Source organism: Loxodonta africana, chromosome 7 (genome assembly GCF_030014295.1).
Source record: "Loxodonta africana isolate mLoxAfr1 chromosome 7, mLoxAfr1.hap2, whole genome shotgun sequence".
NCBI classification, from domain to species: Eukaryota; Metazoa; Chordata; class Mammalia; order Proboscidea; family Elephantidae; genus Loxodonta; species Loxodonta africana.
Genome location: NC_087348.1, coordinates 65545694 through 65688280, shown reverse-complemented (window position 1 = coordinate 65688280; position 142587 = coordinate 65545694). Strand labels below are relative to the sequence as shown.

General features: G+C 48.9%; 2 protein-coding genes across 2 annotated transcripts in view; one reads left to right on the top strand and one right to left on the bottom strand.

The window, feature by feature from the left end:
• The window catches only part of USH1C (USH1 protein network component harmonin), a 47148-nt gene extending 424 nt beyond the window's left edge, over nt 1-46724 (bottom strand). The window contains 19 exon segments of the mRNA XM_023550811.2: nt 2154-2213; nt 3542-3648; nt 5487-5586; nt 5894-5947; nt 6508-6549; nt 30850-30923; nt 34603-34727; nt 35224-35289; nt 36591-36733; nt 36995-37051; nt 37199-37258; nt 38223-38307; nt 39720-39814; nt 40150-40207; nt 40418-40442; nt 40569-40677; nt 44256-44394; nt 44521-44664; nt 46663-46724. Of these exon segments, the coding sequence (XP_023406579.1) occupies nt 2154-2213; nt 3542-3648; nt 5487-5586; nt 5894-5947; nt 6508-6549; nt 30850-30923; nt 34603-34727; nt 35224-35289; nt 36591-36733; nt 36995-37051; nt 37199-37258; nt 38223-38307; nt 39720-39814; nt 40150-40207; nt 40418-40442; nt 40569-40677; nt 44256-44394; nt 44521-44664; nt 46663-46673 (1554 nt within the window). The 5' untranslated portion in view covers nt 46674-46724.
• A 13650-nt stretch (nt 46725-60374) lies between these two features.
• OTOG (otogelin) lies at nt 60375-141886 on the top strand. The gene is made up of 56 exons (XM_064289450.1): nt 60375-60486; nt 60913-60973; nt 61123-61183; nt 64949-65024; nt 66052-66144; nt 66325-66479; nt 67778-67896; nt 69416-69621; nt 71035-71165; nt 71422-71528; nt 71916-72025; nt 72370-72498; nt 73318-73426; nt 73706-73752; nt 74247-74392; nt 76965-77097; nt 77939-78116; nt 79807-79931; nt 80993-81205; nt 82959-83151; nt 86519-86593; nt 86852-86895; nt 88374-88527; nt 91862-91969; nt 94969-95107; nt 97001-97135; nt 97409-97555; nt 97845-97964; nt 99763-99879; nt 100314-100470; nt 103312-103338; nt 105878-106045; nt 111102-111380; nt 112720-112837; nt 113857-113936; nt 114439-116204; nt 116626-116794; nt 117029-117174; nt 117773-117862; nt 119911-120094; nt 123034-123254; nt 123788-123926; nt 127928-128122; nt 128335-128547; nt 129128-129232; nt 129438-129545; nt 130005-130106; nt 133436-133534; nt 134698-134738; nt 136102-136177; nt 136276-136454; nt 137243-137347; nt 137579-137698; nt 138891-138936; nt 141490-141569; nt 141686-141886. Exons 1-56 carry the CDS (start codon nt 60375-60377, stop codon nt 141884-141886), a joined length of 8757 nt encoding a protein of 2918 aa, XP_064145520.1.
• The last annotated feature ends 701 nt before the right edge of the window (nt 141887-142587 follow it).

Genomic DNA, 142587 nt, shown 5'->3' with positions numbered 1-142587 from the left:
AGAAGAGCTGCGATCCCTCGCAAAGAACAGATGACAAGTGACAGAAAACATTGGGCCGATTAGGCTATCCCAGAAGCCACAGCATAAAAGGCCAACTGTCTTGGGGGCATGTTTTGGGAAACTTATAGCAGAAAAGTACAGGCTAGGGTGTGCCAGCGGGGCACTTCAGGCCACACCAAACACTGGTTTCACAGCCACCTGCCAGCTCTGTCCTTGGGCACAGCCTGGTCACAGGTGGGAAACATCCTATAGCTAGGCTCCATGTTGTGTCCCACAGATAGAGCCTGCACCCGAGAGAGTGAGAGGGACAAAGGACAGTTTGGTCTGAGTATGGCTCAGGCCACAATAGGTCACAACAGGACATGAGCAACGCCAACCCACCAAACCTGGTTCTTTGGACCAGCCTTAAAATGCTCTGAGTTGCCCATCTGGGTGCTGCGTAGGACCCGTGGCAGGTCCCAGGGACCGTGGAGAGGCAGGACTCCCGAGTCCCAGGTAGGTGTTACAGACAGGGCTCTGCTGCCCTGAGCGGCAGGACCTCTGAGTCCCACGGATTTCAAGTGTGGCCAACGGCAGGCCCCAGGCAGCATTTCAGGGATGGCACCTCACACATCCCTCCAGGTGCCAGTCCAAAGAACCTGCCAACAGGATCAGCAGCCAATGGCCGCTGCACGCAGCATGAACAGATGGGGCCCTACACCTTGTCTGCCTATTTACCGTGGGGACTGCTGGGCCCTAGCTGCAGGAGGAGCCTGTGTCTGTGTATGGGAGCATGGTCTACAAGGAGCTTTTGGACCAACTGGGGGCTGTTGGCTGCAGAGGAGGCAAAAGAAGAGCTACATACACAGAGCAGAGCAAGAAACAAAACAGGGTTTGGCTATTCCCGGGCAGGGCTCCGCCGGACCTCTCCCTTCACTTGGCTGCTGCCTGAGGTCCTGCACAGGCCCTGGGTTTCAGAATTAGGAGTTGAATGGGCTTTGTTTCTTCAAAACAGGCAGGGAACTCAGCCTCTGCCTCGTAGTGGAAACAAGCAGGTACAGGCAGCAGAGGTCTGACAAGTGTGGGCGGGCGTGGGGGGAGGTGATGCAATGAGGTAAGGATGGAGGTGAGACACCAAGAGACAGAAAGAGAGAAATGGATGCAGAATGGCAAACACAGAGAAACGGGGACTCAGAGCCAGGGAAAGAGAGAAACAGGAATGAAGAAAAAGACAGGGCTTTGAACCAGGTTCAACTCCTGCTGAGGATTCGCAGTTCTAACAAGTTCCCAGGTGTTGCTAATGCTGCTAGTAGAGCAGTGGGTCTCAAAATTTATTATACATAAGAATTACCCGGGGATTTTGTTAAAATGCAGATTTCGATTCAGTGTATCTGGGTTAGAAATACAAATTCTCGGCAGGGGCTCAAATGGAAAAGAACCCATTCTGAAAACCTGGAAAAAGGGTAAGAGAGAAGGGAGAGAGGGATAAAGGGAAAAAGAGAGAGAGAGGAGAGAGAGATTGACAGGAAGGAAGGAGGGCGAAAGGAGAAGGACAGAGATTGAGAGAGAGACAAAGAAAAGGAAGAAAAGGAAGAGGAGGGAAAGAGAGAATATGAGAGAGACCCACACAGATACAGTGAGAGAATGAAACAGATACAGAAAGAGACAAACACATAATGAATACAGAGAAAGAGACTGGGCCAAAGCTCTCTGGAGATCTCATGGGAAGGGACCAAAAGCCTGCAGTCCTGGCCACCTAGAAATGCCGCATGAGAGAATGCAGTTAAGCATCAGGAAGACCTTACAGAGAGGGAAGGATGGACACAGAAATCTTTAAACTATCTGATGGTGTAATGGAAAAAGTTCTGAGTCACCAATCAGAAATCCTGAGTCTCCGTCCCAGCTTCCTTTACTTGGTCTGAGACCTTGAGCTTCTCTGGGGCCCAGTTTCCCATAGGTAAAGAAGAATTTAGACAAGATGGCCCTGGAGACAGTGCTGACAATGCTTGAGGAGTATGACTTAGTTCTAGGATTTCTCTAGGCCAGGGGCTCTCTAGGAGCTACTACTACTAGAAACGGTGTGCTTGGGGTGAAAGTGGGGGTGGGCTAGGAGAAGGAGGCCAAGATTCTGGAGGAGGAGGAAAGGAGGCAGTGGGCTAGGTGCCAGCACACACTTACAGCTCATCGTCATACTCCTTGGGAGGACAGACGGCAATCACAAGGTCAATCCAGTCCTGTAGGGAGAAGCAGTGTGACTCTGGAGACACACTCAGGGTGAGATGGCATGTCTGCCCCTGCCACTCTATTCCCATTCCTGGACACCATGGCCCAGGGGCAGCCGGTTGGAGCCTTCTTCCCATGGGGGCCAAGTGGGGGTTAGGGGTCCTCCTTTTGGGGATGGGCCCTATGGTCTGGGAAAGCTTCCAGTCTCTAAGGCTACAGAACCAGAGAGGCCAGGGTCTCAGGACCCTCAAAGTTCCCAAATGGTGATCTGTGAACCAGGGCCAAGTGGCAATCTTGGAATCATTTGGGGAATTTTTTTTTAAACTGTAGACTCATGGACTTGGCCATTGGAAGTCTGAGGCGGGTCCTGGGAAACATATTTTTAACAAAATCACTACTTAATTCTAATGCACAGCCAATTGGGGAACTTCTGGCCCAGTTTTCCAACCCTAACATTTGAATTCCCTCAATGGCATCACTGCCATCCTTGGCTTGTCCATCATTGTCCATCCTTGGCTTGCATGCATCCAATGAAAATAATCTGAACCATCACTAGGCCCCTCTGCCATGTGATAGCTCCTAATACTAGGCTATAAAATCTCTCCCCAGGACCACTCTCCATCCGTTCCAGCTCTGCCCTCAAGAATCACAGAGAATACTTCTCTACCCTCTACCCTAATGCAGCCCTTCAGATAATCAAAGACAGTCATCATGTTACCCGTGAGTCTTCTCTTCTCCATATCCCTTCATGGGGGTCCCAGTCCCATCCGATCAGCTTCCTCGGCACTGAACTTAATACCTCAGGCTCGGCTGCCTGCATACAGTTGTACAGGGTTGTGCATTGCACAAGGTGTGGGGGAACCCTTCATGCTGTACTCTGTAGGAGGGCACCCTCGGACTGTGCAGTGCACAGCCTGGAAGGCCTCATGTGGTGGCCCTGACCCATTTGGATGTCTGATGAGTATGGAGAAGACTACCAGCCCTTCCTTCATCCTGGGCCCTCTACTTCTGTTAATGCTTTCTAGTAGCCCCAAGCACTCTGTTGATTCCTGTTTGGTGTGCAGTTAGAGAAGACCTTAAAGTCTTTTTCTCGAGTGGGATGCCATACCTGGTCTTCTGGAGTCTGTGCAACTGGCTTTTTGAACCCAGGGTCAAGAATTGACACTTATTTTTTGGAATCCCATTTCATCAGATTTATACCATTGGCTGGATAGGGTATGTCGGTGTCACTCAAAGGTTGCCTGGACCCCGTATACTGCCCTGGAATGGGGCACCCTGCAGAGTCCAGGGTTTGAGGTAGGCAGGCAAGCAAGAGAGGGAAGCAGAGGGCCATTCTTACTCCCTGACTCCAGGCCTTCTGCAGGGCAGCCTCAGCCTCAGCCAGGGTATAGTCAGTCACAATCTTGCCATTGATTGCCATGATCTCGTCCCCTTTCACAATGCCACCTGCCAAAAGAGATGAGGCTGATTAGCTGATCTGGCTGTATGTGGCATGTGCCAGGCCCAGGGCTTGGCGGGGGGCCACTGTGGGGCTGCAGAAGAGGCCTGAGCCTTGGGCTCTGAAAGCTCACATGGGGTCAGAAAACAGGAGGCGATGCAACCCACCAGGTAACACGAGGGCATTTTCCCCCACCCACCCACCCACCCACACTCTCACCCTGGCTCAGTAGACTCGGGACACTGGTGATGAGGTACTACCACAACAGCTCTTGAATGGGCCTCTGTTATTGGCTCTGGCCAAAGCCAAAAGGAGACAGTCCTGCATTTCCAGTGAGGTTATCAGAAACATTAGTTCTGCAAACAGACCCTCTCCATGTGCGGGCCAGATGGTTCTACTTCAGGCCCCTCAGCATGCCAAGCTCTTTTCCTGCCTCCGAGCCTTCATATGCTGTTCCATCTGGAACACTCTCCCCTCTTTCTTCTCTTCTTTTAGGTCTCAGATGAAATGTCTCCTCCTCAGAGGACCCTCTCTGATTCCCAGCTCCATCTAAAGCAGATTTTTCCTATTACTCTCTTGCAGCATCTTGGTCTTTCTCTGCATAGCATTTTTCACAATTTGTAATCATATATCTGTTTACTTGTTTACTGAGGGGCTCTCCCACCAGACTGTAAGGTCTATGAGGGCAGGGACTATCTTTTGGGCTCACCACTATATCCCTAGCACTTAAGATAATGCCTAGCACGAAATAGGAACTCCAAAGATATTTGTTGAAGAAATGAATGATGTTAAAAGTATCCTTAGATAAGATGTCCTGTGGTTTAATAAATTTGTGAAACGCTGAGTTAAAAGCTAAACAGAGTTAGTCACTGCAGGACTTGTCAGAGCCTTTAATATGTTAGTATGTATCATGGCTCTCCAAGAAGTGGATAAATTGTGCATGGCTTCACACACTTCTTTGACTTCAGAACCCTTTTCTGAAGACTTTCTTCCAGTTCCAGTGTCCACAAAACACACTCTGGGTGATACTGAAATAGGTCAATCAAAAGCTTTGTGGGCCTGGGCATGAAGGCCCACAAGGATTGCGGTGTGTGTTAGTGAAGATGGCAGCTGTGGTGGCTTAAAACACATGTGCTCTTGGGGAAACTTGTACCAGCTACTTGCATGTCCAAAGTAGTGAGGGACTAAACTATGGACGGCAGCTTTCTCTGGACAATGGGACTGCGGATAGGTAGCTGGTGACTGTCACTTGTCCATTTTATACAAATCCATATTGTTTGAATTTATTAAAGAGTATATGTTATGTTTTTCATTTATTTAAAAAATAAAGCATTAAAAAAAAATTGAAGGGTATAAATTCAAAGCAGTCATTTAACTTTGGGGGGAGGGTGGAGAATGTAACCAGAGGGTACTTTGACTGTATTTGTGATGTTTTATATCATAAGCTGGGTGATGGAGACATAGGTGTTTGTTATATTATTTTCAATATGTTTTCCTATGCCTGAAATAATTAAAAATTTAAACAATGTGGAGTTGGGTTGCACCCTGTGAAGCAAAGATGGGCAGGGATGCCTCTGGAAAGGCAAAGTCTTGTCAGTATCTGGCAATCTGGAGCCCTTGGAAGGCAAGGTGATATCTGATTTGTCTGTGTCCCCACAAGTCCTGGCATCATGGTCTGCCCTCAGATAACACACAGGACAAGATAGATGGGTGGATGGACCCAGGTGGGAGGGTGTTCTTGAGCAATCATCCAGCCCACTCCAATAAGTAGCTGTTTACTCTCCTGGAGGGCTCTGAATAACCACCACATCATATCCAAACCAGAGCATGGCTGGTCCCCACTCACCATGCCGCTCAGCAGCTCCCCCCTCGTAAACAGCTGAGACAACCACCTTCCCAATAGGGGAGTCCACACCGCCTTCCAGGGCCAGGTCTAAGGATCCCTCCTGGTGAGAGGAAAACAGGCTTTGGGGTGCCAAGCAGACAACAGCCCGTGGACAACTGAGCACCAAGGAGCTTCTTAACAGGGCCACAGAGAGGGCAGGGGAAGCATGGGACCAACAGCAGTGCCATCAGGGAGGAAGTGGGACATGTATGCCAAGCAGGACCTAGGCGTGTGGTCCCACCAGAGGAGGGGGCATCCCACAGGGAGAAGGGAGAAAGGTGGGGGTTTGAAGGGTCATCTTGAGAGTAGGAAAGTAGGGAACCAAAGGGGAAGGGGAAGGGAGCAGAGGAGAATGGGACCTGTCCAACCTTCTTAATGCGCAGGAGCCGGACATCTTTCCCTATGATCTGCTCTGGGGTGAACTAGAAAGAAAAACACAATGGAGGAGATTTGAGTCTGCCTGAAAATGGGGGTGGCGGAAGGATGGAAGTGCAAGCCAGGCACCTGGGAGACATTGGGCCCCACAGAACACATGGGCCAGGGGCAGCTTTGCCAACTCTGTCCCATTGGTCTTCAACTGGGGGAGACACAGGCCCCATGGGGGACACATGGACACACACATAGATATGGCCACACAAAGCCCAAATCCCCACTTTACTAGCTGTGTGATCTTGAGCAAACAAATTAACCTCTCTGCACTTTGGTGTCATCATCTGTGAAATGGGGATGGTAGCTTCCTCATGGGATTATTGTGAGGACTGGGTGAGATTATGCCTTATAAACACACAGCACAGTAAGTGTAAGCCACATACACACACACAGACACACACACACATTTCAAAGGAGCAGTTTGGGGCATCCCTGGGGCTCCTCATTCCCCCCCCATCCCTGGGACTCCTGGGGCCCAGAACAGGCCACCACCTGACACACTCTGCCCAACAGGCCTGGGATAAACCCCCTTGGGGAGGAAGTTAACTCTTACCATTGAGTAGGGGTCAAAGCCTTCCTCATATTTCCGGAACTCCTGGAAGCAAAGGGTGGGCTTTAGGATCTCAGAAGAGAGGCCCTTGAAGATTACGGCAGGAAACAGGCTCAGGGAAGAGGAGGAAGATTGTGAATGGGTCAGAATCCAAAGGTCAGAGGTAGGGGAGAGGCCAGGGGAGGGCCAGGCATGGCCTAGTTGGGGGATTCAGGGAGGAGCTGGCAGCCCCAAAAGCCAGAGCACCCCTGCCAGTGAGAAGCAGGAAGCTACAGGGAAGCATTTGAAGCAGGGCTTTGAACCTGTTCTTCCTGGTTCAATTATGGCTGAGGAAACAAAACTGGAACAGACCCAAATTTTTAACCATATTTTAACCACAACCAGGAAGGGAAAATTACAGGTCATAGCCCAGCTAGAAACTGTATCTCCCTCTTAGAAAACAAGGGCAGCATACATGTTGCATAGCAACCAAATCTCTTGCCCGTTGAATTTTGCACAGAGTGAGAAACAGTGGTGCCCCGCTCAAAGATGGCAGCAGACTGCACTGCTTTGCATGTGTGTCACTCTCCTCAGTCCTGGCAATAATCCGATCTCAAGCATCAGGCTCTTGAAAGGGCTCACTACACCTCTTCTGAGTCTCCCATTCCAGGGCTTTGACCTGTAATTTTTCCCATTATGGTTATTGTTCTGGATCACTCAAATTTTAATAATTCAGGTCTGTCCCAATTTTGTCTCATCAGCCATGGATGAACCAGTTCGAAGCCCTGGTTTGAAGGCCCTGGGCCTGGGTCCTGCACTGTTCCAGCAAGCTGGTATCTCTGGCTGCCATGGGGACCCTCTGACTGTATAGTTGGTCTGGGCAGGCAGTGCCTGCCTTGCTGAAAGCCTCATCTCCCCACAACTCCCCTAAGTTCTCTTAGGCCCTACCTCATTTCTTCCAATGGCCCAAGTGAGGTCAGTGCCAGGCCCTGGCGGGTGAAGCCCAATTCTTCACACCTTTCTCTGACCCCTGACATAGGGACTTAAAAATCATATTGGTACTTGGCCAGAAGTAGTGAGGTTAAAGCAGAGTCCAGGGGCTAGAGTTCATTTTTATATAAAAGTTTGTTAAAAGGTTATAGTTAATGCCAGAATCCACTTTGTGTCAGTGTTTGTTAAAATGTATAGCTGATCATTATGAAAATTTCCAGGAAGAAAGGAGAGTACAAGTTGAAACTCATCGTTCCATTGTTTCCTCTACCTAGGAGAAGAATGTTCCATGAAGGGTACTTTATCTTAACCAACAAAAAAGCTGTGCTACAGGGAAGTTATGCTCTTACAAAGGAGTGTACTGCAATTTCCTTGTGACTGACCTGAGAACACTTTGCCAGTCACTAACCCAAGAACAAATGTTGCTGTGCCATTCCCGAGGAAACCTCCCCATAGTAACTAAATGGTATGTGGCCAACAAAGACTCTTTAAGCCAATTATGTATTCTCATATGTTATGTTTCCTCCCTTGGACAATGATGTATTGATGAATAACCAATCAGAATTTTTTTTTCACTTCACTTCCTCCTGTAACAGTATATTAAAGACCCCCTGACTGTGATTTAGTAGATTCTGCTAGTCTCTTGTGCCCAGTGCACCTGGCAGGTCCCTCATTGAAATGACTGTCTTTGTCTTGGCTTAATAAAAATCTCTTTTGATTAAATTTGAGTCTGGAGTCTTTTTCCCCTACAATATATTTTGGTGGCAGCAGTGGGATCCAAAGCTATCTTTCTTTGTTGGGACCCTTGCAGGGCTGAGGACCAGGGCAGGCACCACTGAGAGGGCCTTTTGTGCCCTACCATTTCCATGGACTCCAGGGACCCCACGGAAGTAAGCACTCTTGGATTTGAACCCTGAAATTTACAGCACAGTCCTCTGGGATTTTTTATTAAGCCTTTTGTTTCATTTTTCTTTTTGGAATCTCTTGGACATCTTGGTAAGTGTTTACTTTCTGTGTTGTTTAAATCTGAGCATTTCAGTGAGTTCAGATGTAAATATATTTTCCAAGAGTATTTTTTGTAGTTTCGGAAAAGCTGAAAGTAATTCTCTGTATAGGTGGTTTGTCTTTTAAGATTGCTCAAAGGTGAAACTTGAACGCCATCTAGTGATGTGTGGTTGTACCTGCAGATTTTTGAATTCTGAGTTGTATGTGCTGAAGCTCTGGTAAAATAGGAGAATGCTGCTTATGGGCTGCATTAAAATGGTATGCACTTGCCAGAGATAGAGTTTCAGACCAGTGGCCAGTCTGGGAAAATTTTGAGCTCAGTAAAAATTAACTTTCTGTATAGTAGATTGGTTTTCAGGTGCCTAGTAAAAATTTTCTCTGCTTCTTTGCCAGACATTTTCTCTCTCTCTCTCTCTCTACTTGTCTCTACTTTAAACTAAAAACACTCTTAATTCTGAACTTTCAGCCTTAATTAAAAAAAGCATCAGCTTGACTGAAAAATCACCCCTGCTCTAAGACTAATAGCTCATGAACTAGCCCAAACCATAGGAACTAAAAAGACAAATAAATTAATGACTTTGAAACCACAGTAACTACAAACCCAGCCAAGCAAGAAATTACACACTGGCTGGAAAGATGCCCAGGCTAGTCTTGCTTTAGAACAAGATGGCTGAAGAAATACTTTTAAAAGCCCAGAAAAAGGGAAGAGACACATGCTTATGGAGCCAGGAGAAGCAAAAGCTTACATAGAAACCAACCAAAATCAAACTGGTTGCTGTTAAGTCAATTCTGACTCATAGTGACCCTAAAGGACAGAGTAGAACTGCCACATAGGGCTTCCAAGGAGCAGCTGGTGGATTCCAACTGTCAACCTTTTGGTTAGCAGCTGTAGCTTGCTGTAGCTCTTAACTACTGCACCAACACCAGGTTAAAATAATCCCAAAAAGTCTTAAAATCTTGTGAGTGGTCATTTAAGATACTCCACTGGTCCCATCCTGTCTGGAGCAAGGGAAAATGAAGAAAACCAAAGACACAACGGAAAGGTTAGTCCCAAGGACTAATGGACCACAACTACCACAGTCTCCATCAGACTGAGTCCAGCACAACTAGATGGTGCCTGGCTACCACCACTGACTGCTCTGACGGGGATCCAAATAGAGGGTCCTGGACAGTGCTGGAGAAAAGTATAAAATAAAATTCTAACTCACAAAAAAAGACCAGAGCTACTGGTCTGACAGAGACTGGAAAAACCCCAAGAGTATGTCTCCTGGATACCCTTTTAACTCAGTATTGAGGTCAATTCTGAGGTTCACCCTTTAGACAAAGATTAGACAGGCCCATAAAACAAACAATAATACACATAGCTCAACCATATATATGAAACTAAATGGGCACACCAGCCCAGGGGCAAGGACGAGAAGGCATGAGGGGATAGGAAAGCTGGACAAATGGAAATGGGGAACCCAAGGTCAAGAAGGGGAGGGTGTTGACACATCACGGGGTTGACAACCAATGTCACAAAACAACATGTGTATTGTTTAATGAGAAACTAATTTGCTCTGTAAACCTTCATGTAAAGCACAATAAAAGAAAGATAAAACTTTAATAAATAAATAAAATAAAATAATCCCCAAAAGGATTTATCCTCAGAGCCAGGCACAACAGGTATACATTTACTAAATTGTCAGTTATTTACTGAAAAATTTATAAAAATGTAACAATTTCCTACTTCAATATAATATTAAAACAAACAAACAAACAAAAAACAAACCTGTTGCCATAGACTCGATTCCAACTCACAGTGAGTCAGAATAGGACAGAGTAGAACTGCCCTATTGAGTTTCCAGGGAGTGTCTGGTGGATTTGAACTGCTGATCCTTTTAGCAGTTGTAGCACTTAACCACGATGCCACCAGGGTTTCCTCAATATAGTACTGGAAACCCTGGTGGCGTCGTGGTTAAGTGCTACAGCTGCTAACCAAAGGGTCAGCAGTTCAAATCCGCTTTAGACTGTTTAAATAACCCTTAAATCAACAGTAAGCTAAGCTCCTTTTAGACACCATCCCTAAAGTTTTTTCAAGAAAAATTAATTGGGCAAAAGTTCAAAATTACAAACAAAAGGAAAAAAAGAAACTGTTTACATTTACCCTTGCATTCATTTAGGAAGAAATAAAATAATTCTCTCATTAGAAAAATACTGGTAAAGAAAATTTTTTTTAAAGCTACCAACTATGGAATTTCTCATTGTTCTAACTGCCAAGAAAAAAAAAAAAAAAAGGAAAGCAGAAATAATTGTTACCAAATTAAGAAACTGTTTAATTTACATTTACCCTTGCATTAAAAAAAAAAAAATTAGGAAGAGATAAATGATTCCCTTATTTGAAAAATACTGATAAAGAGTTTTTTAAAGCTACCATCTATAGAATTTCTCATTGTTCTAACTGCCAAGAAAAAAAGCAAGTAAAGCAAAAAAAACTGTTACCAAATTAATAAAAAAGACAATAAAACTGCCCCAAAATTAATTGTTACTCTTATAAAAGACTATAATAGAGACTATCCTAATTTATTTGTGAGCAATTATAACCTTACTGGAATAACTCCAAATAGCCTTAAGAAACATCAGCAAATGGCTCAATAAGTAAAAAAAAGACTAGGAAAAGGAGAGCTGTTATCAAAGCCCTGATACAAATTATGAACAGAGCCAAATAGCAAATTAGTTTTCCCCAAACATTAGTATGTTCCCATGATTCGATCTCTATATGAGGGCTCTCATTAAAGAAAGATAATATAAGTGAAGGCACTTTTGGTTCCTCAATGTCCTATGTGTTTTCGATTTAATTCAGATACACCTTTAAAAGCACTACGAAGAGGTAACAATTTGTAGATTTTCCCATTATGTTAAAGCTTTCCCTGCCACAATACTACTGATATTTTTATAGCCAAGAAAGTCTTTACAATAAAGCTTAATTCATTTTCTATTTTGCAGTGTAGCAAATGTTTTTCTGTCTGCTCTCTTACAGACATTCTTGGTCCAGGACACCAGCTTTAAAATTTCTGTTAACCTAGGTTTTGTGCACATTGGCAAGACTTGCTGCAAGGAATCTCAGGGTCTTTTAACTGAGACCCTAAGAAACCAAATGCAACACTTCACTGTTGCAGTCTAAATTTTTATGTGCATGGTTAGGTAAAATCACCAAATCTTGAAAAAAATAAGTAATGCCAATAGCAACTCTTAACCAATTTTATGCAAAATATACTTAAAGTAATTTAAAATCTCAGACATCACTTTACAAAACAAACTCCCATCTACTATAGATTGCTTATTTTTAATTAGTATAAAATATATATATATATTTTATAACAAAGCCTTAAAGACACAAATTACAATAAAATTGCTTTCTCTGAAGAACCTATGAAACATTAAAAAAAAAAAAGAATTATAAAAATATAATAATTTTCTACCTCTGGACAGTATTATAAAATTAGATTATAATGTTTCCTCAAATAACTTGCTCTAATTTGTTTAATAGTAAATATGTTTATACAAGTTTAATACTCTAAATAGTTCCAAGAATTAATAAAGATAAATTTGTTCTAATAAAAATTTTTATATTTTGTAATATATATCAATCTTGGAAACCCTGGTGGCGTAGTGGCTAAGTGCTACGGCTGCTAACCAAAGGGTCGGCAGTTCGAATCTGCCAGGCGCTCCTTGGAAACTCTATGGGGCAGTTCTACTCCGTCCTGTAGGGTCGCTATGAGTCGGAATCGACTCGAGGGCACTGGGTCTGGTATATCAATCTTAAAAGCAAAACCTTTCTAAGTAATTTAAGTTAAATATTATATAAAATGTCTTATTTAAGGAAAAGAGATAATTTTATTAATTCCAGAATAAGAAAAAGAAAGTTAAACTGCTTACATTAATTATATCTTGTAACATGTATAAACTTAAATTACTAGATAACTTACTAATATTAGACTAATAGTTAATAGGCTCTTACTTGTATGCCACAGAAGAATATATATATAATCTAATAATAAATATGTTCATTTTATGCCACTTAAAAAGTTATACTATAAGAAATATATGACAAAATAAGAAATTTTAAAATTTATTAAAAGAAATTTGTTTAATATAGTCAAAGTTTTTAATTGCTATAATTAATAGGTTAACTTATATGAATTTTAAGAACTTTTAATATCAAATAACACAAAGCAAAAAAATTAGAGTTTTCACTGTTAACAGTTTAATTACTAGGTTAAAGAGTTAATTTTATTTTTTACACATTCTGCTTCAAAAACAAAAAGGTTCAACAAAATTAATTCTTGAATCAAAAATGAAGCCACAAAGTTTTTTTTTTGAAATTAAGGTTTTTACCTTTAAAAATCTGTGCTTTAAATAAATGAAGTATTGTTTCTCAGTAATCTGTAATAAATTCCTGACAAACTTGAAAGTAAAAAGCCATAAAAGATTTGTTTTTGTTTTATAAACAAGCACATATTATATCATGATTTTATTATTTCAGTTACTATTTTAGTCATAACTTTGTTTCCCTTAAATCTAGCATTATCAAAGCCAATGATTTCAATAAAGAATTCACACCATTTTCCACAGAACTTTTATTACCATTCAAATGTTTAGCTTAATATATTCTTAATATATCCTAACTATACAGTACTGTACCTTAAAATTCTAAAGCTCCTTAAAAATAAGAATAATAATTATATTTAAGGATATTTTTGTCTAAGGTTTTTATTTAACTGTATTTAGCTTTACATTACTTTTGTAATTAATGCCCACCAAGTCTTTTCACTTTTAAGAATTATTCTTATAAATTAGCCATAGCCATTTTTAGGTTTATCATTCACAGATAAATTTTACCTTGCTAATTCACTAAAAATGCACAAAATAGATTGTATCAGACTCATAGAGAGAGCCATAATATTTTAAACATAAATGCCATAAGACTAAATCAAGATTTTAAAACTCTTATGTAAAAACTAACAGTTTTTCAAGTTGCTGCTAATACAAAATAACATGGAACCAAAATTGGCTACATGGAACTGAATAAAATTTGAAAATTACTATAAAATTTATATAAAAAATAAAAACATTGTTAATGGTTTTTTCTAGATTAAAAAAACTTTAAAATTTTTTCTTTCCCTTGTTAGCCCAGATCTGTATTTCAACAGTGTAATCATTTAACTTCTATTTTTTTATACCACCAATAAAATTAGAAAATGTCATACATGTCAAAATTCTAACTAAATATATTCGGAGTGTTTTAAATGATTCTGCCCTTGGACTTCAAAAAATAAATGCTAAAATAACTATAATGAAAAAGTAATTCTTCAAAAGCAAATAACCCTCCCCTGTGTAACTTTTACCAACTCTAATACTGTTAAATATTATCAATTTTTTAATTCAATGCTCCAAAGGATGTTTTCACTGTTTAAAGGGGCTTTGAACAACCAAAACCCCAAATCCCCAAATCTGCCTAATATTGTTCCTAGAGACTATATATATATATAAAAGAGAGTTTAAAAATTCCCTAGAGCCTCATTAAAAAGAACCATATGTAGTTCTGCTTGATAATCTTTATGCTGCTAAATTACAGAAAATACAACCGTAGGTACATCTTTTCCAACTGAAGAAAACTTCCACCTCCGTTTGGACGGCAGAATTTAATGGAGAATTAAAATTAAAACTTAAAAATGCTCCAGAGATGAAACCAGCATCCAAACACAGATTCCTGAGGAATCCAGATCATTAGATCAGGCCTGTGCAGATGCTCCGTGCTGATATAGCTGAACTGTGTATTGCTATACTATTTCCTGATGTTGTTCCATATCTGTTTTAGGCTTTAGAAATTGTTCTTCTATAAATCAATTAATGAATCCTTTATAAATGTTTAAGTTTAGTAATAGTGGTGTACTCATTCTAACAGAATATATTTTATATTACACTTATTTTGTGTAAAGTCTTTTTTCTACTGTTCTAACTGTTGCCTACATTTTCCCCCTCCTACACTAGTATAATACCATTGAAGGGAAAATGCCTTTATAAAACTAGCCCAATTGGTCGCCTGTGCAACAAAATATAACAAATTTCTAAATTTGTCATCAGAGCCCTCAACCAATACAGGAAAATTATGACCCACTGGCATCTCCTATATTAAACTATTATGTTATCCTCCTGCCAGCTATTAACTCTAGTTCAGTACTTAAAGGAGCCATTAAAGTTAAACTTTAGCATTCTCCCTAAATTATCTACATATCCTCAAATACCATGCTTTAATCTAACTGAACCTAAAACTATATCACATAATTGTAAGGGAGCAAAAAAAAAAAAAGAGAAAAAAATCAATCCAGAAGTTTTTTAGGACAATATATGAAAACTCCCCCAAATTACTTTTCATGGTGTAAAGCACATTTAATAAAATTAGAAACTGTTTACCCTAAATATGATAATCTCAGTTATCCCATGTATAACAATCCCTGTTTATAAAATTACGCTGTTAAAGTTAAATTTTCGGAGATTATCTATTTGCAACAATAATATTATCAAGATCTGGCTAATGCATGTAAACTTCTTCATTGCTAAACAGCAAACCAAAATGGTAATCTATGCACCCTACAGGTATGCATTTCTCTGTGGAAACTCAAACTTCAGTCATCTTTTCAACCCATCCCTGCATAATAATCCTTATACTTGAGCTATTCCCTGGAAATACAGAACAAGGGGGTAGCATACTCTAGGATCTTTGGAAGTTCCACTTAATATTTATACTCATAACAGCAAGCATTGAATAAGTAATATTAAAATATTAACTATGTCAAAACGAGATGCATGCATAAAAGATAATCCTATTGCTAAACATCCAAAAAAAAAATTGTGGGGATAATCCTTTTTAAGGGCTCTTATTCCAATCTTTAGTATAATAGAACTATAAAAGTCTCTTAAAAATTTATCTGCCACTATGGCACAGATTGCTAATAATATTAATAACAAAATAATAGCCCAACAAAAGTCTCTAGCCAAAATAGTTTTAAGTAACAGAATAGCCCTAAATTTCTTGATAGCTCAACGAGGAGGCATACATGTACTGTAACAAACCCCTCCTGTTGCTCTTAGATTAACACCACTGGAGAGGTAGAAGAAAGCATCTGTAAAATACATCAAGAGGTTTGGCTTTACTCTATTACCCTGGTGGTAATGCCTGCCATCCCTTTCCAACCTTTTTAGTTGGCTACCCCAAAGTATTAAATCATGGTTATAAAATGTGTTACAAATAAAAATAATACTCTTTAATATTAATTGTAATAGTCATTGAAATTGCAAAATGTGCTACAAAAATGCATTTCTAACCTAGGTAGTTGCTCTAAGCCACCTGAAAAAAAAATCATGTACATAAATTCAGCTTATTTCTGTAATAACATAAATGGCTCCTGCACCCTTAATTACCCTCACAAAATGGTCAAGTTATTCCTAAAATTTAACTACTTAGAACACAGCATAGTAAAGAACCCCAAAGCATAATGCAGAAAGCCAGACCTTCCTAGCAACTAAAGTACCAGTAGTGGAATAGCTACCTAGGAGCAACATGTCATAAAAAAGTCTAGCCTGTGCAGAAGAAAACATTCAGGTACAACACACAGTTCATGCAGAAGAAAGTACGCCTGCAAGTGTGATCAAAACTTTCCATGTTCCCTGGAAATCTTTAATCAAAAGGAGGGAATAACATACGGGGCCTTAAAAATCATACATGTGCTTGGCCAGAAGTACTGAGGCTGAAGCAGAGTCCAGGGGCTAGAATCCATTTGTATATAAAAGTTTGTTAAAAGGTTGTAGTTAATGCTAGCATCCATTTTGTGCGAGCATTTGTTAAAAGTTATAATCACTATAAAAATTTCCAGGGAGAAAGGAGAATAAAAACTGAAACTCATTGTTTTATTGCTTCCCCTACCTAGAGGAGGAATGTTCCATAAAGAATACTTTATCTTAACCAACAAAAAACTATGCTAAAAAGAAGTTATGCTCTCACAAAGGAGCAAAGCCAAAAACAAATGTTACCAGGTCATTCCCAAGGAAACCTTCTCATAGTAACTAAATAATAGCTAGCAAACAAAACTTTTTAAACAAATCACGTATTCCCATGTTATGTTTCTCACTTTTAAAAATAATATATTAACAAATAACCAATTAAAAACATTTTAATTTCACTTCCTTCTATAACAATATGTTAAAAACTTCCTAATTTTAATTCAATAGATTCTGATAGTCTTTTGTGCCCAGTGCACACTGGCCAATCCCTCACTTTTAACTTAATAAAAATCTCTTTTAATTGAATTTAAATCTAGAGTCTTTTCCCTTCAACACTTTCAAAGAAGGAACCAACACTGCACAAGAGGCTGGTCACCCTGGGGAAACCCACCACAAGATGACTGGGGGAGGCCAGGGGATTCAGGCACCAAGAGGGAGGTGGGAGGCAGGGGTGTCTGTGCTTGCCTGGTGTCTGGAACTGTTCTTAATGAACGCTTATCTAGAAGGTAAGAGCCCTCTCCAGGTTCTGGGGAGCCCAGGTTGGCCCTTTAGCCAAGGAAGAAGAGGTAAGGACACACAGCTCAGAGGACCTGGCTTGATGGGAGATTGCTGTGGGAACAATATTCCCGAGATTTAGGAATAAGAGTGAGAAGGGAGTAGAGTCAGAACACACCGTCCCTCCCCGGGAGTCACATACAATGGAGGCAGTGGAGACCACAAGCCAGAGGGGCTGGGAATTCTAAGCCTGAGGGCGACAGGGCCTCTACTAGTCTCCACGGGAAGGTGGAGTAGAGGAGAGGCCCATGGCAGGTACCCCCACAGGCCTTGCTGGGCCCAGTGGAACTACCCTCAGTACACAAACTTCCCTGGGCCACAGCAAGCATGGGTACAGTGTCTCCTGGGGCCTGTGGTCAGCATAATGGGGGGACTATAGTCCCCTCTATGCCCGGAATGCAGCAATCAAGCCCTGGGCACAAAATGTGAGTCCAATATCAGCAGATGGATCTTTGGGCAACCCCATGCCATCCTTCCTCACTGGCCTCCATTCCAGGCTCAACCCCAAAGAGGTCTTGAGCCTGGCTCAGGTCTGAGGCCACATTCAGGTGGGTCTGTGGGTGTCCAGGCAACAGGCAGAGGAGGGGAGGAAGAAAATCCAGGGTGCGGGGAGTCACTAGGCAGAATCTGGGTCAATGCTCTTTCACTCAGAGAGCCCTGCCTGCCCCTGGCTGTTTCTTTGAAAAATTAGGCACTGGGTCTGCCTGTCGGAGCTCTCTCTCCCTTCCCCTAAGAATGTGCTCTCAGGGATAGGCCAGATGACAGGTACTTGGCTCTTGGTGTGAATTTAGGTCTCATTCACTTTTTTTTTTTTCCACTGTAAGTCATTAGATCTCATTCTTTCATAAGCTATTATAGTTGGTTGGCCCTTAAAGATGGAGTCCAATCCCTCATTCATTCAACAGATAGAGAAAGAGGCCCTGGGAGGTCATGTTCATGCCCAAGATCTCTCAGTCAGTGGACCTTGGAGCAAGGGTTTGACTTCCAGCCTAGGGCTTTGGACTCCTCATCATTCTGCCTGTCTCCCTTTGAGGCTGATTTGTGCACTAAACAGCCAGGTCTTAAAAAGCCTACTCATAATGGTGGTGCACTGAGAGGCAGGGTGTCCTAATATTTAAGGACACAGACTACAGAGCCTGACCTCCTGGATTCAAACCCAGGATCTCACACTAGCTATGCCATCATGGGCAAGTTCCCCAACCTCTCTACTTCAGTTTCTCATCTATAAAATGAGGATGATATTAACACTTACTTCCTAGGGTTGTTGTAAAGATTAATTGAGTAAACACATAAAGTCTTTAGAAAGTGTGCTTGGCACATCACAGCTTCTAAGTGTTAAGCTGTACCCTGTCACTCCCCAGGCCTGCGCTGAGAGCAACCCCTTTTGCAGACACCCCCTGTGATTCACTGTACAGGTGACACCTCTCATTTTGCTCCCTGCCTGTGGTCAAATCAGCCTGAGGTCTGCAGGTGGGTATCAGGGAGGAGGCTGGAGAAAGCAAGGGCTGCCTGCTTGGGACATCTTTCTTCCTCTGGCTTAGGGTCTCTTCCACTGGTTGTAAAATGGTAGATGGCTCTCTAGCATAAACCCCGGGAGTAGGGGCGGGGGGGGGCGGGGAAGAATCAGTGTCTGCCAGCCTGTCTGATACTGGAGACGAGCAAGGGTTTCGACACACCCATCCACAGAGCGCCCTGGAAGAATGGGGCACCTGGACCACCACTTTCTCTTTAACACTTGTTTGGTATCAGGTGCGTTTTGGTGAAGCTGTGATTTGCCTTGAACAGACAAGACAGGGGAGGGTGCACAGAGACCCCTCAGGCAGCCCCTTCCTAGGGCTTAGGCAAGGCCCCATCTCGGTCTCTTTGCCCCTCTGAGGGATCCCTCCGCCCTGCTCCTCTTTGAACAAACATTAATGAGCCGCCAGGGATCCGACTGCTTTATCAGCCTGGTCAGGGGATCTAATAAGCCTAGGGGCCTCTGCCTGCTATGAGACCCTGCCTAACCCCTGCCCTCCAGCAATGGGGAAAGCAGTTCTGGTCTGAGGCTCCCGGCAGAGGGCTTTCTGGGCCACCTCGGAATGAGCACTCCCTGGGTAGAAGTCAGCCACAGCCGGGAGGAACTGGGCCGGGAGGACCCCCTCGCCGCCCCCCGCCCCACGACGGGTATCATTTTACTTGTCTGAAAGCTGTCTGATAAACCACCATCCTCTTCAACATTTCCTGTGGCTGCCAGAAAAAAAAAAAAAAAAAAAGAATTGTACACTGGACATTACCAATCGGCCTCGTCTGCCCTCTGGTGCCCGACCCTGGGCCTGCCAGCCTGGCGCTGCCCTGCCCATCTCCCTCCCCAAGCAGACACAGCCTGATGAACGTTAGGGGTCCGCTGTGCCGCTCTGGGTGTAGCAGCTTCCCACTTCTACTCAGACACCACCCTTGTCATTAGCCAGAGAACATAACGCGGAGGCATCAGCAAATTGTCATAGGAGCATGAACTTTACTCTTTGGGGAGCTGACAGTACAGTAAATCTCAAAATAAATATCTGAGCTGTCCTGCCCTGACATTTGGATAGGGTTTCCTTGAAAAGGGGATAAAAATTCTGGCAGGGCTCTCTTCCCATTGAGGGTGGGAGGCCAGTAAGCCACGGGGCAGCCCCAGGAAAGGGACACATAAGTCTCAGCTGTAGGTTACTGGGGGCGGGCGGACCTTCCCCACTTCCCCAAGCCCACACCTCAGACTCCCAGCCCTTGCCAGGAGGTGAGAAGAGAAACAGAGCAAGGGAGTGGACTTGCTGTGGACTGCCAAAAGAACAAACAAGTCTGTCTTAGAAGAAGTACAGCCGGAATGCTTGTAGAAGCGAGGGTGGTAAGACTTTTTCTCACATACTTTGAACATGTTATCAGGAGGACAGTCTCTGGAGAAGGACATCATGCCTGGTAGAGGGTCAGTGAAAAAGGGGAAGACCCTTAATGAGACGGACTGACACAGTGGCTGCAATAAGGGGCTCAAACACAGCAACAATTGTGGGGATGGTGCAGGACTGGGCAGTTTCATTCTGTTGTACACAAGGTGGCTATGAGTTGGAACCGACTCAAAGACACCTAACAACAACAACGTTATTATTAGGTGGACCTCCAGGCCATTTGGTCAAGTGGGGAATAGGAATTCCATTGGTCATTCTACTAATTCCATTCCATTTCACTTATACCCATATGGCCTCATCTTGGACAATGAGTACATTAGGAGATTCTGATCTCAGTTTATGTCCCACCTCTCTTTCCCTCCAGAGGCAGCTGTTGTCTGCTCCCCTGGAGATGCCCTGGAGGGAACCCTAGGGGCTTACCAGGACCTCGGATTTCACAGCTGGCCTGCAGATGAAGTTGGCTTCTTGGTGGACCATGACAGGTTTGGAGATGGTGGATACACCAGGGCCTCGTGGGGGCTGTGGACTTAGGCAAAATGTCTACAGGGGTTAGTTTAGGAGAGACCCATGTGAGGTCATGGTGGGGGTGGCCCAGGCCAGCCATGGCACTTTTATATACATGCAAATTCACACCCATGCACATGCTGAGTCAGCTGGTCCATTCTCCCCGCCAGTTCTGGGAGATGTGATCTTTGGCAAAGAGATAAGTCCATTGGCCATGGTATAGTATGAGGCCACAGAAACTACTGAGTATCTCTAAGAATCAGGGGTCTGGGCCATAGCCTGGCTGGGGGCATCAGCAGCCACTGTCACTCAGATGATACACTTGCAAGGTTCTCTCTCAGCAGCCATGGGTGCTATCCAGCCCTCCTCCTATGTTCTCTGACCATGGTTTCAGGTGTCAGACTGCAGCACCAAGCATCTTCTGTTCCTGGAAGGTGGGCTAATATCAAGACCAGTAGGAGCAGCACCCGAGGGAGGTGATGCAACACATCTGCTTTGTCTAACCACTTGATCATCTCCTTGCTGTTCTTGCCTTGCCATCTTTATGTTCCCTGTACCTGAAATGCCTTTCCTCTTTCCTTCATGTCTCACCTTCCCCAAGATTGAGCTCATAAGCCCTCTACCCTACAGAGGTGTCTTCAGCTTCTCATTAGAATGAATCCCTCCCACAGCCGATACCCATTTTATAGCTGAATCCTGCCAGCTCTGCTGCTCATCCTTCAGGTGGCAAAGTCACTGGACCCACAGGTATGCCAGTCTACTCTGTATCCTCGTCAGCACTGCTCCTCCCTCCACCTCACACAGAGAGGCACAAGGCAGGTACTCAATCAATGACTGCAGAGTTGAATTTGTCAAGGAAAAGCTGCTGCCCATCTTGGTGGGGGCCCATCATAGGGTGTGCCCCTTTGTACCAGGCTAACTCAGTCCCCTGAAAACTGGCTCCTGGCTGGGCTCTGGGGGAAGACATTCCTGGCACAGGTAGACTTGTCTCCATTGGAGCTTCAGGGCTCAGGGCCCCAGCAGAAGTCCAGAGGGAGTCTCTGAGAGTTGCCCTGATGGAAGCTCAGCCTTGCTGCCATCTGGCACTCTCTTCACTCACATATTCCTTCCCCCAAGGTCCCCTGAATGCTATGAGACATCTTATTCTCCTCCTCACACAGAAACGCCAATCCATGGAAGAAGGTTAATAAAAATCACTGGTCAGGTGCTACTGACCCTCCTCTCCCCAAAGGCCTTGCCTTCAGCTGCTATGAGCTGCTTTAGCTCTGATGGGAACCTGGTCCCATGGCTATAGCAACAGAGGAATTTTTTTCCCCTCCTTGAGATCAAAGTTCCAAGTCTTCCTTGGGGATTGCCTCTTCCAAAAATAGTCATTGGATTAAGAACAATTAATAAGAAATATGTCTTTTTGAGAAAGATCATGACTGCCCAGCTTCCTGATGTCCAAGAAAAACATCTCTAGTCTTTTAATAGTAAATTTGGAGATTTCTTAGAACTCTCTTATCCTAATCTTTTCTGTAGCTGGAGGTTTTGGCCAGAAATTGCTGGGTATTACACTTCAAGCCAGTGTAGCTGGCTGATGCCATAGAAAATGATACTGTAATGACTGTAGTGTCCTAGTACTGAATTTGACAGTATTATTACTTCATTTACAAGCCTAATGTCTTTTCCCTGTGTTTTTTTTTTTTTTTCCTTTTCCTGTTAAACAAAGGAGTCATATCCCATATTCAGAGCTTTCTGGGCTAATATCAGGAACGGACTTTCATGTGACAAAGAGTTCTGACTATTCATTAACATAGCCTTGCCAGTATTATATTGAAAGTTACCAGCTCATACTAGCCAAGGGGAGCAAAGAGAGAGCAATGAACATTGAATGAATATATTGTTACTCATCCCAAGGATCACACATCAGCAATTTACCATACGATATAGTACTTCAAAATCAGCAGAAACCATACACATGCAAGATGTCTACAACATGCAGGTGAGGGGACTCATCCCTAGACAATGGGGTGGGGTCATGTTTCCTCCTATCTCCATGCACAGAGCAGTGAAGAACATGGGAAACAGCAGCCCTCCCCATTCTTCCTGTTTCCAAGCAGAGCATGCTCAACAGGGGTAGTTAGTACCTTTGGATTGGGTGGGAAGCTCCGTTCAGGGACAGGGGAGTTGGTGAGCTTCCCACTGTGGTTCTTTGCCTCCCAGTCCTCCACAGGATTGCTTATGTCCCCAGCACGGAAGGGGTGGTTGCCCAGTGCCTCCTCCAGTGCCGAGGGCAGCAGGCGGGTAGGAGTGAGGTCTTGGGTGGGAATGGATGGTGGGGGAGGGATAGGAATGGGAGGTGGAGTGCGTTGCACCCAGGGTGAAGATGAGGCACTCACACGGCCAGATGCAGGAAGTAGAGGGGGTGCAGGGACCTTGGAGGGTGGGTTGGAGGGTGGAGGAAGGGGCATCACAGGTAAGGCAGAGGGAGTCTTGGGGGGGTAGTAAAACATATCCAAAGGGATGTCATCCAGGTCAGTGGTGTGGAGGTGCAGCCCACCTGCAAAGCGTCTCAGAGGTGGGACCAATGGAGACACAGAAGGCGGGGGAGGTGGAGGCCCTGTGGTCATCTGGGGGTGTGCATAAGGAAGTTCTGTAATCGTCCATGCTAAATAGCCCTCTACTTCACATCAGTTTTATGCTCGGGCCTGGGTTTCCCTTGCTGCTGGAGACCGCCACCCTCAAACCAGACGATGAGGGTGTCACTTCTCTGCCATTGAGAGCCCAGCTGAGCCCAGTCCCAAGTTATAGCATATGTGGGTAATTAGTAAGGTGATCATATAACTTATGGTCTAAACTGGTACACACTTGACGGTGAAAGGGATGCTCTTAAAAATTATGCTAAGACAAAGGCCTAACTGGGACCATCTCACATGAGCTGGAACTTATAGTCACTCTGGAGATAAGCCCAGAAATACATGTCTCCCTCCCTAAGAGAGGAGGGGGGAGTAGGCTGGCAGGGGTGGGCCCTGGAAGGTGGAATGGACACTGGGTGCAGCTGGAGAACCTTCCAGTGCCGTCTTGCTTCCCGCTGTCCCCAGGGCGGTCATTCTGGGGGCAGTATGAGGGTTATTGTGGAAAGAAGAGCTCTGTTACCTCTGGAATTTCATTATCAGCAGAGGAAATCTGCTCAAGGCGCGTCTGACAGAGCCTTTCCACCCAATACTGAATCTTTTCTGATTCCTCGAGGTCTTCCCGTTCTGTCTCAGAAACCTGGGACCCAGGACCGACGCAAAAGGAAGAGAACAAAGGATACACTTCAATCACACATGGGCAGCAATGGCACAGAAGCAGCTTCTCTTAAAAACACCAGGATACCAGTAGGTGTGTCAGGTCTCTAGAAAAAGACCTGGGCTTGTGCCATCTGACCACAGAGGAGGCAGGAACAAGGAGGTGGAGTGCTGGTGACAGGCTGACTGAATGGTACTTGTAGGCAAAATCAGAGAAGGGGCTCATGTATTGCATAGGATTAGTTGCCCAAGATCCCCATCAACACTGATTCTCCAAGAACGGTCCTTTTATAGGCTCCTAGCACATTCCAAGAGTTTAATGTCACTTTTTTTTTTTTTTCTGCTGCAGGCTACCTTGTCCTCAGAAGCACAAGCTCAATTTTATTTTTAATTTTGAAGCTAATTTGTCCTTAATGCCAGCCTTAATGCACTTCACATTTTCCAGGACTTCGCTGGCTGTGTAATCTAATCAGCTTGGCATTCTGATTCATGGAAACATTAAAGGGGAGCAGAAGCAATATCTCCAACAGCTAGGAAGTTAAGGTCACCAACTCACCCAGGAAATAGGAATTAGTCAATGTTGCAAGATTGCTTTTGACGTATCTTGGGTAGGGGCAGCCTTAGAAACATTCCTAGGTTGAAGAGTTCTAGCCTCAGGTACACCCTATATTGAGGGGAGCAGCCGCAGACCCATAGCCTGAGTGAGTATGGGTCTAATCTCAGACCACCACCTACACAAAAGGGTTAGCCTCAGACCCTCAGAGCCAAGCCAGGCTGGGGAGACCTGGCCTCGGACTCAAACTCTAGATAGGGGTCCAGACTGACTCAGACTTACAGACAGGAAGGTGGAAGGTTAACTTCAGACCTACAATGTAGGCAGAGGGGTTAGTCTCAGACCCATACCTGAGCAAGGAAGCTAGATTCAATGCTAAACATACACCCTAAGGAAGGGGCTAGTCTCAGATGATCCCAGGCAGGCAGGATGGTCTCATTTTCCAGACTGAGGCTGAGGGGGTAGGGGGAACAGGGCTCGCTCCAGCCTTTGACTCCATTTGGGGAAAACAACCGTAGCTGGTTCCCTGGGACCATGGAGGGGACTCCCAGACTGTGTCCCAGGGATGCTTGCCTGACCTAGGAGAAGGACACATACCTCTTGAGCCAGCCGATTGATCTTCAGCTGCTTTTCCTTTTCCAGCATTTCCTCTTTCTCCTTGTAAAGCTTTTGCTCAAACTCCAGTTCCTTCTTATTCTTTCTCAATTCCTGCATGCTGTCATACTTGGCTTTCTTCTTATCTTTTCCTTTCTGATCAGATGTGGCATTGTTTATATGACAAGCGTTACATGGTAGTGTTGACACTGGCACAGCACGGCAAATAGGGCATTCAGTCTTCAGAAAGCACCGAGCAACCAACCACTCCTCGGTAAGCCTCTCCCCCAGCTCTGCCCCATCCCACTGGGCATCCGACCTCAGGTGTAGGGCAGGCAGGCTGCTGCTGCCCATTGCAGATAGGAGACACAGTATCTTTGCCAGTCAGAAGAACTGGCTTACTAGTTCACAAACTAGCCGTGTGAACGTGGCTAAGTATCTTAACCTCTCTGGGCCTGATTCACCTCATCCCCAAAATGGGGAACATACCTCCCTCACAGACTTGCCATCCAGAGCAAATGAAATAACATATATGAAAGAGCTTTGTAAACTGCAAAGTGCTGTATAACATATGAGGCATTGTTATCCGTTTCCTAGTATCTGGGCACACGCATGCTCCATCATCTGGGGGGAAAGATGTCTAATGTTCAGACACCAGAGATGCATCCAGGGAGATTCCAGCTGATGTACAAGTAGAGCTGATAAACCTCCACTGCAGAGATCCTGTCCTGAACTAGAGGATGTGGGAGCCAGCCTCAAACCTGGGAGCCCAGAGCCAGGGACATTAAGATTTTGCCTCCAATGCTTAAGCTCCAGACCATTTCATCCTGGGGTGTCTAAACCTACCACTGCCTTTGAACTAGGCACCTGAATTGAGGATTAGCCAGAAACCACTGGACCAGGAGCTGGGCGGGGCAGGACAACAACCTAGCTGCTTCGCACAGGTTGTCAGAGGATTTTTACACAGGGGTTTGAGAGGACTTGAGGAGGGAGATAAAGGGCAAATAAAACTCCTTACACTTTGTGCTGAAATTGGATCCATAAAGCCTTATTTCCTGGCTGCTTCTTTCCCATGGAGCTGCAGGGAGGCCAGGGGGTGAGGAATGAAGAAAATGGAGATTTATAGACTGCCTATGTGCCAACAGATATACAGTGATTATCTCTTAAAACCAAAAAGAAATCAAACCCGTTGCCGTCGAATCTATTCCAATGCATAGTGACCCTATAGGACAGAGTAGAGCTGCCCATAGGGTTTCCAAGGAGCACCTGGTGGATTTGAACTACCAACATTTTGGTTAGCAGTCTTAGCTCTTAGCTCTTAACCACGTATTATTATCTCCAATATCTTGATGGGGAAGCTGAGGCTCAGAGAGGTGAAGTCACTTGCCTGATTAAAGATATCGAGTAAGTGGTGCCAGGCTTTAGACCTGAGTCTGCCAGGTCCTATACTTTTTCTACTGTGTACTAATGAGGTGGTGAGCTGGGCAGTGGGGAGGACCGTAGAAGTGGGTATCAGCCCCCGTCACAAACAACATGGAGGACAGCTAGCACTCGAGTGATGGGGCAGCAGAAAGAGGCAACACAAAAAATTTCTGAGTGAAGAAGGAAACCCACCTGGTCACTGAGTTCATCCCCATCCCCAACAAGCCTTCATGGGATGGCTCTCAGATGTCCTGAGCCACTTCGGCATCCAAGGTCAGAAATGAGACACTGAGTTTACCAGTGATGGACACACAATTTTCATCTATAGCTAAAGAGGCTTGAGAGGTCTTTATGGACCTCTGACTGACACGCCCTGCCTCCCCTCCTAAAGACAACCCTCACCTCAGTCCGTGCACAGGCAATGTCCACCTCAGAGACCCATTCCCCAGAGCAGTCTATGAACCACTTGAGAAAATGGCCCTCATTGCTTCAGAGTCCTGCCTGGTTCCTTGCCTACCCTGTTCACTTGACTCTTGGCTCAGTCAATAGATGAATACCTGCCATCACGTTTTAGGTTCAGACAGCGATTCCCCAAGAGGAGCCAGAAACATTCTGTCTACTGGCAGTTTGCTAGAATAAGGGCATGGCCCCCCACAGGGACCACCATGAGCAGAATGGCCATTCTGTCGGTTTAAAAAAACAGCAGTGCTGTAATTCTGGAGCCAGAGCTCCTGGGTAGGGCAGGCACATAGTACAGAGATTCTGGCTTATCCCCAGGGGAGTAGAATCTGCTTATAGATGCAGAAGGGCATGTTTCCTCAGAGCATTGTATGCTGATCTCATACTAGCCCTCCAATCAGGTTAGTTAGTTGTGTGTGAATCTGCCTCCCCCACCAGACTGTGGGCTCCTGTGTGATTTACTCAAGCCGTCTTGGTGAAAGGGTGTAGGAAGAACCATGATCCTTTAGGCTCTGGCGTAGACTTTGTGAGGCCATAGGCCTGTGGTTGAGCCCCAGATGGACTCACTGCCAGTGTAGGAATAGAAGACATTTCACATTTATCTTTTTCAAATAAGAGGGATTTTGTATATTGATGTTACTGGCCAGGGACGCCCACTTGTATTTCCTGCTGCTGGGAGGCAAAGCATTAGGTCTGCTCTATCTCACATGGCTCTAGAGAAAATGATGATGGATTTTCAGAGCCATATAAGGGACATAAGTCTGTCAGTTAAATTCATGGCAATTATTTCTTTTGGTCCAGGCTGAGTGGTGAGGCAGATGGGGTGGTTGTTCTCTTGCTTTTACCAAAAGTAATTTTTCTCTCTTTTGGAAATAAAAATGAAAAACAAAAATGCCAGCTGTTTCTGGAATGACTGAACTAATGAATAGGGGAAAGCCAGCCCTGTCTCTTCACCAATAATTTTCAAGCAACTTGGTTTCTAATGAGTTGGGGGTGGAGAGGAGACTCTAGTTCTTTTATATTTGCATAGTCATTAAAAAAAAAAAAATCAAACCCACTGCTGTTGAGTCGATTCCTACTCATAGCCACCTTATAGGACAGAATAGAACTGCCCCATAGGGTTTCCAAGGAGCTCCTGGTAGATTCGAACTGCTGACCTTCTGGTTAGCAGCCACAGCTCTTAACCACTATGCTACCAGGGTTTCCGTATAGTCATTAGTGCCTGGAAAAGCATTTGCCTATATCTCCTTTTAAAAAAAAATTCAGGTAAAATCCTATATGTGTGTGTTGTCCTCTAGTTAAATTCTAGTAGCGACAGTATATAAAGAAAAATTAAAAATATAACCCAGTGAGACATCCTAAGCCACATGATGTTGTTATTAGCTGCTGTTGAGTTGGCCCCCAACCAAGGGTGACCCCATGTCTGGACTATGGCCATGATTGGTTGCAGATCGGACTGTTGTGATTCATACGGTTTTCACTGGCTGATTTTCAGAAATAGACCACCAGGTCATTCTTCCTAGTCTTGTCTTAGTTTAGAAGCTCTGTTGAAACCTGTTCAGCATCATAGCAACACACAAGCCTCCACTGACAGACAGATGGTAGCTGTGCATGAGGTGCATCGGCTGAGAATGGAGCCCAGGCCCCCCGCAAGGAAGGGGATAATTTGACCAGGGAACCACCACTGCCCCCTCTAAGCCACTTAAACCCCAAAACCAAACCCATTGCTGTCGAGTCTATTCCGACTCATAGCGACCCTATAGGACAGAGTAGAGCTTCCCCATAGGGTTTCCAAGGAGTGGCTGGTGAATCCCATCTGCTGACCTTTTGGTTAGCAGCCATAGCTCTAAACCACTGTGCCGCCGGGGCACCTTAGTCAGGTTGTAAAATGCAAAGAACACTCTTAGGAAACCAAGTCCTTCCTGAGACAATGACAGTGTAGGAAGGAATCCTCTGAGGTTCCTTGTTCTAAGTTTATTCAGTGCCATACAAATTATGATCTGTGCTCCTAGCTAGGTAAAGACCTCTGTCAGGAATAACATTGCTGTCTATTATCTTATCAGTAATGTGTTGAAGGAAAGGGCTAGATTTTCCCAGCATATTAACTATTCCCATTTTACAGGCAGGAAGAAGTTACATATCATTGAGGTCACCCAGTTGTCAGTGCTCTGGTTTCTGGGGATGGACATCTTGCCAGAAGGAGCCAGTTAAGTGATGACACGAAATTAGCTCAGTCAGATTTATGCTGATGCCTGAATTCCAAATACTGAGGCATCTCAAATGTCTAATCCATAGATTAACCACAGTGTTTTCATAACCAAATGCCAAAGTGATTTAGAAAGACAAAAGGCAAGAGGGTTTTATGGGGCCTGGAGATACTGTGATAAAATTCTGAGAGAGAATGAAAGGCCCCAGAGACTGGAAAAATGCATCACACTGGGCACATGCAGAGATATTTCTAACACAGAGCTGCGATTGGTGTGGCTCTCTTTGTACCAACTCCAGGCAGCAATCTTTCGCCTCAGCAACAGTCTGTGTCTGGCGTAGTCTCCCTAATTTGCACTGTGTACAACCACCCCCTCCCCAACATTTCACTGTCTGGCCCCAGCCTTTGGACCTTGGCAGACCCAGGAACAGAGCTGAAGCTCCCTGCCATGCCCCTGCCCATCAGGCTGGTGCTGACACGCAGCAGTGCCTGGTGGTACCTGGGCAGGCCTCACCCCAAGCTGCTTCTGTCACAACACCCTGCCATTCTACGTCCACCTGAGGGAGAGGCGCAGATGGGGTTAGCCCTCCACGTGAACATGCTGGGTCACACTGTTGACAGGAAAAGTTGACAAGGAAAAAAAAAAAGTTTGGAAAAGGCCAAAAGCCACAGCAAACTCAGCAGCAAATCAGCACAGCACCCAGATCTGTCCTACCTTCCGGATGGTCGGGAATTTGCCATCGTAACGATAAAACCACCCAAAGGCTACAAGAACACAGAGAACAAAGTGATGAGACCTGGCTCAGCTCAGCCACAGCATCCATGAGCAGCAGCCAAGTGTCAGGTCCCCCAAGGAACGTGTGGCTTTGTGAGACAAAAAGGAGATCGAACAGCAAAACTGTACCCTCTGTCTGGCTCTCCACTTACCTGGCCTCACCTGGGTTGCAAAGCAGACCCAAGACCACCTGAGAAAGGCCCCAATTCCCAGGTCCTGGGCCACTCTCAACTGCTTCTGCCCAGGACACTGGCTTCAGAAGCCAGTGCCAGAAAATCAAAGAGAAAGCCCCTTGTGGAAGTGTTTTCAAATCACAGCCATAGTCTCCAAGCACAAAGCCCAACTGAAAGAGAACGAAGCCTCTCCTAGCCAATGTCTGGTCCTGCAGTCCAAGAAATGACTCGAAACAAAAGCGAGCCTAGGTCTCTGCCTAGAACTGCTGTCAAACAGAACAAAACTGTCTTGTCTCATAGTGCAGGGCAAGCCCTCCACTTTCAACATTGAAAGAGAAGGTAGGGGTCAGGGGCAGCCCTGGGAAGGACAGCTCAGGCAGGAGTGGGCAGGGGATCTGCTCCTCGAAAAGAGTATCTCCCTCCAGGCCAGACCACCAGGGTACAACCCCCTTTCTTCCCTCAGGCATGAGGGAGTAATACCTCAAACCTGAACATTCCGGGGGCCAGGGGTGATGGCTTAAAATAATCACCCACCCTTGACCAGCCTGAGCTAGGACAGGATTCTGAAGGCCCTCTACTGTGCAGGGCACTATTCCGTTAGTTGCTGGGGGCCTAGGGAGGCCTGCGGGGGGAGGCCAGAGCAGCAAAGGAGGGGTTTGGGCTTGGGCAGTATTTAAATAATTGAGCCAGTGGTTTAGTTGTACCCGTGTGCACCGGGTGATTTATCAGCCTGGCCATGAGTTCTGTGCCCAGCTGGGGCTCAAAGGAGCTTCTCAGACTCCAGTGGTCCCCATCACGTGATGGCCCACAGCTGGGCATCTGCATTGGTGTCAGGAGGAGGCAGGCAGGGGAAGCAGAGCAGCAAAGCTGGGGAGCGAAGCGGGGGCTGCAAACCTGCTCTCCCTGCTCCTCCGTGCCTCCATCCAGGTCATCTGCAGGCTTGAGCTCGGACTCCACTCCCTGATTATCTACCCAGGAAAAGAGGAGGGAAACTGGTGAACTGAGAGGGACTCGGGAGACTGAGAGGCCACAGGTGTTTCCCAGGAGCCTGGGACCTGTGGCCCAGGCTAGCTTTTGGTCAGCTTCCTCCAGGGAAGCTGTGATGTCAGTGGCAGGAACAGGGCTCAGGAACCCAGAGTGAAGGTTTTTTGTCCTGGGATGGTCCATGCAGTGCTTTGAATTTTGGCGGCCTCAGTTTATCTGTCAAATGGGCTAATAACAGCATGAGAACCATTTTCCAGGGCAGTGAGTTGAAAGCTGGGAAGTATGGTGCGGAGGGTGGGAATATCTGAGTATGCGACATAGGAAACCAAGGACTTGCAATGGGAGAACAGATCCTCCTGGCCTCTTCTTACCACCTTTGCCTTAGTGATCTAGGTCCCTGGGGGAACTGAGCTGTGTGGGCAGCAGATGAAGGCTGGGGATCCTGAGAAGGTGGGGAGATTCCAAAGGGGTAAATGGGGTACATATGGTTAGGAAGACATGAATTTTGACATAACATAGACTGAGTAGCAAACTATTCATTCTAGTGGCTTCTGATCTGGGCTCTGGGCTCTTTGGACCCTGGAGACAGTGTACAAGCCTGCTTGTGAGCTGTTTTTTAATATTCCAAAAACTTAGAAGAGCTTGTCCACTGACCTAGGAAAAGGCTGTATGTTAAGTTCCTTTGCTTTTGGCTCAAATTGTGTTTACTTAACACTGGAACACAGATGCCTTCTTGCTAACAAGAACTACTTAATAAATCAATAAGGAAACAAATGATTACTTAATGATTGCTTGGTAGGAAAAACCTCCCCATCATGGAGTCCATGGTGGGAAATGAGATAACTGATGAGGTCTAATGGGAAAAGGCCAGACATTTCTTGTTTAAACCTCTTCATTGCTCAAGGCCCCTTCTAGCTCTGGGATCCTTGTAAAGATTCCCCATACCTCCTGTTTTCTTAGCTAAAGAAAGGTGGCAGGTGTAGGGGGGAGCTTTGTGACAGGGTTTCCCAAGGCCTTAACAACTCTGCACCATGCTGGGGTTCCCGCTAGTTAGCCACAGGTAAGTGGGCAGAAGCAATGAGACCCCGGGGCAGGTGGAGAAAGCCTGACAGAAAGGCTCAGCGTCATTTTCCAGACAACAGATGCTTCACACTGTTTCCTGTTTGTTAGGAAATTCAGGGCCCATCTCTCACAGGCACAGAGATCTGAGTCAGGTATAGCGTGTTGGCTAACCAGGTCCCAGAGTTGATGTGTGGTGGAAGAGATGGGTCTGGCGAGGGCCTGGTCCTGGTGCCCAACACAGCCAAGGCCATTCCAGACTCTTGGGAATAGGAAGAGATGCAGAACAGAGCTGGGTCCAGGGCTTGCTGCATTCCTGACTTATCTCCAAATTAAAATTAAATTGTTGGTGCCTATGGAGATGGATAGCTCGGCAGCTGCCCCAGCTCAGGGCAGCCGACTCCAGTCATCAGTCCTGTGCTTTTCTGTGCTTTTTGGAGGGCTGCCTCAGAAAACATTTATCTTGAGCAAAGGAAAAAAGTCCTTGTGCCTTTTGTACAAAAAGCTTGATTTGGTTTAAAAACACTAAATGAATAGCTAGCTAGTGAAAGGGTTTTTATTTTCCATAGTTCCTGACAGGGTGTGTTTACTGAGGCCCATTTTTTAGGAAGGTACTAAATTGCCTAGGATTACTTTCATGAGAAGAAATTAAAATCGATTTCTTTCCTTCTGAAGCTCCTATTTCACTTGTGAGAGCAAATTAGCCGCCTCTCTAAAACACGGATTATTCATCCGGAATTTATCTCTGGCCACATCCTCAACTAATCCTGAATGTCACTGGGGAGGTGGATGAGAGCACGCTTTGTCCTTCCAAGAGGACCATGAGATGATGCTGTGCCCCACTGCCAAGAAGAAATGTGCTAGCAGCTGTCTACATTGCACCAGGGAGAGGTAAAACGGAACTATCCAGATGCCCTGCACCTCTTCCTTGTTCTAAATGACCTATGTTGGCAAACTGACTTACCTCTAGGGTTTGGGTTTCATGCAAAGTTGGTAATGGAGCTGTCCAGATCCCATCATAGGATCCCAAATGGCTACCACATAGCAGAGATGGGGACCTTTGGTTCTTGGGTCCAGATTCACCCCATAACTGGAGGTTCACAGGTCAGCTGAGCAAAATCAGCTGGAGGAGAGCATGTCTCATGTCAATTATAAATCAAAACATCTTTAAAGTGGGGTAAAGGCCCAACCGGAAGTTCATGGTACCCACACTGCCTTGTTCTTTGCTCTCACCACTAGACTACTGAAGAAGTACCAAGATTGAGATCCTGTTTTGCCCTGGTGGTGTGAGCAGCCCCTTGAAGAGGCATCCTGGAAACTGAAGTTGACAGCAGGTAGACAGGGGTCAGTTGGTGGTAGCCTGGGCTGAAACTGGAGGTGATGACACAGGACAAATGGAAAGAGGAGATGGTGAGGGCAAAGGGAGCTGAGGGCCCAAGAATAGTGCAGCCACTGGACTGTCATGGCTAGGAAGGCTCCTATAGTCCTCTCTCTGTCTCTATCCTTGGAGTGGCATGACAAAGGTCTGAATAGGCATCTAGGTGGTAGAGACACTTCATGTAAGCTTCTCCCACAGTCCCACAGTTGTCCATCGACCTTGGACCAACAGAGACCTTTCTAACATGAATCCTTTCCCATCTTTCTTGCTGCTGGCTTCACCCCAGCCCCAATTCAGAACAAAGCAGGAAGACTGTAATCCTGAAACCTAGTTCTACTTTTGCCACAACTCTCCATTCCCTTTATCTTCCTTTCCAATCTGAATACGTTTTATTTCCTTTTCTTATCTTATTGCATTTACTAGAACTTCCAGTATGATATTGAGTAGGAGGGATGAGAGGGGACATCCTTGTCTTGTTTCCAGTCTTGGGGGGAAAGCATCTAGTCTCTCACCATTAAGTATGATGTTTGCCGTAGGTTTTCTTTTTTTTTTTTTTAATAGATGTTCTTTATCAAGTTGAGGATGTTCCCTTCTATTCCTAGTTTGCTAAGAATTTTTATCATGAGTGGGTGTTGGACTTTGTCAAATGCTTTTTCTGCATCTATTGATATAGCCATACAATTTTTCCTCTTTAGACTGTTGATGTGATGGATTACATTAATTGATTTTCGAATGCTGAACCAGTCTTGCATACCTGGAAAAAATCCCACTTGGTCATGATGTCTAATTCTTTTTATACAGTGTTGGATTCAATTTGCTAATATTTTGTAGAGGATTTTTGTATCTATGCTCATGAGAGAAACTGACCTATAATTTTCCTTTTTAGTAACATCTTTGTCTTGTTTCCATTCCCTCTTCAGGAGCCAAGAGCACTGGGAGGGACTGCCTGCCTGAGACTGTGTTGTGGGGGAGAGACCGGCAGCCGGGGAGTGTGGAGCAGACCTCCAGGACAAGGAGGGCAGATGGATGGCCTCCTACCCCTGATGCCTGGGAAACAGGCCCTGACATATGGCTGTCCTCCATGAAAGAAATGCAGCCCAGAGAGCCATGAACTATCCACCTGGGAAGGTGACGGGGAGTGGAGGGAGACCAGCCTCTCTGTCAAGGCCTTGCCACGCCTCTTGAGGCCCCAGAAGAGCGCCCCACCCCCAGCACATGGTACATACACTTTGGCTTGTGAAGGGGTTTTGGGTGCATCTCGGCGGTGACGGTTTTGGGCAACAGGAGTTGTTCCTTTGAGCCCCAGTCTTCTTCCCACTGCTTCTTAAACTTCTCTTCATCCTCCACAATCCTGAAACGAGATTCTCTGCCTGTGACTAATGTCAGAACTTTCACAGATCCACATTCTGCCTACTGGGGAGCCTCAACACGCTTGGGGAGAGGCCTCATGGTTCTAGCTGCTGGGGATACAGCAGTGAATAAAACTAAGAGTCTGGAGCTTGTATATTAAACTGAGTGCAAACACCACCCTCGCAATTAAACAACACTAGGTTTTAGTTCAATGATCATGAAGATGGCACAGGACTGGGCAACATTTCACTCTGTTATACATAAAGTTGCCATAAGTTGGGGTCGATTCCACGGCAACTAACAACAACAGGTTCTTGTCACCCTAATCTGGTGGAATTTACTAGGATTATGAGATGGCTACAAATAAAGGCAGATACACCAGGGGACAAGAGGGCAGGGAAACTGGGCCTGGAGGTGGTCTCCAGCTGGACACATTCCTGTGAGCACATTCATGTCTACACACGTGTGTACACAAAATTGGAGCTGAGGGCACTTACTGTTCCATCTCCTTCCGGTATCTCTCATTTTCCTCTGCTGCCTTCTGGGCAATTTCCTTTTTCCTTCTGAAACAAAAATGCAGATTGGCATGTTTCAGTCTATGCAAGAAAATTTAACCCTTCCTTGTAGCTAATTCCTGATTTGAGAATAGTTTTAATATTTCTTCCAGGAATGCTTGGATCAGACTTGGATGCTGGGGAAGTTTTCCTATAAAGTCTGGACCCCGGGCACCTGTGTGGTTTCATCTGGCACTGCTGAGCAGAGTTTCTGTGCTGTAGGAACTGGAAGGCAGGTCCACATGTGGGTCATGCTCCACTCATCCCATCTCCAAATACTTACATAAAGTGACTGACAATAGTGGGGGTCCTCCCAGGGGAGGGACCCAGACCCAAGAACAAAGCAGGGGCTGCTAACCAAGGCCAGGCCTGTGGACAGTGATACCACAGGTGTTGTTTTGCAGGCAATTTTGTGATGGAGGAGATGGGAAGATTCTTTCCTTCTTCCTCCGAATACTTATTAAGCTCCTAGAATGTATCTTGATTTGGATTTTAACAGCAGTTTTGGAATTATAAACTGCTTGCCCCATTTATTCTCCCAGTCCATCTCTCAACAATTCTATGGGATGGGTCTTATCACTTTAGGCTGTTGGCCCTATGCAGAGTGCCAAGCTCTTTAGCCACACTTTTTGGGTGTGAATTCCAGCTCAGCCATGTGTGACTTCGTACTATTTGGCTTAACCTCTCTGAATCTTAGTCTTCTTATCTGCAAAATGGGGTTACTACCATCTACCTCCCAGGATTACTGTGGGAATTAAATTAAGTAACCCAAACAAGGCCCTAATCAAGGCCAGCCATGTGGTCAGTACTCAACACAATGTTAGCTACTGTTAGTAGAATCCTCATTTTTCTTATTCCCAGACTCCCTAAAAATAAAAACACCAGGTAGTGCAAATGCCTAATGCACACAGATGCCAATGGAAAGGTTGGAGGTTTGAGTACATGTAAAGGGACCTTGGAAGAAAGACCTGGTGATCTACTCCCAAAGAGTCAGCCATTGAAAACCCTATGCAGCACAGTTCTACTCTGACACACATGAGGTCACCATGAGTTGGAATCGACTCAACAGCAACTTTTGGTTTGATTTTTAAACCAGAGGCTCTTCTTGGCTGGGAGAGGAGGAGCCAGGTGGTCTGGAGGCAGGGGAATGGATATGCTGACCTGCCCCTGACCCCGTTTAGTTTCAGGACAGGCCTCAGTGGGAGGAAATGAAGCAGGTGCAGGATGCAGGAGGTAGGAAGCAGGGTGGGGCGGCAGCGTTGTGGTGGGCTGGGAGGGTGGGGAGCAGTGTCCTGGGCAGGTCCACTCACTGCCGCTCCATCTCCTGCTGCTCCTGGAGGATCTTGTTGGACTCCATCGCCAACTTCTTCTGCATCAGTAGCTCCTGCCGCTGCAGCTCGTGCTGCCGCACCTCTGCCAGCCGCTCCCTGTCAGTCATGAACAGCTCCCGGCCCTGGTAGGGAGAAAAAAGGCCCTTGGCTCAGCGCCCTGGGGAACCTGGGCTTCCACTGCCACTGCCTTGGGGCCATGACATGGCCTGTCTTTCAGCACCATGTACTCAGTGTCTGGCTCAACATCTTCTTTCTGTGTCAGCACTTCAGGGAAGGAGACCCCTCGGCTCTTCCCAGGAGTGTGTGGCAGAGACCTAGGTCTCAGGAGCTGGGGGCTGGAGGTCAGAGGTCATGTGATCCCTACCAGCTCATTCTGGACTTACAGCTCCAGCTACGATGGAGATGGTCAGGCTGCGGCTACTCTTCAGTACGTTCACGGCCTGTGGGAGCAGAAGTCAGTCAGCTGAGGCCTGAGAGGCCAGAACAGTCCAGGCAGAGGGCACAGAAGGTCTCAGACACCAGGGCAGTGCAGGGTGAGAAGTAGAGGGGGGAGATAAGGGTCAGGAAGGGAAGACTCCACATCTCACCTCCTTATGGTCCAGGTTGGAGAAGTCGATGCCATTGACTTCGACAATCTGGTCCCCTGTCTGGTGGGGAAACGGAGAAGGATCACCAGGTTTGCACTACCCATACACTCACTCAGCTGCAGGAAGGGCTCCCTCTGGGGGCCAGGGCTGTACGTTGGGCCTTCAAGTGGCTGCACCTCAACTCTTCCTGAACAGTGCAGTTGGAAAGCTCTGATGCGGCCCCAAACTCATCCTGTCATCCCTCAATCCCATACCTCTCTCATCAGCTGCTAATATTATACCATTAGAGGTTCATTTCTTCGGCTGAATTTGTAACATTTGCTTTAAAGATCAGTTTGTAGGCATAGAAACCTTTGGGCTTCTCATTTGGGGAGGCAGTGATGAGTAAAAATAATAGCTAAAATAGCTAACATTCACTGATTACTTACTATGTGCCAGACACAGTTCTAAGCACATGTACTAAATAATTTGATCCACACAACAACTGCAGAAGGAAGGAACTGTTATTCCCATTTTACAGGTGAGGACACCAAAGCACAGAGACATGAAGTAAGTTTCCCAGAGAAGAAGTTATGAGTTTTGGCTCTGGCATTAGACCATCTACGTTTGAATCCCAGCCCTACAGGTACCAAGTACATCATCTTGGAAAAATCACATCATCTCTCTGGGTCTGTTTCCTCATTTGTGAAATGAGGGTAATAATAGTAGCGTTTCTAATTCTCAGAGTTCACATAAAGTTAAAGGGCTTAGGACAATGTTGGTCTGAGTAAGCACTCACTGAGTGTCAACTCTGATTATCATTATTACTATAATGTAAGCTCAAGATCAAAGCTTCTCAGGGTTGGCAAAGGTGGTCATATGTCACCTCCTCTGTGAAGCCTTCCTTTGGGGGGAAGGGAGGAATCGTCAGCCAGGATTGCCGAGAGAGGGCTGTGGGGGAAGACATGGGCCTCCATCACCACGTGATCACAGTCGGACCCCCACTCTGCTGGGGCCCCAGTGGCAACAGCACAGGGTCACTCACCTCCAAACCGACCTCAGCAGACAGGGAGTCAGGCTTCACATGGCTAATGAAGATGCCGGGTTTCTGGACGGGGCCACTGGAAATGCTGAGGGAGAGATGGGAAATGTGGGTGAGGCTCTACCTCTTGCCTCTTATCCACTGCAGCACTTGCTCATTCTCCATCCATGTTCTATCCCTCTGCCTGGGCTTCAGAGGACCCACATGGTGTCCAGCGCTTCAGTCGCTCAGCGTACCGGCCGACCCCTGAGCTTAGTAACCAAGGCCCTGCAATGTCTACCTCTCCAGTCTCATCTCTACTGCTTCCCTGAGCAACAGCCACAGCAAACTACTTGTAATTCCCCCATCCAGCCTCTCACCTAGTATTCTGCATATGATGTTTCTTTGCTTTTTCTAGCAATTTCCTATTCATTCCTTAAGTCTCAAATGCTATCTCCTCTACAAGGCTTTCACCAAACCCTTTATTCCATTCTAAGACTAAGCTAGCTGCTTCCTTCTCAGTGCTCCTAAAACACCTACAGAAAGGATGGCACACATGCTACCATTCTCCTCTGCCTGATCTGTGACAGACATCACTAATCCATCACATATTCTCACTAAGCCAGCATACAGTCTTAGAATCCTTTTCAAAACAGTACCCCAGGCAGACACTACTAACTGTTTAGAGACGGCACAGGACCGGAAACCTATTTGCCATCCCTCACCCAGAATATAGCTTCATTACAGTCCCTGTCACCCTCTACTGTAAATATTAATGTGATTGTCTTCTTTATTGGGCTGTAATCTCTTAGAAAGAAGGAAATTTTTATACTTTATGCTTGGCACGAAGGTGTCCAATAAATATGAATAAATGGAAATTGTAAAAATATGTAACTTAAATAATAATAGTATTTATCACGTGCTTTTTTTTTTTTTTAGGCCTTAAGCTTGGTACATTGCTTTTGTCATCTCATTCCTTCTCACAACAACCCTGTGATATGGGTATCAGCATCCCTAATTTATAGAGGGAGAAACTGAGGCTTAGCATGGTAAATAACTAGTCCAAGGTTCTAGAGCTCTTAAGTGGCAGAGCAGGGCTGAAACTTAGATCATGGTGACTGTATCACTGGTAGGCTTAATAAGAACACTCTGTGGCCTGATGCCCGCTTGGGATTCCATAGCTGCCCCTTTGAGGAAACCTACAAAGTATTAAGTGACAAGGGAACTACAACAGAGATGACCATCTGAACATGCCTCTTGTACAATGACTCAAGGGCCCACCAAAGGGACATGGCCCTGCCCCTGTGCTTCAGTTTCCTCATCTTTAAAATAGGGTCTGTTAGAGTTGTCCTATTGGCCCTTACAGGGCTGCTGTGAAGCTCAGAGGGGGAAATGAGGCACTAAGATGTATCATCACCAGTGGGCAAGCATGTCTACAGAGGCAGCAATGAGAGGAGAGGCGTTAGGGTTCTCCTGTTGTCAATGGCCATGGGTAAGCCCCAGGGTGTGCTTGCTACCCACCTGCAGCCAAGGCCCCTGGAGCCCACCAGGCTGATGAAGACCTTCTTGTCCTTGTTTTCCCGACTCCCGGGGGAGCCTAGTGTCCCCCGCCCACCCTGGAGGAGGAATAGAAGCAGGGTTACTCAGTGTCCACATGCACACAAGTAGCCTCCTGGGCTTGAGAGGTTTTCAGGGCAAGCCCTTAGTGTAACCACATAGGCTTGATCGCTGCTCTGTCCTGGGGAGGGTGGTATGCACCAGCCAAGCCTGGCTGGCAGCCCAAAGTCCCACAGCACCATTCTGGGTATGGCTTTTGGCAATCAGCTTGGGGGGAGAAGAGCACTGTGAAGTCCCTGAGGCCACATCTCCAGAGCAAGCCCTTCCGGAATCTGCCGTTCCTCCTAGAAGACCACCCCACCCAGACCCCATCACAGATGGTCTGGGTCCTTACCCCAGATTCTGATACAAACTGATCCACATACTGCCATTTGAGGGCCTCGTCAGGAGAGCTGATGGGAGGCGAAATAGAAGGGGAGATGTTAGGGAGAGGTGTTTAAGGGACCAGACCCAAATCCAGACTGGCCACATCTGGGGCCCCGACCACCATTGGCCCAGCAGCAGTGCTGGCCTGGGGGTGGGGGGAATAGGTCCTCAGGGCTGACCTCAGGAAGCTGAGGTCATGGGGAAGAAGCCACCTGGAAGGGCTGGGTCTTGCTCACCTCTTCACTGGGATCAGGCCGATGTCTGTGGGAGAAAGGCACCGGAGTTAGGATGGTTTCTCTGTCCTCCCTTCCTCCCCAAGAGCTGGGCAACTCTGCTGCCCACACACCCCACTGCCACCTACCCCCACCCTCTGGCTTCCTCACTCACGTCTCACTTTGATGGACACAGTCTTCTTGGTGCGGATGAGGTTGATGACTTCCTCGTGGGTGCAGGAGGAGATGGAATAGCCATTGATCCGGACAATCTCGTCCCCTACCTTGGGCACAGACAGAGGGAACGACCTCCAGGTGTATCAGGTAGCTGGGCAGGCTCACTGCCAGATGCTCTGAATCCCTGATTTTATATTTGTTAGTTATGTAATCTTGGGCAAGTTTCTCGAACTTCTGAGTCTCAGTTTTCCTCATGTGTAAAATGGGGGAATAATGTGGTTGCTGTGAGAATTAAATGAGCTTGCGTATGTAAAGCCAGTGCCTGGCATACAGTAAGTGCTCAATAAATGGTTGCTTTTTTATTGTTACTGTTACTGTTAGTTGGGCCTGACCCTAAATACTCTGTTCAGATTCCTCTTCTCAGGTTTAGGTCAAGGCAGATTAGGAGAGATTGGGGCTCAGAGGTGTTCAGGGCTAGCCCTAGATACAGACCCATGGTGAGATCGCCCTCTGCTGGACACTGTCTCTCACTCCTCAAGCACCTTGGCCCTGGGGATTAATCCTTGTATGATAACAGCAGGGCTGGAAGGCCCCTCAGAGATCAGCTGAAATTGAGGCCTAGCAAGGTAATGTTTTGTCCAAGGTCACACAGCAAAACCTGGATGCCCGTCTCCAATCTGGGGTCAGTGCAGGTGATATGGGCCGACCCTTTGGACACTTGGTGGCAAGGTACATGCTGGGGATGCAGTTTGATTCTCCCTGGGGTCTGGGTGGGGCTTGGGTGGGCACACTGCCTCCAAAGGGTCCTCTAGCCAACGTCCACCCTCTCCAACACCCTTACATAGTCATCTTCTCATGACTGCCACCTTAGCCACTTCCTTCCTCTACCTGGACGCAGACCCCAATATTCTCAGGGACCAGACAGCAGATCAGACAGGGGTGGTAAGGGGCTCAGAAGGCATAACAAGAAAGGGTTCACTGAAGAATCCTCTAGTTTCTGGAACATCTAATGTGAGAACAGCAGGAGCACACTCTGGTCATCACTAGCTGCTCGCACCCACTTTTCACAACAATCGCAGGAACCTGAGTCCCTGCTAGTCAGATGAGGAAACTGAGGTGCACAGTGGGGAAGCAACTTGCTCAGGGTCACCCAGCTAATAAATAGTGTTGCTGGGATTTGAATTCAGGTCTCCCTGACTCTGAAGCACTGTCTCTCAGGTGTGTGGAAGCAGAACAGAAGGGCATGTAGCCAAGCCTGGCTGCAATTTCCTGCTTCCTGCCCTCTCTAGACCCTTGCCACCTGTCAGAGCCCTTGAGCCCCATAGGAAAGGCGGAGATTACTCTATCCATCTTATAGCTGGGACACCCAAGGCCCAGAGAATCATTCCCTAGTCCTAGACTACATACCAAGTTGTATAGCACAAGCTGCCCTGGGCAGGGCAGAGGGAGGAAGTTGAGACATCATGCAATTGAAAAGCATCTAAAACACTTCCAGCAGAGGGATGGAGTTCCAGGGCTTGGTCCTAGTAAAGGATCCAAGCCCCCCACCCAGGGCCTGTCCTCACAAGTCAAATCAGCACAAGGCCTTTAGCCCAGCCAGGCTTGTGTCTGAACCTGCCCCTCTTCTGCCTTCTAGAATCTTCTCACAGTTGCCTGCAGGCGTGACATCTCCCCAGAAACATGAACCCTAGGCAGGTCAATGGATACAGGCTTTTTTCTCCCCAGGTTCCTCTGAGTGAAGTTCCCCGTCTTGTTCCTAAAGGGAATTTACCCAGGGTCCCAGTCAGAATGATTCCCACACAGGCCCTGGCTCAGGGTACAGGATCTACTTTCCTCTCCCTCTGGCTGCCACATGGAGCCCTGCAAAAAAGCCCTTTGTGGAGGGGCCATGATGACATGATGATCTGAGGGACAGAGGCAGAAAGGAGAGATGAGCCCGTCAGCCTGTGAAAGAGTCGATAACTCATAAACCTGAGAAACAGTGAAACTCTTAAGTTTCAACAAAATGTCCTGACGCCTTCATCAGCAACACACTGCTGAGAAATTCTTGTCCTAGAATGAGAGCTCGCCCTGGAAAAAAGAGGCCTCAGCTGACGCCAAGAGAGGAGCTCATTATGCATTTTCTCTGGCTGCTTTTCTGGGCTGGAAAATGTGCCCCAGCGAAGGGAATAATGAAGGGGCTGAAATTTCAGACGCCACCGGTAAGCCGTGAGACAGGGATTTAGAACAAAGCCGTGTCTGTCAGCTCCCTGTTTCCACTCCCCACTCTGCGGTGTCTTACACATTAGCCTGCGAGCCTCCTGAAGCCCCCGGCTTGGCAGCCCTGATTGGGATGTTGATAACACACACTCTGGAAGCTAGGGAGGTGGTGAGAGGGCCTCCTTTATCTGGACATACAAAACATAGCTCTGGGCTCTGGCAGGAGTGAGGTCTGGGGGGCTGCCCACCTCTGCTCAGACACTGAGGTGTGAGGACCCCAAAAGTGCTGAAGACAGCCCTGGGCTTGGCAGTCAGAAGACTTGGGTTCAAATCCTGGCTCTGCCACTTTCACGCCGTGTGACGTTAGTCAAGTCTCTGAGCCTCTATTAACAACTCTATCAAATGAAGATGATACATTTCCTGTATATAGTGAGAACTGGCTGTGAGGATGTTACCTGGCACACTCAGGGTATTTATTAAATCCTATCTCTTTGTTTATTTAACAAACACACAGTACTCATGTGCCAGGCACTATTAAAAGCACTTTATATTATTAATGTATTTACTGCTTATAACAACCTGATGAGGTAGGTAGTATTATCATCATTCCTATTTTACAGATGCCACCACCTGTCTGTCAGTTTGTTGTACTCTGGTGGCTTGCGTGTTGCTGTGATGCTGGAACCTATGCCACTGGTATTTCAAATACCAGCAGGATCACTCATGGTGAACAGGTTTCAACAGAGCTTCCAGGCTCAGACAGACTAGGAAGACAAGCTTGGTGATCTGCCTCTGAAAATTAGCTAATGAAAACTTTATGGTTCGCAACAGAATACTGTCCAGTATAGTGTTGGAAGATGAGCCCCCTAGATTGGAAGGCACTACACAATGAGTGCAATGATATAGACTCAGACATGCCAGTGACTATGAAGATGGTGCAGGACCAGGCAAGATTTCGTTCTGTTGTACATAAGATCACCATGAGTCGGAGATGACGTGACAAAAACTAACAACAATTTTACAGATGAGGAAACTGAGGCACAGGGGCTAAGTAATTTCACCAGTCACACAGTGAATGAACAATGAAGCCAAGATGTAAACTGGAGCACTCCGGCTCCAGGGCTGTGCTCTGAAGCACTGCACTACACTGTCCTTTCCTTTTCCCTTCTGGTAAAGCCTTCTGCTGTCAGGACACAACTATGAACCAGCTCCAAGAAGTAGGGAGTGGGGTGAAGCGTGGCTGCAGCTGTAGGGGGAGGACATAACCAGGTTCCCAGCTTGATTCAAGACAACAGACAAGTGCCTGCAGCCAAATTTCTGAGGGTCTGTGCAAACCTGTCAGGATGTGCCAGTCTCTTTTCTCCCAATGGCTCAGAAAAGTTGGATGACCATGTGCTACATGGTCTGGCTGCCAAATTGGGAGGAGAGACAGGAAGCCTGAGGCCCTACCTTGGCCCTACCTCGGCCCCTGGGTCTGTTCCCTCACCTGGAGCCCGACGCTGTCTGCCTGACCACCTTTGATGAGGTGGGAGATGAAGAGACCACAGCCAAACTCGAGGCCACCACGCACGCTGAGGCCGAGGCCTTCGGGGTGCAGACGGTCCAGACGTACCTCCTTCAGCTTCCTGTCATGAAGAAAAGGGCGCTGATGGCCGAGCTTGGGCCTGACTGCCAGCCCTGCCCCATCCACTAGCCCCATCCCGGGTTGACCTCTCCCACTCCTGCCTCTAGCCCAACTGCCCCCTCCGCACCTGGAGCGCCGGGGTGTCAGCTGGTCATACTCCACCTGGTGCTTCAGCGGGATCAAGGGCCGGATGGCATCAAACAGTGGCAGGCGGCTGGGCTCATTAATGACCAGCTTCAAGTCTCCCACCAGCACAGCCACATCCATGGTCCTGTGGAGACATGAAGGATGCCTGGAGCCTCAATGACCCCTGGGAGCCACGGATTCCCAGAGGGAGCAGCCCTGGCCTGGGTTCCATCGACTGGGCCCAAGTCCAGGAATCCCTATTCATCCCTAGAGAAGAACTCTTCTGAAAAGGGGAACTCAGTCTGACTCAGCCCTTAACTCGGCCTGGTACTTGGATAGAGCTTTATTCTCCCATGTAAGTCTCATGAGGAAATGAAGGTAGGGATCTTTCCAGACAGGAAACTTCTGGCTGAGGTGTTGGTGATGCCTTTCACACCCTCATCTCCACTTCTGATGTCCTGCTAAGCTCTGTAAACTTCACCATCTCCTTTACTCTGTTCAGGCCCTCAGCCTCACAGGCCTGTACTTCTCTAGCTGCCTGCTGTCTTCATCACTGTCACCCAATCATGTCTACATGTAAGTCACTCCCCTTCTCAAAATTCTTCGATGGCTCCCTACTGCCCAGGGGACAAAGTCCATTCTCCTTGGCAGACTCAGGGCCCTGTCTCCAGATCTGCCTCCACGGACTTCTCCAGCCTTTGGTTATTTATGGTCTCTGTGTGCCCCCAAGTTCTATTCCCTGGAACACTCTCGGTCCCCAGTCACACCTTGTGCTTTCATGCCTCCACACCTTTGCTGTCGCTGATTGCTCATCCTGGATTGCCCTTCTCTGATATTTCCCCCTATCAAAATCCTTCTTATCAGGAATGAAGGAAAAAGCTACCGAGAATAAGGTAGGACTAGGGATGAGACCTTTCTTCCTAGTCTGTCCTAGTCTGGAAGCTCCACTGAAACCTGTCCACCATGGGTGACTGACCTTGTTGGTATCTGACATACCAGTGGCATAGCTTCCAACATCACAGTAACACTCAAGCTACCATGGCATGACAAACTGACAGCTCAGACTAAAACAGACTAGGAAAAAAGGCCTGGAGATTTATTTTGGAAATTAGCCAATGAAAACATTATGGCTCACAATAGAATATTATCCAATATAGTGCTGGAAGATAAGCCTCCTAGGTTGGAAGTCACTCAAAATACACAGTAGCCTCAAAAATGGACTCAAGCATACCAATAATTGTGAAGATGACGTAGGACTGGGCAATATTTTGTTCTGTTGTATATGGGGTCACCATGAGTTAGAGCTGACTCATCGACAACTAACAACAACAACGGGGCTGAAATAGCAGAGGAGACGGCAATAGGATCCAAAGTAGGAAATTATGTTGTACTTTTCATTAACTGACCTAGATTTTCTTGTTTGGGGTCAAGGGCTATTGCAGGGCTTAGTTTTTTTTTTTTTTTTTTTTAAACCCTTCTTATCCTTTAAAACCTAGCTCAAGCCTTTCTGGTCTTTTCCCCCACAGTTAGAAGTGAAATATTCTTTTTCACAACCCTATAGCTTGCTGTTTTTACCTCTATTTGTTTATTTCATTGTAAATTATATTAGAATTCTTTGTGTGGGGGGGTGGGGGGGGAGTGGGGTCTGTCTACTTCCCCCAGCAGGCCACAAGTTACTCAAGGAAAGAGACTGGATCTTACACATTTCTGGATCCTGCATCATGCCCAGCAAGTGGCAGGGGCTCCTAAATGTATGTTGAATGAATAAAAAACCAAGTGGGTAATGAAAGACATCTGACGCAGGTCTGGGACCAGTGGTATTTTTTGTTCTGTCTCAGCACTGAGCTTATTCGGCTGCGTGGCTGCCTCCACCATCAGACTGTGAGCCACCTGAGAGCAAGGACCAGTCTGTCTTGCTCCCAGTGTATCCGCAGTTGCTAGCACAGAGCCAAGCCCAAAGTATTTGCTTAAGTGAGTGAATGGCGTGTGTATTTGATTCCCCGGAGCATCGTGAACCTGCCTTCCTGAGATCCCCAAGATGGGAGGAGGAGGTCCTCCTGTCTCTCAGAACAACCTATCCCAGGGCTCCCTGGAGGCAGAGGTAGCCAGGGTGGTGCATGGGAGCCAAACCCAACACGCTTACTGGTGGTACATCCGCAGCACATCATAGAGATAGTCCTTCTCCGCGTCATTGTCAATCAGAAAATCCACCTGAAAAACCCAAGGGCAGAATTATAGCCCCAGGCCCAGCACCCCCCTAGCATACCCCAGGGAAAGGGAAACCATCCATGGGGACCCCCCTCAGTATCTCTTTGGGGTTGGGGATGTGAGGAAAGGGGGTAAGCCAGAGGCCAGGCTGCCTCTGGGACCTCAGAACATCAGACCTATGCAGACCACCCCAGAGTGGCCACAGAAGTACTTTTGCATATCCAGATGTGGCCAAGCTGAGCCTTGTCCCCTGGTGGGGTGACATGCATACACACACACACAGGGATACACGCACGTGCACACATGTGAACCCCCTGGTGACAGCAATGTGCCCCTATGGTAGTGCTGTCATTCCCCCCATGGTATGTCACCCCATGTCCAGAAGTGCCAATGCTAATGTCAGCTCCCCTGTCCGGAAGAAGCCCATCATCTTACCTGGTGGTGGCTGTACTGCTGGATAAATGCTTTCAGAAAAGATTTGGGCCACTCGCTCAGATAGCACATCCTACCCACCGGAAGCACCCACCACTGAGTTCTTCTGGGACCCCCAATGCCAGAGGGAACTCCACCCTGTCCCTTCCTGGGCTACGCTGTGTTGGCCTTGAGTTCTGTCCGCTGGTCAGTCTCCAGGCCACTCCTCCCCCTCCACAGGTCACTGAATGCTCCCTCCTCCCCTCAGGGGAGAATCAGGTTACATCATTTCAACTTTGCTGACGTCAATGGCTGGGACTCCAAGGTAGAGTTCAGGAGCTGTTTCATTAGCATCTCAATCCCAGGGGACTAAAAAAAAAGGTGAGCCAAAACCAAACAAACCCGTTGCCCTCGAGTTGATTCAGGCTCATAGCAACTCCAAAGAGTTTCCAAGGAGCGCCTGGTGGATTTGGACTGCCGACCTCTTGGTTAGCACTTAACCACTACGCCACCAGGGTTTCCCCGGGTAAGCCAGGAGCCCCAGATTATACTCTCTCGGACAGCTCAGTGTAAATTTTTACCCAGTGCACCCTTGGGCTCTCTCTTCAGAGTAACTGAGTAACAGGGCAAGGCGGAGGCAAGTCGTTTTTAAGTCCCTTCCCCAGCCTCTAGGCCCAACAGTTTGGTCCACGGCTCAATCACTCATAGCAAGAAGTTGACGCTGGAAGCTGGTTGATTCTCAGAGAAGGGTCAGAGCAGCCTTGCCTCTCTCTTGGGCATCTCAAGGATTCTGAAGGACAGGGGAGCAGTCTGTCTGCCTCAACAAAGTCCTTGGGAAATTCCAGCCCTTGGGATTTCTGGCCTCCACCTGGCAGTACCCCTCTTTGCTCTAAAATCAGGCCAAGTATTTCATTGAAGATGAGAACAATCTAAGTGACTTATCCTTTACTGGCTCATGGCTTAGACTTACGTCCACCTCATCTGCTCCAACAAGGGCATTTCTGCTTTCTTCTACCTCACTATCCCTCTCCTCTAGGCAAGGGGATCCCAGCCAGCTAGAAGATGGGAGAGGGGAGCATCTGCTGAGTGGGTGGTACTAAATCTTAGGGGTTGCCTGGGCTCTTGCACGTGCCACTTTAGTGGGCACCTCCAAGAGCCCATTTCTATGAGGAGCCAGCCTTGGACTCTCTCCGCCCACTCTGCCTAGGACTGCATGTGGGGGACTTCGCTGAGACAGGGCTGGGGTGCCCACATTTGGCTATAATGGAGTCTAAGCAGAGAAAAATTCTGAACTCCCTTGGGATCAGGAGGAAAAGATATCTTTAAAAAATATAAATTAGATCATGTCACTTGTTTGCTTAGTAGCCTTTAATTGCACTTAAAACAAAATCCAAATCCAAACTCCTTACCTTGACTTATCAAAGCCCAACCTCATCTCCTGCCACTTTTAAACTCTCTCCAGCCTCAGGGCTCGGTGCCAGTGTTCCCTCTGCCAGGATGGCTTTCCCACTTCGCTGCATGGCCAGCCCCCTTCCCAGGGAGGCCCTTCCCTATATAGAAGTGTCCACCCCCATCCCCTGGAGGGTTTTCATGTCCATTGTTACATCAAATCACAATTTGTAATTAAAAGCTTGCTTGTGTGCTGGTTTGTCCATCTTCTTCACCAGATAGACAACGCCACGAGGGGAAGGATGAGATCAGGTTGTTCTAAATCCCTGTTGTTGCTGTTGTTAGGGGCAGTCAGGTTGATAGCGACCCCATATGACAGAGCAGAACTGCCCCACAGGGTTTTCTTTCTTTTTTTAATTTTTATTGTGCTTTAAGTGAAAGTTTACAAACCAAGTCAGTCTCTCATATAAAAACTTATATATACCTTTCTATATACTCCTAGTTGCTCTCCCTCTAATGAAACAGCACAGTCCTTCCCTCCACTTTCTATTTTCGTGTCCATTCGGCCACCTTCTGACCCCCTCTGCCCTCTCATCTCCCCTCCAGACAGGAGCTGCCCACATAGTCTCATGTGTCTACTTGATCCAAGAAGCTCACTCTTCACCAGTATCATTTTCTATCCCACAGTCCAGTCCAATCCCTGTCTGAAGAGTTGGCTTTGGGAATGGTTCCTGTCTTGGGCTAACAGAAGGTCTGGGGAACATGACCTCTGGGGTCCTTCTAGTCCCAGTCAGACCATTAAGTCTGGTCTTTTAATGAGAATTTGAGGTCTGCATTCTGCTGCTCTCCTGCTCCCTCAGGGGTTCTCTGTTGTGTTCCCTGTCAGGGCAGTCATCAGGTGTAGCCGGGCACCATCTAGTTCTTCTGGTCTCAGGTGGATGTAGCCTCTGGTTTATGTGGCCCTTTCTGTCTCTTGGGCTCATAATTACCTTGTGTCTTTGGTGTTCTTCATTCTCCTTGATTCCAGGTGGGTTGAGACCAATTGATGTATCTTAGATAGCTGCTTGCTAGCGTTTAAGACCCCAGACGCCACCCTCCAAAGTGGGATGCAGAATGTTTTCTTAATAGATTTTATCATGCCAATTGACTCAGATGTCCCCTGAAACCATGGTCCCCAAACACCACCCCTGCTACGCTGGCCTTCGAAGTGTTCAGTTTATTCAGGAAACTTCTTTGCTTTTGCTTTAGTCCAGTTGTGCTGACCTCTCCCCACTGGGTTTTCTTGGCTCTAATCTTTACAGAAGCAGATCACCAGGTCTTTCTCCCATGGAGCTGCTGGGTGGGTTTGAACCACCAACCTTTTGGTTAGCAGCCAAGCACTTAACAATTGTACCATCCCCCTGATGCCTAACATATAGTGACAAAAAATCCAAACCTGTTGCCATCAAGTCAATTCCAATTCATAACAACCCTATAGGACAGAGTAGAACTGTCCCATAGGATTTCCAAGGCTGTAATCTTTATGGACGCAGACGGCCACATCTTTCTCTGAGATGCTCTCAGACCAAGGGAAGATGGATGACAAGGACCTTCCTCCAGAGTTGACAGAGAGAGAAAGATTTTCCCTGGAGCTGGTACCCTGAATTCAGACTTCTAGCCTCCTGGACTGTGAGAGAATAAACTTCTCTTTGTTAAAGCCATCCACTTGTGGTATTTCTGTTAGAGCAGTACTAGATGACTAAGACAAGAGGGAATCTCTTATTGGCTGAGGCCTTAGGACTGGAGTTATCTCCTCCATCTCTTTGCAGATGTGCCCCCATCCATTGCCTCATTAGGTTTAAGATGTGATGAATCGTCTTCAATAGGTGGTGCTTACGCATTCAGTGGAAAGTTGGAGTAGAAGACTAAGGGTCTAGGATTGTGGTTTTTTTGCCTTCCTTGGGCCAAACACAAATCACTTGGAGACAGTCTTTGTAGAAAAGCCTATTCCTGGGGCCCAGGACCTGCATCCAGATGTATCCAGAAAGTATAACTTAACCATTCTCCTTCTGAGGCAGCCTGTAGAGTCCAGCTCTTCAGCCTAATGTCAGCCCACTCTCACCCAGTTAGGACGCTCAAACCCTGCTCTTCAATTCTACTCTTACCCCTTCTCCAGAGTCACTACCACCACATTCCAAGTGGAACTCTGGCTGCCGCCAAGCAGACCCTTCCCCGATACTTTGGAACCTCCCCATTCTCATTCAGAACACCCCATCTACCTCCATAAAGCCTACTCACCCATTAAAAAAATTATCTCTATGCTGTAACAGCTGGGAAAACATATCTGGTTTATGCAGAATGCTCTTTAAATATGAATCTCAGTGTTAAATCAATTAGAAGTTTAAAAAGGGTCTTTCTTGCACAGGAGACCACTCAGATAGAGAATTCTGATCTATCGTGATTCTGATCATTTTCCACACAGAAATGTCTCCAAAGTGAATCAGGGATAAAGGTGCTGCGGTGTTCTCTAACCACACCTCACTCTTTGGGCTTTAAAAGGCACCTCATAAAACTGAGAAAGATGGAAGTTACTCTGGAAGCTTGAACATGCAGTAACATCACCACTATTATTCAAATTTCACTTTTTAAATACTTAAGAAAACTATACAGGATTCCTTCTTCCCGAAATCTGGATTCTAACAAACACCTTAGGAAGATCCACCTGGCACCAGTCCTAACGATCAGCTTCTGGGTGTCCTTGTTCCAGGGCACTTTGTACCATTCTCCTGATACCACTCTCCTGATACCTTGCACTCAGATACTTGTGAAGCACCTGGCACAAAGTAGGCAGTCGACACTGATTTCTTCCCTCAACTCTGCTGATGATCTTTGTTTCCTTGTGGTACCCAACATCATGCTTTGCAAACCAGCACACAGTATACACTTACCAAATACAACTTTCTTGTATGCACTTGTCCAATATGCATTTATTGAGCACCTACTGTGTGCAAGACACCATGTCTTCTTTCTCCAACCAGACTTAGAAAGCTTTACCTTTTCTTGGATCTGTCTTGATATTAGGCATAGAAAGCCTAAAGGAGCTCACGATCTACAAATAACTGTCGAGGGGTCTCTTCATCACATCAATCCCCATCCAGCTGGTGTCTGGCCCCCTTGGTCCAGCATTAGCATTCTCTGGCTGATATTCAACTGGCTCTGTGCTATTAGCCTGCATGGGTGGGGGGAGGGGGGAGTTGTGGTGCAGAAGAAGGAAGGACTGTGCCCAACACCTCCACCCTCACAAGGTTCAGGACCCTTGCCTGGGGCACAGGAGGCAAATTCTGGGTTTGGCCTTGGAGCCCTCTCAAGCCTCATCATCCTGCATTCCTGGGTCTTCAGGACAGCCACCCAGAGGAACGACATATTTAACTCATGCGAATTCAACTCCATGTGTGCATCCATTCAAAGAGGGAGCAAGAGAGTAAGAACAATTTAAATAATGAATGTTGTTTCACTCAGTGAATGTCTGCTCTCCCAACGGTCTTGGGGACGAAGACATGTAAAGCACTTAGGACAGTTCCCAGGACATCTCAAGGGCTGCAATCTTCTCCACTTGTGCCTCCAGACCCACTCTCCAGGCTTCCCCACCTGCTCTGTGTCCCGGGAGGCTTCACCTGGGCTCCCATATCCTCTGGTTTCCTGCTTAGTTCAGCCAATGGGAGGCACAAACAGCAGGTGAGAGGGCAAGAGGTGAGAGGACATGAGGAGAAAGGCATTGAGGTCCATATTCCTTGGCTCCCTCCCTGCTGAACCAGGATTGGCAGGTTCCTCCACCTAAGGCTGCTGCTCCGGTCAGACCCCTCTCCTGCAGCCATGGTTCTCACCGGGTTCTGGTAACTCTCCCTCCCCTTGCCCCTTGGGAGCACTGGCTTCCTGCTGTTGCTAGTCTCATGGGGTGTTACCATGTGTCATGGATTGAATCGTGTCCCCCCAAAATATGTGTCAACTTGGTTAGGCCATGATTCCAAGTATTGTGTGGTTGTCCTCCATTTTCCGATTGTAATTTTATGTTAAAGAGGATTAAGGTGGGATTGTAACACCCTTGCTAAGGTCGCATACCTGATCCAATGTAAAGGGAGTTTCCCTGGAGTGTAGGCTGCACCACTTTTTATCTTACAAGAGATAAAAGGAAACGGAAGCGAGCGGAGAAGGGGGGACCTCATACCACTAAGAAAGCAGTGTTGGGAGCAGAGTGCATCCTTTGGACCCGGGGTTCCTGCACAGAGAAAATTCCAGTCCAGGAGAATATTGACGAGAAGGACCTTCTTCCAGAGCCAACAGAGAGAGAAAGCCTTCCCCTGGACTTCTAGCCTACTAGGCTGTGAGAAAATAAATTTCTCTTTGTTGAAGCCATCCACTTGTGGTATTTCTGTTATAGTAGCACTAGATGACTAAGACACCACGTCTTGCTGGTTCATGCATCCTGCCTTTTGCTGGACACAGCCCCTCCTGGTGAGACTCTGACTGGTATGAAATGTTAGCTCGTAGCAGTGGCAGTGACAGCAGTATTCCCTTTCTGTGAACTCTCCCTCAACCTTTAAGACTCATCTCAAATGTCAGCCTCTCCTTGGTCGAGTCTTTCCTCTGACTCCCCTGCAGGGCCAGTCATGTCATCCTCTGTGCATAGGACAGCTCTTCGTTCCCACCTCTGCCCTGGGACTCCCCAAGTTCTGTTGTACTTCCTCTTTACATGCCCGTCTCCCCACTAGACTGTGTGTGACCTAGACACAGGCTTGGAGTGTGAGTGTGGAGGGTGGGAGCAGACAGAACCATGCCGACAAGCTCTTCCTCCAACTGGGTCTATTCCTCTCTGTGCTTCAGCTTCCTGGTCTGTAAAATGAGGATTAAAAAAAAGTATCTACCTAATAGAACTGCTATGAGCATTCGATGAGTTAATAATTGTTACAAGCTTTTTAAAATAATTGTTAAGACAGTCCCAGTTGCTATTGAGTTGATTCTGACTCAAGGCGACCCTGGCTGATTTTTCAAAAATAGATCTTCAGGCCTTTCTTTCAAGACACCTATGGGTGGACTTAAACTTCCAATTTTTCATCTAGCAGTCCAGTGCATTTGCACCACCCAAGAACTCCAAGAGTTTAGGACAGTGACTGGCAAAGAGTAAGCATTCTCTAAGTGTTAGTTAAATACAATTAACCGTTGTTGTTGATCCCGACTCATAACCCTACAGCACAGAGTAGAACTGCCCCATAGGGTTCCAAGGAATGGCTGGTGGATTCTAATTGCCAACCTTTTGGTTAGCAGCCGAGCTCTTAACCACTGCACCACTAGGGTGCCACAAATTAAGTAAACCTAAATAGATAAAAATTCTATATCCTCAGCAGGTAGTACACAGCAGGCCCTCAATAAATGTTGCTGGGATAACCAGATCCAACCACACTTCTTCCCAGGTCTTCAGAGTGTGCATCCCAGGTAGTACCGGGTTTGTTTGACTCTTATTTTATTATCATTTATCTTTTCAAGAGACTCTTGTCTTGCTAGCTAGTCTGTAGCATTTGACCCAGTATTTGACACAGCTGATCACACCCTTCTTTTACTGGTTCTCCTTTGACATCACTTGTTGCTCCTCCTCTCTTCTAAGGGTTAGGGTGCCCTTGGGCTCTGACCCGACTCTTCTCTCCATCTGCACTGTTTCCCTAAATGACCTCATCAGTCTAAGGGGTTTAAATACTATTTTATACCCCAAAGTCTCACCTATGCTTCTCTCCTATAGCTACTGGCCTTCTCAGTCCACATTTCCACTTAAGGGTCTAAAAGACAACTCAAACTTAAAACATCCAAAATGGAACTCATGGTTCCCACCACCTTTCAGTCTGTCCTCACCGGTCTGCTCTTCCCCCCAAAACTTAGAGTCACCCTTGATGCATCTCCTTCCACCGCCACAGCCAATCCATCAGCAAGGCCTATTGGCTCTACCTTTAAAATGTATCATTCCTACTGCGGGGGCCTCCTGACTGGTGTCTCCCTTCCACTTTTGGCCTTCTCTGGTCTGTTCTCTACACAGCAGCCAGAGCAGGTCATTTAACATGTAAATCTAATCATGCCACTCCCCTGTTGGCTTCTCATCACACTTAGAACAAAATCCATAGTCTTAACAAAGGACTACCAGACCCCTGCCACTCCTCTGGCCCCATCTACAGCTCTCCACTTCAATAATTCCTCTCAGACTCACTGTCCTACTCGCTACTCCTAAACACACCAAGTATGCACTTGCTTCAGGGCCTTTGCACTCGCTGTTCCCTCTGCCTGGAATGCTCTTCCACATACATCTTCATGACACCTTTCTTCACTTCTTCCAGGTCTCTGCTCCAGTGTCACCTCCTCGGGGAGACCTTCCCTGACGATATAAAGTACCACCACTTCATGCTCTCATCTTACCCCGGTTTATTATTTTTTTCATAGCATTTGCCACTACTTAGCATAATATAATACTTTTATTAGCTTACTTGATAACTGTTTGTTTTCCCCACTAGAATGTGCTCTTTAAGAGGGCAGGGACTTTGTTTTGTTCTTCAATACTTAGAACACTACCTGGCACATATTAGGAGCTCAGTCAATACTTATTACATGTGGGAATGAATGAATGCTAAACTCCTAGATGGCAGGGGCTCTTTCTGACCCTCCTGTTTATCCCACCCCAACCTCAGATGCCTTGCCTAGGGCAGGGTACACGACACATATCCATAAATGCATGACTGCAGAACAGGCAATAAATACTTTTTGAGCAAATGAGTAACCAAGTTACTGCAGGATGCAAGTGCCATGAGTAGAGGGTTAACTTTCTTTTGAGAAGCTGACTCTCTGGGGGAGAGGCTTTGGTCTCTGATCACTGCCCCCTTTGGAATTCTTGGTTACCAGGAAGGCCTTGCAACTCCTGTTGGTGGCCTTGGGGAAACTGCATAATGCCAGAGGCAGATTCCGTGAGACAGCCTAGACCCTGTTGGCTCTGCCGGCAGCAGTTGGGAACAGTGTGGCCATTTGCTGAATGGTTACTCCAGGCCCAGAGCACCCAGAACTTGAATTCCAGTTTAATCCTAACTGTCCTGTGAGGTAAACACTACAAAGCCCTCTCACAGCTGAGGAAACTAAAGTTCAGAGAGATTAAGTGCTTTGCCCAAGGTCTTCTCACTTGCAGTGAGTGACAGGGCTGAGATTTCACCCCAGTTGTGTCTAACTCCAGATAAAAAACAACAGCAGATATTTATTGAGGGATCACAAAGTGCCAGGCTCTATTCTAAGCTCATACATACAGGTAGCTCTCATTCAGCCTTCACAATAACCTTACTACTTACATAGTAGTGAAAACAAAACAAAACAAAACAAAACAAAACACTGCCATAGAGTCGATTCCAACTCACAGCGACCTATAAGACAGAGTAGAACTGCCCATTAGGGTTTCCAAGGAGTGCCTGGTGAATTCGAACTGACGACCTTTTGGTTAGCAGCCAAACTTTCATGTCACAAATTAGAGAACTGAGGCACTGAGAGGTTAAGTAACTTCCTTCAGTCACACAGCCCTTTCCACTACAACACACTATTCTAAACTCTACCTCCAACGACTAAGGATTTAGATACACACCATTCCCAAGGAGTAAATTTGTTTTAAAACTCTAAGGAAGGTATGCCTTGAAAGCAATCACCAGCAAGCTGTAAATTTTACCCAGTATGCCCCTGTCTTTCCATCTCTATCCTCTGCTGTTCCATCCACTCTCCCTAGTTCCTGGAATATCCCAGCCTGAGAGGGGAAGGAAGGCTGCCGTTGTCTTCAAAGCAACAGGGTACAAAGTCCAGCCCAGGCCTTGCCCAGTTTGACACTGCCCCGTCTGCACACACAGGGCATTAATACGTAATGACTCTTGTATGAGGAAGAACAGAGCAGTGAAAACACAGAGGCCTGAGGCCCTTCAGAGCTTGGGGAGGAGGGACAGAGGTTAACACCAAGGCCAAGTCAGCCAGCAGGACCACAGAGCTGATTCTCTCAAAAGAGGCAAAGGGTAGGCACCCCATGGGGAGAAGGCAAAAGAGGACCAGCTCTACCTTCAGCACAGGGGCAGGAAAGTGAAATTCAAGCCTAAGTCTTAGGGTGGGGACGGGAGGCTGGGCTCCTTCAAAGTGGGTTGTCTGACATCTATACTCGCCAGACGTGCTCCGCCTGCCACCATCACATCCCTCTGCAACAGGATGCACTGTGAACACTGTCTCAGGCTCCCCTTGTTCGCCCGCCGCCCCAAATCCTGCTGCTGAGCTTCCAGCTCTCTCTCACCCCTGGGAGCAGGCTCAGGGATGCCCAAGGCCTTGTTTCTAGACTTCTGCCTGTATGAGCTGCCCCATTTGTGCCACCACCAAACCTTGATCACAGCACTCAGTCACCATACTATAGGGTCTGCCTCCCATCCACACCACCAGCAATTTGAGGGCACAGAGTAGGTGCTCAGGACTGGCACAGAGCGGGTTCTCGAACATATTTTTAAAGGAATGATTGATCCCAGCCCTTGGTCCCAATACTGACTAGCTCCTTGGGTTCCTCTAGGCCTTTCTGTGGGGAGGGAGGGATTAATAAGCCCCCTGACATTGCCTACCTGAGCTCAGGCCTGGGAAGGGGTTTTACTTGATCTAAAGGTGCTGCCACTCTGGAGTTCGGTGAGGGCCTCAGGACGCACAGTTGACACCCCTCAGGCAGGACCTGTGGGCAGCTCCAGACACCCCTGGCTTCATACCCTGGGCTCTGAGGCATGCTAAAGCCTATAGGGAGGCCCACTAGTCTCCTAGAAGGGCCCTTTCTGGCCTCAGGGCCTCTGCTGATCCTGCTCAGCTCTGGAAACAGTTCTGAAAATGCCCTGGGTGAAATCTGGCAGCTACCGGCACTGGTGTTTGAGGGCCCCTCACTGGACACACTGGGCGAGATGTGGCTCTGCCTGGAAGCTCTGGGTGGCCATAGCCCAGCTCCTCACACCTGAAAGACGACCCCCTGGACCTGGCCGTCTCTGTCCTCCCACCCTCAGTGACTGCCCTTCCTTTCCTCTGCTCCCAGGCCAGTACCAGTTTCTCGGCTGCTTCCCAGACCTTAAGAAATGCCCTTAAGTGTTCAGGGGGCTCCCTGAAGTGCTTTGAACTCCGGTTTTGAGGTCAAAGGGCAGAAAGACACCCATTTTCCTTCCTCCAAATCCTCACCTCTCAGACACTGCCCCAGACTCCCTCCACATACTTCAACAGCCACGGGCTCGGGGCACTGGAGAGGGGGGTGTCTACCCACTAGGGGACACCTCAGAGAATTGTCCTGTCTCAGGCCAGGACTTCAAGGAATTCCAATCCCAGACACTGTCCTGGTCTTTGAAGGGCAGAAGGAGAAGGGGCACTTGCAAGAGACCTGTTTAGCGGTCCCTGAACCTGGAGTTCCAGCGTCACCTCCCACATTTTACTGGGGATCCTTGCTGGTGGCCAAACTGGTCTTGGGGGAGCCCATCCCATCCAGAGCTCTCAGGCCGGGCTGGAAAAGGGAGGGGTGGTGCCGCGGACGTCCGTCCCGCAGCAATCCCTCCACCCATCCCGCCCAGACTCTGGGTTCCTTGGCACTTGGGGTGCCCCTCGCGGCTCTGACCTTGTGCCGGAATTCCCGGGCCACCTTCCTGTCCATGGCTGGGCCTGTTGTAGTCGCGTCGCTGCGCGACCCGCTCCTTGGGGGGAGCAGCTGCCAGGAGCTGGCAGGAGCCGACTGTGGTGGGCGGAGACTCCTCCGGGACTGGGGGCGGGACCTGGCGCGGTGGGGGCGGGGCCTTGGGGCCAGCGGGGGCGGGGCAGGGCTGCTGGGAGGAGCGAGACAACAGCCCGCATCTCCTCGCCGCCACATCACGCCGGGTGAGCAAATGGGCCGCGGGGTGTATGTGGCGGTCGTGCTGTCAGTGGTAGTGATAGTGGGATCGAGACTGGCGCTCCTTCCGAGGCGGCCTCTGAACACACGCAGTTGCAGGGGAGGGTCGCGGAGGTGTGCGGAAGAGTCTTGGGATTTTTTGTGGGGGCATCAACTTAGAGATCCAGAGCCTCTTCACATTAAAAAAAAAAAAAAAAAAAACTGAAGTGGAGAAATAGTGATGAACCAGATCTGGGAAGATTGAGAGAAGACGGGTCAGGAGAGGGGTGATAAAAGCAGGTGTGAATGGGGAGTGGGAATCTTTAATTATGGAGCTTGTCCCTGGATTTAACCGAGGGTGGGGACTTGACCCACTTGTACCGTGTCAGGGGGCAGGGCGCAAGGTGATGGAGAGAAGTTCAAATCAAGTAACCACCCACAATTGTAACGTCAGGGGCACCCTGAAGACCCCCTGCTCTGCATCCCATCCTCCAATAGATAAATTTTACTAGCAGACTATTTTTATTTGGACTAGATTATTGCCTGGTTTAAGATGTAAATCCCTCCTGGCAAAGAACCCTAAAATACTATCTATGATTTCACCTTCCTGTTAGCTAGTTAAGTAGGAGATAAAAGGGAAGGACTTATGGGATTTTCAAAAGTCCAGAAAAGACCCCACAAAATAAATTTATTCCCCTCCAACTTGCTTCATTGATCCTCTACGTTTCTTAAATATGTCACATGGTGGTTTATTTCATATTTAACATTCAGACAGAGTGGCAAATGTCCTTGGGAGTGGGAACCAGGTCCACTGGTCACCCTAGTGCTTTCATATGACCGCTGCCACCACAAACTCACTCCTTAATTACTCTCTCCTTCTTTCCTTGGCTTTCTCTTCTCTGCTTTCCCATCTATGCCCATGGCTTCAAATACCCTGTATGTGGACAGCTGTGTGTGCTTTATCTACTGTATTCCCGGAACGGTGTGTGGCACGTGCTGAACAAATTTGCTAAGTGCACGAATGAATGAAGTGCATCCCAAATCTATAGCCCTGCCCAGGGTCTACTGGGACGAACACCATCATCATCACCGCCACCACCGCCACCATCATCTGCAGGGTCTGGCATCTAGTTAGTGTCCCCTAAGCATAGGCCACGTGAATGATGTACAGGTTTCCAGGGCTCTCAGGCTCACTTCATCATTTTTTAGTTCCTCTTGGACAAAGAGTGTATCTTGTTCACAAAATTAAAGTTGTTTTTGCCAAACTCTGGCCTTGATGGAGCAATAATATGGGAGTATGAGGCACTTCTGTCATCCAGCAAACATTTCCTGAGCTGGGGCCTGAGCTAGTGCTGATCCTATTCCGTAGAGGAGCTTGATGCTGGGTGTAGGGTGGGGACTTAGGGACCCAGGAGGAGGCTGACCAGGGCTCTGCAGGCGCTGGTCCTCGTTCTGCTACTGACCACTGACTGTTGACCACTGAGTGGTATGTCCCAGGGTCTCAGTAAAATGAGAATAGAACCAGACTCACACCAGCGTCTTGTAGCTCTGGTGTGAGGGGCTTTCAGGACCCAGGTTCCTGAGCCAGGGACTTCTGAGCAGTAAATGGAGTTGGGGACTGCAAAGACTGCCTCCTTGCTCCTCTGGGGCGCTTAGCACTAGTGATCTGAATACAGCCTCCCCATCAGGACAGAACAGCCACAGTCCAAGAGGGGCAAAGGCTGGGCCTTCGCCAGGCGTCTAAATTATGGTAATGAGCTGGGCGGTCCTGTCGCTCTAGATTGGGGAGGAGCCAAGCTTGGAAGGAGGGGCAGAGGGAGCTCTGGGGAGTGAGAGCAAAGGGGACGTCGGCCGCGGAGTGGAGGTGTGTCCCTGCCTTCGCTGGGAGAAGCTCCTCGGAACCCCCGCGCCGCGTTCCGGCTCCCCAGCCCCCACGCGCCCCTATGGGGGCCCAAGCCCGCTGCGCCCCGGCGCCGGCACTCTGCCTGCTCCTCGCTTGTGTCTGGCTGCCCCGGGGTGAGCCGGTACAGGAGTCTCCGCAGGTGCAGCACCTCGGTGAGAGAGGTGTGGACTCGGGGAAGCTCGGGGTGGAGAAAAGTTTAGGGGAAGGGGCCTGGGCGGATTGGAGAGAGGGAGGGGACAGTGTCTGAGGTAGGACAGGGAGGTGGGGACGGGGAAAGCGAGACAGGCTGGCATTGCCAGGGGAAAGGGTTCTGAGCTAGGCGGGGTGGAAGAGACTCAAGGTGGGGACCTGGAGAGACCTGGACCCAGGGAGTGCATGGAAAGAGGGAGACCCTTGTTGCAGAAGGGTGCCAAGGAGGGAGAGAGGGGATTTGAGAGGGCTACAGGGAGAGAAAATGGGGGGATACCAGGTGATGTGGGAGAGGGTTCCTAGCAGGTGTATGGGGAGGGGGAGGAAGGTGCTCTGGGGCCCCAACCAAGGGAGGCCTAACTTGAGTGGAGAGTAATCCCTTTCCCCAGCCGCAGCACCCACGCCGCGGGGTAGTACACAGCTGCAGCCAGAGCCAGCCCAGGAACCCAGGTGAGCAGGTGCCCGGTTGTAGCTGCCTCCCCGCTCCACTGCTCCCATCTTCATTTGTGGAGTTGGTATGATGGGGGGGGGGGCTGGACCTGGGGGAGGAACACCCTATCCTAGCCCTCTCACCTATGCCAGCCTTGTTTCTCATCTAGTCTCAGCCACCAGGAGGCGACCCTTCCCATAGGGGATGCTTCAGCAGCGATGGGAGGCCAGGTAGGAGACTGCCAGGGAAGGGCAGCTTCACTGGACAGGGGGCTGGTATCTGCCTGGGTCTGAGGCTGCCAGGAAGCTCTCTAGGGTGCAAGAGGGCTGTCTCTGGAGCTGTGCAGGAGGAAACAAATAGGTTCCTGATACATGTTTGAAATGTGCAAATTCAAGACACTCTGCCCACTCCCCTAATCTCTTGGGGCCCTGTTGCAGGCTCATTTGTGTGTGTGTGTTGGGGGGAGCACACTAAGACCCTGTCAGGGGACAGCTGAGTCTCCCATCTCCCAGATGAAAGTAGGAAGGTGAGGAATTAGGAGAGAGGAGTTCTCTTTTTCCTTCCTGACCTGGGACGGCCCTAAATCCCATCAGAGGCCCCTCTCCACACCCTCAACAATGCTCCAAGAATGCTGCCCTGAGAGCCTGAGAGAGAAACTGGGCCGCCTGGTGGGGGTTGCCTGGAAGGGTCAGTTGAGAAGCAGAGCCCTGAGCTACTATCTTGAGTCTTGACCGTTTCTTTGTTGCCCACCTTACCGGGATCCTCTGTGTCTGCAGGAGAGGTGGGTGTTTTGTTTTCTCCCTTCACCAAACTTCTTTGGCCTCTGGGTCAGGTGACTCAGGTTCTGCTTCTAATCCTGGCCTGCATTTGTTGCCTCCTTGCCACAGCTACAAACCTGTTATAAATTCAGCTCACTTATGGCCAGGCCCTCCAGAGCAGCTTAAGCCCTTCCTCTGCCCTGGCCCTAGGGATCAGCTCTAGGTATCCCCTTGTGCCAGCAGTTTGGGGGATCATCATTTGTGATGGAAAATGAAGTGTCCCAATTACCTGCCCTTTAGAAATTTTTTTTTTTAGAAATAGATATGACGGCCTTAAAGTGGGTGGGTGGGCTGCACACTTATTCTGCAACATGAATTATCTGGGTCTTTTGTTTCTCATGTGACTACTTTTCCAGGCCCTGAGTTTTAGAATCACAGTTAGATACAGTTTGAGTTGAAAGGTACTGTAGTCATTCTTTTTTAGGGAAACTGAGGTAGGTGGATGATGTACCGGGCTCCACAGTCAGCTGGTGGAGCAGCTTCTCCTGGAGGAGCCAATCCTTGTTCCTCTGCACCATGAATGCCCCCACAGGACCCCAGGAATCCCAGCATTTCAGTGATACAAGGATCCTGATCTGAAACACCTTGTTCCCAGCGGGCTTCTTTTTGTGTTGGATTTCAGGGTAGGCGTCCCCCCTTTTTCTTGGTAAAGGGAACAAGCATCTGGACCAAGCGACCCCGGCAGTTTCTCACATTACTCCTCAGAGCCAATAAGTGGTCAGAATGGCTCTCCTCAAGGAGACTTGCTTGGGGTGGGGTTGGCAGAGGGGGTAAGGCAGTTAGCTCACCTGTGAACCAGGGAGGCCTTCGAGCGCTCCTGTCTGGAATGTCCTTATTGGTGGGGAAAGTGGAAAGTGGGGTCCCAGACCAGTAGCTGACCAACCTTCATTTCAACATTGCTTCGTCACCCAGAGCTCAGTCATTCTCCAGAGCAGTGATGGTACAAACCAGGGGATCCAGGAACTTGGGTGGGGAAAAAAAGGGTTGTTATTTACATGAACCTCAATCTAACTGAGATGTAGGTTCCCTTTCAGTTATTACCATAGCCTAAAAACCACAGGAATATTAAGTGTCTACTCGACGGCACTGGGTTTTTTGTGACTGTCACTGATAGAAATCACAGATACTGTCACATCACTTTACAGTTGTTGCTGATATCTCAAAATATCATTTATGCTCATCACTACTTCAAAATTTTGGCAGTGATAAAGACTGTTTTTAGATCTTGTTATTTAATATGTTAATAAAGAGACACAAATATCACTAAATCACACGTTTTTATAAAAATATTTTCCTAACTGGATTGCAGTATGATGGGTTTCCTTTGTGATCTTGTGTATTTTATTTTATGCATTTAAAAACATTATTCTGAGAAAGAGTCCATAGGCTTCATCAGATTGTCCAGGGAGCCCATGGCATAAAAGGATTAGGAACCCCTCATCTATACTGAAGACTAATTGTTTGGACAGGATTTAAAGAATCCTCCAGAAAATAGCTTTGACTTTCACAGCATGGGCTGTCTTGCCCTCATAACACCGATCTCACAGATGCCACACTTGAGCAGGGGTAAGGAGTGGAGAGGAACAAAGGCCAGGTTGAGGTAGGAGCTCTCCGGAGGTATGAGACAATGGTGGTGATCATTTTCCCTAACTTTTTTTTATCTCCTGTATGACCTGTGTTCTCTGAGAGCCCTATAAGATAGATTACTACCAGTGTGGGAAGCCCGACTCCTGGGGCTGGGCCTGGGTCTGCAGGGTAAGAACAGCTGGGGAGGCCCCAGGAAACAGGGGCCAGAGTTGGGTGAGAACATTGAAACCTGGCAAAAGATGGGCCAATGTCCTCCCGGGAGGTCAGAAAAACAGTGAAGAGGGAAGGTATGAGTGTCAGGGCATAAGGTAGAAAGACTTCACTCACCAAGGAGGAGCAAAGAGCTGGAGTTGGGCCCCAGGGATCAAGGGTTCAGAATACTTGCAATGTGCCAAGTCCTAGACTCAGCCTGGGGATGCAAAAATGACCATGAGGGAGGAAGACAGGTGAAATGAATACTCACGGTGCAGTTTGTGACTTTTTGGCCCTGGGAACAAGAACATAAGCCCCATGACGGTAGGGACTTTGTCTTGGTCACTGCAGTTATGGACAACACCCAGCACAGTTCCTGGCACATAGTTCTGAGAAGTCAGACAAAAAAGAAGGCTTAGGCTCAGAGAGGGGAGAGGCCCTCCATGCCCATATCCTAATCCTAGGTGGCATTAGACACCTTGGACTGAAACTTCAAGAGTTTGGCTGTTCAAGTCAGTTAGCTGTATGGTGACTGTCCATCCATCATGTTCAGGGCTGTCCTGATTTCAGATGGTAAATCCCACATGTTGGGATTTTGGGTTTGGATATAGGGTTTCTCAGCTACATTTTCCCTGTCTACACATCAGATTTGGGTGTCAGGGAAAGAGTCCTGATTGCAGCTGAGCTCTGAGTAAAGTAAGAAGTGATCTATGAGGCACTATTTTTGCTGTTGTTGGAGGAGGCCAAATGGAAGGTGGAGGTGGGAGGTGGTGATGGGGTGAGGGGCTGCCTTTGTTTCATTGCTCTGCCTCATGTGGTTTCTGCGGTGAGAGGAGCCCTGTTTGTTCTCTAGACAAGCCGGTTTTGTGTTGGCCTGTGGAGGACACAAAGGTTTACAGCAGAAGGAGGGAGGGAGGAGCGGCTGGGGGATGTTGGAGCATGGAAGGGAGGGGCCTTATTCAGGCTGCAGGCCTCAAAGATCTGCCACAGAGATGCTACTTTGGAAGGTAAAAACCAGATCTTAGCTCCTGGTGGCATAGTGATTAAGTGCTATGGTTGCTAAACCAAAAGGTTAGCAGTTCAAATCCACCAGGTGCTCCTTGGAAACTCTAGGGGGCAGTCCTACTCTGTCCTATAGGGTTCCTGTGAGTCCAAATCGACTCGATGGCAACAGGTTTGGCTTTTTTTTTTTTTTGGTTAGTTCCTCTGAAAAGCTTCCCACCCATACCTCTGAGAGATGGTCCTGAGCAGATGAAGCTGCTGGGGCACAGAGAGAAAGGGGCCTCCCTTCCTCCAGGTGATGGAAGGGAAGGGCTATGACCTCCAGGAAGGCGGTCCATGATCCAGCCCTGAGGTCAGCCCTTGATCACCTTCTCTTCCCCTTCCTGCCTTTAAAAGGGGATGGACGCCCTGGACTCCTTGGCCATGTCCTCCTGGGAGAGGCGGCTGCATCGGGCCAAGTGTGCTCCTGCTTGTAAGTGTGCAACTGTGGCCCCTGAGTTGCGAGTGGGAGGGCTTTTCTCTGGAGGGGCAGCCCTTGGGGCTTCCTGTGACTTCACCCTGCTTGGGGTCTCTGTCCACCTTCCCAAGCTCAGGCCTCCAATTCCACTCTGCTTTCTCCTTCCAGGCTGGGGGGAGCTCCCTCTCTGGTGTCCTCTGTTCTTATGACCTCTGCCTTGTGGCTTTCCCCTTACATCATCTGACTCCAGTGAGATTGCGCCTCCTTGGCATGTGGGTGTGTGTGTATTTTCCCTCTCTGCCTCACCCTGTGTCTGTGGCCTCTTTCCCCTTCCTGTGGCATTGCCCCTCACCCTGTCCTATGTCCGTGGCCTGTCCCCTCACCCTGTCCTGTGTCCATAGTCTGTCGTCCCACCCTGTCCTGTGTTGATGGTCTGTCCCCTCACCCTGTCCTGTGTCCATGGCCTCTCCCTTCACCCTGCCTTATGCTGTGGCCTCTCCCCACTTTGTGGCCCCTTCCTTCACCACACTCTGCTCAGCTTTGTCTTCTCTTCCTCTGTAGCCTGTCTCTCTACCATCTTCCAAATGTGAGGCATCTCCCCCATCCCCTGGCTTACACCTTGGCCCTTTGCCTTGATCCTGTCTATGGAACAGTGAGGAAGAGCAGTGTCCATGAAGACCTCTCCACAGCCCCCTGCTCAGCCCACATGCTCTGTATCCTCAGTGCAGCCTGCCTTGCCTGAGGGCCATAAACTCAGCCTAGGGAGCTGAAAGCCTGAGTGAGACAGTGCCCCCAACAGGCTGACCTGGGGACTACTTGGTGCATGCTGAAAGCAGGTACTTTGAGACCTGCCCACCTGCCAGGAAGGGGTCAGAGCTGTGGTCTGAGGCACCCCTGTTGGTGCCCTCATTAAGGCTAACTGCTGAGGGCTGTCTGTGATGGGAGGGCTGGGGCCCGGTGCCTCTGCCTGAGGGCAAAAGTACATTACTGGGTTCAGCCAACCTCAGCTCAGTGGGAGGTGCCGCCTGTGTCTCCCTTGCAGATTTGTTCTCTTGCTTCAACGGAGGTGAGTGTGTGCATCCAGCCTTCTGTGACTGTAGACGCTTCAATGCCACAGGACCTCGCTGCCAGATGGGTGGGTTTGGGCTCCACCCCACATCTGGGAGGGAGTGTGAGTACCGGAAAGGCTGGTGGGCCTGAGGCCTAGGGGTCTTGTGTTGGACGGGATGCGGGTGGCCCTGCGAAGTCTGGGAACTGTCAGCCTGTGGCTGGGTACCCACTGGGGCTACACAAGGAAGCTCTTTCCCTGGCTCAGTGTATAATGTCGGCCCTGAGCGGGACAGCATCTGCCGGGCGTGGGGGCAGCACCACGTTGAGACGTTCGATGGTCTCTACTACTATCTCTCTGGGAAGGGCAGCTACACACTGGTGGGGCGCCATGAACCCGAGGGGCAGAGCTTCTCAGTTCAGGTAAGGCCTCCTAAGCCCCACCTGGCCAGGAAAACTCCACTTAGCCCAGGAGGCTGGGCCAGCCTTGGCTCTGTCATAATTAGAGGCTGGTACTCTCCTTACCCTGGTGCCCACCTGGAGGGTCTGTACCTGGCAGGAACTAGGGGCCCTATAGCTCCAGGTCCTGGTCCTCAGTTTGGGGCACTGATTTTCTCACGCACTCACTCCTGATTGCCCCTGGCCATTGATTCATCCAGTCACTCATTCATCACGTATATATTGTGTGTTGTACTCTTCCGAGCGTGAGGCCTGGTGGATAACAGCACAAATGTAGTCTCTGTCCTCACAGAGCTCACGGTCTAACAGGGGAAACACAGAACAAATCAAATGGATCATTTCAAGTGCAACTGAGTACTATAGAGAAGAAATGCCAAATGCCAGAAGAGCGTGTGATGGAAACCTAACCTTGCTTGTTGGGAGGGATAGTGATCAGGGAAGGCTTCCTGGAGGAAGTGACATTTAAGTTGGGACTTGAAGGATGAGTTGGAGTTAACAAAGTGAAGGGTGGCAGGGGTAGGAGTAGGGGACAGGAGAACATTCTAGGCAAAAGGAACAGTGAGAGAGCATGATAGAGTTGCTAAAAGACTCAGTCTAGGGATACCGCCTCTAAGAAGCTTTCCTGGATCCCCTGCCCTCCCTAACTGACTGGTGGGCTCTTCTCTGTAGCCAGAATTCCATGTAGTTACTCTGTCTTTTACAAAAGCCTGTGTGCACGTGCTGTAGGGGTGGGCTAGACTCTCTGTCTGCCAGGGACGTGAGAGGAGTGCAGTGTGTGTTTATGTGTGCACTGAGAGTGCCCTGTGAGTGTATATATGCTGTGTGTATGTTCCGTATGAGTGTGAGATGGTGTTAATATACATGTTGGCCTTCAAACTAGGGGGACAACCTGGAATGGGTAAACAAAAAGTCCAGTAACAGGGAGATAGCGTGGTGTACTGAAGAGTGCTAGGGTTTGAGCCATTCAGACCGGGGTTTGAATCCTGGCTGTGCCATTTCCTAGCTGTATGCGTGGCCTGAGGCAAGTCACTTAACCTCTCGTGCATCTTGCCTCCTCTCAAGAATGCAGATAATCATAGTTCCTGCCTCACTGTGGTGTTGTGAGGGCTGGGAGAGATCCCAGAGGGAAGGTGCATAGCGTGCAGGGGGTGGGCGATCAGCCCTAATGGAAGCTCAACAAGGCACACTAGGCCCAGAACCGAAGCTCCGGGGCAGACCTGTGGCAGGAGCCCTGCAAACTGGCCTCTGAACCCCCCACCCAGGTGCACAATGACCCGCAGTGTGGCTTCTCCCCCTACACCTGCTCGAGGTCTGTCAGTCTCTTCTTTGCGGGTGAGCAAGAGATCCATTTGGCCAAGGAGGTCACCCACAGAGGCCTGAGGTAACTCTTAACACCACCTACCCTGAGTTGTCCTATTCCCTGGCACCAGTGGAGGGGGAATCAGTGAGCATCTGCTCTTCTCAAGCCTAAAGGAAAATGTTTTCTGGGGGAAAACAGCAGAGTTCCCACCGCTGGGGCAGGAGCATGCTAGAACGGTCAGCTGGGTTTCTGGGGTTTGCAGAAGGGCAAGTCCCTCATGGTTTTCTGGAACTCTCAAACCCTGTGGGTTTCTAGACAGTGGGTTTTTAGGCAAATAACTGAGTTTTCCAGACAGCTGAGAGTTTACCACTCTGTTGTTAGTTGTCATTGAATCAATTACCACTTAAGGACGCCTATTTTTTTTTTCATGATTTAACTGAAATCTTCCCAAATGGACTATACACAGCTCCTGCCTTGTCAGAGCAGATACTGAGCCCACTTTCACGATTTTCTAATGGCTCGAGATCATTTTCAATATCAGTTATCTTTCTGGGACATCACCAGGGGTTCCTGGGGAACTGCTCAAGGAGTGAGCACTGTGTCCCACGCTAAATGGCCCCAGACTGTAGCCCTTTGTGAGATCTGTCTTGCATCTCTTTTCTACTGTGCTTGCTTTTCATTGCTGTCCCCTGTCAACTCGTGTTGCTGTCAGTGGCCCCTTCTCCCTTTCCCATTTCCTGCTTCAGATCTGAAAGCTGTATAACCAAACTTTTTGGGGCTGAGTGTAAAATTGAAGGCTCAAGGGCTTCTCCTGTGAATACAGGGCTGGTATACGTAGTGCAAACGATTAATGCATTCGGCTGCTAACCCAAAGATTGAAGGTTCGAGTGCACCCAGAGGCACCTTGGAAGAAAGGCCCGGCAATCTACTTCCAAGAAATTAGCCATTAAAAACTTAGTGGAGCACAGTTCTGTTCTGACATGCATGGGGTCACCATGAATCAGAGCTGACAACAACTGGGTTTTGGTTTTTATATGGATCTTTTTGATACCAGTTTCGGCTGGTTAGAGATGTCTTTTATTTTCCTGATTTTCAGCTAGGTTGAAAGTTGCTAAATTCCAGAAAGGCCAGAGGTCCCTGTACCAGTAAAAATGAGAAGGTAGTCATAAGTCCTGTAGCTCTGCATCTTTTTTTTCTCCCAGATTTTTTCTTTTTTCCTATCTTGACTTTTTCACTTCCCACTCCGTTTTTTCCCCACCAAAAAAATAAACCAAGTAGATGTCTGCTTGTACCATCCCTTCTGTCTGGGTGAAAGGAGCTGACACATTCAGTCACTCTAAGATTTTTCCCTCCAGGGGAATTACAATTTAAAAAAACCTCAGAAGGCAAGAGTCCCTCTCTATCGGTAGACTTCCAAGTACCCGTGAAGCCAGGGGGAGGGATGTGGGCCCTCAGACAACGTGATACCAGTGGCCATGTGGATGAGCAGGTTCTGTATAGGTGATAGGTCCCCAGGTATTGGACAGCAGGTCCTTTGGTGAGGGGACTGGGTTAGTAGGGGTGGTGTGGACATCTGGGAGCTCTGGGTTGTGCTGTGCAGGGTCCATCTGCCACATATGATGGGGAGTATACATCTGGAACGGCTCGCTGGCTATGTCATTGTGCGGCATCGGGTGGCCTTCACCCTGGCCTGGGATGGCACCTCAGCTGTCTACGTCAAGATGAGCCCGGAGTTCCTGGGCTGGACCCATGGGCTGTGTGGGAACAACAATGCTGACCCCCAGGATGACCTGGTGACCAGCTATGGTAAGGCCTAGGGCAGCTGACATCTGACAGGTTTTGGTGGGGGTGGGGAACAGGTTAGGCTGGGCTGAGACTTGGGCCTGGGATCATGGTACTAAAGACTCAGTGGGAGGCCAGAAGACCCTTCCTACCAGCTGTGTGGCCTCAGTCATGTTCTTAACCACCCTGGACCTCAGTTTCCTCATCTGTAAAATAGTGATAATGAGAGTTCCTACCTCCTAGGGGTGTGTGAGGATCTGACGAGCCTGTGGATGTGAACACCCACTGCCTTTGAGTAGATTCTGACTCATAGCGACCCCATAGGGTTTCCAAGGCTGTAAATCTCTACAGAAGGAGACTGCCACATCTTTCTTCCATGGAGCTGCTGGTGGTTTCAAACTGCTAACCTTTTGGTTAGTAGTCTGTTGCTTTAACCACTGCACCACCAGGGCTCCTGGGGATGTAAAAACTCTCTTTAAAGGATAGAGCTCCAATTTACCACTGCATGACCTTGAGGAGGTCACCAACCTTTCTAAACCTTAATTTCCTTCTCTGTAAGGTATACATAATAAAAGCTCCTACCTCTCTGGTGTCATGTGGACTGAGTGAGACCATATAGGAAAGGTACTCAGCACACAGGAGGCAATCAGGTTAGCTGAGGCTGAACAGGTCCCAAAGGGCTTCAGAACCAAAGCTCCTTTGAGGAGTTTTAAATGATGTATTTACTGACTTCTTTGACCTTCTGTCCTCAAAACAATTAGCTACTCACTTATTTATTCATTCTTTCAACATTCATAGGGCACCCACTTTTCCTAGGCACGTTGCTAGGTGGCAGTGGCCCTGCAAAGTGTGTGTGTGTTTTAGGGGCAGAGGACCTGTGAGGAGCCAGAAAGAGAAACGGCCCAGCTGGAGCTGAAGATAGATACCGAGGAGTGGTAGGAAGTAAAAGTAAAGGGTTTGGGCTAAATCATGGTGGCTCTGGCCAGAAGAAGGGAAGTTAACACTTCGAGCACCCACCACATACCAAATGCTTTAAAGATATGAGTCACCTCACATAGTCCTTGCAATAATCTCATGGAGGGATTATTCTCTCCATTTCACAGGTGGGGAAACTGAGGCTCAGAGAGGTACGGGAACTTTTTCAGGCTCACATACCAGTTCTCTTTGGGTTGTATGCGGCTGCCTTCCCAGAGATGGAGTTTGGAGCAGTAGGGAGCCACTGTATGTTCTTGAGCATTCTTGAGTATTATGTCCAAACAGTTTTTTCAGGAGAATGGCTCAGTTAAGAAATGCAGATTGGAAATGGAGTGCAGGAACCTGTATTCCCCAACTTCTTGCCCACCTCTTGGCATCGCTTCAGCTCTACCCACCTTCCTTGGAGTCCTCTGCCGTCTCTGTCCTTCCCCCACCCCCCATGATTACACCACTTCTCTGCAGGGAAGCTGACAGATGATGTGGCAGAGTTTGTGCACAGCTGGCAGGAGCAGGCCCCTAACCAGACTCCAGGGCCCACGACCTCCTCCCTGCCCCGCCCACCATGCCTGCAGCAGAGCCCAGGAGCCATGCAGGTCTGGGCCCTGGGTATAGTCCATCCCTATCACCTTCCTCTCTCCCTAGTGCTTGGCTTCAGTTTCCTGTCCAACTCCTGGAAAGTCACTGGCTGCAGGGGCCTAGAGTTGTTGGGTGCCCATGCCCCCTTTCTTCTTTTCCCCGCCTTTCTCTCCCTCTGGCCCAAGTGGGGGCTCTGGGTGGGGGCGCTGGTGAACTTGAGGGACTATCCATGGCCCTACTAGTCCCCAGCTTTGGCTCCTGGCCCTTGCCCAGGGTGTGTACGAGCGGTGTGAGGCACTGCTGCGGCCCCCTTTTGATGCCTGCCATGCCTACGTCAGCCCTCTACCCTTTACAGCCAGCTGTACCAGCGATCTCTGCCAGTGAGTGGGCAGCCAGGAGCAGGGGAGGTACTGGGATATGGGAAGACCCCTCTCACTATGGGGTGAGGGCTCAGGATGTGGGCGACTGAGCCTGATAGCCCCAGACACTGACACACTTCCCAAGCCCTGAAATTTTTATCTACCTGGATGGAACGGGGCTTCCTAGTCAACTGAGGCTGAGATGAGGCCTGGCCCCTCAGCTAGGATTAAACCAAGCATCCTGCCTCCAGTTGAGGGTTCTGTACACCTAGATGCTTTCCCAGCTCCCTCTCCCAGCTGTGTGGTGAGGAGGGGTGCCCCAAAGCCCTGCAAATCTCTAGGGGATTCTGGGGGGGCTGGTGGGAGGTTGGGCCTTGCTCCAGTGTGACCCTTGATGTCCCTGCACAGATCGGTGGGTGATGAAGCCACCTGGTGCAGGGCACTGGCTGAGTATGCTCGGGCATGTGCCCAGGCAGGGCGCCCCCTTGTGGGCTGGAGGACCCAGCTCTTGCAATGCGGTAGGTGCAGCCTGGTGGTGGGCAGTGAGGGGCTTGGGCAAGTTCAGTATCCTGTCCTACTCAGAACTACCATTGTCAGACCTTTAACCCTGAGGTCCCATCCGCATGTGACTGATGGAAAAACTGAGGCTCAGAGGGAGAGGGGCTGGCCTAGGGCCACAGAGTGAAATGAGGATAGTTCTCAGAGCCCTCCCGCTCTCACCAATTTCACTGGGACTAGAGGATTAGGAAGATCAAAGCCCTCCCATCCCTTCCCCACTCCAGGGATCGGGGTAGGAGACAGGTCTTGGCAGAGCTGGGGCCAGTGTGGAGCCGACAGGCCATACCACTCTCTCCCTCCCAAGCTGTGCACTGCAAGGAGGAAGCCTTCACCTACAACGAGTGCATTGCCTGCTGCCCTGCCTCCTGCCAACCCCGGGCATCGTGTGTGGACAGTGAGATCGCCTGTGTGGACGGCTGCTACTGCCCTGATGGTACAGTAGGGGCAGGAGGGGTGCCCGATGGCATCACCCTGGCCTGGTGGGGGCAGGCATGAAGCAGAGGCTCAGAGGAAGCCTGTTTGTGCAATGAATAAAGGAAGGAACAAACAACTGAGAAGTGACGGTGGGGACAGAATTTCAGTCTCTTGGAGAGATTCATCAGGGCATTTAATTTGATTGAGACTAAGCTTTATGAGGTGTGTAGATGAGGACAAGTCATTCATTCATTTATGCACACATGTATTTGTTTAAGCATTGATCCATGTACATTTACTTACCCTGCTTCTCACACAGAGAACACGTCTGCAGTGCACCTATGGTGTGCAGCTCACCTGATTAGGAGTCTTGGTGGGCAGGAGGTGGGGATAAAATAATGATACAGTCACCGACTTCAGGGATCAGAGTCTGGTTGCAGCAATAACACACTTAAACATATGCCTCGCTAGGGATTCAGACAAGGTATAGGAGTTCAGTGGGGGAAAGGTTGTCAGGGAAGCGTTGCTGGAGGAGGTGGTACCTAAGCTGGATCTAGATGCAGTTACAGCCTTCTGAGAGAGAGGTGGGGAGGAGAGGCTATTCAGTGTGCAGTTGGTGGGGGGGTTCTCTGAGCAAAGGTCTAGAGGTGGGATTATTAATTTGCTCAGGGGGTGTTCACAGGGCAATGAGTAGACAGGTTTGCCTGAAGCCAAGGATTTGTACTGGAGAATGTTTGGGATTGGATGAGGGGATCTTTGTCACAGGCCATGGGGAGCCATGGAAGGGTTGTGAGCAAGGGGCAGAGGTGAGCTGAGTGGATCTTTGCTGTCAACCTAGGGCTGATCTTCGAGGATGGGGCCTGTGTGGCACCAGCTGAGTGTCCCTGTGAGTTCCATGGGACTCTGTACCCGACTGGCTCTGTGGTGAAGGAAGACTGCAATGCCTGGTCTGTGTCCACTGCCGGGAGGGAGGGGCACCACTGTGGGGCTTCCTGTCAGGGTTGCCCATCTGGGGGAGCCTTGATGACATCTCTGAGTTGTGTGTAGGGGGTATCTTCACCACCCACTTTAGAGACGGGGAGACTGAGGGCTGAGGCCAGTTGCTCCACAGGCTGCTATCTCCCAAGCAAAGCGTATAGCAGAACTAGCCAGCCTGACTCTGGTGTGTGCCAGGGAGAGGACGGCCTGGGCAGGGTGACCCACCACCTCCTTGGTCTCTGTTTCAGCACATGTACTGCAGGCAAGTGGGTGTGCAGCACAGCTGTCTGCCCTGGTATGTCTGTCTGCCCCCTACCTTAGACTGTACCCCCTTCCTCTGGTCTCACAGCTTTTTGGGCGGGGGACCTCTGGGGACCAGGCCTGCTTGGGAGGAGGGTGGGCACGCAGTTCTCTTGGCTAGACCTGCCCCCTTTTGTTTTCTCAGAGCCACTGTGCCTGGTTATCTAAGGGATTGACCCACCCCTTGTTTGAGAGGGGGTTACATAGGGTCCTGTATATCTGAGGACCTTCCCCAGCTTGGGGATCGAGACTGGTCCTTGAGCTCAGAGCCTGGTCTCCCCTCAGATGGAGATCCCCAGGGCAGGGCTGTATCTCCTTTCAGATTGGACTCTGGGGTCAGGGCAGTGGCCCCACTGACCAGGGCTCTCAAAGGCAGGGATGAGTCTCCTTTCACTGTCCTGGTTCCTGAGGATAGGGTGCCATCTTGTCCTCATGGATGGAGCCTGCACGGAAGCTCCCATGGGTCAGCGGCCTTTCTCTGTCCCTCAGCTGAGTGCTCAGTGACCGGCGACATCCACTTTACGACTTTTGATGGCCGTCGGTACACATTCCCTGCCACGTGTCAATACATCCTGGCCAAGAGCCGCTCCTCTGGCACCTTCACAGTGACATTGCAGAATGCCCCATGTGGCCTGGTAAGAGCTGGGGGAGGTGAGTGGCTCTCAGACCTAATCCACCCAGCCACCCCCTGCCCTACATCCTCTAGAGAGGCTGGGAAATTTGGAGTAGGGCCTCAAGTCTTTCCATGGTCCACCCACCCTGCTGCCTCTCTTTCTGGGCAGAGCCAGGGGGCAAGAGACTGGCTTCTGGCTCTAGCACCTCTGCTGGCTATGAATCACTTCCCTTTCCTGGGCCTCAGGTATTTTCTTAATCTCCAAAATGGGTCTAATTCAACTTTCTTCTCTGCGTCACTGGAATGTAAACCTTTAACATCTCTGCATGCATGCATGCATTCAATTCATTCATTCAGCAAACACTGAACACCTATTTGTGCCCAATACTGTGCTGGGTATTGATGACTGGGATGAATTAGACATGGCTGTATCTTCCTGGGCCTTACAGGTTGGTGAGTGAGGCTGACAAGTGAACCCACAGCCCACTGTGTTACGGGAGCTGATAGCATGGAGGCTGCAGGGTGGATCTCCATGGAGGCACTTTTTATTGTTGTTTTACTCAGGGTGTGTGTGTGTGTGTATCACGAAACGCTTCCTGGAGGAGGTGACCCCTGGGCTGTGTCAGGCACCTGTGAACACAACTGGGAAAATGGCCAACTTGTAGGTGTGGGGTAGATGTGGGTTGGGGGGTTGGGTTGTCTCTCAGGGGTGCCTGCCTTGCTCCTGCCACTCCCTGTGGCTGAGCCAACCTCCCAAACCCTGGTCTGAGCTGTACCCAAGCTCCTCCCTGTCCAATACAGTAGGGGTTCACTCCCCTTAATGAGGGAAGCCATCCCCCAATCCTGCATCCCTGGTGGCCCTGCTCCAGCCCCTAAAAGTCAGAAGAAAGAATCAGGGAAAGCTTCATGGCAAAGGTGGCATTTGATCTAGGCCCAAAAAGGATTAAAAAATATATATATATGTGTGTATATATACATATACACATACATACGTATAGATGGATGGAGAGGAAGGGCATTCTGGAAGGATCAGATGGTACAGAAAAGCAGTGAAGTTGGAATGTTCTAGAATGCATTAAAGCAGACACAGCAGGACATTGCAACTGATGTGGCTGGTAAAATGTGTCTATGTGTGGGAGAGAGTGGTGGGTGGGATAGAAACAGAAAGAGTAAAAGATGAAGCTAAGACTTCAATCTTGGGCTCTTTCAGGGATTTGCTATCCCTCTGGGTAGGAACTTGGAAGGAAGGTTGTGGCTTGTTGCATGATGTCTTTCTGAGAAGTTTTAAGCCCTGATCCTTTCCTCATTTTCTGATTGTATCATCCTCCTGTTATGCTTTCTCTGGCTCTCTGTTAGACTCAGGATAAAGTCTGAAAATATTTCAAGGCTCTGCCTAAGATGGTCCCTGCCTCTTATCTTAAACCACTTTGCCAGGTTGGCTCTGGTCCCTCTGGCCTTCTTTTATGTCCTTGAATGCATTAAACACCTTCCTGTGTCAGGCTTTTGCACAGACTGCTCCTCCTGCCTGGGTTTCCCCTCCTGCCCTTCTCCCTTTGCCCACCTAGCTTCTATGTATCCTTCAGATCTTAGGTCAAATGTCATTTCCTGTGTCTCAGTTTTCTGATCTGCAAAATGGGGCAGTTAGTAGTACTTACCTAATAGAATTGCTATAAGGATTAAATGAGTAAATATATATAAAGAGAATAGAATAGCACCTGAACATAGTAACTCTATATTAACATTAGCTGTTATTAAGGCTTTCATTATTGTTTTGATTATATATTTTTCAATTATCATTATTCCCTAGGATGGTCTTTCCTACCTCTGAGAACTAAACCTGGTTCCTTCCTTATATACTGTCCTAGCAGCCTACACCTGTCTGCAGCACTGATCATAATTATAATTAAATAACCAACTTTGTAACTGCTTGTTTTAATATCTGTGTCTCACACAAATATGTAATTTCCATGAGGGCAGCCACTATATTTGTCTTGTTCATCATTGTATTCATAAAGCCTGGCACAGTGTGCCCTACACATAATGTTTTTGATGAAATGTTTTGAATGAATGCTTATGTGAATGTCTTCCTGTGAAAGCAGGAATGGACTCAATGTTTATTACCCATTTCAGAGATGAATAACTTGAGGCCCAAGGAATACCTGTTCATTTCCTGACTGTCAGTGGAGCTTGATACTCTTCATGATGTGACACCTAGAAAGAGCTATATATAAACACCTGTAAAAGGATGAAGTTGAAGTTCTGGGTTTGGGTTGAGGGAGGCCGGTGTTTCCAAGGCTAGACCCTGGCCATCTGGGATCTATTTTCGCTCTGTGTCTTTAGACAACCTGAGAGTTGGCTGTCATTTTTATTATTATCCCAGCTCTGCCACTAACCTTCTCCAATCTGAGCCCCACTCCTCACTTCCCAGATAAGGGCTTTGGGTTTAATGACCCTGGTGTCCTTTGGGCTCTGTCACTCTGAGAAGCCTACCCCTGGCCTCAAAATGGGATGAAGTCCCTGCGCCTGGGGTCCTCTCTTGGGGCCAGCAGGTCAGACAGACTAATGCTGCACCGTTGACCTTCCCCTCTCTCCAGAACCAGGATGGGACCTGTGTCCAGTCAGTGTCAGTGATTCTGCACCAGGACCCTCGGAGGCAGGTGACCCTGACCCAGGCGGGGGATGTCCTCCTGTTTGACCAATACAAGGTCACCCCACCCTACATGGACGGTATGGCTTAGAGTGGACAAGAGAGCTGGCTGCCCAGGGTTCTTCTCCCAAGTTCCTCTGGCCAAAGGCACAGCCACATGGGCAAGAGCTCGCATTGTAGTACTGGGTGCGTCAGGTCGGGAGATGCCTTGGCCCCAGAAATGTGAACTCCTAAAATGTGGCTTTGTCCCCACTCCAACATGACAGTGGGCATCCTAGAAGTATTATGCCTTCTCCTAACATTACCATATGAATGAGGCTATTGCACGTCCTTACTCTCAGTATTTGTTTATTAATTCCTTATCATCCTGCCTGATTCCGGAAAGGCTTTGTGGCAGCTCAAAGGGCAAAACTATCAGGATATAAAAACCTAGCACTACAGAACTTTTAACAAACGGGGGGTGGGGTCAAGATCCAGAAGAGTGGCGATGCATGGCATATAAAAAGGCCACAGAAATGCAAGTCATATAGCTGTAAAAATAGCTACGATTCTACAGTTAAATCTAAAATGTAAATTTGTGACAACTGAATCTAACATTTCTATTGTGATCTTCCTGGTGGCTACTGTGAAAACAATAGTTACAGAATTCTCATTGTGCTCAAGGAAGAAACATTCCAGTTCCTTAGGGAGAGCAAATGCTAAATTTCTCAGCTGGGGCTGCTATTTTAGGTTATCTCTGGACCCCAACTTCATCCCTGAACAAGGCTTCCTCAAGACTACCCAACCCAGCCCCATGGCAGGGCTACAGGGAATACGAAGATTGGGCTGGACATGGGAGTCAGAATGGGGAATGGAAGTGGTGGGGGTAGGTGGGGTGGGTATTGGCCGTCCTCTCTCCATCCCACTACCGACTGTGCTCAGACGCCTTTGAGATCCGGAGGCTGTCCTCCGTGTTCCTGCGGGTGAGGACCAACGTGGGCGTGCAGGTGCTCTACGACCGCGAAGGACTCCGGCTCTACCTACAGGTGGACCAGCGATGGGTGGAAGACACCGTGGGCCTCTGCGGCACCTTCAATGGCAACACGCAGGATGACTTCCTGTAAGTGCTCCTGCCCTGGAACCGGAAGTGGGGAGGGTGAGCGGGCTTGTCGGGTGGAACATAGAGAAGCACTGGTTGGAAATGTCGCCCCCTTGAGCTGTTACGTCGCTGACTTGCACCGTTAGTGATGATTCCTCTACACTTAAATTTAAGCTTGTTTCTTTAAAGCAGTAGTTCACAGTCTTGTGTGCCGAAGAATCACCTCAGGAGCTTGTTAAAATGCTGATTCCTGACCCACCTCTGATAATCTAATTTAGAATGGGACCTAGGAGTCTCATTTTAAATAAACACCAGTGGGATTCGGGTATATGAGATCTAAGGAGCACACCTTGAGAAATACTGTCAGTGAGGCCTTAAAATTGGAGAACCTCAGACTGGGCTGAATTTGGCTCATAGTTTTGTTTTTTTATGTTTGTGTTGCTTTCATTGATTGTGAACACCTTTACATCAGTGTAAGCCACAATGAGTCAAAGACTCCGACACACCCACTTTCTATCCCACCTAGTGGGTGTAACCCATATACCTTTCTTGGTGCCTGAAGGTTTTCAAGTTTGCACCCTGTGAGCTTCCCAATATTCAGGGGAAGGCTCCCATCCACCCCACCGCCCTTTGAGAATGGACACGATTTAGGAACTTGGGGGCAGTAATCAAATCTTCCAGAAAGGAGAACAAGGGACCAATCTTAAAGGCTGCAAGCTCTGGCCAGTCCTTTAAGTTACATTCATTGGGCAATGCAGAAGGAAACATGGGAGGCTTTCTTTAGCTAGAAATAAAAATTCAAATTTGCTGTGAAAAACAAGAAAAAGCGGAGAGCTTTTCAGTGCATGTACCCTTAAAAAATGTAGCATTCCACCCTCTTTTTCCTGGTGGGGCTGTTGGTAGGGCAGCTGGCCAGAATGGTGGAGGCAAACCTTGGGTTAGTCCATGGGCTCCTTGCTACTCTTTGAAATGTTTATTCTGGGTGAGGATGTTGCTGTGTGTGACATGAGTGCTTTTACTGCCCTGGATCACTAATGCGGGCATGGTGCGTGCCAAGTACATAAGGTCTATGGACTAGGATCTCTCTCCATTCTACCATCTACAACAATATTTGGTGATTCTTGGAGACTGGTGATGTCTCTCCCTTTCTCTCTTTATTGCCTCTCACATGACCATTTCCCACCTAGAGAGAAAGGTGTAAAGGAGTTTTCAGGAACTGCCCATAAGAAGGGAGGGGGGAGGAAGTCTTAATTAAGTGAGATTTAGTACTCTTAGTATGCCAATTTCTCCCTATCTGACATGAAGAGCTGGGGATGGGTGGTGAAAGATGGGACAGTGTGTGGTCCTAAGCCCATTTTGAGCCCTTTCAAAGGTTATTAAATGTGATATTTGTCTCCGTGTCCCCGTGTGTGTGTGCACATCCATAATTATATGTGTTTGAATGTGGCTTTATAGATCCCCTTGGCTGTTTGCATGTTTGGCATATATTTGTGCTTTTGTGTGTGTGTGTGTGTGTGTAGTGAGGGTGTATGCAAGTGATATGCCTATATGTGTTGTACTTTTGGGTGGGTATACATGTGCCTCTGGGTGTGAGTGTGCATGCTTTGTCTATGTGTGTGTATGCAAGCAGGTGGGTGCTTACCTGAATGTCTGTATGTTCACCCGGGTCCACATGGACAAGTGTCTGAATGTGGCTGTGCTACGGTTGCAGGTCCCCGGTGGGTGTGCCTGAGAGCACCCCACAACTCTTTGGCAATTCTTGGAAAACACTGTCTGCCTGCTCCCCATTGGCCCCTGGCTCTCCACTGGACCCATGCGATGTGCACCTGCAAGCTGGTGAGGCACCCAGAAGTGGAATGGGGAGGGACTGATTTGAGGGAGAATGAGGTGGAGACTCAGGCCATGAGGAGCATTGTGACCTGGTGGGGAATGGGGCTCCTGGCCAAATTGGTACAGATGATAAGAAGGGGAGGGGCTTCAGGTAGGGGACAGGAAAGGAGGGGAAGGCTAAGCGAACAAGAAGCTTCATGTCCTGCCATTGCTATGCACACGCGTATTTACACACATTCTAACATCTCAGGGCAAAAGCCAAAGTCCTCACAGTGGCCCACAGGGCCCTGCACTGTCTGCCCACTCCCCTCACCTCCCTGGCCCTACCTCCTACTCCTCCTACCTCCACTCCGCTCCAGCTACGCTGGCCTCCTGGCTGTTCTTTCTACACAGCCAAGCCTGCTGTCATCTACAGGCCTTTGCATTTGCCGTTGCCTCAGCCTGTGGTGCTCTTCCTTCAGTATACTCTCTCCTTCACCTCTTCCATGTTTTTGCTCAAATATCACCTCACCAAGGCCTTCCTGACCACCTGATTTAAAATGGCAACCACTCCGCCCCACCTCATACCTCCTATCCACCTTCCTAGCTTTCTCTCTCTTCTTAGGTACTTCACCTATTTGCTATATAATTCACTTTAATGACTGTCTCCTCTCACCAGAATGTAAGCTCCATGAGGGCAGGGATTTTTGTCTGTTTTGTTCACTGCTGTATCTCTCTCCAGAAGATAGATTTGTGCCTAGCACAGTGTGGAATGCATTGCACGATTACATATCTGTGCATGTGTGTATATGCATGCACACAGACGTACACACTTCTTCACAGTCATTTACATTGCGCTCACAGACAGCCACATAGTCACGCCTGGACTTACTAAAACACACCCACAGAGTTGCACATTCCCAACCAGCCACCCACTCAGGTACCTGCCCACATCCCTGCTGTACACACACTCGTGCACACACACATTCCCCACCCCTCCCACAATCCACTGAGCTGTCAAGAGAGAAGGAGAGGCTGGACCCAGGGGCACCAGGTGCTGCCCCTCATGCTGTTCTTCCTGCTCCCAGCCACCTATGCAGTGCAGTCCTGTAGCGTGCTCACCGGGGAGCTGTTCGCACCCTGCTCTGCATACCTGAGCCCCGTGCCCTACTTCGAGCAGTGCCGCCGGGACGCCTGCCGCTGTGGGCAGCCCTGCCTCTGTACCGCGCTCGCCCACTACGCCCGCCTGTGCCGGCACCATGGGCTCCCTGTCGACTTCCGCACCCACCTGCCAACCTGTGGTGAGTGCCCCGCGCTTGTGCGCCCATGTGATTGCAGCCTGGAGCCTGCAGATTGTGCCACCACTCACACCTGAGCTCCAGATTGAGTGTCCACCTGCCCCCCTAAACTCTCCACCAGGAAGTGCACAGACTACTCCAGCCTCACCCCAGCCCCGGCCCTTCCTCACAACCCGCTTCTGCTCCAGTGCTTTCCATCTCTACCAGTGGCCCTCGGCCCCCTGATCACCTGGCCTGTTACCTGGGAACTTCCCCCTGAACTTCTTCTTTCTTACCGCCACCTCCAATCCACTTCCGAATCCTGTCAATCCCAACTTCAACCTCTTCTCACCACCTCACTGCCGTCTCCTGCCTGTATCTTGTCTGAGCCACCTAAAAGGTCTTCCTACGACCTGTTCTCACTGCAGCCAGAGTGAGCTTTCCAAAGATCACAGATCCCTGTGACCCTAAGGTTTGAGTCCACACATGGTTTGATGGGCATGAGATGGCCCCTACCCATCCCGACTCCTACCTCTGGCCATGTTCCTCCTCTCCTATGGCCTAATCATCTCTTCACCTCTGCGCTCCCAGCCCTTGCACAGACCCAGCTCCCATAGCTTTTGGGAAATGTTTGTTCAATAAATCAAAAAGGCACTGAAATGGGAATCAGGAGGCCTGGTTCTGTTTCAGCTCTACAGGTGTCTTGCTGTGTGCCTTTGGGCAAAGACCTACCACTCTCTGAGCCAAAGTGTCCTCAGAGGTGATCAGATCGGATCAATCAGTGCTTCTTAACTCTGGCTGGACATTGGAATCACTAAGGAAACTTTTTTAAAAAAGCCTGTATCTGGGCTGTATCCAGTATCAATGAAAAATTAAAACAACGTATCTGGCACTGGGGTCCAGACATCAGCATTGAACAATAAATTAATAATATGTTTTTTTTAACCCAATGTATCCAAAAATGTTATCTGTCTATCTACCTACCTATCTGCTATCTAGCTTTTCAATATAACATTATTAATGAAATTTTTTACATTCTTTTTTTAAATTAAGTCTTTGGAATCTGGTGTGTATATTATCCTTACAGCACATCTCAGTTCAGACTCACTACATTTCAAGTGCTCAATAGCCTCACGTGGCTCAGGGCTGCCATATTGGACAGTGCAGCTCTTGAAGCTGAGTCAACCAAACTGGTCATATTCAGGCATCATCACTTTTTAAAAAGCTAGGTGGCTCTGATGTGCAGCTGGGGCTGAGAACAGCTGAGCTTGATGGTCTCTGCAGATCTATAGGCTGTGGCAGAGCATGGAAGACCCCTGGGGGAGTAGGACTATAGCCAGGAGAGGAGAATACAGCCCTGAGTATTGGGATAGAGGGCCCTGAGAGGCTGCTGGAGGGGGCACGACTGATCGTCACATGATCGTGCACATGTGTAACCAGGGTTGGTGCAGGGCCACTGGGGCTGTTGACTTCCACCCCTCCCCCAATATCACTATCTAAGAGGGATGTCCTGCAGGGAAAAGAAAACAGCAGCGTCCAAGGTAAACTTGGTAAGGGGCCCACCCTGCTGCTTTGCCACTCCTGGTATAGTGAGAGGCAGTGAGACTCTGGAGTCAGGCCTAGGTTCAAATCCCAGCACTGACGTGGACCTGATGTGTGAACTTGGGCAAGTGTTTTAACTTCTCCAGGTCTCAGTTCTCCTCGTCAGGATGATGACTCCACCCCGCACAGTTGTGGGGACAAAGGAGACAAAGCATGGTTCCTGTTCCTGCTGCAGCACTGTCCTGTAAGGCTACCAAGGAGTACAGCCCCTGTGTGCCCATGTGTGGACAAACCTGCCAGGACCTGGCTGGCCCTGAGGCCTGTGGTGTTGATGGTGGTGGCCATCTCAGTGGGGACGAGTGCGTGGAAGGCTGTGCCTGCCCACCAGACACCTACCTGGACACCCAGGCTGACCTCTGTGTCCCCAGGTGAGTGGGCCAGTTGTCTTCTATGTCCAGTGGAGATGAGACCAGGCATCTCCAGGGCAGCTGAGGCTGGGGAGCCTGACTGGGCCTCTCCTGTCCCTAATTTGTTTCATTGTTACAGGCCAGACCTTCGTGGGTAAAATGGGTGGATGAGTGGATAGGTGGGCTCCCTCCTGTGGACCTCCCTCCCAGGCCTCTCTCCTCAGCTCTGGCTCTCCAGGCCACTCCAGCCCAGATTCCCTATAAGACAAAACAACTCCACTGAGCCAAGAGGTCTCTCTTCCCTCCCCACCCTCCCCTTCCACAAATATTCATTAAGCTCCTACTATGTGCCAGACATTTCTTTTCTAAGTGCCAGGCCCTGGGAATTCAGCAATGAACAAAACAGAGTTCCTCCCTCAGGAAGCTCACATTCTAGAGTGGCAGATAGATTATAAACAAGCATACACGTAATAGGCCGAGTGGTAACAAAAGCAATAAAGCAGAAGAGTGAGATCAGGGAGTCCTGGGGGGCAGAGAGGGGCTGTTATTATTTAAGATGAGGCGAGCATGGAAAGAAGGCTTTCTGTGAGGTGACATTTGACCTGAGACCTGAAAGAAGTGAGGGAAGAGTGTGCCAGGCAGAGGAAACGGCTCTTGGCCCGTGGTGGTCTTAGTGTAGCTTGGGGACAGTGTGCAAGGAGGAGAGTGGTCAGTGGTTATGCCACATGAACCCAGGGTTGACTGGCAAGGCCCTTGGACCACTCTAGGTCACTGTTTATGGATCTTTAAAATGGGTAACATTTGATTTGTGGTTTTCAATTGATGGGGGAAGTGGGAGGCCCCTCAAGGAGTATATTGGAATCACTCGAAGGCCTTTTCAAACTATACAATCCTTCCTTGAGCTCCAGATATATGTCCCACCCTACCGCTCCACTAACTGAGAATTGCCAATAAAGGGAGCTTCTGTTACAATGGGCGTGTGTTCTGTCTAGGGCAGGGGGAGAAGGTAGTTGAGAAGCCCTGGGGTTGGATGAGTTCTGATGTCCCTTCTAGTTCTCAAGTGTTCTGCAGCCAGGCTGTGTGTGCCTGTAATCAGCAGGTGCTGTGGGAGGTGGGTGAGGAGGAAATAGTCTCTGCCCTGAGATGACCTGCAGACAGAATGAGAATCCCTATAGAGGATTGTAGGATTATAGGCTTCCTGTGAGGAACAAGTAAGATAATGCATGTGCAGGGCTCAGCCTGGTGTCCGTGGTGTCAAAATATTTAAGAAGCAGTATGTCCCAGGCACTAACCAATCAGAACAGACACTGGGTGCCAACAACTGGAACACCTGCACCAGGAACCAATACCAGCTGGGTATTCACCTGGTCCCTGACGAGACACGGACTCAGTACTCGGGGTCCTGTTTTTACCGTCTCTCCCTTTATTGGTGCAGATGAGGTTGGCCTTGGCAGTGTATGGAGACCAACGATGCTGGCCTCATCCTTGTGAGCCTGAAGGTGGAGAGGATACAGGGACATCTCAGGCAGGGAGCGGGGAAGGCACAGGCAGAGACCTAGAGGTGGGCCTGAGCTTCATGGGTGGGACTGCTCTGTTTCTCTCCTTTCCCCTGTCCCGTATCTCCATCATATGTGTCCCAGCCATGGCCTCCACCTCCTGGTCTGCTCTCTGCAAGTGTCTCTGAGGTCAAGAACTGGGGCATTTGACATCACCAGAGTCTCTGCTCCTGGAAACGGTCCCTTTTCTGGCTCACCTGGCTCTGCCCTCACCATTTTCTTCCTGTGCTCCCTGTCTCTCTCCTGGGCCCCCTTCCTCCTCTACCTCCTGAATGAGCTTCTTCCCAAGCCTCTGTCTTCAGCAGCCTCCCCTGGAAAAGTCACTGGTTTCCCAGCCCCAGTTCTTGCCTGGGAAGATGGCCTGGGTCTTAGTTATCTAGTGCTGCTGTAACAGAAATACCACAAGTGGGAGAAAGGCTTGATTGACTCTTTCAGCCTGGAAGCAAAGTCCCCTGTCTGTCTGGAGGTGGGGAGGGACCTACTCTGTATATAGACTTCCAACCCATCACCCTATTTTCTGCCTTGCTGCTGAGCCTAAAGGAGTCCTGGTAGCACAATGATGAAAGTGTTCGGCTGCTAACCAAAAGATCAGCGGTTTGAACCCACCAGCTGCTCTGCTGGAGAAAGATGTGGCAGTCTGCTTCTGTAAAGATTACAGCCTTGGAAACCCTATGAGGCAGTTCTACTCGGTCCTATAGGGTCGCTAAGAGTTGGAATCTACTCGATGGCAAATTGTTTTTGGTGTTTTAATCTTTACGGAAGCAGACTGCCATGTCTTTCTACCGCGGGGCAGCTGGTGGGTTTGAACTGCCAGCCTTCAGGTTGATAGCTGGGAGCCCGGGTGGTGCAGTGGTTAATAGCTCTCACAGTTTAGGAGGCTGGAAGTCCAAATTCACAATGCCTGTTCTAGGGGAAGGCTCTGAGGGAAGATTTTAGTCTCTTTTAGCTTCTGTTCCTTGTTATCTCCACATGGCATCTGTCTTTCCGTTTGTACTTCTTGTCTCTGTCCATGCTGTCCTTTTATATCTAAAAAGCGAGTAGGTTTAAGACACACACTACACTGATATAGGAGCCCTGGTCGTGCAATGGTTAAGTGCTTGGGCTGCTGTCCAACGGCTGGCCATTTCAACCCACCAGCCGCCCCATGGGAAAAAGGTGTGGCAGTCTGCTTCTGTAAAGATTAAAAAAAAACCAAACAAACCTGTTACCATTGGGAAACCCTGGTGGTGTGGTGGTTAACTGCTAGGACTGCTAACCAAAAGGTCAGCAGTTTGAATCCACCAAGTGCTCCTTGGAAACTCTATAGGGCAGTCCCATAGGGTTGCTATGAGTTGGAATCGACTTGACGGCAATGGGTTTAGGTTTGGTTTTTGGTTGCCATCAAGTCAGTTCCGACTCATAGCAACCCTATAGTGACCCTTGCTATGTGTCTGTAAAGAATACAGCCTTGGAAACCCTATGGGGCAGTTTTACTCTGTCCTATAATGTTGCTATGAGTTGGGATCGACTGGATAGCAATGAGTTTCCTACACTGATACAGCTTCATTAACATCACAAAGAAAACCCTTTCCCCAAATGGAATTACATCCACAGGTATAGGTGTTAGGACTCTAACACGTATTTGTGGGGGGCACAATTCAATCCATAACAGCCCCTGAATCTGGGACCTAGCCCTGACCTCTGTCTCTAGTGCCAGGCTGGGTTCCCTGCTCCCTGGAGATGTCACATGTCACAGTGGATGCCATTACTTCTCTCTTGTGTCCTTATGCCCCTTGGCAGTCCCTGCCCCAGCTCCTGAGTTTGCCCACCTTTCTCTGCTCCCTGTTTTTTAGGAACCAGTGCTCCTGCCACTTCCAAGGAGTGGACTATCCCCCTGGAGACAGTGACATCCCATCCCTGGGCCACTGGTGAGCTCCCTGGTCTTCTGTTTAAATGGAAGCTCCTGACTGAAGAAAATGCAGCTGAGCAGAACCTCCCATGAAGTGACACCCACCCTCCCCTCTGCTCAGAGAGCCAGGGACAGTGAGTGGGGCTATCTGTCTGAACCCTGCAGTGACCTCAGTGCAGTGACTCGGGGCCTCCAGGGCCTGCAGTGACTGGGGGTTTTGTGCCTGGGCTCTGCGGTGACTGGGAGTGGGCTAATCCCCATGTCTCTCTCTCTGTAGCCACTGCAAAGATGGAGTAATGAGCTGTGATAGCAGAGTCCCAGGTAAGGGTGATGGGAACGGTGGGGTTTTTCTGGATAGTGAGGTTATAGCAGGGAGGTCAAGCAGAGATCAGGAAGGGAGAGCCCACCCCAGGTCTTGCCCCACACCAAGCCTTCTGTGTTCCTTGCCCTTTAGGGAAAGGCTCCGGCTTGGAGGGTGGCATCCTCAAACCCTATCCCAACCTCACCCCACTGCAGTGGCTGTCCCTCCTGCTTCCTGGAACTTTGTCTCCCTTGAGGGCAGCCACCTGGGGTCTGGACAGTTCCCTGACCTTCCTTGGATCCTAGATTTCTTTGGTCTGGGCCATCAAGGATCTGTTGAGGCTGACTGTCCACCCAGCCCAGTGCCGGACAGGGGGTCACAGAGAAGGGAAGGACAGCCTCGGCCTTTGAGACACCCAGGCAATAGGGATAGGGTGGAGGTGGAACCATGGTGGGTCAGTCTGTGAGGGGCTTGGAGGCAGGGTAGAGCAGTGGGGGTTGGAGCAGGGAGAGACTCCTGGAGAGAGAGGAGGCCTGTAGGGAAAGGGATTGACATAGATGGGGTTAGAGAATAATCACACGGCAGGTGGTTAAGAGCAGGGTCAGGCAGCCCTGGGTTCAAATCCTGCCAGACACCCTAGCCGTGGGGCCCCAGGTAACTGACTTCACCTCTCTGAACCTCCGTTTTTGCTTCTGTGTATAACCTAGATTCCTACACCCTCCCCATGATTTGTGCAAACTTCAGAGAGCTTTCATTCTTTTGGTCACTTTTTGGCTTTGAATTTCTGCCGCTTTGGGATTTTCATTTCATCTTCATGTCTGTTCCCTTCTCTCTGCTCCATGACAACCCGGGCAGGAACTCAGCTCCTTTTTACTAATTTCTCTTTAAAAAAAATCATTCATATAATGCGTGAATGTGCACAGCGGACTTTACTGAAGGCTCAGGAGGCAAAGGGGGCTTATGTCACAGAAATACAGATAACTGGACATCGATTCTTCCTATTGTTAATGAAAGTCCTCTGGCCACCCTGCCACACTGCTTGGCCATCCTCTTTCTGGCTCGCCTCCCAGTCCCTTCAGGGCACTTCCTCTCACTTTATTAAGCTTTTTGAAATTGGAAGTGCCTTCTCTCTGTTACATGGGAAAATGAGGGAGAATGATGATACATCACAGGGTTGTGAAATAAGGTAATGCATGCAAAGTGCCTGGAATAGTACCTGGTACAGAGGACATGTTAAGTGATGGGTACTAGTGGTGGTGGTGGTTGTCATGCTGTGTGACAGTACACATCTATCCTCCCTCGTAATGTGTACTTGGGAACTCAAGAAATGTCCCAGGAGCTAACAGCCACAGCCTGAGGAGACATTGGAGCTCCACCTCTTCAAGTTCCAGATGCTGGGCCCTTAGATCTCCCTGGCCCTCCTACAGCCCCAGTGCCTACTTCATGCATCTTGCTGAGTGTCCAGGTTCTTCATGGCACCTGCCCTCTTCTCTCCCAGCGGCTGCCTGCCCAGCAGGCCAGGTGTTCGTGAACTGCAGTGAGCTGCACACAGACCCAGAGCTCAGCAGGGAGAGGACGTGTGAGCAGCAGCTGCTGAACTTCAGCGTGCCGGCCCGTGGCCCCTGCCTTTCGGGCTGCGCCTGCCCCCAGGGGTATGTACCCATGTTGGCATGGTCTCCCCTTCCTGAGGTTGGCAGAAGCAGGAACCCCAGGGAGGGTGAGGGAAAACCTAACACAGACTTGCAAGGAGGCAGTAGCCCATGGCTGGATATAATGGCCAGTGAGGGGTCTGGGAAAGAGCAGGGGCTTGTGAGTCTAATCTTCTTGGGTTCTACCTGGTTCTGCTTCTTACCGACTATGTGTCCATGGACGCTGAAAGGGGCCTCATCTCTCTGAGGCTCAGTTTTCTCGCCTATAAAATGGGGATAATAATAGTACCTACCACTTCAGTAGACTGTTGTGAAGATTAACTGAGGTACTGAAGTAAAAGCACTGAGGAGTGTCTGGTATGCTCTAGAGGTCCAGTGGGCTGAAGACCAAGAGAGAAGAAACCCATGTTTCATCTCTCAGCCTGTTTCCCTTTAAAGTTCTAACCACAGCCCCCTGGTCACCATGCTTCTCTCCACAACGTATCTAAGAATCTCTAGGTGCTGTGTGTTGCTCCCAAGGACCTTGGGGCCACTGCAGACCTCTGAGACTGTCTGCTGCTCCAAGTTTCGTTATATATGGGTGCTGAGCCAATGGCCCTGGGCCCAGCAGGCAGTGTGGCACAGTAGTTATGAGCACAGACTTTGGACCCTAAGACTTGAGTCCTGATTCTACCACCTACTGTGCAAGTTAGTTAACTTCCCTGAGTCTCAGTTTCCTCATTTGTAAAACGGCACAGAGCAAGCACTCTAGGTGAGCAGACGGCATTGTCCTCCCTCACCTGGATCCCATGCATTTGCAAATGCCCTTCTGAGGGGGCCTGAAGTGAGAGGGTCCGCTAACAGGTAAGAAGAGGGTACTACACAGATTGAAGGCACCTGAGGGCAGAGGCCAAAGCCTGGAGTCTTTGCATGCTCTTCCCAGGGATGGGCTCAGCGGGAGCTCAGGGACGCAGTCAGGTCTGAGAAATGACTGTGGGGGAGGGGAGATGGGGGGGCAAGAAGGGCAAGGTCAGAGCAGTGAACGGTGCAAGGTGAGGAAGACTTCTTAGGAAGTGGCTAGAGACAGGGCCCAGGGCTGGCGGTGGGAGGCCATGAGCCACCCTGTCCCTGGTGTCTCACGTAATTACGGAGAGAGGCAAGGCAAGGGACCAGTCAGTATTCATTGTGTATCTACGAGGTGCTAGGCGGTGTGCCCAGCTCTATAATTAAATTCTCATAAAGACCTTGGGAAGAAGGTGTCATTATCCTTGTTTTACACATGAAAAAACAGAGGCTTAGAAAGGTTAAGTGGCTTTAAGTAAAACACAGTGGATTAAACACATGCTTTTTTCTCTGCTGCCCCCCACAGCCACAATGAAATGTTGATAATGTAGTAAAAAAAGGTATAAACCCAAAGGAACAAAGAGAACAGGAGAGGGGATAATGGTGACATGAGATAGGTCCAAAAGAATGTGGGTGGATGTGTAGAAACTTGTCACAGAGCAGAGGGTGACAGCTGATGCTTGCAGAGGGTAAGGCCAAGGAGAAACAGCCTTGGTGCCTCTGGAGGGAAGGAGGAGGGAATGGGACAGGAGGATGAGTTGCAAGTCCGTGTACCAAACAAAAAACCAAGCCCATTGCCATCCAGTCCATTCCAACTCATGGCAACCCTATAGGATGGAGTAGAACTGCCCCACAGGTTTTCCAAGGCTGGAATCTTTACGGAAGCAGACTGCTACATCTTTCTCCTTCAGAGGAGCTGGTGGGTTTGAACCAGCGACCTTTTGGTTAGCAGCCGAGCGCTCTAATCACTGTGCCACCAGGGCTACTTCAAGTCTGTGTAAGGAGTGGGTAAATCCCCCAAATCCCTCCCTCACTCCCTGGATCAGGTAGAGAAAGGTGATAAGAGTCTCTGGAGAAATTCAGAGACACTTTGATCTTGGGGGCAGCAGGAAGGTGAGATATATAGTAAAAACAGAGAGATGAAGTAAAAACCTGCTGGGACCCTAGCCTTCTTTCCCAGATGACTTTCCAGGATGGTGACCCCCCCCCCCCCGCCCAAGGCTGGAGATAAAAGAGTATGCTTGTGAAAATTGGCTGGGCCAGGAGAAAAAAAGCTACAGAAACACACTTGGGGGTTCCCCAACAAAATCAGTGGGCCCTCCGTTATATACAGAGCCTCCAGTGAGCTTTGTGGTATCTCACTTTTGTTTTCTTTTAATTATTTAAAAATGAGGTATAATTTATATACAGTAAAATGCATAGATCCTAAGCATACAGTTTGCTGAGCTTTGACAAATTTATATAATATTGTTTGTCACACCCCACCAAGATACAGAACATTTCTATCACCTCAGAAAGTTCCCTTATGCTCTTTCCCAGACAATCCCCTCACCTCAGCCCCCTAGGCAGCTGCTGTTCTGATTTCTGTCAGCATAGATAAGTTTTGCCTGTTCTCAGAACTTCATAATGATGTCTGTAATACTCTTGCTCTCGGCATTTTGTTTTTTTTTTTTTGCTCTTTGCCTTTTTAAACCATGTACTTAAATTACTTTGAAAAATAAAATAAGATACCAAAAACAAAAAAACCAAACCCATTGCTGTCGAGTCAATTCTGATTCATAGTGACCCTATAAGACAGAGTAGAACTGCCCCATAGGGTTTCCAAGGAGCACCATGGCTGGCCTTTTGGTTAGCAGCTGTAGCTCTTAACCACTATACCACCAGCGTTTCCAAAATAAAACAGGAAGGTTAAATAACTTGTCCTGGGCAGATTCTAGATTTGAACCCAAAACTGCTTATTGCCAAAGCCTGTGTTCTTACCCCTGCCCCAGACTGGACCCTGCTGAGGCCTGGATCTGGCCTGGAGCTATGGCCTGAGAATTGTGAATAGTGCTCTCAGACAGTCCTGGCTCCTGCGTCGTAGTACATCAGAGTTCGTGGAAAGCAGACTGGAGGGTGGGGTCACTGTAGCTTTGGGGTCTGTGGTCTGAGAGCTCCATGAACAATCTGGCTGTGGCGGCAATGTCTGTGTCCATGGTCTGTTTATTGGTACACAGCTGGTGCCTAAGAGGTGCTGGCATTCCTCTTCCCCTCCTGAGCTATGTCCTGCTTCCTTATGGGCGGCGGACTTCTAAGCTGGACACAGTCTGTCCCTGGTTTGGCCAGTTACACAGGTGCCTCCGAACCTCATTGGGCAGCAGTAGGAAGGCCCGTGGGAACATGGTCTCCAGTCTCTTCCGGGATAAATGCTGAGAGACCGCCCGCCTCAGTCCATTCTGGTGGCTGCGGGGCCTTCCACAGATGGCAGGCATGGGGAGAGTGCTCCCCTGACCATCTGCTTGCTGGGTCCTTGCAGCTTGCTCAGACACGGGGATGCCTGTTTCCTGCCTGAGGAGTGCCCATGCACGTGGAAGGGGAAGGAGTATTTCCCTGGGGACCAGGTCATGTCTCCCTGCCATACCTGGTAAGTGAGGTCACTGCCCGTGCTCTGCTTTTTGCTGAGAGATGGATATGGGGAGGGGCTCCTGAGCACAGTTTAACATTCTGCCTTCCACCATGTTCCTGTTGTGTTGTGTGTTGTATAGGAGTCTGAATATATGTAACTATAAGCATATAAAAGAATATGTAGGGGCCTTTTTTTTTTACATGAATGTGAGTTTGTTTAGACATGTATGTGAATGTGTGTCCATTGCATGCTTGTAACCATATTTATATATTTATATGAACATGTATACGTGGGCACAGATCCATCTTGGAGACCCATCCAATTATCTGGACATTGGCCCTCAGTCCCTGTCTCACATGGGGCTTATGCTGTCCTGTGTCTCTGGCCCAGAGGATGGCTATAGTCTTTCTGTCCATATTAGCAGCAGGGTCAGAGCCTAGTCCATCTGCTCCAAGGCTGATTTCCCCAGATGCATCAGGGTGTATTTACAAGGTCGGAGCCCTGGCTGTCTGATCCCAGAAGTCCTGGGTATACTGTCAGACACAGAGCTCTGTGCAGCTGCATGCTCATAGGCTTGTGGGATTTCATGGCTGTGGTAGGCCAGAACTGACATGGGTGCCACATGCATGTGGCAAGAGCAAGAACTAGCTGGCCTGGACTAGCCCAGGGTGCTCAGGCCTGGGGACTGACCCACTCCATCACGTTACTGGATTCCAGCCACTGCACCAGCACCTCCACGGAAGTGCTACGTTGAATCCCCTCCTGGTAAGCACATCATGCTCAGAAATCAAACCCAAGGCAGAAGGTGTTGGAAGAGTCTGGAGCCAAGGCCAAGGGGCTGGGATAATCTTAAGATTAGAACCCTGGTGTGAGGAGGTTTCTGTCTTCATGGGAGAGACTGACTTGCCATGGAGTGAGCATCTTCTCTCTCTGAGGGGACTGGGAGACATGTGGGTAAGGCGTTACTTTTTTTTTTTTTTTTGGAAGACTTAGGTAAAATTTTATTTTTATTTATTTTTTTAAATTTATCTTTTTTTTTTTTTTTTTAATTTTTATTGAGCTTCAAGTGAACATTTACCATTCCAATCAGTCTGTCACATGCAGGTTTACATACATCTTACTCCCTTCTCCCACTTGCTCTCCCCCATTGAGTCAGCCCTTACAGTCTCTCATTTCGTGCCAATTTTACCAGCTTCCCTCTCTCTCTATCTTCCAATCCCCCCTCCAGTCAAGAGTTGCCAACACACTCTCCCGTGTCCACCTGATTTAATTAGCTCACTCTTCATCAGCATCTCTCTCCCCGCCACTGACCAGTCCTTTTCATGCCTGATGATTTGTCTTCGGGGATGGTTCCTGTCCTGTGCCATCAGAAGTTCTGGGGAGCATTGTCTCTGGGATTCCTCTAGTCACAATCATACCATTAGGTGTGGTCTTTTAATGAGAATTTGGGGTCTGTATCCCATTGGTCTCCTGCTCCCTCAGGAATTGTCTGTTGTGTTCCCTGACAGGGCAGACATCGATTGTGGCCGGGCACCAACTAGTTCTTCTGGTCTCAGGATAATGTAGGTCTCTGGTTCAAGTGGCCCTTTCTGTCTCTTGGGTTCTTAGTTGTCGTGTGACCTTGGTGTTCTTCCTTTGCCTTTGCTCCCGGTGGGTTGAGACCAATTGATGTATCTTAGATGGCCGCTTGTTGGCATTTAGGACCCCAGGAAGGCGTTACTTTTTAACTCATTTTTTTAAAATTCCACCTTCTTAATACATGTGTAAAAACTCCTGCATGAAGGACATGTTACTGTGTCCCAGATTCCAGCTGCTCTCCAGTGGGCAGGTAGGTGCGCTGGAGGTGCATCTGGGCTAGTGTGGCCTGAGTGTTTGAGATGATCTGTTTACAGGGGTGGGGGCTTGGCTACACATCTCTCCCCAACTCTGTGCTCAGTGATATCATGCTGGTAGCATGAAGCTGGCCATGGTAGGAGTATTTACAACACTGTGTTGTGATAAGTCATGTAGGCGGGTTTGTGATAGATTGTATACATAGGCTTGAGAAGACATGGAGTCAGTGCATAAGTGAGTGTGTACATGCTGTGTCATTGGAGAGAGCCCGCCCCTCATTCTTGCTGTCATTCATGTATCCCTAGATCATGCCCCTTTACTCCTGAAGATTTAAGCTCGGAACACACTGTCACTCCATCCAATCTCACTCCTGTCTTAGTTCTTGGAGATTTTAATATCTATTTAGAGATGATGTTTCTATTACCCTGGAATCTCGGTTTCTTCATCTTCTCTCTCCCAGTGATCTTATTCTGCACCAGACCTTAGTCACTCTCTCCCAAGGCCGTCCCCTACATCTTGTCACTTTTCAGTAACTGCAACCATGTCTCACCTCCATGCACCCAACCTTACCTTCTATCTTTATGACCCACTGCCTCTAGTACTCTGACTCCCCCAATCCTTCAACCCTATGGATTTTCTAATCCGCAGACTCTACCCTTTCTCCACTGCTTCTTACCGTCTCATAGGGTCGCTATGAGTTGGAATCGACTCGATGGCAGTGGGTGGGTCTTACCGTCTTTATGTCCTCCCTTCCCTTCTTACCCAAGCCCATGGTCCATCATTATAGTTACTTCCATGAATACAGTCCCAGTTCTCTTGCTTCTCTCCCACGTTGCTGTACTTGTTGGCAATCCACAGCCTTGGTTGCATCTGCGTTTTTACTTCCTCTGCACAGCTGAACGTGGCTGGAGGAACAAACACTATCAACTGACCGGCCTCACTTGAAATTTCAGCACCATTATTTATTGACTGTGTGTCCCTCAACTTCTCTGAGCCCCGCTTTCTCCTACGTAAAATGGAAATCACAATCCTGTCCTTGGGCTTCTATTGGGGGTTGGTGATGTTTGTTGACCCCCTAGCCCAGGGGCTCACAGTGGGTGTGCAGTAGGCAATGGCTCTGTTGTGGGTTTCAAGGTGTGGTGTGGGCGGTGCCCTGAGAACTGGTCTGGATGTATGTGTTTCAGCGAGTGCCAACAGGGCTCGTTCCAGTGTGTTCTCCACCCCTGTGCTTCCACCTGCACTGCCTATGGTGACCGTCATTATCGCACGTTTGATGGGCTCCCCTTTGACTTCGTGGGGGCGTGCAAAGTGCACCTGATCAAGGTAAGTTCCTGGAAGTGCCTGCCTAGCTGGCTCCCATACTCTGCCATGAGGACCCAGAGCAGCTGAGTTTGATGTGGCATGTGGACAGGCGTGTGGACGGACCCCAGTCTGATGCTTAATTAGAGGGAGGAAGAGACCCAAGCCCTGGCGTGTGGCTCTCTAGAGACGAAATAAGTGCTAAGGAGTAGGCTCAGGGCTGATAGAGCCCACCAGTCATAAAATACCCCTCCGCCTATCCACCCACCATTACACTTTGCCCCATGGGGTCCCAAGAACTTTTCCATCTGTAATAATAAGAGGTAACACTTTTTTTTTTAAGAAGCCCTGGTGTCACAGAGGTTAAGCACTTGGCTGCTAACCGAAAGGTTAACGGTTTGAACCCACCAGCTGCTCTGCTGGAGAAAGATGTGGCAGTCTGCTTGCATAAAGGTTCCAGCCTTGGAAATCCTATAGGGCAGTTTTACTCTGTCCTTTATAGTGTTGCTATGAGTAGGAAATGATTTGAAGGCAACAGGTTTGATTTTGTTAATGTCTTTTGAGCTTTTATTATGTGCCTGGTGGCCTGCTGAGCCATTTTTTCAGAGATTATTTCACTTAATTCTCACAACAAACCTACAAGGTAGGGCTTACTGACCCCATGTTACAGATGTGGTAACTTGGCCTTAGGGAAGTTAAGTATTCCAATCAAGGTCACATAACTAGTAAGTGTGAGCTGGGGTCAGGTTCCAACCGGGAAGTCTGACTTGAGGGTTGGTGTGCTTAAGGAATCACATGCTAAGGCCATCAGCTCACCTGGAAGAAGAGGAATGGTGAAGGGGGGGTGGCCCAGTGAAGGCACGATCCCCTCCAAAAGGAGAAAAGGGATACCAATGGGGCAGGTGGCAGAGTGCCAGCCACATGCAGGGGACCTTGGTTTTGCTAAGGGCCTGTCCATCTCATTCTTTAATAGTAAGAATAACAAAAATAATAATGATAAAAAAAAAAAAAAACTTTTATGGAGTGTGCCCTAGCTATGCGGCAGGCACTGTACTGGGGTCTTTTGCATAATTTCAATGACTCCATGAGATGAAGATTATTTAAAACCATTTTAATTTTTTAATTTCGAAGTAATACATAGTCTTCTCTAACATTTTAAACCATATTGAAATAAATATGGAAAACAAATAATCCCCTTTACGTGTGTTCTGTTCCCTTCCCCTACTGAATGACCGCCCTAACAGTCTGGTGTGAGTCCTGCAAGGCCATTTTCCATCTCTTGCTCTGTCATACACATACACACACCCTTTGTTTAGCTTATATAAATAGAATTCTGAAACTTGCTTTTCTCACTTATCTTGTGCTTTATCTCTAGTCAGTATGCATAGATCTACTTTTCCTTTTTAACGGCTGCATAGGATTCTGCAAACAGAATGTGCCCTAGCTTGCTTTATGATATCCTGTTGATGGACATTGAGGTTGTTTCCAATACTTAAGCATTAAAATAATGCAGCGAATAATTCATGGGTATATCTCTAGCTTCTTAGGTGTAGAATTGTTGTATAAAAGTTATGTACATTTAAAATGCTGTTCAGTGCTGGCAAATTGCTCTCCAAAAAGACTTCTGCTGCCATCAACAGTGTAGGTAAGACAGTGCTTCTGCCTCCTCCCACTTCTGCCAACACCGATCATTTCCTTTATGTATTAATTAGTTAATTGCTCACATAAATTTTGGAGAGTCACTACATACTGAACACTGTAGGAAATTGAGCTCCAGAGAGCTGAAGTAAGTTGCTCAAGGTCACATATCTAGTAAGAAGTAGAAGTGGATTCAAAACCACTTCTGTCTACCTCTATGCCTCTCAGCAGGGTTTCTTCTCTCCTTGGCTTTATTGGACTAACTTATTTTCTCCTCAGAGCACATCAGATTTCAGCTTCTCTGTGATTGTACAGAATGTGAACTGCTACGGCTCTGGCATCATCTGCAGAAAATTTATTTCTATCAACATTGGGAACTCACTCATCATCTTTGACGATGACTCGGGAAATCCTGTAAGGCCTGGTACAGGCGAAGGGTGTATAGATAAACTATTTACAGGTTACTCAGAAGGCGGGGGGCAGAAGAGGGCTACGGTCTGGTTTTTTCTCTTGGAGCCCAGACTAAATTTCTTTACCAGAGTCAGGAACACAGGGGTCAGTATAAGGGCACGAAAGGCAATGGAGTTGGTGAAGCCTTGGGCTAGATAGCAACTTGCAGCCAGGTCCAGCTGATCCAGGCTTTGAGGGGCACTCAGGCCTCAGGACTGACCACCTCTGTCTCCTTAGAGTCCTGAGAGCTTCCTGGATGAGAAGCAGGAGGTTCATACATGGCGAGCGGGATTTTTCACAGTGGTACATTTCCCATGGGAGCACATCACTGTCTTATGGGACCAAAGAACCACAGTACACATCCAGGCTGGGCCTCAGTGGCAGGTAAACATGTGAGCAGTGACCCTCAAGGGTCTCTCTGCTCCCTGCCCAAGGCTAAGCCAAGACCCTGAGTGTCTTTGGGTGAGCTATACCCTCACTGAGGAGCCATAAACATCATATCTCCCCTTGTATCTCCCTCACCTGACTCTACGTCCCTTCCTTTCCTACCTTCCCCTTTCCCTCTTCTACTACTCTAGGTCCGTGATAGGCTTCTGGGCTCATGGTGACCCTTCTGCCAATGACTGACCCCTGAAATGCCTGTGACTAACTATGGCCTCCTTTCTCCTTTCAGGGACATTTGACAGGACTCTGTGGAAACTTTGACTTAAAAACCATCAATGAGATGAGGACCCCAGAGAACTTAGAGTTAACTAACCCCCAGGAGTTTGGCAGCAGTTGGGCCGCTGTTGAGGTAAAGGTCCCCAAGCTGACTCCTATCCCTTACCCAGAAGGGTACTTGCCAACATTGGGAGAACCTGGCCCCCAGTCAGGGAAGAGGGGCATTGGTGTGAGGCTGCTCTTGCAACTGCCCTCTCAGCCTTCGACCCAGCATCGCCAACCCTAGACTCTGCCCCATAGCTTGAGGACATTCTTCACTCTGTCTATAGATTTGGTTCCCCACCCTGGATCAAGCCTTGGTGGGAAAATAGGGATAAGACAAAGTCTCTGTCCTAGGGAAGATGACCACCTAATTAGGGAAAGTGAGGCTTATTTAAGTATGACCGTCTTACTCATCTCTGTATCACCAGGGCCTGGCACTAGGTCTGGCACAGAGGAGTGACTAAGAGAGATTGAGGTGGGTTGAGGTGATCAGATCGGAGAAGGCTTCCTGAAGAAGGTGGAACTAGTCCTGGTACTTGAAGTATAGGCCATATTTGGATAGATGAATGTATCAGATGAAAGACCTCTGAGAGGGAGGACACTATTAGCAGAGGCAGGAATGCGGGGGTGTCCCTGAGATTTAGAATATGTCTGACTGGGGCTCTCGAGCTGTGAGCTATGGGGGAGAGGAAAACAGAGCACTGAATGGGGAGCAAGAGATCTGAGTTTTTGTCTTGGATCATTCACATTTGCTGGGTGATCCTTGAGTAAGTTCCATCTTCTTTGTGGTCTTCTATGAAATGAAGGGATTGTGCCAGGAGATGGGTGAATAAATTCACCTCACATGACAACTCTGATCAGTCAGAAGAGGCTGCTTAGTAAGCTTGTTGAGAAATATCCTGAGACTTGTGTTCATATATACATGTTCGCCTTTCCTGACTAAGTGAACTAAGGTCTCCATCTGCTTTTAATTCCTTGTTGGGAAGTAGATGAGATGAGCCAGTGTAGACTGGGGTATGGGGAGCAGGTGGGCTTGGCCGGGGAGCTCAGTGTAATCCTGAGGTGGGACAGGGGTGTTCCCACAGCCTCAGAAAATTGTGCCCTACCCCACTCCCATTTTAGAGAAACTGAGTAGGGTGACTAACCTTTGCGGCTTCACTCCCATTTCCTCTCTCTCTCTACCTCCCTTGGCATACCTGGAGGGATCCGGTGAAAATGTAGATCTGATGAAGAGGTTCAGCTCTGAGCAGACATTGGGGAAATCCCTATTAATCATCTATTGCTATGTAACGATATTACCACAAACCTAGCAGTTAAATACAAAGCACATGTATTATGACACCATTTCTGTGGGTCAGGAGTCTGGGCATAACGTAGCTGAGTCTGCTTAGGGTCTCACGAGGCTGCAATGAAGATATCGACTAGGGAGGTTTTCTTATCTATAGGCTCCACTGGGGAAGGATCCAGTTCCCTACTTGCATCGTTGTTGGCAGCAATCAGTTCCTTTCAACTATAGGACTGAGAGCTTCAGGTTATTCTGCTATCTATTGCCCAGAGGCCACCTTCAGCTCCCAGAGACCACCCACAGCTCCTTGCTATATGGGGTTCCCCAACATGGCTACTTGCTTCCTCACAGCCAGCAAGAGAGAGACTCTAGCAGGATGAGCTCTACACTCTTCTGTAACATAATCAAGTAATCATGTAACACAGTTACATCTGTCCCATCACCTTTGCCATGTTCTGTTGGTGTGAAGCAAGCCATAGGTGTCTCTGACACTCAGGGAGAGGGAATTATACAAGAGCATCAACACGAGCAGGTGGGGATTATGGGGGCCGCCCTAAGCATCTGTCTGCCACACCAGGCAACAGCCCTGCCTTTGCTCCCTCAGTGCCCAGATACCCTGGACCCCCGGGACACATGTGTACTGAATCCTATCCGAGAACCATTTGCCAAGAAGGAATGCAGCATCCTGCTCAGTGAGGTGTTTGAGACCTGCCATCCTGTGGTGAGTCAACTCCAGCTTTGGTCACCCCTGAGTTCCCCTCCCACTTCCCTGGAGTCCCTTCTGCTCTCAGACTCGCCTATGCTTGGGACAAGACACCTCAAATCTAGAGCTGGAGACTTACCTCTTTCATTCCGCTGGCTCCAGCCTATTCAGATGAGTTTGTCCTATTTCCTTAGATGGCCAGGCACAGACAGACAGACAGTAAGATCTTCTGTGCCCTTTTCAAGCCCATCTCAATCTGGCTTTCCATCCTTACCAGAAAGTTCTTCTGAAGAGTTAACCCAAACCCCGCATAATGTGGCATCCACGTTGCATGTTCTGCCTTCACTGAAGACAGGAAAGCTGGCACTCAGCTCTGCATGGCATCAGCTGAGAAACTGAACATCTCACATTCAAGATCTGACATCTGACTTCTGAATTTTGACTTCCTTCAGGTTGATGTCACCTGGTTTTACTCAAACTGCCTGACAGACACATGTGGGTGCAGCCGGGGTGGTGACTGTGAGTGCTTCTGTGCCAGCGTGTCAGCCTATGCCCACCAGTGCTGCCAGCACGGGGTGACCATTGACTGGCGGACCCCACGCCTCTGCCGTGAGTGCCCCAGTCCAATCATCTGAGCAGGCGAGAGTGGGGCCTCTGCTGTGGGCAGGCCCGTGGGGTATCTTCCCTCTGGCTCGTGTTTATTTAGCACTTGGTATATGCTAGGCACCCCTTTAATTCTCTGTGAAGTAGGGACGATTTATTCCTATTTTACAGTAGGGGAAACCAAGGCCTAGGGCAGGAGTAAGGTCATTCAGGTTAGTGGTGGAGCCAAGATTCATTCCCAGATAGCCTGGCTACAAACTTGTGCTCTTCACCACTTTGTTAGAGGAGTCAGGAGCTCTGGGTTCCAGGCCCAGAACTGCGATTTGCAAGCTGTGTGACCTCAGACAAGTTACCCAACCTCTCTGGGGCTCAATTTTCTTATCTAAAAAATAGGAATAGGTCTGCCCTACCAGATATATTGTGAAAATTGAACAGGATAATGAATGAAAAGCCTTTTGTCAACTGAGACCTGTGGGCCCCTATCAAAGACAACAGAAGTTATCAGTTTATTGAGAGCAAGGGTCGTCTGCAGACCTTTTTGACTGCACACCCATCTCAAGTAAAAATATTTTGAGCACATACATAACCATACACATATACATGCATATGTAGAAATACATATATGTATATACATATTAGTGTAAATGTGTATCACAAAACAGATACAAAATTATTCAAAAGGTAAAATTAAAATATATACAGGTTGTAATTATTAACTGATTACTTATTTGTTCCTGCACACCAGTGGATTTTCCTGGTGCAAACCATCCCATTTTGGGGGGCAGTGGTTATTACCCAGGCTTTTTTTTTTTTTTCCTGGGGTCAGACTGCCTGGATTCAGACCCAAGCTTCACCAAGCTGGCTGACCCAGGACATGTTCCTTACTCTCTGAGTTTCTTCATCTGTAATAAAGGTATGAGGATAACCATACCTGTCTCATAGGGTGCTGTCAGGTTTCAGTGAGAATCCGTATAAAACACTTGTCACAGTGTTCTGTACTGTTCCTGGGCTTGCTGTTGTTTTGCATGGGGACCTGAGTGCTGTCCCAGCTGCAGGAGCTGCTGAGCCCTTGGGGCTCCGGGCAGGATTTTCCCAGGAAGCAGATGATGGAACAGAATCTGCCTCTCGCCTCCTTTTTCTCTGCCTGTTTTTCCCTGAAACCTTTCTGCCCCAGATACCCTGAGGCCTCATGCAGCCTGCCTTCTGCTCTATTTCTCTGATAAAAATCCCTCAGGAAGAGGAAGCAAACACATGTTTACTGAGGGCCTACTGTGTGCCAGGCCCTGTTCCTATGTGCGTCAACTCATTTAACATTCAGGGCCTGGACTGGGGGAGAGGCAGGTGAGATGAGACAGACACTTACTTTGGGTGCAAAATTTGAAGAAGTACAAGACCAATATTACTGACTTTTCCTTTTGCTTCAGTCTCCAATATGGCTCAACCAGGCTCTGTTTCTGAATATGCTGATATTTTATTCATCATGGATTGTTTGCATTAATTTTGATTTTTTAAAATACTGCATTAAAATATTATTTATCTTGAATACTGAGTTCGTTAGCACCCCCTTAAATTTTGCATGTGAGGTGAGTGTCCCACCCTAGCTCAGGCACTGGCAAGACCATGAGGCAGATACTAGTATTGGTCCCACCTTAGAGAGGAGGAAACCAAAGTTCAGAGAGGTTAAGTAACTTGTCCCAGCATGTGCAGTTGATGAGTGAAAGAAGTGGGATTTGAACCCAGGTCTGACTCTAGAGAGATAGCTCTTAATGACTTTACTGGGCCAACGCCCACTAACCTGGTAGACCCTTGAATCCAAAGAGACTTAGAGATCTTCTAATTTTCTTGCTCAATCTTCTGAATTCATAAATGAGGAAGCTGAGGCCCAGAGAAGACAGGTACTTGCTCATAGCCACACAGTGGGTCAGTTGTAGATCTCCTGGCTCTTTCCAGAGGACAGTGCCAAATGCAAAGGAATAGAGTGTTGACTATGGGGTTTGGAATGTGGGGTGGAGTGAGTGGCTCTTTCCAGACCACACCTAAGTGTGAGACAGGCCCCTCCTAAGCTTTTATCCTAAATCCATTCAGTTGGCTCCTCGTGGACTTGTTCCTGGCTTTAGGTGCCCCCTGTAAGTTCTCCAACTCCTGGCCCCCACTGGTCCCCTAGCCCAAAGGACTGAGGGCATCAGGAGAATAGATTGTGGTGCTGGTCTGGGCCACTAGAGGGCGTACTGAGCTCATACTTGTAGGAGCCTGTCCAAGGCTTGCTAGTGGAGGGGCCCCTGCTGGGCAAGGGAAACTTCTGGAACTGGAAGAATCCTCATATCCCAGAGACCCCTGGTCCCCTTCCCACCCAAGGTTCTCTGACAAATGGACTTCCACCTTGTGTTCACAGTTCTCCAGGGACAGGGAGTTCAGCACTTTCTGCAGGATTTCTGATTGTAGCTTCCATTCCCTGGCTCTAGTCCTGCCCTTCAAAAACACACCTTTCTGTCCACCATTCATTCATTTACTCATTTGTTTGCTCATTCAGCAAACCCATGCTGAGTGACTTCTGTGGGCCAGGCCTGCGCTTTGTGCTGGGGGTGCAGACAGAAGTCACTGAATTTCCTCCCTCTTGACAGCCAGAATCAGCTTGACAATGACCGGTTTGGTTTTTGGTTCAGTTAGTGACAGTCCTTAAGTCATCCAAATTCAATGACCATCCCTGAGTCCTGGAGTTTGGGAGGCAGGCCAGGCCTGGCCCTTGGGGAAGGAAGGAGAGCTGGGATGTAAGGGGCCTTGGCTTTGTCCATCTGTTCCAGGCCCTGGGCTGGCTCTTAAGAAGTCTCTGCTCTTTCTCTCTTTCAGCATACGACTGTGACTTCTTTAACAAAGGTAAGTCTGTCCTCCCCAAGTGGGGACTTGGGGACTGGGGTAGTGCCAGCCCTGTCCTGTTGCCACATCAGCCATCCCAAGGCTCTGCTGGCCCTGGAAGAGCCATGACAGTGGGTAGAGAGGGACCACTAACCATCTGGGGACTCCATCACAGGAAGAGAACCCTGACTGCAGGGCACAGGGATGCCCGTGACGCTCTGTCCCTGGCAGCTCCTGCAGCCCCTGCTCAGTACACAGGCCAGGTCAGGCAGGGACCACCTCCCTGTGGACAGTGCTCACCCCAGGCAGCTTCACTGAGAAGTAAAAACCCATTTGTACCAGTGTGCCAGCCCCACAACCTTCAGGATCTAGCTTATTAGACCATTAAATGCCACCATGGGTTTCCTGAAGATCTGAGTTGGCAATGGCAAATATAAATGGATGGCTGGTGTAAAACCTATGGCCTGGCTCAACCTGCCAGATTCATTTTCAAATTTAGCCAAAGTCTCAGTCAGGGCACAGGATAGACTCCAGTTTCTAGATTAAATTAACTGGGGTGAAAATGCAGGTCAGGGCCAAAGGTCCCGAGGGAGGTTAATGTCCAGCAGTAGAGCCAATTAGTCCACTTAATCACTGCGGGGAGGGCTGCCCATGAGTAATTTTCTGCACTAAACTCTATCCAGCTGGGCTTTGGTAAGATCTCGGCAGAGTTATTTGCTTATCAGGTCCTTGGTACCGTTCACCATTGACTTCTGAGGCCCTGGCCCTCCTCCAGGCACTGTCCTGCCAAGAGCAGGCCTGTGTGGGTGTAGGCCTGAGGCTTTATTCTGTTTCCTGCATTATCAGGTTTTGGTTAGGAACACCACCTTGGCAAGAGTATGGTGGATGAAATGGAGAGGGACAGACTAGAGACAAGGATACCAGTTTGAGGACCTGCGATGATGAGGGCCGGACCAGGGTATAACATGATAATTCACAATGGCTGCCATCCTGCCAAAATGTTAGCCCTGAGAGGCGTCTCATAGCCTAAACACTTTAACCACTAAGGGAATGAATCTGTAATGGTAGAATTACAGTCCCTGGGACAGGCAGGGTCTGTCTGACATCAGGCAGTAGGACCCGAAGACATTTCAGCAAGACAGCTCTGAGCCGTTTTCTCCCTTCTGTGGCATTTTGGTGGCAGTAACTGGCAAAGGACAAGCTGTTTCCAGCATCCTCCACCTGCCCACCCACCCACCCACTCCTTGCTCTGTTCTTTCACCAGCATTTTCTCTGGTCCTAGGCCCTTTCCGGGTGCTGAGAAATCAGTGATAAATGAGACCCAGCAGAGTGGTACTGGGGCTGGCTTGCACTGATTCTCGAGTCAGTTGTGTGTGCCTATCTCCGCATTCAGCTGGTGTTTTGAAATCGGCCATAGTGGGAGTGTTTATACCATGGAAAGCAAACTGAGTCTTTCTCCCCCACCCTCTTTTCTAAGAGCTGGTTGTTAAACAGTGAGCAGCACACCGCTACCTGTCTCTCATCTAGTAGGGGGGCAGATGTGGACCCATGGTCCAGATCCACAGCATAAGAGCTGCGATGGGTGTGTGCTGTTCTCCAAGGGCTGGTGGAGCACAGAGGAGGCGGGACGACGTTTGCGTGTGGCGGGAGAGGGTGCAGGGAAAGCTTCCTTGGCAACATTTGCACTGGGCCCCAGAGATTGAGTAGGCATTGGCCAGACCCAAAATAGGGAAGGACACACTGAGAGGGTAGAACAACATGAGTGAAGACTCAGGGTATGAAACAGCAGGGCTCTTTCAAGGAAGAGCAAGAGCAGGGGCAGGAGCAGGGGGTAGGGGGTAGGAGTGGGGTAGGGAAGGAGGCAAGGGCTAGAGGGCAAAGGGCTCCCAAATTCAAGCTGAGCTCTTGGGTTCTGTGCTGAGGGCAATGGGGAGCCGTTGAATAGTTACCAGCAGGGAGTGTGGTTAGGAGCATGACTCAGGCTACCATGGGGAGGAGGCACTAAAATGGGAGCCACATCAGAGGCAAGAAGGTAATTACAAGGCTGTTGCAGTTTTCCAGCAAACCTGTATCCCACTGCAACAACCGCAGGAACCCAAAAGACACAAAAGTCACACATGTTCGAAATAAATAGACGAACACTAAAATTGAGCCCAAGCCTTCCCAGCCTTTATCCCTAGGGGAACAGAGACCAGGTCTCCTGTCTTCTCCGAGAGTTGACTCTGAATAGAGCAATGGCTGTAACAGCAAAGTTTCAGGCCCCTGGAGAGGCACTTTGGGACCCAGATCCCCACTGTGGGTGCCCTTCTCTGCAGGCTCCCTGTGAAATGACTCAGGGGCTGTGCAGAGGGTCAGTTTCTGTCCAGGCTGGCATCCTGGGGCTCCTGCCCCTTCCCTCTCATGGAAATCAATGCCCCTGGGGCCTGGGATGAGGGAAGCTACCAAAAGTAGCTCCTTGGTGCCTTCTTCCCTGCCTCTTCACATGGGTAGGACAGGTGGGGATCGGAGGGGGGCAGAGGCCCAGGGAGTTAGGGTTTATGACTGAGCCCCTTCTCTCCAGCATTAGGAAAGGGCCCCTACCAGCTGGCCAGCTTGGTGGCCGGTGGTGCCCTGGTGGCCAGGAAGGCCATGGGTGGTGTTATGGCCCTAGTGAGGACAGAGGAGATGGCACCGGGGGACATCGTGAACTTCCTGCTGACAGCTGCACTGTACAAGGCCAAGGCCCATGGTAAGACCCACCCTTTGGCCCCATCCAGCCCGGTGGGGAGGGAGACGGGTGCTGGAGGAGGGGAGGAAGCTGAGGCCTTAAGGGTGGTCTGTAGGGGCCAGAGAAATTTGGGGCTCCAACATATCTCATTAGCAACAGGAGCCAGCCTTTTGGCTACTTTCCCAGCTGAAGGCTTCTAGGTTAGCCCTTATACTCTACAAAGAGACACCTTCCATTTTCTCCTTAAAACAAAGGAAAACAAAACAGAAAAGCCAGGTGGAAACTACTTCTCACCCACCTACCCCTTCCTCCTCCTCCATGATTAAGTCTAGATGAATAGACTTTCACTGCCAGGAGGAGCTGCTGCTTTCTTGGCTCCAGTGGTATCTTCTCTTGTGAATGGGAGAATGGGCTCTTCATTGCTCAGGCTATGATCCTGGATTTTGGGCTGGTAGGATACAGACCGGGCACACCTGTAATCAGCCACAGCCTTTTGGGTCTCAGACTGCCAGCAGATTCGAAGGCACTGTCCTCTCTTCAGAGTTCAGGAGCACTTGGGGTGAGGGGTGCAGAGCCTTGCCTGGTGTGGGGTGGTACCTTGATGGTATTTGTTACAAGTACTGTGCCTCCAAGTCCTTGTTTAAGCCAGTGCTAGAGCCTGCTCTTTTGTGTCCCTTTGTGTGTATTGTGTCTCTGTGTGTGCACATGCCCAGCATCACTGTGATCTGGATTTCCCCCCAAAACCCTGCTGGCCCCATCTGGTCAGTATCTCCCTAATCAGAGGGATGGTCTACACAGGCAGTCCCTGCATCAGCTGCAAACCAGAACCAGGAGGCTTCTCAGAATCCATCCCATTCTAAAAATTGAAGCTCTCAGATTCTCAGTGTCTGTAATTTATCTAGTTCTGAAGATCTCTCTGTCTCTCTCTTCCCTCTCTTTCCTTCCCTCCTTTCATCTTTCCCTTGTTTCCCTCCACTTTCCCCCTTTCATTGAGCTCCAACCCCGCACCAAGCACAGAGCTGGGCACTGGAAATCAGGGATGTAAGAGACACAGTCCCTGCCCACCAGGAATCCACTATCCAGCTGGGGAGGTACACAGTCAAAGGCAGTTAAAACATCGATGGGAACCCTTGGGAAGAGTCCACAACTCTGTCTTGGGGAGTCAGGAAACTCCCCTTGGAATAAGTGATGTTCCCCTGAAGGATGAGAACAAGTCAGGGAGGGACTTATAAGCCAAGTTCAGGAGTTGAGTCTTTATTCTGAGGGCAGTGGGCAGCCCTGGAAAGGCTTTAAGGAGGGGGGACACCCTAGCTCCTGCCCAGCTCCAGGCACAGTCAACGTCTCCGGCTCTGGGTGATGTTCTTGGTGATGTGAGCTGGGGCTACAGTAGGAGGTGGTAAGCAGAATCACGTCTTTGCACAAGGGAACCCAGAGTGAGAATCCAGGGATGGCAGCAGAAGAGGTCTGGAAGTACCCCTGCCACACCCAAAAAACACTTCCCCCTAGATGTTTCAGATCCCCACATCTGTGTGTCCCTCCTCAAAGAAGAATGTCTCACAACCTTCCAGGTGGAGTAGGCCATCTGCTTAATGGGGATTTTTTGTTCTCCGTTCAGTATTTGAAGCGATGTCAGGCCTAGTCCAGAAGGACTATTGATTTTCCAGTGGTCTTATGAGCATGCCAAGCAGAACCCCACTGTGTGCAGCAGAGTAACCTGGACCTGGAGATCCCTTGGAAAGGATCCCCAGAGGCTGGGATATCCAGATTCCATCTGACAATTGGGCTGGGTCTCGTGGGCAGCTGGGGGCAGAGCTCCCATCTCCTCATCCTGGGCTCCTTCCCCTGTATTGTACCCAGGGAACAATAGAGCAGAAGAGAAGGTGTTTTCCAGATGGAATCTGTGATGCCTGCATGGAGGAGGTGTCCCTTAAGTTGAACCTTAAGGATTATGATGGGAAGAATGGTGACGGGGAGAAATGGAGAGTGGAAAATATCATAGAGGAGGATTCAGCAATTGTTTAGGCCCAAACTTCTTAATTGGGGGATGCAGGTGGCGAGTTCTTGGTCTCCTGAAGGGTGTACTGAAGGGACACAGTCACAGCCTGGCACATCTCCCTGGAGAGTCAGTTTTACTTGAAGATTTTGGGGGGAGGTTACTTTTCTATTAATAATAATAGTTCACCCTTCCTGGAGCACTTACCACATGCAGCATGCCGTTCTAAGTGCATTGCCCATATTAATTCATTTAACCCACACATCTACCTCCTAATCTTAGGAGGTGGATGCTTTTATTTTCCTGATTTACAGATAAGATAACTGAGGCTCAGAGAGAGTCAGTAATTTACCCTCGGATGCATAGCTAATTGAACATAGAGTAGCTAAAGTGAAAGGAAGAAATGATGACGTTAAGGAACTGAACAGAAGATTTTGAAGGGCAGCTAGAGAAGACAAAGTATTATAATGAAATGTGGAAAGACCTGGAGATATAAAACCAAAAGGGAAGAATATGCTCAGCATTTCTCAAGCTGAAAGAACTGAAGAAAAAATTCAAGCCTCGAGTTGCAATAGTGAAGGATTCTACGGGGAAAATATTGAACAACACATGAAGCATGAAAAAAAGATGGAAGAAATACACAGAGTCACTATGCCAAAAAGAATTGGGTTACATTCAGCTATTTCAGGAGGTGACATATGATCAGGAACCCATGGTACTGAAGGAAGAAGTTGAAGCTGCACTGAAGGCAATGGTGAAAAACAAAGCTCCAGGAACTGACAGAATACCAATTGAGATGTTTCAACAAATGGATGTAGTGCTGAAAGTGCTCACTTGCCTATGCCAAGAAATTTGGAAGACAGCTACCTAGCCAACTGACTGGAAGAGATCCATATTTGTGCCCATTCCAAAGAAAGGTGATCCAACAGAATGCAGAGATGATAGAACAATATCATTAATACCACACGCAAGCAAAATTTTACTGAAGATCATTCAAAAGTGGTTGCAGCAGTACATCAACAAGGAACTGCCAGAAATTCAAGCCAGGTTCAGAAGAGGACGTGGAACAAGGGATATCACTGCTGATGTCAGATGGATCCTGGCTGAAAGCAGAGAGTGCTAGAAAGATGTTTACTTGCATTTTATTGACTGTGCAAAGGCATTTGACTGTGTGGATCACAGCAAATTATGGATAACATTACGAAGAATGGGAATAAACGAACACTTAATTGTGCTCATGAGGAACCTGTATTTAGATCAAGAGGTAGTCATTCAAAAAGAACAAGGGGACACTGCATGGTTTAGTCAAGAAAGGTGTGTGTCAGGGTTGCAGTCTTTCACCATACTTATTCAATCTCTATGCTGAGCAAATAATTTGAAAAACTGGACAATATGAAGAAGAATGGGGCATCAGGATTGGAGGAAGGCTCATTAACAGCCTGTAATATGCAGATGACACAATCTTGCTTGCTGAAAGTGAAGAGGACTTGAAGCACTTACTAATGAAGATCAAAAATCACAGCCTTTGGTATGGATTACACCTCAACATAAAGAAAACAAAAATCCTCACAACTGGACCAATAAGTAATATCGTGATAAACAGAGAAAATATTCAAGTTGTCACGGGTTTCATTTTACTTGGATCCACAATCAACGCCCATGGAAGCAGCAGTCAAGAAATCAGACGAGGCATTGCATTGGGCAAATCTTCTGCAAAAGATCTCCTGAAAGTGTTAAAAAGCAAAGATGTCACTTTAAGGACTAAGGTGCGCCTGACCCAAGCCATGGTGTTTTCATATGGATGTGAAAGCTGGACAATGAATAAGGAAGACTGAAGAAGCATTGATGCCTTTGAATTGTGGTGTTGGAGAGAATATTGAATATACCATGGACTACCAAAAGAACGAACAAATCTGTCTTGGGAGAAGTACAGCCAGAATGTTCATTAGAAGCAAGGATGGCAAGACTTCGTCTCACATACTTTAGACATGTTATCAGGAGGGAACAGTCCCTGGAGAAGGACAACATGCTTGGTAAAGTAGAGGGCCAGCGAAAAAGAGGAAGACCCTCAATGAGATGGATTGACACAGTGGCTGCAACAAAGGGCTCAAGCATAACAATCGTGAGGACGGTCCAGGACTGGGCAGTGCTTCATTCAATTGTACACAGGGTTGCCATGAGTCGGGACTGACTCAATGGTACCTAACAATGACAAAAACAACAACATAGCTAATTAGTGACAGGAGCCAGACTTTGGCTCCAGAGTCCTTTATCCTAACTACTACACCTTGCTGACTTTCAAACAGAACAGTTAAAAAATAAATAAAGATGTCAAGAGTGGAAGGTAAAAGTCACATGAATGTTTAAGGTGAAATGCAGGACTTCAGACGCTGCACCTTCAAGGTCTGGGTTTAAGTCCCTCCTGTTAGGACAACTTTTATCCTCCGCTATCTCAACCATAGAGCCCTGGTGGTGCAGTTGTTAAGAGCTTGGCTGCTAACCCAAAGGTTGGCAATTCAAATCCACCAGTCCGTCCTTGGAAACCCTATGGGGCAGTTCTACTGTGTCCTATAAAGTTGACTGTCAGTCAGAATCGACCCGATGGCAACTGGTTTTGGGTTTTATTTCAGGCAGGAGGAGTCCCAGTGTGGTGCAAATGGTTACGTGCTGGACTACTAACGATAAGGTTAGCTGTTCAAACTCACCCAGAGGTGCCTAAGAAGTAAGGCCTGGTGATCTGCTCCTGAAAGGTCACAGCCTTGGAAACCCCATGGGGCAGTTCTACTCTGCACCCACGGGGTCGCCATGAGTCGGAATTGGCTCAACAGCAACTAACATCTCAGGGAGAGAAGGTGTGAGCAGTGGACAATCAGCAGGTAGAAGTAGGTGGGCTAAGGGGAGACAAGCAGGCACGGAGGAGCAGAGCCCAGTTAATCTGCACGGTGAGTTGCTGAGCGTGCAGACATGTGCCTGGATATTGTACTTCAAACACACACGCACAGACACATGCACACACAAGTGCGCACACAAATGCCCTATCTGGACCCCTCACTCTGCTGACCTTACCCGTGTGGCTCTTTGCAGACCCTGATGTAGTATCCCTGGAGGCAGCTGACAGACCCAACTTCTTCCTCCATGTCACAGCCAATGGGTCTGTGGAGCTGGCTAAGTGGCAGGGCAGTGATGCCTTCTACCACCGTGCCACCTTCTCACTGCACCGGGGGACATGGCAGGCAGGCCTGGTGGCCCTGGAATCCCTGGCGGAGCCCGGCTCCTTCCTTTATGTGTCGGGCCCCACACTGGTCCTGCGGCTGTACGAGCACACAGAGGCATTCCGACGGAGCACGCTCTTCCGCCTTCTGGGTAGGTATCCACCCTGCTGTCACCCTCGGCTCCTCTGCTGTCTCTACTGAACTGCCCTTCCTGCCCTCTCCCCACCTCAGCCCTCCAGTTGCCTCCAAAAGACAGCATCCTCACTATCCCAGCCCAGGAGGCCATGGGGCGCCACCCCTGCGATGGGAAGTGGCCCAGCCTCCATTTTTGGGTCTGGAGAGCCTGGGGCAGTGTGGCCTGGGGCCCAGTCAGCTCCTGGAGGCCCTTTCCTGGGCCCTGCCTCCTGCCACAGGCCAAATACATGGTCTAAAAATACCACAGCCCTTGTGGAAGTGAAGGAGAAAACAGTCCTGGCCGCAGCTTGCGTGCGTAGCCCAAGGCTCAGGTTTCTTGCTGATGGGAACACATGCTTGCTCCATGAGCTCAAAGACTGCCCATTGGGGCCCCAGACTGCTGAGGAGCCAGCAGTCCCCCCTCTACCTGGGCATAGATGGGGCAGCTCCCCAATTTTCAACCAAGGCCAAGGGGCTCCAGGGCTTTGTCATCCCCTACCAGGTGTTTTTTGCACAGCATTGTCGTGAGGATTAATGAGTAAATAGATGGAAAATATTTAGTGTAGTGCTTGGTGCGATGTAAGTGTTGGCTGTTGTTATTGTTGTTATTAATATTTTTACTATTTTCCCTACCTATTTAGGGTAACAAGGGCAGTTGTCAGACAAGCTGCACTCTCCAGGTCTAAGACCAGCTTACAAGGAGGCTGCTCCAGGGAGGCCTTCTGGGAAGAGAGGACAGGGCAGGGGAGGGCAGGGCTTGCAGAAGAGCAGCTCCCTTCCTGTCTGGGGCCAGATGGACAGCTGGGTCTTGGGCTGATAGGGAAAGGAACCCCCCCCAACGCCTCACCCTACCCCTCAAGGGTGAGCCTCCTGCCTCCATGGAGGGCTGCACTGGCCTTGCCAGGGGCGGGGCAACAAGGAGGTGACTGGATGCATTTCGAGCCTGAGCACCAAGGTCACAGAGGGACAGGTGGTGGGGCAGCCTCAGGGAGAGACCAGGGGTTCGGGCCTCCTCTTTGGCCATCCCTTAAGGCCCAGCTCTAACCACTCCCTCCATATGTCCCCCCAGTCTTCAGCCCCTGCGCCAAGTTGCCATGGCTCCATCTGTAAGGCACTGACTCCAACTGTCACAAATACAGTTTCCCCTTGGCTTGGCTTTTTATTTTTTCTTCACTTTTCCTGCATGAGTCCATTTGTCTCCTCCATGGGACAGGGAGAGCACAGGCAGAGCTGGGATTACATCTGTGTGCTGGCACCTGACCTGGAGCTGGTGCTCAATCTTAGTCTAGGGACTCTGGGATGGGTCACCTTTCCAGATGCCAAGCCTTTGGGGGCTGCCTACCCCATCTGTGAGTGGCGCTATGATGCCTGTGCCAGCCTCTGCTTTCAAACTTGCCGGGATCCGCAGGCAGCCAGCTGCTGGGATGTGCCCAGGTGAGGTGGCAGGGGTGATGAGGGGCTGCGGGCATGGAGTCAAGGTGTGTGCATCCACGTGTTTGAGCACACGTGTGTTCACGCACGTATGAATGTGTGAATGGACTTGTATGTGGTCCGTGGGCATATGTATGAGAGTGCATTGAGGTTTATGTATGCTCATGTATACCTGTGTGTGAGTGCTTCATGTGCTGTGTGTGTGGGGATGTGTGTACCAGGGTGAATGTGCCTTAATATGGGCATATGTGCGTATTTGTTTATGGTTGATGTACATATACCTGAGCTGTGTGTGTAGTGTTAGTGTGTACAAATATGCGTGGACTGCGTACAACTGTGGAAACCCTGGTGGCATAGTGGTTAAGAGCTACGGCTGCTAACCAAAAGGTCGGCAGTTCAAATCCACCAGGCGCTCCTTGGAAACTCTATGGGGCAGTTCTACTCTGTCCTATAGGGTCGCTATGAGTTGGAATCGACTCGACGGCAATGGGTTTGGTTTTTTTAGTTTTGGCATACAACTGTGCATATGTACATGGGTGAGCTGTGTGTGTTTGGTGTTGTGTGCAGGTGTATGTGTGCACAAAGGTGTCCACTCTGATGCTTGTGGGTTGTATGTGTGTATGTATATATGTATACGTATGTGTGAATATTTTTGAGTCCTGCCTGCTTCAAGTGGGACGTGAGGCTGTGTGAGAATGCGCCTCTGAGGAGACACCCATGAGCATGTGTGAGCATGTGCACAAGTGTGTGCATAACTGAACCTTGTTCGTGTGTGTTGCCCTGTTGGTGTGAGTTCCTCTCAGGAGTGTGCAACATACACATTTGGGTAGTGTGCTCCCGTATACATGTGTACAGATGTCTCTATGGAGGCTCACATGTGTATATGATAAGCACACACACACACCAACACACACATGAGTGTGTGCATTAAGAAAAAGATGAGGCCTGTGCTCCATCCAGGTAAGAAGAAGCGACCTTCTCCGTGTCCCAGACCACTAACCTGCTCCCTGCTCTGTTCTCAGGGTGGAAGGTTGTGTCCCTGTGTGTCCCGCCCCCAAGGTCCTAGATGAAGTCACACAGAGATGTGTCTACTTGGAGGACTGTAAGTGGCCTGGATTTCTCTCCCCTCTCTCTGTTTCCTGTAACTCTCCAGGCCTGACTGACCAGGCACTGTCCAAAGCCTCCAGAGCCCTGGAGAAGCGGGGTCAGCATAGAGGTCCTCTGGAATGAGAACTCTTTAGACCCCATCTGGTCCATTCACCCATTTCACAGAGAGAAAAAATGAGACTCAGAGTGGGGAAGGTACTGGCTGAGAATCATTAGCAAGAGCACTGGGCAGCTATACTTACAGCTGAATCTCTTGGCTGTGGGCTCAGTGTTCAAGGTCTAGGGCAAAGTCCAGACCTACTGGATTCTCTGAAGTCATCAAAATTCATGTGGCAGAGGCCCCTGGGTTGGTCAGGCAGACTGGCTGGCTGGCAGAGCCTGCCCCCGACTCACCCAGGGATGCAGCCCACGGGCCTCTCATCACAACCCTGCCTAATGACAACCCCCTGGGGAAGCAGTCCCCCATCTGTCTGAGCTTCTTCTGTTGTCTTCCCCAGGTGTGGAGCCCGTGGTTTTGGTTCCCACAGAGGCACTTGACAATGAGACCCAGACTCCCAGTCAAGAGCTGCCCACCCCCAGTGTCCAGGAGCTGCAGCTTCCACAGGAAACTCCCAGGGACCCCACCCACAGGCCAGCCCTACCAACTGCCCCACTGACCACAGCCCTGAGCCCACCAACGGCAGCCACCAAGGGGTCAATGCTGTCTCCAGGCTCCACCCCATCCACCCTGCAGCAGCCACTGGGGCTAACTGCATCTAACCTTCCTGTCCACCCCACTGAGGCCCTGGCCAGCAAGGGGATGACTGCTGGCCACCTGGCCATCCTCCACACCCCAGAATCCTCATCTCTCCACCTTCTACCACAGACATCCATACCTGGGACAGGGTCTGGTGCCATGGAGACAACCAAGGTGACTGTGACCCTAGCAGGGAGCCCCAATATCACAATCTCTGTCCAGTCGCCCCCTGCACCTCGCTTCCCACTCTTGACCAAAGCTGTGACAGTCCCAAGCCATGGCTCTTTGCCTGTTAGAACAACACCCCTACAGCCCTTCCCTAGCCTAGAGTTGCCAGCAAGTCCCTCCTCCAGGCCTGTGGCTTCCCCTGCAGTGACCTCCAGGCCCTCCACCTCCTCAGGATCCCACAAAGCCTTACTGACACCTACAATAACTAAGGTCTCAAACAGGACAGAGACCCGCCAGTCCACCCTGGCCAAGAGCATTTCAACTCCCAGCATGCCCCCACCAATGGCTAGAACACCATCAAAGCAGGTTCCTATCAGTCTTTTCACGACCAAGAGAGTAGAGGTCGTGCCAGCTACAGAGAAGGTTGAACATGGGCATGGCCAGCCCGTGGGCCTGCCACAGCCAAGCCCATTCCCCACTGCCCTGCCCCTCCCAGCTCAGCATGCCACCACAGCCACCAGGCCTCCAGCTCTGCCTGCCAGGACCCTGGCTGCTACCAGTCTGACCACAGTTGCTCATGGGCTGGGTGCCACACCCTTCGTGTCTCTGGACTCAACTCAGCCATCCCAGCTCCTCTCTGGCCTGCCTCCTGACACCAGCCTGCCCCTGGCCAAGGTGGGCACATCTGCCGCAGTGGCCACGCCAGGCCCCAAAAGCTCTGTGACCATCTCTCCACTCCAGCAGCAGGCCACATCTCTGGCTGTGGCCACGACACCATCTGCTTGGACACTCAGCCCAACCCTGCCTCTCAGCCCAGCTGTGGTGGCCCAGGTGCACCCATCGAGTCACACAGCCCCCCAGACAACAGGCACAGCTCCAGGCCTGCTTCTAGGAGCCACACTGTCCACCTCTGGAATCGTGGCCGTGGCTGAGACAGCCTCCACAGTATCTGTCACCCCAGGAAAGAGTACCACGGAGAAGTTGGCCATCCTGTCCAAGCAAGTGTCTCTGTCTACCTCGACATATGGCTCTGCCCTGGGTGGGCCCACAGAGCTCACTCTTGACACCTTGGCAACCGAGGCTGAGGGCCCCCAGGCTGTCACAGTGCCACCAGTGCCCACATCCTATCCCCCGAGCCACGTCTCAGCCAGGACTGCCTCCAGGGAGAGCTCACTGGTTCTGCTCCCTCAGCTGGTGGAGGCCCGTGGAACCTCAGCAGGACCTCAGCTCCCAGCAGAGCCAGTGGGTGAGGCCACCACTGAGCAGTCTGGGCGCTCAGCCTCAGCCCAGAGCATTCCTGATGGTCCGGCCGAGGCCTTGGCAACTGACATCAAAGCTAACACATCTGACACCTGTGTCGTGAGTGACTTGTCTCCTGTGTGTGATGTGTTAGTGTATGTGTGATGCAACTGTTGTGAGATGGCGTGTGTCTCTCCATTTGTGTGTGTGTGTGCAGGTGTACCTGGGCTTCTATGAGCATAAGCTAGTGAGTGTACATGTCTGTGTCCCTGGAGCTCTCAGCACAGGCTGGGCAGATAGGCAGAGATCTGAGACTCATTCCCCTGGTCTCCAGTTCTCACCCCAAGCCCAGTCCCAGGCTCCAGTTGGCTTGTTGGGTGCCTGGAGAGTGAGGGTCTTATTCCCTAGTGGTTTTACCTCTGCCCTATTAGAACCTACACTGGGAAGGTTGGAATGACCTCATGGCCTGGGGGGCAAGCTGGGGTGAGAGGCTGTAGCCTCTAGGGTGGACACTCATGCAGTCCCTCCACTCTGTCCCCAGCCAATTGCCGAGCAGGATTGCGTCCGCTACATCTGCCTGGAGGGCCAGCTGATCCGAGTGAACCAGTCACAGCACTGTCCCCAGGGCGCTGCACCCCCTCCTTGTGGGGTCCTGGGCCTTGCAGTGCGGGTGGGCGGGGACCGCTGCTGCCCCATCTGGGAGTGTGCCTGTGAGTCCTGGCATCAGCCACAGCCTCTCCTATCCTCCCTGTGCTCCTACCCTGGAGTGACCTCTACCCCTGGCCTGTGTGCTCCCTAGCTCAGGGTAACCCTGACCCCATAGATTTCCTACCCTTGTGAGTGATTCTCCAGACTCCCAGGGCCACTGAATCACCCAGGAAAGGGTTTGGGCTCCTGCCAATGGCAGCCTTGGCCTCTCCTTGTCCCCTGCCCCACTCCTCCAGGCCGATGCTCAATCTTCCCTGATCTGAGCTTCGTGACCTTTGATGGGAGCCACGTAGCCCTGTTCAAGGAGGCCATCTACATCCTCAGCCAGAGCCCAGATGAGATAACCACTGTCCACGTCCTCGACTGCAAAAGTGCCAACCTGGTGACTGCCCCTTGCTTCCCTTCCTACAGGGACCCAGGGATTTGACTAGGTTTGGGGGACTGGGTTCGGTTTTGAGGGGTGCCAGAGGCAAGGACATATGTGGAAGCTCCCATAGCAGCTCCCCGTGGAGTCTCCTAGGATGGACTGCAGCTTCCCAGCTGCAGGCCAGGTGAGGGTTCCCTGGGTGACCCTGGGGAAAGGTTTGAGTGGAGTGCGCCACCTCCTGGCCCTTTCTGAGGCCTGCACCATTCCCAGCTTGTCCCATTTTCCTAGGGCAGGGTGAGAAGGCACTGAAGCCCAGAGGAGCTGGGACACACTCCAAGGATGTGTCCTGTGGTCAGTGGGGGCCAGCTGCAGGGGATTGCCTACTAGGATGCCCCCATGAGCCAGGTGGAAGGAGGCAGCCTTTTCTTTTCTTTTTTTTTTTGCATGTGGAGCTAGAAGTGTTCCACGGGATTCTGTGCACCATCTGCACAGTCCCGCTGGGTGCCCCTGGCATAGTGGGGAGGGGAGAGCATACTCGCACTTGCTGTATCTGCTCACTTGGCACAGGAAGCAGGACAGGGCTCCAGGATGATGAGTGGGGCTCTCTCTGCAGGGACATCTGAACTGGCCCCCATTCTGTCCAGTGATGCTGAACGTGACTTATCTGACACATCAGGTCACCATCGACCGCTTCAGCCGGAAGGTAAGTGCATCAAAAAGCCAGCCCTCTATGGCAGGACAATAGTCAGCTGAGGGGCAGGGTGTCCAGGGTGGTGGGGCCTGAGGCTTACACATAGGTGGAGGCAGGGGTAGGGGGCCCTTCTTAAAGAAAAAGAATACAAAGTTAAACCAGTTGCCATCGAGTCAATTCTGACTCACGGTGACCCCATGTGTGTCAGAGTAGAACTGTGCTCCATAGGGTTTTCAATGGCTGTTTTTTTAAAAGTAGATCACCAGATGGTTCTTCTGAAGCTCCTCTGGGTGGATTTGAACCTCCAGTCTTCTGGTTAGCAGCTGAATGCATCAACCATTTGCATCACCCAGGGATTCCAATATAAAATTGTTGTTAGATGCTATCGAGTTGATTTTGACTCATAGGTACACCATGTGACAGAGTAGAACTGCCTAATAGGGTTTTCTTGGTTGTAACCTTTATGGGAGCAGATAGCCAGGTCTTTCTCCCACAGAGCTGCTGAGTAGGTTCAAATTACCAACTTTTCAGTTAGCAGCCGAGCATTTAACCCCTGCTCCACCAGGGATCTCTAATACAAAATTATGTATATGGAAAAATGATTTTAATTACAAGTGGATATATGTTTAGAATGCTGGTGGCCACCCTAATGTCGGGGGAGGAAGTAGACCAAGAGGGGTAGTGTGACAGAGAGGAAGTTGGAATGGCACGAGACATGGCCTTGATTATTATGGTTAAAATAATTAATAATGTTTGCAATTTTTACAAAAATAGATGGCCATGTGAACATACTACTAGGGTCTTCCCATACCACTAGGGGCCTGTACAAGTGAAAAGCCCTGAAATTTAAGTTTCATTAACATTAAATTCACCTCTATCAAGAAGGTTGGGGAGTCCAGCAATAGCCTCCCCCCTGCATGGGTTACCCCCCACCCAGAGCGCCTACCCTTGCTCCTCCTACGGTCACAGAGCGTTCTGATTCCTGGGCTAGGACTCTCTGTACTCCAACCCAGAAGAAGTTCATGTTCTATAGAGAATTTGCAAAGTGATTAATAAAACATAAGGATTCTTTAGGGAGGAGGGAAAGTCGTTATGTCGTTGTTGCTATTAGCTGCCGTCAGTTGACTCTGCCTCATGGTGGCCCCCTGTGTGCGGAGCAGACCTGTGCTCCGTAGGGTTTTCAAGGCAGTTGGAAGTCGATCTCCAGATCTTACTTCTGAGGTACCTCTGGGTGGGTTCGAACCACCAACCTTTCTGTTAGAAGTCCAGCACTTAACCATTGTGCCACCCAGCACTTAACCATTTCCAAGGTCACAAAGTCTTCTGGCTCCCAGGCTAGGTCTCTCTGTACTCCAACACAGTGGTTCATGTTCTGGATAATTTTCAAAGTGATTAATAAAATACAGTGAGTCTTTGGGGGGATGGTACAAAGTCATTATGAATATTTTTAAATTCTAATCTTTTCAGCTCACATTTTTGCAGAGTAGAACTAATAATCCATGATACAACCAAACTTAATCTTGTCAATATGCAGTTGTTTGTGAGAATTGGGTTACCTGTGTATTTAATAAACATTGATTTAGCTCCAATTTATGTTAGGCCCAGGGGCAGGTACTTGAGATTCAGAGATAAATCAGACATAATTTCTGCCCTTGGAAAACTCGGTCTGCTGGAGACTTTGATGAGGGAACAAATAGATTCTGCCTCAGTGGTCAGCACAGGGATGGGGAGACCCTAGGGGACGAATGCTCGAAGCAGATGCTGGGCATTTAAGGGAAATCTCCCAGAGGAAATGATCTGAGCTGAATCAGGAAAGAAGACAGGGAGTAGAAGGGCTCAGGATATGAGTTTATTTGGCATTGAGATGCGGCTTGCCTCCTGCTTGCATTTCTTGTTTCTTTGTTTCTTATAAAAATATTTTCAAAATTCCCCCATGTCATCTAGGACTGTATCCTGGCTGCATGTGCCTGAAACAGAGCCTGGCACATAGCAGGTGCCTAATAAATGTTTGTCAGATGGACAGACGGATGGAAAAGTTGTGCTCAAATACCCCCTTCCAGGTGACGGTGGACTCACAGCCTGTGTGGCCCCCCGTGAGCAGGCACGGGTTCAGAATTGAGGACACAGGCCACATGTACTTGATCCGGACACCCTCGCAGATCCAGATTCAGTGGCTCCACAGCTCAGGACTCATGATCCTGGAGGCCAGGAAAGCCCGCGAGGTCCAGGGCCGTGGCCTGTGCGGTGAGGTGGGGTCCAGCTGGGCGGAGGGGACACTGCCTGGGTTCACCTCCACCTCCAGACACGGGTTACCCAGGGAAGGCTAGGACAGGATGCCAGGCCAGAGGGTAACACTAGCAGGGCTGCTGGGGCAGGGAAGCCTAACGTCTTATGTTCTGGGGCTGGAGCTGCCAGCAAGGAGATGGTGCAGGGCTCTGGCCTCGGCCAGTTGTCACCTCAGCCGGAATTGTCTGTCAGCTTCCTGACAGCCTCCTAATGCCAGATAATCCTTCCCATCTGCATGCGCCTGGGCACTTTACAAAGCACTTCCATACTCTGATCTCACTTGTTCCGGGACATCCACACAACAGCTTTGAGAGGTGGGCATTAGTATCTCCATTGAACTGAAGAGAAAGGGGTCTCAGAGAGGTGAAGTGGCTTTCCTAAGGTCACACAGCAGAGCTGCCACAACACATAGGACTAGTGCTCTTCTGACCACAGCGTGATTGCAGAGAGCATATCCTGATGCGCTGGGTATGTTTTAATAGGAAAAATGGTACAGGGGAGTCTGGGGTGTAGCCTGCTGCTCCTTGCAGGGGCACAGCACCTGGGCACCCACTGAGCACTCCAAGACAGACTGCCATGGTTGTGATGACGAGTGACACGGAACCACTTACAGCAATGCAGAGGAAGACATGAATCGGGGACACAGCAGCTCCAGCACAGGAATGAGGCTGAGGGAGGCCCCAGGAGGACGGGTGACGGCTGTGCAGCTTAGGGCAGGGGGAAGGCAGCTCCCGGAGAAATGTCTCTAGAAAAAAGTGCACGTTTTAGGTACCTAGTGTGTTTGAAAGTATTAAGAGAGTAAAAATTCTTTCACCAGAGAATCTGAGGATGCAGTAGTGAGAGGAATGGAAAATTAAGCAAGCAGCCCCCGCTTCACTAGTAGAAAGTCAAAATATAACACCTAGCCCTGAACAAAAATCAAGAAGTACCAGTACAAAGATGTTTAGAAATACGGATGCAATCGCCAAAGCAGCAGAGGGCACTGAAAGATGTTGCCTTTGGGAGCAGAAATCAGGGGTGGGGAGAGGTGGGGCACGAGATTGCTGCTTTTCATGACAAGCCTTGTAAATCTATTTCTATTACTTTTATTAAATACATGTATAACTTTGATAAAAATAAATGAGTAAATGAAATGAGAAAAAAGAAACAGTTATATACACACTCACACACCACACACATGTGCACGTCCTCCATCCATACATAAATCAGCACCTATGCGCACATTCACACTTCCGCCCCTGCACTCAAAATACTCTCCACACACACTGACACATGTAAGTCTGCTCCAGGCTCATTCGTCCACTTGTGCAACACTTATTTCTATTCCTAGTCACTGGGCATAGGAAGTGAGCAAAACAGACAAAATTCTAGTTTCACGGAGCAGCCGTTCTTACACAGACACCTGTCCTTACAGACGCCAAATACCATCTTTTTCTCACCACTTCCTTCTGGCAAAGAGTGCTGTGGTCAACAGTAACCCAGTGAGCCAACTCCTCTCTAGGACACATTTGTGACTCCTCAGGGACTCAAAGCCAAGACCAAAAAGCTGGCCATTGGGACCACTGATAAAATCTGAGAATTTCTTATTAAATCATGCTTTATGTTCACAGAGCCCGTGGCTGGTGGTCAGAACAGATGTCACTTAATTTATATCTCTATCTGAACTAATACCTGGTGTCCTGGACACATTGCTAGGAGCCTTGGGAAATGCTGAGATCAGTGAGAATCAGTTTTTGCCCTCAGAGAGCTAAAATCTTTTGTGAAAGGGAGACCTGCAAAGCAATAACTGTCATACGGAATTGGGAAGGTCATGGATGGCTGCATGGGGGTGGGGGGGCCTTGAAGGAAGGACCTCTGAGGAAGCATTTCAATGAGAGGGAGCAGCACGAGCAAAGCCATGGGCAGGGAAGTGTGCTTGTGGAGCCTAGAATATGTAGACGGTGAGGTAAGAGATGAAGCCAGAAGGGCAGTTAAGGTCATGCTAGTTGCTATAACAGATAAACTGCACCCTGTCCCCCTCTCAGTGCCTTAACACAATTGTTTACTTCTTATTCACATAAAGTCCAAAATGATTAGCAGTAATTCAGAGATCCAGATTTCTTCCATTTTGAGGCTCTGCCATTTTCAACACAGAGTTTCTAACTCCAATAAGGGAAAAGAAATACGGAAGATCATGCATGGGAAGTTTTTATGGACCAGGCCTAGTAGTGGTGACTTTGCTCACATTCCATTGGCTAGGACTCAGTCACATGGTCTCATTCAGCTGCAAGGGAGGCTGGGAAAAGTGGGCCAGCTGAGAGCCCAGGAAGAAGAGGAAACAGGGGTGGTGACTAGCTAGCAATCTGCCAAAGCAGATTTATTTTTGAACTTGAAAAAATTATTTATTTTGCAAGGAAGGTTGTAATACAAAGCAAGTTTTTTTTGAGGTAACTTTTTATTTTGATGCAATATCAAACTTAGAAGTTGCAAAACTAGTATAAGGAGCTCCTATATATCTTTCTCCAGATTTACCAGTTGTTTAAATTCTGCCTCATTTGTGCTTCTCTCTTTCTGCTACATGTATATATACATACACACATACCCATGTATGAATTGTGTTGTGTAGGTGTGTTATGTTTATATATATGCATTTTTTATGAACCATTTGATAGTTAAGTTCGAGACATTGTGTCCTTTATCCCTAAATGCTTTGGTGTGTATTTCCTAAGAACAAAGACATTTTCTTACACAGCAGGTTTCCTAGTTTCTCTGTGCCTCATTTCCCTCATCTATAGAATGGATGGGGATAACACTAATACCGGCATCAAAGACTTGTTGTGACGAATGCACAAAGTGAGCGCTTGTCCTGGGAGCGGTGGCGATTGTTGTGACTGCTGGGACCATCCTGCCCCTTTCAGGTATCTGTGATGGGAATGCAGCTAATGACCTCACCCTGAAGGACGGCTCTGTGATGGGTGGGACCGAGGACCCTGCTCCCTTTCTGGACAGCTGGCAGGTGCCCAGCTCCCTGACCTCTGTAGGCCAGACCCGCTTCCGCCCGGATAGCTGCGCCACAGCTGACTGCTCGCCATGCCTGCGCATGGTGTCCAACCGCACCTTCAGCGCATGCCACCGCTTTGTACGTGCCCACTGGGTCCAGAGTCGGGGGAGACCTCCTAGGCTGGGGATGGCAGGATTTATCTGCACAGGGGCCAGTGGCAAGGGCAGGAAAGCGTTGATCTGGGTGAGCTCCCAGAGGTGTTGAGCTCGGGACTAGATTGGGAGCATGCGCAGGCTCGTGGTTCCCTCTGGGCAGGGCTGGGAAGATCTGGGCCCAGGAGTAGGGGTAGGGGTAGGGGTAGGGGTAGTGGTGGGGGTGGGGGTGGGGGTGGGGTGGGGGTGGGGGGGTGGGGGTAGGGGTAGGGGTAGGGGTAGGGGTAGGGGTAGGGGTAGGGGTAGCGGTGGGGGTGGGGTTCGGGATGGGGGTGGGGGTCGGGGTGGGGGTAGGGGTAGGGGTAGGGGTAGGGGTAGGGATGGGGGTAGGGATGGGGGTAGGGGTAGGGGTAGCGGTGGGGGTGGGGGTCGGGATGGGGGTGGGGTGGGGTCGGGGTGGGGGTCGGGGTGGGGGTGGGGGTGGAGGCAGGGACAGCACTGCCTGATACATGTGCCCAGGTCCCCCCGGAGTCCTTCTGTGAGCTGTGGATTCGGGACACCAAGTACGTGCAGCAGCCCTGCGTGGCACTGACTGTGTACGTGGCTATGTGCCACAAGTTCCACGTATGCATCGAATGGCGGCGCTCGGACTACTGCCGTGAGTGTGGTGGGGGCGGCGGAGGGGTCTCCTCCATTGCTACTGTGGTTCCCACCCCCCGGTAGAGTGGAAAAAGGCTCACAGACCGCAGGCCAAGACTGGGTTTTTACAGGTTTAATGATTCGTTCGTGCATTCATAGATTTATATTAATTAATAGATTATAAAGATTTTATAAATAAGATTTAAAATCAATCAATAAAGCTTAGTATAATTTATATTAATAAATTAGATATGATTTAGTTATTTATTTAATTATGTCACTTCTCTGAGTCTTTTTGCCTCACCTGTGAATTGGGACAACAATAATAGTCTCCTCTCTGGGTTGTTTCGAAGATGATGGGAGATAATGTGTGCAGGGTGCCAAACACACACCCATCACCTGATTACTATTCAGTAAATATCACTGTATTTTTACGTAAATAAATACACACCTTCTGTGTGCCAACCGCTCCCTCCTCCTCCGAGGTATTTTTGTAAATGCACATGCTAATTTTTTTACAGCAACAAGTAAAAAAGATTGGCATAGTGGCGCTTATGAAAATACCTCCCAGGGGGATGGAGTGGTTGGAAAACAAATGTAGAAGGTGCGTGTTATTTGTGTAAAAATACCGTACCGGCATACCTCAGAAATATTGCAGGTTCAGTTCCAGACCACTGCAATAAAGTGAATATTGCAATAAAGCGAGTCACACAAATTTTTTGGTTTCCCATTGCATATAAAAGTTATGTTTACACTATACAGTGGTCTATTAAATGTGCAATAAGCATTATGTCTAAAAAAACAATGTGCATACCTTAATTAAAAAATACATTATTGCTAAAAAATGCTAACCATCATCTGACCCTTCAGGAAGTCATAATCTTTTTGCTGGTAGAAGGTCTTGCCTCGATATCGATGGCTGCTGACTGATCAGGGTGGTCGTTCCTGAAGGTTGGAGAGGCTGTGACAATTTCTTTAAAATAAGACAGTAATGAAATTTGCTGCATCAATTGACTCTTCCTTTCATGAAAAATTTCTCCGTAGCATGCGATGCTATTTGATAGCATTTTACCCACAGTGGAACTTGTTTCAAAATTAGAGTCAGTCCTCTCAAACCCTGCCACTGCTTGCAACTAATCTTCTGTAATATTCTAAATCCTTTGTTGTCATTTCAACAGCATCTTCTTCACCAGGAGCAGATCCCATCTCAAGAAGCCGCTTTCTTTCCTCGTACATAAGAAGTGACTCCTCATCCGTTAAAGTTTTATCATGAAATTTCAGCAATTCAGTCATACCTTTAGGCTCCACTTGTGATTTTATTTCTCTTGCTATTTACACTACATCTGCAATTACTTCCCTCACTGAAGTCTTGAACCATGAGGGTTGGAATCAACTTCTTCCAAACTCCTGTTAATGTTGACTTTTTGACCTCCTCTGATGAATCACAAATGTTCTTAATGGCATCTAGAATAGGAATCCTTTCCAGAAGGTTTTCAATTTACTTTGCCCATATCCATCAGAGGAATCACTATCCATGGTACTTGTAGCCTAACGAAATGTATTTCTTAAATAATACGACTTGAAAGTCAAAATTACTCCTTGATCTATGGGCTGCAGAATGGATGTTGTGGTCAGAGGCATGAAAATAACATTAATCTCCTTGTATACCTCCATCAGAGCTCTTAGGTGACCAGGTACACTGTCAATGAGCAGTAATATTTTGAAAAAGATTTTTTTTCTGAGCAGCAGGTCTCAACAGTGAGCTTAAAATATTCAGTAAACCATGTTGTAAACAGATGTTGTTGTTCCATTTGTAGAGCACTGGCAGAGGAGATTTAGCATAATTCTTAAGGGCCCTGGGATTTTCAGAATGGTAGATTAGCATTGGCATCACTAGCTGCATTAGCCCCTAACAAGAAAACCAGCCTGTCCTTTGAAGATGTAAGCCAGGCATCGACTTCTGCTCTCTGGCTATTAAAGTCCTAAATGGTATCTTCTTTCAATTTAAGGCTGTTTGGTCTACATTGTAAATCTGTTGTTTAGTGTAGGCACCTTCATCAATTCTCTTAGCTGGATCTTCTGGTTAACTTGCTGTAGCTTCTACATCAGCTCTTGCTGCTCCACCTTGCACTTTTATGTTATGGAGATGACTTCTTTCCTTAAACGTCAGGAACCAACCTCTGCTAGCTTCAGACTTTTCTTCTGCAGCTTCCTCATCTCCCTCAGGCTTCATAGAATTGAAGAGAGTTTGGGCTTTGCTCTGGGTTAGGCTTTGGCTTAAGGGAATGTTGTGGCTGGTTCGATCTTCTAGCCAGACCATAAAACTTTCTCCATGTCAGCAATAATGCTGTTTCGCTTTCTTATCATTCATGTGTTCACTGGAGTAGCAGTTTTAATCTCCTTCAAGAACTTTTCCTTTGCGTTCACAGCTTGGCTAACTATTTGGCACAAGAGGCCTAGCTTTTCGCCTATCTCAGCTTTCAACATGCCTTCCTCACTAAGCTTAATCATGTCTAGATTTTGATTTAAATGAGAGACTCATGACTCTTCCTTTCACTTGAACAGTTAGAGGCCATTGTAGGGTTATTAACTGATCTAATTTCAATAGCATCATGTCACAGGGAATAGGGAGGCCTGAGGAGAGGGAGAGAGATGGAATGGCCAGTTGGTAGAGCAGTCAGAATACACACAAGATTTATCAGTTAAGCTCTCTGTCTTATCTGGTGCAGTTTGTAGCACCCCAAACAATTACAATAGTAACATCAAAGATCACTGATCACAGATCACCACAACAGATATAATAATAATGGAAAAGTTTGAAATATTGTGAGAATTACCAAAATGTGACACAGACACGAAGTGAGCACGTGCTGTTGGAAAAATGGTGTCGATAGACTTGCTTGACGTAGGGTTGCCATAAACCTTCAATTTGTAAAATACACAGTACCTACGAAGCACAATAAAATGAGGTATGCCTGTAGTTCCTTTCTGTTAATTTTTGCCCCTCTTTCTCTTCTTTCGATCTCTCCCCTCATTCCTGGAGGATGGACTTGAGATCCGCCTCATCCCCACCCTTTCCCTCAATTAGATTAGCATTGAGTAGTTTGATTTATAAAAGTGAACACATTTCAGAAAGGCTGGCAACAGCTCACAGGAAGACCACATCTCTCATATGACAGGTGATGAAAATCATCCAGAGTAATATTTTTTAAACGGTGAATCCTGATGCATTGGTGAGCCATGAAATCCATTTTTAAGGTTAGCACTAGCACTTAAAAAATGCATTAGAAGAGGACAGAACATACTAATGTGTACCACACACAGAAAGATGAACTATTATTATGTGAAAAAGTTTTTTATTTCAATGTATCAGTAATTCTGAATCCTGGCTACCCTTTTGAAATCACCTGGGGAGCTTTCAAAAGTGTTAATGCCTAGGCCCCACAACCAAAGACCTTGATCCAGTTGGTCCAGGATGGGGTCCTGGCAATGGTCTTTTAAAAGCTCCCAGGTGAGTTTTTGTGGTCAGGTTTCAGGACCACTGTCCTGCCCTATTGTCTATATTGGATCACAATGTAAAATATAATTTTTACAGTCAAGAAAGTTTAAAAAGCACTGATCTAGAGCAGAAGTTGGTAAACTTTTTTTTGTAAAAGGCCACATAGTGTATATTTGAGGCTTTGTGAGCCATATGATCTCTGTTACAGCTACTCAACTCTGCCATTGTAGAGAGGAAGCTGTGATAGACAATACGTAAGAGAGTGAGCATGGCTGTGCACCAATAAAACTTTACTTACAAAAACAAGCAGCAGGTTGGTTTTGGCCTGTGGGATGTATTTTGCTGACTCCTGATTCAGAGGAAGCAGGCAATGATGCCCAAACCCTCAATTTATGTGGTCTCTGCTGGGAGGCATCAATGATGCTCTGATCCCCTCCCCACCCTTTCCCGCTCTCTTGGCCCTTGGAGGGAAGACCTGGCTGGGTTCTGAGCTAGCCCTGGTGTCCACTGTGCCCCTGCAGCCTTCATGTGCTCCAGTGACTCTACATACCAGGCATGTGTGGTGGCCTGTGAGCCCCCAGACACCTGCCAGGATGGGATGCTGGGCCCGCTGGACTCAGAGCAGTGCCAGTTGCTGGGCGAGGGCTGCATCTGCTCTGAGAGCACCATCTTGCACCGGCGCCACTCAGCACTCTGCATCCCCAAGGAGAAGTGTGGTAGGTTCCTCCCCTCCTTGGGGCTATGCTCCCCAAAGCTGGCCTCACCCTAGGTCTCTTATGCCCTCCTCTGCCCATGGCCAAGGCCTATATGCTATCCCTTTGGATTTGCTTTTCAAGGGGTTAGTGTACCAGAGGGGGTCTCGCCTGGCCCGGGGCTGTCTAGGTCTTCTCACCTTCCTCAGTCTCCTGCCCCCTTGCTACCCCTGCAGCCTGCACTGACAGTGCGGGGGTGCCACGAGCCTTGGGGGAGACCTGGAACAGCTCGCTTAGTGGCTGCTGCCAGCACCAGTGCCAAGCTCCAGACACCATTGTCCCTGTGGACCTGGACTGCCCGGGGCCCCGCCCTGAGAGCTGCGCACGCTTCGGGGAGGTGGCCCTGCTCCAGCCCACTGAGGATCCCTGTTGCCTGGGAGCTGTTTGTGGTGAGTTCTTTTACATCCCTGAACCTCAGCTGTAAGACGGGGTTATGGACTTCAGACCTGCCCACTGACTTAATGGATTGGACAAGGCTTGGGAAATCAAAGTGTCTTGTGGGGTATAGATTGGAGGAGCGGAGAACCCCAGTCTGTGCAGCAGCTGTGGGTTATAAGGCAACATGGGGTAGTGGTTAAAGGCATGGACGCTGGGGCCAGGCACCTGGGTGGACTCTTATTCTACCACCTTGTAGCTGTGTGACCTCTGGCAAATCATCAAATAGCCTGAGTCTAAGTTGATTCACTTGTAACATGAGGATAATAATAGTACCTACCTTTGAGTTGTCATAACAATTATGTAAGCTAACACTGATTTAGGACAGCACCTAGCACGTGGCACATCTCCATGAATATTAGCTTCTGTTGCTCTTCTGTTCTGTCCTGGACCCTCTGTGTAACCCTTAAAGGCCCCTTCCTGGAGTATGGATCTTGGGGGCTGGAGGAGTAATGGGGGCCAGGTGTCTAGCAGTGCTGGAGGTCTGGAGCCATCCTGGCCTCAAGGTGACTGGTCCTGTGGCCCCTGGGCCAGTGTGTAACCAGACTCTGTGTGAGGGTCTCGCCCCAACCTGCCGCCCAGGACACCGGCTCCTCACCCACTTCCAGGAGGACTCCTGCTGCCCCAGCTACAGCTGTGGTAAGAGACCTGGGTGGAGGGGGGCGGGAGTAGCTTGGGGAGCCTGAGCAGGGCCTGGAGCCTGGGGAGAGGGCCTAGGGTGAAGGAGGAAAGACACCTCTGCCTACTGGGCTCTGGATAGAGATTAGGGCAGAGCTAGGGCAAGGGTCAAAGCATGGCCAGGCAGGCTCTCCTCCCAGCCTCTAAAGTCTGTCTTCTCCCCCAGAATGTGACCCAGACCTGTGTGAGGTGGACGTGATCCCCAGTTGCCGCCAGGACCAGATCCTGATTGCAGGCCGCCTGGGAGACTCATGCTGCACCTCCCACTTCTGTGGTGGGTGGACACAGCCATTGGCCAGCCCCTTACCATGTCTGCTCCAGGCAGCAGGCATGCCCAGATCACAGCCCCCCATTCTTCACCCCTGCTTCCTTGGGCTGCTGGGAGGACAGGGCGGGGGTCTTCAGGTGGGATGGGCACCTGAAGAAGGGTGAGATCACTGTCTGGAAAGAAGTGTAGGAGGAAGAGGAAACTGGACCCTCTTTATCCCCCTAGATTACTGAGCATGCAGAGATGGTGCTTGGTTTCTGTGAGAGACTTTGGGTGTCTGTGAGGAAGAACTTCCAGATTCTGATTCCAGGACAGGTCATATGAGGCCATGAAATGCTGTCACCAGTTTAGCTCCTGTCACACGTGGGTCATTGAGGAGCCTCCCCTCACTCAGTAACCTGCTCTGTACCAAGCCCTCCATGAGGGGAACTGCTTGTGACAGCAGTGGCCCCTCCTCCCCCTCAGCCTGTGGCGATTGTCCAGACCCGATCCCCGAGTGTCAGGAAGGGGAGGTGCTCACCGTGGACAGGAATACCACAGAGCTGTGCTGCCCTCTGTACCACTGTGGTGAGTTGTGGCTGGACTCCGGGGCCTCAACAGGAAGGGGGCAACATGGACCTCCATATGCCCACTGGACCCCTACACAAAGTCCTCACTCCCAGGACCAATGGGAGCCAAACAGGGAGTGAGAGGGAGCCCCCAGATGCTGAACTCCAAAGCACAGAGGAGCGAAGCCATGATGAACCCAGGGCCCCATGAAAAAGCTGGGCCAGACCATGAGGGTTGGCTGGTAGAGGGTCCTGGCTTTGATATAAATGGCTGTGAGGCTTGATAAAGAGGTTCACTGCCCCCTCCATGGAGGCCCTAAGGGCAGGTGGAGGCCTCGGTTGAGGAACAAATGATTAGATCCCCCAGCCCCCACCAGCACTAGCATGCAGTTCTCACGCACTGAGTCCAAGGCCCCTGCTTCAGGATCCCTTTCCTCACTGTGTTACCATAGTTCCTGCTCATGGGGGCTGTATACCAGAACCAAAACTCAAACCAAACCCGTTGCTGTCGAGTCGATTCTGACTATAGGGACCCTGTAGGACAGAGTAGAACTGCCCCATAGGGTTTATAAGAAGCAGCTGGTAGATTCAAACTGCTGACCTTGTGGTTAGCAGCCGAACTCTTAACAACTTCACCACCAGGGATCCCTATACAAGAAGGTGCTGCATTTTAAAGCCTCTGAAGCTCTTTTATTTTGCAATGATACATAAAAGTGGGCCCTTTCTGATATTTTTACTGGACACTGAGAACTTAAACATAGTACAGCTAGGATTATGGACTTTTAAGTAAATCTACCTACCTACCTATCCGTTGCCATCGAGTCGATTCTGACTCATGGAGACCCTATATGACAGAATAGAATTGCCCAATGGGGTTTCCAGGGCTGTAAATCTTTACAGAAGCAGGCTGCCACACTTTTCTCCCAAAGAGCGGCTGGTGGGTTCAAACCACTGACCTTTTGGTTAGCAGCCTAATGCTTAATCACTGTGCCACCAGGGCTCCTTAAGTAAACCTGATGGATGACAACTAATAAAATGGTTAAACTTAAATGATTCTGTTTACAAAAGTTGCTTTGCACACTGATTATAGAAACCCCCTCGCCCCCACATAAGCCTCAATTTGCACAGAGCAGTATAGGTGAGAACTCAGCCAGGGACCCCAAGGGCAACTCTGGTTGGTTTAATGTTGAGAACCAACTTTGCACCAAGGTAGACTCCCATGGACAATTCCCCAAATGACGTGGGCACACCTGCCAATCAGTGCCCACTGGAGTCTCAGTGACTTTGCACATAGTGTTTACAAAACTTATCAGAGCAGAGGTTCACCATCCTTCATCCTCTCTCTTCTCCAGCCCCATCTCTTCTTCATGTTCTCTTCCATGGTTCCCCAAGAGGTAGCCTGGTAGACGGAATGAATACAGGCCACACAGTCAGCCAGTCGTGGTTCTGAGTCCCAGTTCCACTGTTTACTAGCTGTGTGACTTGTGGCAAGTTACTGACTCTCTGAGCCAGGGCCCCTCATTTGTAAAATGGTGCTAACGGTATCTACCTTGAGGGGCTGCTGTGAAGATCAGAGGTAATATATACGAAATACTTAACAGCCATTAGCATAGGTGCTTAATAAAAGAAGGCTATTGATAGTAGTATCTGCTCACAGTCTTTATTATACTTCTATTATCATAAAAGCACTTTATGCACATTGTAGAAAGTACAGTACCCAAGTAAACATAAAAAAATGAAAACACTAATCTTCCTTACCTCCTAGATATTCCACTGTTGACACTGTAGTTCATGTCCTTCCAGATAGTCTCTGTGCCTTTATATGTGTGTATGTGTTTTATCAAAATGAGATCGTACTGTACATGCTCTCTTTTAGCCTGCTGTTTTCAGTTAATGGTCTTTACCTTCCATGTTAATAAATTTTCAACTCATCTAATACCCAGTCCATGTCTGTCCAGGTTTGTCCAATCCAGGATCCAATCTAGAACCACACATCATAATTATGTCTCTTACGTCTCTTTTAATTTAGCACAGGTCTCTCTCTTCGTAAATCCAAATCTTACAGCCTGGGCTGTGGTCCTACAGAAAGTCTCACCTCTGGATTTGTCCAGTTGCTTTCTCTAGGAGCTGTTGACATCGTTTCTCTATCCTCTGTGTTTTCTGTAAACTGGAAGCTAGGCTTAGTGGATTCAAGTTAAAATATCTGACTAGACAGTATGTGAGCTTCATAGAACATCATCAAATCAGGAGATGCATACTATCTGGGGGAGGGGGCAGGCAGGAAAAGAAAGGGCGGAGAGGGCCAGGGTCTCCATACCAGATGGTACTGGGGCACTGATGTTAATGTTGGCCCTGGATTAGGGTGATGACAGTCTGATCCTTCCATCTAATGTTTACATTTTTCTTCTTTTGACCAGAAGGTAACCTGTTACTTTGACACTGTACAAATGTCCAGCTCCCCTCCACCCACCACCTCACTTTTTTTGAAGCACCAATCAATAATCCTTGCCTGTGCTAATAATTTTATTAATAAATCTTACAGTTTTCAAGACCCTCACCTTCAGGGCCAACCCTTGCACGTCCCGTTCCCACCAAAAAATGGTGCCCAGAGAATTCCCTCACTCCTTGCATTTGTCTCTCGATAAATGAGAATGATTGAGGGGTCTTAAACTAAGAGAAGTCAGCCTAAAGGATAGAAGAAAGGACTGTGAACCCAGAGTGTAGCATCAGCTGAAGCAGGGCTGGTTCTGGGTCAGCTACAAATGATGGTGTTTCCACAGGGTATGAAAAGTCGTGTTGCCTTATGGAGGGAGGCATTCCCTGGCAGCAGAGCTTACCATGGTCACTGGGTCATGTCTCACAGGCTCTCAGGGTGACAGAGAATCTAGGGGAGGGAGGCCCAGTTTAGCGAGTTTAAAGTTCTGCCATTGTTGTTAATACCTCTCAAGTGAAAAGTAGTTCTGCAGGGATACTGGGAGAGCCCAGACTCCTCCCCTGAACTCCAGCCCCAGAGGGTGTCTGGGGGCAGTAGCGGGGCCTGTGGAGGAGCTGGTTGGTGGAAACGGTTAACACACTAAGCTGCTAACTCAAAGGTTGGAAGTTCGAGTACACCCAGAGGTATCTCAGAAGATCTACTTCCAAAAACTCAGCCATTGAAAACCTGATGGAGCACAGATCTACTCTGACACACACTAGGTCGCCATGAGTCAGAGTCAACTTGACAACAACTGGTTTGGTTTTTTAAGGAAGAGCTGGGAGGTACCCCTTCTCAGCCTATGTTACATTCATGAGGATTCACCCTTCAAGGGGCCTTGGGCTGATGTGTCTCCTGCCTCCCCTCCCTCCCAGTGTGTGAGAGCTTCCGCTGCCCCCAAGTGCAGTGTGGCCTGGGCACGACCCTGGTAGAGGTGTGGAGCCCAGACCGGTGCTGCCCCTACAAGTCCTGTGGTAAGTCCCTAGCCAGGAACCCCCCGACCCCGAACAAAGGCTGGAGATCCAGGCTGGGACCCTGCTGTGGCCGGGGAGGGGGTGGGGAGGGAACTAGGCCCCACCACTGTCAAACTTCCCCAGCTCCAGCCCCTTCCAGAGTCACCAGAGGAAGGCACCAAATTGCCTTCTTCCCACCTGTATCCACTCTCTGAGTGCTGAGCACTCTCACATCCTTTTCTTCCAAGGATAAAAGAAGGACATGAGAAAGTCCCTTGTTTCAAAAAAGGTTTTCCTTTGTTAAAACGTCTTTATTGCAATTGTCTGACAGCAAACAGACTTTTTGTTAAAATTCACCTCAAACACTTTTGGGAAGCAGGTGGGAACATCAGTGATCAATAATGAAAGCCAGTGAGTTCTATATAAAAATGTTATTTTAAAAAGGTGTGAGAAATGCTGTTTTGCATTTAGATATTTTGCTTGTCTTTTTTCAGTCCTTACTAGAATATACACTTCATGAGGGCAGGGTTTTTTGTCTGTTTTATACATTGTTGTGTCTTCAGAGCACAGAACAAAGCTCAGTATATAGTAGGCACTTAAAACTATTTGTTGCCTGAATGAGTGACTCAGAAGAGTATTCAACAGTCACACTTACCTTGAGCTCTTAGTCCTTGAAGCTAGAGCTGGTATATCCCTTATATCAGTTAGTGGTGCCTCAGCAAACAGCTTGCACACAGGTAAGACTTGGAGAGGCAATGCTGAGCTTTCTGGAACATATATTTGGGAAATATAAGTTGGTTAGAAGTTTCGCCCTTTCCATGTTTATCCCTGGAGAAGCCTCACATCTGTTCTAGAAGGGCCACAGGCGGATGAATCCCAGATGACAAAAAGAAACCTGTGACTGGTCTGTCTGCCTGCCTGTCCCAAGTCTGGGTGTGGAGCTTGGTGCTTAAGACCCATTACTGCTCTACCCATCCAGCCAGCCAAGGGAGCTGCAGCTCCCACTTAGAGATGGAGGGAGGCTGAGATTTTGGCTCCTCACTCCCCCGACTCCCTCACCCTAGGCTGGGGCTGGGGCTATGCCAGAGAAGGGGCTGTACCTGCAGTGAGGGGCCTGGGAGGCCCAGGGGCCCTCTACCTGGACATCTCTGGTGAGGTGAGTCCTGGCCCCTCCTGTTTTTCAGAATGTGACTGCGACACAATCCTGGTGCCCCAGTGCCATCTGGTATGGAGACTCTGCTCCTCCCCACCTTTCCTTTCCTGCCTGCCTCCTCCCCTAGAGACCCTATTTCCTTACCTTTACAAAAAGCCCTTGATTGCAAGTTGGCATGCTTGTTCCACGTTTTACCACTGGCTTTCTGAGCACAGTGTCCTCATCTGTAAAATGGGCACGATCATGCTTCAGAGTTGTGATGAGGATTACGTACAAGGAGGATTAAGATGGCAGTGATGATGGTGATGATAGTGATGAAGATGGCGAAGATGATAATTAGGATGGTAGCTGATGTTTACTGAGAGCTAACTATATGCCAGGAACGTTTCTAAGCCTTTTATGTGTAATATGACATTAATTCTCATGACAACCCCATGAGGTGGATTCTGATTACCTCAGTTATACAGACAAAGAAGCTCAAGTTCATGAAGCCAGTAGAGCACAGAGCCAAGATTTGAAACCAGGAAATCTGCCTCCAGCAACCATGCCCTTAACCTCCAAGCTACATGGCCACCGTGGTTGTCGTTGGCTGCTGTTGAGTCAATTCCCACTCATAGCAAGCCTATATGACAGAGCAGGACTGCCCCACAGGGTTTCATAGGCAGGTCTTCTGCACAGTGGCTGGTGGGTTTGAACTGTGGACCTTTCAGTTAGCAGTTGAGCACTTAAGCAAAAATAAGAAATGCAACGTTATGCTTCTATCATTTTCTGGCTTACACATACCTCCCAGGAAACCCTGGTGGTGTAGTGGTTAAGAGCCATGGCTGCTAGCCAAAAGGTTGGCAGTTCGAATCCACCAGGTACTCCTTGGAAGCCCTATGGGGCAATTCTACTCTGTCCTATAGAGTCACTTTGAATCAGAATTCACTCCCAAACAACAGGTTTGGTTTTTTTTTTTTTTTGGTTTACATACCTCCCTCCCCACACACACACAATACACATTTCCTCTCATTTTGTCCTCTGCCCTACCACCTTCTTCTCCTTGTAACTGTGAAGAAGGAGGGGAAAAAGTGTGAGCCAAGCTGGGCCACGGGTCCATAGCCACTCAACGCCCCCTCACTGATGTGGCCATTGGGTACTCAGGATGAAAGGAGAAGCCTGTGGCCCTGGGAGAGGACGTCAGGGAGTGCTCCCCAGCGAGGAGGCTTGAGAGCCACACTTGACCTTTTCTGGATTGCCTTCTGCCGCAGAAGGGTGACTGAGCTTGTAGGGTACCAAGAGCCCCCAGGCCCGCCAGCCCCTCTCTGCCCACTGCAAGGAGATGACTGACACAGACAGGGGCCCAGGCAGTACACTGCCCCCTGAGGGTGGGGCAGGCCTCCCCACTAGGGTGCTGACCGCAGCCTCTTCGTCCCCCCCTCCCTCCCCGCCCCAGTGGGAGAAGTACCAGTTGGACGAGGAGTTCATGCGCAGTGTGGAAAACGTGTGTGGCTGCGCCAAGTACGAGTGCGGTGAGTGGGGTCGGTGAGCCAGGGCTGGGGCCAGCAGGCTGGGGCGGGTGTGGTGGCCGGGCTCTCAGTGACTGTTGCCACCCTGCATGCCTGTCCAGTGAAGGCCCCTGTGTGTCTGAGCCGTGAGCTGGGGGTGATGCAGCCGGGCCAGACAGTGGTGGAGCTCTCGGCTGACGGTGTCTGCCACACCTCCCGCTGCACTGACGTGCTCCACCCGCTGACCGGCTTCTACCAGATCAACACCACCTCGGTGCTGTGTGACGTCCGCTGTGAGGCGGTAGGCGCAATGCGGGATGCGGCGTGGGGAGGCTCTCCTTGAAGGCTCTAGGTGCTCCAGGGATCAGAAGGCTCAGCCAGGCCCTTCCTTGCCCCAAGCTCCCTCAGACAAGTATAGGAAGTGACATCAAAGGGAACCTCAGAGATCTCGGTAGAAGGTTCTGGGCAAGGGGCCTGGGAGAGGCCAGGAGAGAAACAGCAAGAGTGAAAACACAGGTTTAAGACCTGGAAAGGGTGGGTATTGGACAGAGAACACACATTTGTTAAGCACCTACTCAACACCTTGTACATTCCCTATGCTTTCGGATTATGTGTTTGTGTTGCTGCCATTGGTTGAGCAATTCAGCATGCCCAGTACCCAGGACAGTGACTGGCTTGTAGTAAGGGCTTAATAACTGTTAGTTGAATGAAAGAATAAATGGCGTTGGAGTTATTCCCATTTTGCAGATGAGAAAGCTGAACCTTAGAGAGGTTCAATCTCACGTCAAAATTCCATGGGAACTGGGACTCAAATTGAGGTCTATCTGGAACCCAAGCTGGTGCCCTCAATCACTAGAAGTGCTGCCTCTCAAGGGGTCCACTAGGGCTGGGAGCAGCAACAGCAGTAAGGGAGGCCGAGAGTGGATATTAAGAACATCCTGCCTGCCTGAGATAGGAGGCTGGGGTTCCCCTTCCTAAGCACCTATGGGGGCCCTTCTCTGGGCTCTGAGACAAGCAAGACTGTGGAAGAGGCAAGAGAGTGGAGGGGTCAGGTGAACACATGGCTAAGGACCCCACCCTTTCCTGCAGAACCAGGAGTACGAACACCCACGGGACCTGGCAGCCTGCTGTGGCTCTTGCAGAAACGTGTCCTGCCTCTTCACCTTCCCCAATGGCACCACCTCTCTGTTCTTGGTAAGCAGCCTCATAACTGCCCACCTGGGAAGATGTCCCAGACAGGGAAATTGAGACTTCAAGGAGTTAGACACATCTATGACCAGGGCCCTCTCTGGCTCCCAGGTCAGGGCTGGGAACAGATGGGCTCTGGGCAGTGCCAGATCCTGGACTGCAGCTGTCCTCGGAACTGTACCCTATCAGTTCACTTAGGCCATCCATGGGGACTCTCCCCACCTCTGTGCCCTCCAGCCTGGGGCATCCTGGATCACAGACTGTGCCCGCCACCACTGCAGCAACACTCCCCTGGGCGCCGTGCTCGTCCGCTCACCCATCAGCTGCCCACCACTTAACGAGACCGAGTGCGCCAAGGTCAGGGCCTGCCTCCTCCTCCTGCCGCATGGCCTTAGGCGGGGGCCTCAGCTTTCTTACTGGGGGAGGGGTGTTCCTGCTTGCAGGGCGGTGGAAAGAGGGATTCCCGAGAGCCCGGGCCCCATCACCACCCCCAACCCATACATCTGTCCTTGCATTTTTGCTCTGACCACGTCACACCCCAATCCTTACACATCACGTGACCACACACAGATGCACTCACACATACGCTGTCATATGTCTAGGCAGACTCAGACGTACACCAGCACAGGTAGTCTGCCATGCTCACAAATACCACAACCCCCACAGGGATATATGCACACTCAGCATGCTGGCACACACACTCTGCACAGTCACACCAAGGTGCACATTCAGGCTCACCCCTACACACACATGCACCACACAGATGTCATGGTCCAGTCCTGTGATAGACTGTTGGGTGCGTGACACTAGCAGGGATAGCTGTCTGTGCGGGCACACCTCAAAGAAGAGGATTTCCTGGAAGGCTTGGGGATAGCATTGAATTATTAACTTCCTGAGATTAATATTGGACTTTTGACCATTTCCGATTCTTACCTAGAAAACAAATACACACATACCCAGTCATACTCATACATACGATCACATGTGTTCACTCAAATCACACATATATGCACACACACTGTCACATACATGCTTGGAAAATCACATACTGAGCACCTACTGAGACCTACACTCACACATGTGCGTACACACATGTTCACGTACATATTTCAAAAAACCATGCACAGACATATTCAGACCCACACTCACACACACTTATTTACAAGAATGTCACATCCACTGTTTCATCTGTTTCACAATAGAGAAGGGCTGTAAAGGATAATTGTCCCCATTTTAGAGATGGGAAAACTAAGCCCAGAGGAAGGGTGACTTATCCAGAGCTGAGATAGAGCCCAGGCTGCTAACTCAAAGCACCGTCCCTAGTGCAGGGAAGCACTGATGGCAGTGGGGCAGGCGGTGAGGGACATGACAGCCGCCACAGAAAAGCCCCTCTGGCCAGGGGCTGACGGACAGCAGGGCCTGGAGCTTCTGCCCTAAGGCATCATGGGAGCATAAGAGTCAGGACCCTCAGACTCTTTTTGCCTATTTGCTAGGATCTTGGCATCTGGCCCAAGGGGCTCTCCACTCACCTCCCCTCCTCTTCTTCTAGGTCGGGGGCTCAGTGGTACCTTCCTTGGAAGGGTGCTGTCGGACATGTGAGTGATTGTGGTCGAAGCCAGGGCTGAGGGTCTCTAGTGGGGGAATAGAGTGTCATGCTAGGGTTCAGAGTGCCAGCTTCCTGGCCTGGCACCTACAATGGTGGCTCTTCAGGGGACAGCCGATGAGGGATAACCCCTGTCACAGGGCTCAGACATTGGCACAAATATGCAGGCGGCAGAGACCACACTCACACCCCTGTCCCAACACAAGACCCTGCTTCTTGTTGGAGACAGCCAGGGGGCATTGGGCTCAGGAGGTCAATAGCTCACCAGCCACTCTGCCTTCTCCTGTCCCTGCCAAGACCTGCAGCCCAGATACTCCCCACATGAATTCTCTCTTGAGGTCAGGAACACTGGTCTTAGAAGTACCTCCTAGGTGGATTCAGGCCTATAGGGTCCCCGACTGAGTCTGAGTGAGAGCTCTGTGTCTGTCCTTACACCCTGGCTCCTGGGTCCCGGCACACCCAGAGCCAGCAGCCCCCAACCACACACATACATGTCCCAGGCAGCTTTAGGGCCTCTTCCCACATGCCCCTAGAGCCCTCAGACCCCTTCCTAGGAGGGCCGTACAATTTGGGACCCTTTTATATCCCTGACACATCCTATGAGAAAGCTGGGCCCAGTGCCTCATTAGCTGATCTCTGACCCACAACCTCAGGCTCCCTGAATTCCCCATGTGCTCCCATGTGACCTGTGACCCATGTCCCCTCTTCCCAGGTTCCCTGGGGACTCTGCTTCCCCGTGGTCCCCGTTAGCCTCCCCTCTCCTCCATGGGTTAGTGTCCATTGCCGCCCAGGTACTCCTCTCAGAACCCCGTGGATCTGGAGGCCGGCAGCCGCGTTGCTATTTCCAACAATTCCCTTTTGCTAGGTGGCCCTCAGCTCTGGGGCAGGGGAGGGCGATAGCCCTGTTCCTGCCTCTGGCAAAGGCAGTCAGCCAACAGTGCATGCTGGGTAGCCAGCCGCCTCCCTTGGGCTTGCATGTGTATGCTTCAGCAGTGGCTGCTCACCTGGCGCCCACCTGCTGGCCCCCAATGCTGCCACCTCTTTGCTCCTCTTGTCACTCAGCTTGTCACGGTCCAGGGCCCAGAGGGAGCCTTCTGGGAGTAGAAAGTAGGACAAAGTGGACATAGCTCTGGCCAGGAGTCCTCCAGCCAGGCTGGTAGGAAACTTTTGTGGTGAGGCCCAGAAACCAGAAGAAGGGATTCTACACCATTTCGAGCAGGCACCTGGGGTTACAGAGTCCACGCACCCAGCAAATACTTACTGAACACCAACTATGTGCCAGGCACTGTCGTGGGCATATAGACAAAGCAATAAACAAGGCAGATAAGTATCTCGATCCTCATGCAGCTTACATCTGAGTAGGAGAGACAGAATAACAAGTAAAACACATAATAGGATGGGTGCATCAAGTATGGGGGGTGCTGAAGCTTATGCAGTTTGGGGGTGTCCTAATTAAGGAAAAAAACGTATAATTACAAATCCAAATATAGGTGTGAATGTGAATATTTATTTAGAAGGAGAAAAGAAATCACAACAAATTGTGGAAGGAACTTGTGCAAAAGAGGGGCTCTGAAGCTTAAGCTTCAACCACGTAGTTATCGGTGTTCTCTGATAGGATGGTGATAATGCGCTGGATAAAATAAAGCAGGGGAGGGGGCAGGGAGGCAGCACTGGGTGGAGGGAGAGAGTTGCAATTTCAAGAAGGGGGATCAGGAAAGCCCTCACAGAGGAGAAACTGGAGCAAAGAGCTGGAGGAGGTGAGGGTATGAGTAAACCAAGTACTGGGTTGTCTGTGGGAAGCACCATTCAAACAGAAGTTTCCTGCTTGGCTGCTAACCCAAAGGTTGGAGGTTCGAGTCCACCCAGAGGAGCCTCAGAAGAAAGATCTAGTGAAGAACTTCTAAAAACTCAGTTACTGAAAACTCTATGAAGCACAGTTTTATTCTGATACACATGGGGTCACCACGAGTTGGAGTCGACTCTGGGGCAACTGGTGAACAGCTCTGTGAGACAGGCAAACCCCTGGCCCCAACTGATAGATGTGGAAACTGAGAGAACCTGCTATGTACAAGCATTGTATTGGGCGTTGGGGTTTCCATTCCTTCAGGAAATTGCAGAATCTTCATGCTAAAAGCCTTTTCAGAGTAGGAGGGATGAAGCTAGAGAGGGGTGTGGACATGCCCAGGGTCAACGACAGGGCTTAGAGACAGGTGTTGGGGCTGGGGTGGGTGGCAGGCTGCCCCATCCTCAAATCCTCCCCTTCCCTATCTCATGGCCCCCTAGGCCTGCCATACCCGCCATCCCAGGCACCTTCCTCTGTCTCACCTGCTCATGATGTTCTGTCTCTGCCTCCCTGACTCCATCTCCTTCCAGGGCATGTGGGTTAAAAGGCTTTCCCCTGATGGGGTGGGGCTCTTATGCATGGGCACTAACGCTGGAAGAGGGACCCTCCAGCATGACACTAACTGCCGCAGCCTGGCCCATCCTGCTGCCCCCAGGGAGCTCATCTTGGCCATGGCTGCCTCACTCACCCTGTTCCCCCCAGGTAAGGAGGATGGGCGCTCCTGCAAGAAGGTGACCATCCGCATGACCATCCGCAAGAACGACTGCAGGAGCAACACTCCTGTGCGTGGCACCAACATCACGGTGGGGGTTAGGGGGAAGGTAGCCAAAGCTGGGGTGGAGGCAGCTTTGGGGAACGGGAGTTACACTAGCTGCCTCACTGGCCCGTCCATCCCCAGGTGAACCTAGTGTCCTGCGATGGGAGGTGCCCATCTGCCAGCATCTACAACTACAACATCAACACCTATGCCCGCTTCTGCAAGTGCTGCCGTGAGGTGGGCCTGCAGCGGCGCTCTGTGCAGCTCTTCTGCACCACCAATGCCACCTGGGTGCCCTACACAGTGCAGGAGCCCACCGACTGTGCCTGCCAGTGGTCCTGAGGCCTGGGGGCTGGGGCTGGCTGGACCACCTCTGCCACTCCCACTCTCTGGTCCAGCTGGCCCAGTGTGTGTGCATGTGCAAAGGAGGGGGCCATTATGGGTGGTAGAGATCTAGTATGTGCTGAGCGTGGAATGGTAGGCAGAGGTACACAAGGTGACCAGAGGGGCCACACCCACCCATCCTGGCTCCTTCTCTGGGCTTCCCATCCCCCATCCATGGGAAATTGCCACAGCTGAGGGCTCAGGGAACTCAACTCCATCCCTGGCTCGAGGTCAGGGAATGGGCCCCTGATCCACGGGCAGCAGCCTTGCTCATCTGTGACTCTGGCTGCCAGGTTTGGTAGAGGGGGTGAGAGCTCTCCTGAGAAGATGGGGCTGGAACTGGACCCAAGATCAAGCACAGGGTCAGGACACAGTGGCCCATTCTCTTTCTTGGCCTTTTTGACGACAGAACTACAGACAAGGTGAAAGGAAAGGAAGCTTCAACTGCAACATGCAAGCCTATATGTAGATGCTCAGAAGGACTTTGTAAAAGCCAGAGGGTGGGTTCCCTGGGTCCAGGTCATCTCATCCAGGTCTGTGAGGTCAGGCTGGGGTCTGCATGCCTCTGCGCAGAGACCAAGTGGACTCAGTGACCTTGAAGTTCTCTGAAGTCCTGATATTTTGCTACTGACATTGCAATTTACGAAAGGGCTTAGAGG

Coding starts and splice junctions, on each gene's coding strand:
- OTOG (XM_064289450.1), top strand. CDS start 60,375: ATGGGGGCCCAAGCCCGCTGCGCCCCGGCGCCGGCACTCTGCCTGCTC. Junction 86,594..86,851: donor ATCCCATCCCTGGGCCACTG/GTGAGCTCCCTG, acceptor CTCTCTCTGTAG/CCACTGCAAAGATGGAGTAA. Junction 136,178..136,275: donor CTGCGCCAAGTACGAGTGCG/GTGAGTGGGGTC, acceptor ATGCCTGTCCAG/TGAAGGCCCCTGTGTGTCTG.